General features: G+C 42.2%; 3 protein-coding genes across 7 annotated transcripts; all 3 read right to left on the bottom strand.

Moving 5' to 3' along the window:
* Positions 1–19,636: 19,636 nt before the first annotated feature.
* Positions 19,637–70,038, bottom strand: LOC124032204 (nuclear factor of activated T-cells, cytoplasmic 2-like). 5 transcript variants are annotated; one of them, XM_046344430.1, is made up of 10 exons: positions 69,759–70,038; positions 63,335–64,268; positions 62,966–63,134; positions 53,434–53,636; positions 52,920–53,092; positions 45,341–45,481; positions 40,158–40,213; positions 39,823–39,955; positions 38,921–39,643; positions 19,637–22,675 (listed from the first exon to the last, which is right to left on the bottom strand). In XM_046344430.1, the coding sequence occupies exons 1-10, from the start codon at positions 69,775–69,777 to the stop codon at positions 22,620–22,622; spliced, it is 2,607 nt and encodes an 868-aa protein (XP_046200386.1). In that variant the 5' UTR covers positions 69,778–70,038; the 3' UTR covers positions 19,637–22,619. The 5 variants fall into 5 exon arrangements, with proteins under 5 accessions (XP_046200386.1, XP_046200387.1, XP_046200384.1 ...); XM_046344431.1 differs by having other exon boundaries at positions 63,335–64,265; XM_046344428.1 differs by lacking the exon at positions 69,759–70,038 and adding an exon at positions 64,950–65,384 and having other exon boundaries at positions 63,335–64,265.
* A 5,064-nt stretch (positions 70,039–75,102) lies between these two features.
* On the bottom strand, positions 75,103–113,666 carry LOC124032203 (probable phospholipid-transporting ATPase IIA). Its single transcript, XM_046344426.1, has 28 exons — positions 113,249–113,666; positions 107,638–107,782; positions 104,052–104,165; positions 103,808–103,916; positions 101,774–101,832; positions 99,941–99,992; positions 98,640–98,734; positions 98,388–98,468; positions 98,155–98,230; positions 97,606–97,682; positions 97,141–97,301; positions 96,756–96,898; positions 95,921–96,033; positions 94,854–95,063; positions 91,648–91,809; positions 90,861–90,953; positions 90,583–90,666; positions 89,264–89,434; positions 88,913–89,011; positions 87,530–87,619; positions 87,046–87,190; positions 86,594–86,658; positions 85,885–86,040; positions 82,413–82,477; positions 81,916–82,024; positions 81,609–81,666; positions 80,325–80,528; positions 75,103–77,361 (listed from the first exon to the last, which is right to left on the bottom strand). The coding sequence occupies exons 1-28, from the start codon at positions 113,314–113,316 to the stop codon at positions 77,225–77,227; spliced, it is 3,141 nt and encodes a 1,046-aa protein (XP_046200382.1). The 5' UTR covers positions 113,317–113,666; the 3' UTR covers positions 75,103–77,224.
* A 583-nt stretch (positions 113,667–114,249) lies between these two features.
* Positions 114,250–122,369, bottom strand: sall4 (spalt-like transcription factor 4). Its single transcript, XM_046344425.1, has 4 exons — positions 122,191–122,369; positions 117,237–119,786; positions 116,791–117,098; positions 114,250–116,594 (listed from the first exon to the last, which is right to left on the bottom strand). Exons 1-4 carry the CDS (start codon positions 122,255–122,257, stop codon positions 116,175–116,177), a joined length of 3,345 nt encoding a protein of 1,114 aa, XP_046200381.1. The 5' UTR covers positions 122,258–122,369; the 3' UTR covers positions 114,250–116,174.
* Positions 122,370–136,876: the final 14,507 nt, after the last annotated feature.

Raw genomic sequence — 136,876 nt, 5'->3', positions numbered from 1 at the left:
ACAGATTTGATATGTGGCATGAAGTGCGAAGTGTATGTGTTTTCCATGTATGTACATGTGAATGATTGGATATTTGACCATTTTCTGTGGTTAATGGAGTAAGAGAAGTCACGGCCGTCACTCGTATCCTGTCAGTAATAGCCACAGTCCCTCACGGTGCAAGTTACATTTTAGACTCAACATGGCATGGAAGATGAAACCAAACAAGAGGCCTTTGGTGACTGGCTTCTTTCAACTTGTTAGATTAAATGTTTTTCTTTTTAATAAACTCAGGATCAGAGATAATATGGACTCTCAAGGCAGAGCCAATTTGGCATTAGTCAAGACATTTGAAAATGAGTAAAGCCCATGGAGTCAAAACAACAATGAACAAACCAAAGACTGCACACATTAGCATACCTTTGCATGGTTTACACGTTCATCTGCTTTTTCACCTCAGGTGTTGTTCATCTGCTTTTTCACCTCAGGTGTTGCGCTCTACTTACGATTCAAATCTCTTGAGGGGGTTAACTTTGATTATTTGATCAGGTGTATAATTAAGGTTCCCTCTCAATTTGGCCTAATCAGTGTTCTTTGCTACATCGCTGATAGAGAGTTCTACAGGAACAAGGTTCAAGGGCATGTTGAGGTTTGGTCACAATGGGTAATTATAGCAGGGCAGTAGATAACTGCTTGGTGGGTTTAGTTAGGTTAGCTAGGTGTCATTCAAATAATGTTTGAGCAGGTACCCGAATCTGTCTAACCCTAACCCTAGCTTCATGCCCACATCCTAGCTCAATCCTAGCCTCAACTCCAACCCTAGCCCTACTGTAGCTTCATGACCACATCCAGGTGTCAAGCCTAACCCTAGACTCAAACCTAACCCCGGGTTCGTATCCTGTTCCCACCCCTAACTCTAACCCTAACCCTACTCATGACCCTATTCCTAACCCTAACCCCACTCCTAACTTTAACCATAACCCCAACCCTACCATCAACCCTAACCCCAACCCTAGAGTCACGTCCACATGCTGGCTCAACCTTAACCCTAACCCTACCATCAACCCTAACATCAAACTACCTTTAACCCTAACCCCAACCCTATCATCAACACTAACCCCAACCTTATCATCAAGCCTAACCACAACCTTAGCATCACGTCCACATCCTGGCTCAACCCCAACCCTAACCGTAACCCCAACCCTACCATCATCCCGAACCCCAACCATAGCATCACATTCACATCCTGGCTCAACCTCAACCCCAACTCTAACCCCAACTCTACCATCAACCCTAACACCAACCCTAGAGTCACATCCACATCCTGACTCAATCCCAACCCTAAACCCAACCCTACCATCAATCCTAACCCTAACGCCAACCCTACCATCAACCCTAACCAAAACCCTAGCGTCAAGTCCGCATCCTGACCCAAACCCCAACCCTAACCCTAACCCCAACCCTACCATCAACCCTAACACCAACCCTAGCGTCACATCCACATCCTGACTCAATCCCAACCCTAAACCCAACCCTACCATCAATCCTAACCCTAACGCCAACTCTACCATCAACCCTAACACCAACCCTAGCGTCACATCCACATCCTGACTCAATCCCAACCCTAAACCCAACCCTACCATCAATCCTAACCCTAACGCCAACCCTACCATCAACCCTAACCAAAACCCTAGCGTCAAGTCCGCATCCTGACCCAAACCCCAACCCTAACCCTAACCCCAACCCTACCATCAACCCTAACCTTAACCCCAACCCTACCATCAACCCCAACCCAAACCCTAACTGCAACCCTTTCATCAACCCCAACTCTAACCCCAACCCTACCATCAATCATATCCCCAAGCCTAGCATCACATCCACATCCTGACTCAACCCCAACCCTACCATCAACTCTAACCCCAACCCTAGCGTCATGTCCACATCCTGGCTCAACCCCAACCCTAACCCTAACCCCACCATCAATCATATCCCCAAGCCTAGCATCACGTCCACATCCTGACTCAACCCCAACCCTACCATCAACTCTAACCCCAACCCTAGCGTCACGTCCACATCCTGGCTCAACCCCAACCCTAACCCTAACCATAACCCCAACCCTACCATCAATCATATCCCTAACCCTAGCGTCACGTCCACATCCTGACTCAACCCCAACCCTAACCGTAACCACAACCACAACCCTAACCGTAACCCCAACCCTACCATCAACCCTAACCCCAACCCTAGCATCACATCCACATCCTGGCTCACACCCAACCCCAACCCAAACCCTAACTGCAACCCTTTCATCAACCCTAACCGTAACCCCAACCCTACCATCAACCCTAACCCCAAACCTAGCATCACATCCACATCCTGGCTCACACCCAACCCCAACCCAAACCCTAACTGCAACCCTTTCATCAACCCTAACCCCAACCCTACCATCAACCCTAACCCCAACCCTGGTGTCACGTCCACATCCTGGCTCAACCCCAACCCCAACCTTATCCCCAACCCTACCATCATCCCTAACCCCAACCCTAGCATCATGTCCACATCCTGGCTCAACCCCAACCCTAACCCCAACCCTTCCATCAACCCTAACCCCAACCCTACCATCAACCCTAACCCCAAATCTAGCACCACATCCACATCCTGGCTCAACCCCAAACCTTGTATTCCTTTACAGCTGTGGACTATATAACTTAAGAATGTGTAAGATATAGTATATAAACTTCATAAACTTTACATTTACATTTACATTTAAGTCATTTAGCAGACGCTCTTATCCAGAGCGACTTACAAATTGGTGCATTCACCTTATGACATCCAGTGGAACAGCCACTTTACAATAGTGCATCTAAATATTTTAAGGGGGGAGGGGGTGAGAAGGATTACTTTATCCTATCCTAAGTATTCCTTAAAGAGGTGGGGTTTCAGGTGTCTCCGGAAGGTGGTGATTGACTCCGCTGTCCTGGCGTCGTGAGGTAGTTTGTTCCACCATTGGGGAGCCAGAGCAGCGAACAGTTTTGACTGGGCTGAGCGGGAACTGTACTTCCTCAGTGGTAGGGAGACGAGCAGGCCAGAGGTGGATGAACGCAGTGCCCTTATTTGGGTGTAGGGCCTGATCAGAGCCTGGAGGTACTGAGGTGCCGTTCCCCTCACAGCTCCGTAGGCAAGCACCATGGTCTTGTAGCGGATGCGAGCTTCAACTGGAAGCCAGTGGAGAGAGCGGAGGAGCGGGGTGACGTGAGAGAACTTGGGAAGGTTGAACACTAGACGGGCTGCGGCGTTCTGGATGAGTTGTAGGGGTTTAATGGCACAGGCAGGGAGCCCAGCCAACAGCGAGTTGCAGTAATCCAGACGGGAGATGACAAGTGCCTGGATTAGGACCTGCGCCGCTTCCTGTGTGAGGCAGGGTCGTACTCTGCGGATGTTGTAGAGCATGAACCTACAGGAACGTGCCACCGTCTTGATGTTAGTTGAGAACGACAGGGTGTCGTCCAGGATCACACCAAGGTTCTTAGCGCTCTGGGAGGAGGACACAATGGAGTTGTCAACCGTGATGGCGAGATCATGGAACGGGCAGTCCTTCCCCTAAGTTCAGCTTGAGGTGGTGATCCCAATCCACACTGATATGTCTGCCAGACATGCAGAGATGCGATTCGCCACCTGGTCATCAGAAGGGGGAAAGGAGAAGATTAATTGTGTGTCGTCTGCATAGCAATGATAGGAGAGACCATGTGAGGTTATGACAGAGCCAAGTGACTTGGTGTATAGCGAGAATAGGAGAGGGCCTAGAACAGAGCCCTGGGGGACACCAGTGGTGAGAGCGCGTGGTGAGGAGACAGATTCTCGCCACGCCACCTGGTAGGAGCGACCTGTCAGGTAGGACGCAATCCAAGCGTGGGCCGCGCCAGAGATGCCCAACTCGGAGAGGGTGGAGAGGAGGATCTGATGGTTCACAGTATCGAAGGCAGCCGATAGGTCTAGAAGGATGAGAGCAGAGGAGAGAGAGTTAGCTTTAGCGGTGCGGAGCGCCTCCGTGATACAGAGAAGAGCAGTCTCAGTTGAATGACTAGTCTTGAAACCTGACTGATTTGGATCAAGAAGGTCATTCTGAGAGAGATAGCGGGAGAGCTGACCAAGGACGGCACGTTCAAGAGTTTTGGAGAGAAAAGAAAGAAGGGATACTGGTCTGTAGTTGTTAACATCGGAGGGATCGAGTGTAGGTTTTTTCAGAAGGGGTGCAACTCTCGCTCTCTTGAAGACGGAAGGGACGTAGCCAGCGGTCAGGGATAAGTTGATGAGCGAGGTGAGGTAAGGGAGAAGGTCTCCGGAAATGGTCTGGAGAAGAGAGGAGGGGATAGGGTCGAGCGGGCAGGTTGTTGGGCGGCCGGCCGTCACAAGACGCGAGATTTCATCTGGAGAGAGAGGGGAGAAAGAGGTCAGAGCACAGGGTAGGGCAGTGTGAGCAGAACCAGCAGTGTCGTTTGACTTAGCAAACGAGGATCGGATGTCGTCGACCTTCTTTTCAAAATGGTTGACGAAGTCATCTGCAGAGAGGGAGGAGGGGGGGGGAGGGGGAGGAGGATTCAGGAGGGAGGAGAAGGTGGCAAAGAGCTTCCTAGACTTTCCTAGACTTTGCTTCAGGTTGTTTAATTAAATTAAACAGGAAAGGAATAATACTCATGACACCACCAGGAGCATGACACCACCAGGAGCATGACACCACCAACAGTAGTAAAACCAGGGGAAATGGAAATGTTGTTTACGTAGGAGAAAATGGGTTTCTCACTAATTGGACCGTCCTGTCTTCCCTTATCAACAGAACACAGCCAATCATTTTGTCAACACATATTTTATTTGGTTCAGAATCAGTCAACTGAGAAATGACAAATTGTCCAAACATCCACTATCAACCACTAATGAATCTTCCTTTTTGATGTTTAGCTAACAGCATCTGGCTATGCATATTAATTGTATATTTGAGTATACACAGAGTTCACTATACTACATTGCATGATGATTTCACAGAACAAAGGAGAAAACTAAGTATGTGGGCATAGACAATGGCCATCATTACCAGTTAACTGGGAAGCACGTGGCTGGAATAGAAGATCCAAATCAATTCAAATTCACTTGTATTTGTCACGTGCTGAATACAACATTTCACAGTAAGGTGTAGACCGTACCATGAAAGGCTTACCGTACTTATACAAACACTTAACCAGCAATGTAGAAAATATTTACTAAATAAACTAAAGTAAAAAATGTAAAGTAACACAATAAAATGACATAACAGTTACAAGGCTATTCACAGGGGTTTCCGGTACCAAGTCAATGTGCGGGGCTACAGGGTAGTCAAGGTAGTTTGTACATGTAAGGTGCAGAGAAAACAGTCTATGACTTGGCTGACTGGAGTCTTTGACAATTATTTGGGCCATCCTCTGACACCGCCTGGTATATAGGTCCTGAATGGCAGGAAACTTGGCCCCAGTGATGTATTGGGCCATACGCACTACCCTCTGTAGCGCCTTTCGGTCAGATGCCGAGCTGTTGCCATACAAGGCGGCCATACACAGGCCTGAGTGCATCTGAAATCCAAGAGCCTTTTAGGTTGCGGCAAAGTTCATATAATTTAACTTACTGGGCACTTTCGGTTGTTATACTGTTAATGCGGATGCCACTTTTCTTATTATGCCACAATTACTGTATTCTACTTGGAGGAAGACAAAACCTCTTGGCGAACAAACACATTCATTCATCACACATCTGTTTCCCTGTAAACAGAAGAAACAAACCTCATGTAGCCACAGATATCAATCATTCAGCCAACAGTGGAATACCATGCTGTCTATCTGTCTATCTGTCGATCTGTGTAGTAAAAGCCAGCAGTGTTATCTCTTCATTTCTTCCTCATTTCCTCTTATCCTCTCTGTTAGAAACCCTAACCAGAGGATCTCTGCTCTGGCTAAAAGTCATTAGTCACAACAACAAATCAGTTGTTTTCAGTTGATCCGATTCCAAATTCCAAAAGGAGTGAGGAGCTAGCGGGTTGATATGCAACCGTGTGTTCTACAGCAGTGGAACATGTACACAACAAACAGTTGAATACGAGTAGTATTAGACTGAAACTCAGGCAGTAAAGCATGAGTAGTGATCTTAGATGAGGGACCTACTGTATGGTACTGGAAGAATCATGTTATTACTGTATATAGGGCTATATATGGCAGTACCGAGCAGAAAGGTCATCCTGACCTACACTCACAAAAGGCCTAGAGAGACCCATTATCTCTGGGCAGACCCGGGCTGAGAAACATTGTGCAGGAAGATCCATCTCTAGTGCATAATGGATCTAGCATAATGGTGATATAATTCACCTTTGTCACGAACAAACTGTTCTTGTAACGGTCGTTGGTGGACGAAGGTGAGGACCAAGGTGCAGCGTGGTACGTGTTCATCTTTATTTATGAATTGAAGACTGAATGAAAAAACAACAAAAGAGAATGAACGAAACAGTTCTGTCTGGTACAGAATACAAAACAGAAAACAACTACCCACAAACACAGGTGGGAACAGGCTACCTAAGTATGGTTCTCAAATAGAGACAAGGATTGACAGCTGCCTCTGATTGGGAACCATACCAGACCAAACACAAAGAAATACAACACACAGAACAAAACATAGAATGAAAAACATAGAATTCCCACCCCAACTCACGCCCTGACCAAACCAAAATAGAGACATAAAAAAGGAACTAAGGTCAGGATGTGACAGTTCTGTCCATTCCCATTGACAATGGGTCTCCTTTTGGTCGTTTCCGACATTAAAAAATGTCATGGGTTTCTCTTTTGTTTGATGTTATTCAATTGTTACCATGCAATTGAAACAAGATAGCTCAGATGTGCTAGTGCCTTTTAGAATTTTGAACCATTTCAGAATAGGAAAGACTTCACTGAAATATGGTATTGTACATAAACTACAGGATCATATGGTACAGAGAGCCTCTTGAAAACTGTATAGCTTCTGAGATCTGAGAAGACGGGAGTAACAATATTGACATCCAATTGGTATTTAAGTTTTTCCCACATGGAAAAAGTCAGAATGTTGTCAAACACTATGCTCCCACCCATATTATCAGTCACATGGCTGTAGAGGTAGACTGAAGGAGCTCGATGGAAGCATTATGCTAAACATGGATGCAAGTCATACAGCAGGAGCAGGGGACTACAGTATAGAAATTAACTATCTCCAAGTTACATGGGAGTCAGGAATATTTACAGTGGAAGTATCGTGGAAGTATTACTTTATACTGTAGCTCGATTGAAATTTAAGGCCATGTTCCCATGTACACGGAGACGGTCAATTGGATATTACCTTTACATTTACATTTTAGCACAGAATCTTCTTGCCTGGCTACCCAAACTGATTGTGCCGGACAAACGCCACATCCACAAGCGTTTCTTCTCCGCAATGAGTCTGGATTTGAGTACCTTCCTGAAATTTTTTGGAACGCAAATACATTCGAACCGTTCTAATTGGTCCTAGGAATTGGCTATGCCGATTTAAGTGATATGCCATGCTCTTCTATAAAATAACTTCTCTGTAATTAATATTACCTGATTAAGCTAATCAGGTAGATAATTAACAAGAATGTCGGGGCACCACGAAATAATGTTTATAGAGCTGTTATCTTCCGAATAAACTCTTAAAGACCTAGTAATATTTTACGTCAGTAGTAGTCAATATTTAATCCTCACCTTATTTAGTTGTCACAGCTGCTCCCACTACGCCCTCTGGTGTTCATTCGGTGTCGTCCTAACCTGCAGTTTTCCCCCTGTATACACTCTCTCTCTCTCTCTCCCTACCAGCTGCAAATTGTCCCATAATCAAGACGTCTACATATACTCATTCCTGCCACCTCCACTCTGCCAGATCGTAAACTCTGCTCAGTCAGTCGCTATCCTAGCCTTTTGTCAGTTCTCAAGATCCTATTGCCCTGCTGTGCTTGTTTCCCTGCCGTACACTGTTTTGTCCTCTCATTGCAGTTCCCGCTCTGTCTCTGGCTCCTGTCTCCTGTACCACATCTCACCACCCAACCACCTTGCTCTGGACTTCACTCACCATCACCACCTTGGATTCCCCTCAGGACCTGTTTACCCTGTTCACTCAGGCAACTTCAACCTCACTCAGGGTTTTCTGCAACTCATCCGGTTCTGCACTCCATACCTCTCTGTGTACAATAAACATTTTGGTTCATTCATCCCTGCTTCCGCATCTAAGTCCGCTCTTGGGTTCCCTGTGTTCTCTACGCGTAACATTAGTCTCATCTGAAAGTTGTAAATTCTTGGTTATCTTCACGTACCCTGGCTAACAAGTTGAATCAGCAATACAACCTTTGGTTTAATTATTTATTTATACACAGAATGGATCATACATTGATTACAAATTATGTCATAAAACGTCCCTGGTGGACGGAGCCAACATGAAGGCTGGTTACACAAAGGAAAGGGGATTGGGTTTGAGTGAAAGAGCGGGAAGACTGAGTAACAAAGGGAGAAGCTATGCTATCGTAAATACAGTATCTTATGCATTCTAAATTACCACCCATTTGAAAAAGGAGAATGCAATGAATATTTACTCTGGGCTGCGCTTCGGTAGATTCGTCGTAGATCGTAGGCCGGGTTGTCCAGCATGGATCTCTGGTCCTCTGAAGACTGTCTAGTGGTGGAGTGTGGTAGAATGTATACTCTTTCTGTCCTCTCCTAGCCAACATTTAGCGGGGGGAGTGGGTAACACTTCTTTAGTGAATAAGAGTTCAAAGTTCATACCAAGTTGCCATACTATATGCTCATGCTATATTCTGGCTGGTATAGTCAAAATTCATCCTTCCGGCATGTAGGTCGTCACCTTCACATTGAAATTCAATGCTAATTTTGTTAGGTTCTCCAAGGTTGGCTTAGTTCTGCAGGTTGTCTTTGTCCTTTCAACGTGGGGACCTCAAGTTCACACGCCCTTGGAACAGGAAGTTACATTTTCATCAAGGGAGGGGAGAGAAGGGCTTGTTTCATAGTTTATAACCAATGTCTGTTCACATGGGCTGGGCCACTGAGTTGAGCATAGTTCACTCATGAAAATCCAATTCTTTCATTAGGAAGCTAAGATTACAATTAATCTTTTCACAAATAGTTTTATATTTAAATTGCACAACAATTATGTTCCAAGATACAGTTTATGTCATCCTATCATCAGTAATAATGTCTCAGACGCCAACTGATCTGGCATCATATTCATTTAGTACCAAAGCATATTTTCAGCTGGTTGGATTACCGAAATATGGGTCCGTTCCCATCTTTTGATGTCACCAGATGCTCTTTGTTAACCAAGGGATTTTCAATAGTCACATCAGTAGAGAAGAGAGACGAAAAAGGGGAAAGGTATTTACGGGGTTCATAAATCTCCCCACTCAGGCCAACGTCATGACAGAACCGATGGGTTGGGCTAGAGCCAGGACAGACGTGGGTAAAGCAGCATTTTAAAAATGTTCTTTGTCATTGACTTTGATCCTCTGATTGGATAGAGACGATCCAAATGCCGATGACTTTGTTTTTTAGAACACCCCTCATTTTGACATCACCACAAAAGACTTCAACAATGGCAGTCTTAGACTGAAGTATGCAGTGGGTATAGAGCAGCGGAAGAGTTCAGTTTGAGTTGTCAGGCAACAATATTTCCACGATAATAATGAACCATTTTAACAGCAGACCTACAGTACAGTAATAAAACAGTACAGTATTAAAGCACATAAATAGGACCAATAGATAGGACAAATGAAATAGCTCAAAGGATAATAAGTGTGTGACATTGTGTTCACTCTTCTGTATGCTTATATACACAACTGTGGACTGATCAGGCAAATGCAATAGTTTAATTACAGGGGAGAAATTGTGTGTCATTGTGTATCTGATTATTCTTCCCATAATGTTTGTTTGTGTATGTGGAGATTGCATATACAGTGAGTATACCAAGCATTAAGAACACTTTCCTAAAATTGAGTTGCACCCTCCCCCACTTTTGCCCTTGGAAGAGTCTCAAAAAACACAGACACTGGACAGAGGAACTCTGCCTAGAAGGCCAGCATCCCGGAGTCGCCTCTTCACTGTTGAGACTGGTGTTTTGCTGGTACTATTTAAGGAAGCTGCCCGTTGAGGACTTGTGAGGCATCTGTTTCTCAAACTAAACACTCTAATGTACTTGTCCTCTTGCACAGTTGTGCACTGTGTCCTCCCACTCCTCTTTCTATTCTGGTTAAAGACAGTTTGCGCTGTCCTGTGAATGAAGTAGTACACAGCATTGTACGAGATCTTCAGTTTCTTGGCAATTTCTTGCATGGAATAGCCTTCATTTCTCAGTACAAGAATAGACTGACGAGTTTCAGAAGAAAGTGCTTAGTTTCTGGACATTTTGAGCCTGTAATCGAACCCACAAATGCTGATGCTCCAGATACTCTAATGAATGCCAGTTTTATTGCTTCTTTAATCAGAACAACAGTTTTCATAATTGCAAAATTATTTTCTAATGATCAATTAGCCTTTTCAAATTATAGAATTTGATTTAGCTAATACAACATGCCATTGGAACACAGGAGTGATGGTTGCTGATAAAGGGCCTCTGTACGCCTATGTAGATATTACATTACAAATCTGCCATTTCGATCTACAACAGTCATTTACAACATTAACAATGTCTACACTGTAGTTCTGATCAATTTGATGTTATTTTAATGGACAAAAATGTGCTTTTCTTTCAAAAACAAGGACATTTCTATGTGACTCCAAACTTTTGAACGGTAGTGTATATACACTGCTCAAAAAAATAAAGGGAACACTAAAATAACACATCCTAGATCTGAATGAATGAAATATTCTTATTAAATACTTTTTTCTTTACATAGTTGAATGTGCTGACAACAAAATCACACAAAAAGGATCAATGGAAATCAAATTTATCAACCCATGGAGGTTTGGATTTGGAGTCACACTCAAAATTAAAGTGGAAAACCACACTACAGGCTGATCCAACTTTGATGTAATGTCCTTAAAAGAAGTCAAAATGAGGCTCAGTAGTGTGTGTGGACTCCACACGTGCCTGTATGACCTCCCTACAACGCCTGGGCAGACCAGATCAGAGGCAGTAGGGATGACCAGGGATGTTCCCCTTGATAAGTGTGTGAAATGGACAATTTTCCTGTCCTGCTATGTATTCAAAATGTAGGAATATAGGGAAGTGAAAGTATTTTGTCAAATGTATATATAGTAGTAAAGTAAAGTATAAATACCCCCCCAAAACTACTTATAATATATAATATATGCCATTTAGCAGACGCTTTTATCCAAAGCGACTTACAGTCATGTGTGCATACATTCTACGTATGGGTGATCCCGGGAATCGAACCCACTACCCTGGCGTTACAAGCGCCATGCTCTACCAACTGAGCTACAGGACCATACTTAAGTAGTACTTCAAAGTATTTTTATGAATTACTTTACACCGCTGGTATTCATAAGGGATAATTTTTGTGAATTAAATCATTAAATAATTTGTAAAGGCTAACTAACTTTTCCACAGTTTTTTAGTGTTGTATGTGTACACATCTTACATGCACGTGTATGGCTGCCATGCAGGAAACTGACTAACATCTCAGGATGCAGGTTTGTGAGGAGTGCATTTGCCACTGGACAACAATCACAACATTACACCAACAGGCCATCACTGTTGGTCAAGGGCCCTGCCATTTTTATAGACAGAAATTCTGGCCTCTGAGTTGGTCTGAGTAGTAACTTACCTGACCCGTCGTACCTGACCAAGCTCGGATAACAAACTGAAAATGTACTATTGATTGCCATTGACTATCAAGTAATGTAAAAACAAAAGTTTATAGCTTCATTACTTACATTTCTATTACATTTACTGTATCATACCAAGCACACTAATCAGATACATATTTTCTTAAACATTTGATTTGCACTGAAAGTGTCATTGATACCCATATGAAAAAGGTATAGAAGAATTGAACAATATTCTTATATGTTCTACCTAATATGTACGCCATCAAATACACTTAGAAGATTCATAGAAGATTATTTTAGTGTCCGACTTATATGGGTGGGTAAACATTGTATTATATAAAAAACATACATAAGACATGTAAATTAAGCTTTGCATGCCACTGTCTGACATCATTGACGCAGGCAATGTGACACTTATTGAAAAATAAGGAAAGTCTGCCAGTGAGGAGGAGGAGGAGAGGAGGGAGGAGGAGGAGAGGAGGGAGGGAGGACAGGAAGAGGATTATGAGGAGAGGAGGGGAGAAGAGGAAAAACAGGAGAGAAGGAGGGAGAGGGGGAGTGGAGATCTCTCAACAATCATTCTCACGATATGGCTGACCCTATAAAACAACACGTCACTGTGCCTATCCGGTGACATTAGTAAAACATTGATCCAAATCAGTCAGGTTTCAAGACCAGTCATTCAACTGAGACTGCTCTTCTCTGTATCACGGAGGCGCTCCGCACTGCTAAAGCTAACTCTCTCTCCTCTGCTCTCATCCTTCTAGACCTATCGGCTGCCTTCGATACTGTGAACCATCAGATCCTCCTCTCCACCCTCTCCGAGTTGGGCATCTCCGGCGCGGCCCACGCTTGGATTGCGTCCTACCTGACAGGTCGCTCCTACCAGGTGGCGTGGCGAGAATCTGTCTCCTCACCATGCGCTCTCACCACTGGTGTCCCCCAGGGCTCTGTTCTAGGCCCTCTCCTATTCTCGCTATACACCAAGTCGCTTGGCTCTGTCATAACCTCACATGGTCTCTCCTATCATTGCTATGCAGACGACACACAATTAATCTTCTCCTTTCCCCCTTCTGATGACCAGGTGGCGAATCGCATCTCTGCATGTCTGGCAGACATATCAGTGTGGATGACGGATCACCACCTCAAGCTGAACCTCGGCAAGACGGAGCTGCTCTTCCTCCCGGGGAAGGACTGCCCCTTCCATGATCTCGCCATCACGGTTGACAACTCCATTGTGTCCTCCTCCCAGAGCGCTAAGAACCTTGGCGTGATCCTGGACAACACCCTGTCGTTCTCAACTAACATCAAGGCGGTGGCCCGTTCCTGTAGGTCAGTGGTTCTTAACCTCGGTTCGATCGAACCCCAGGGGTTCGGTGAGTCATCTCAGGGGTTCGGCGGAGGTCAAGACACACATCCGACTCATATGATTCGTGATGACACGCCCCGCTTGCGGATGATTTACAATGCCAAGATGAGTAATTCTAGTCTAGCACCTGCAAAACTAAGAACACTTCCTTAAGATGCATGGAGATGGGAAATACAAGAACACAACGCTCGCTGAATTCAAGATGAAGAGAGCCAGATTCGATGAAAAGGCTACTCTGCCTGTTCTCGGCATTGTACCCAGCAATAAGCCGATCCTTTCACCAATGGTGTGTCGTTTGCCCTGCTTTGCGATCAGGTAAGCAACTTCGTACGATGCTGTGAGGATCGGTTTGTTGCTGGTGGTTATCCCGGGGACAGGTGCTGAATCGTGTTTTTGCCGTGCGTGTGGAATTAGCCCTGATTTTGCAAGAGCACTAACATTGTCATGCAGATTGCTACAAAAATTCTGAGTTCATTCTCATTTTAGCGTACGTGGCTGATATCTTCGCAGCTCTCAATCATCTCAATCAAAAGATGCAGGGCGGTGGAGTCAACATCATCGGAGGAAAACCTGAAGGCTTTTCAAAAAAGGCTACCGTTATGGAAACGACGAACAGAGAATGATAACTTCGCAAACTTTTCCCTGCTGGACGACTGTGTAAGTAAGATTGAAGATGTATCTGGAATCGGAGACATTTCTGCACCCGCGAAACTGAAGCAAGCAATTGCCACGCACTTAGATGAGCTTGCAAAGTCTCTCGACGGATAATTCCCTACAAGAGAGTCATATCCAGCATGGGTGAGACAGCCGTTCACATTTAGTGTTGAGACAACAGATGTCAATGATGAATACCTCGATGAAATCTTTGAAATTCAGCAGAGCCAGGTTCAACAGCAAGTCTTCAGAACAACAACGCTTTCAACATTTTGGTGTCAACAAATGGTAACGTACCCTGTTATTGCTAAGAAAGCTCTCGAGATTTTCATACCGTTTGTTACAACATATCTTTGCGAGCAATCATTTTCGAGGATGCTGGACATAAAAATGAAGAAAAGGAACAGACTTTGTTGTGAAAATGACATGAGAGTGGCACTTGCCAAGGTGAAGCCGCGCATTTCTGAACTGGTCTCCGAAAGGCAACAGCAGAAGTCACACTGATTTGCAGTAAATATTCATTATTATGTTTTTGTTTTTGTGTGAAAATCCTGTTTTGATCATTTTGTTTTTTGAACACAGTGATGTTGACGCACAGTTCATTTTGTGCACCAGTAAAATATATACCTATGTTTTGAATTTGAAAAAAATCACATTTTATTTTTCCAATTAAGGGTTCGGTGAATGCGCATATGAAACTGGTGGGGTTCAGTACCTCCAACAGGGTTAAGAACCACTGCTGTAGGTTCATGCTCTACAACAGCCGCAGAGTACGACCCTGCCTCACACAGGAAGCAGCGCAGGTCCTAATCCAGGCACTTGTCATCTCCCGTCTGGATTACTGCAACTCGCTGTTGGCTGGGCTCCCTGCCTGTGCCATTAAACCCCTACAACTCATCCAGAACGCCGCAGCCCGACTGGTGTTCAACCTTCCCAAGTTCTCTCACGTCACCCCACTCCTCCGCTCTCTCCACTGGCTTCCAGTTGAAGCTCGCATCCGCTACAAGACCATGGTGCTTGCCTACGGAGCTGTGAGGGGAACGGCACCTCAGTACCTCCAGGCTCTGATCAGGCCCTACACCCAAACAAGGGCACTGCGTTCATCCACCTCTGGCCTGCTCGCCTCCCTACCACTGAGGAAGTACAGTTCCCGCTCAGCCCAGTCAAAACTGTTCGCTGCTCTGGCCCCCCAATGGTGGAAGAAACTCCGTCACGACGCCAGGACAGCGGAGTCAATCACCACCTTCCGGAGACACCTGAAACCCCACCTCTTTAAGGAATACCTAGGATAGGATAAGTAATCCTTCTCACCCCCCCCCTTTAAGATTTAGATGCACTGTTGTAAAGTGACTGTTCCACTGGATGCCATAAGGTGAATGCACCAATTTGTAAGTCGCTCTGGATAAGAGCGTCTGCTAAATGACTTAAATGTAAATGTAATATCATTTTTATTATAAACTTGGTGGTTCGAGCTCTGAATGCTGATTGGCTGACAGACGTGGTGTATCAGACCATATACCACGGGTATGACAAAACATTTATTTTTACGGCTCTAATTACGTTTCTGATAGTAATAAGGCACCTCATGGGGTTGTGATATATGGTGTGGCAGACCAGGGGGTTTGGTCAAGATGTTTACACAGATCAGATACGGACAGAATAGGAATAGCTCTGTTTCAAGGGTGTTTATTTAAATAATAAATCAAAAGAAAAGGATAGATGTCCCCCATGAGACCCTCTCCGGGATACCGTCTTCTGGGCTCCGGGTCTTGCTGTATCCGGTCGGGATCAAAACTGCACTCACTCCTGTTACCTCTGTAACCATCCCCAACTATACGGGAATCCTTTCTTTCCCCACCACCTACCCCACTCTCCCTTGGTGCTGCCCTCTGGCAGCTTAATGGGCCTTGCACAGCTGGTGATCAATCAACCCTTGATTACTCACAAACTCCCAATCAGCCCCAATTAGTCCTGGCCGGAGAACCTGTCGAGACCTGGCACATCCAGCAGATGGAGCCATCGCCTCGTGATGTATACACAGTCTGTCACAAGGCCTCGACGAGTCTCCCCCTGGTGTACACCATGGTTAAGGGCTGAGTCCAGGCATAGGCTGGGCTTGGTTAAAAACATGGATGGGAGACAAAGGCATAGCTGTAGATTAATCAACTGTTCAGTAGGAGGAGCTGTCCAGCCTTAACCATGGAAACTCATACCTGAATATGAAAATGCAAACTGAGTATACAAAACATTAAGAACACCAGCTCTTTCCATAACATAGGCAGGCCAGGTGAATCTAGGTGAAAGCTATGATCCCTTACTGATATTAAATCCACTTCTATCATTGTAGATGAAGGGGAGGAGACAGGATAAAGGATTTGTAAGCCTTGCGACAATTGAGACATGGATTGTGTATTGTGCCATTCAGAGGGTGAATGGGCAAGACAAAATATTTAAGTGCTTTGAACATGGTGCCAAGCGCACATGTTTTTGTCAAGAACTGCAACGCTGCTGGGTTTTTCATGCTTACCAGTTTCCTGTGTGTATTGTGTGTACAACTTAACACAACTGTGAGAAGCATTGGAGCCAACATGGGCCAGCATCCCTGTGCAGCGCTTTTGTAATGCACATGCCACAACAAATTGAGGGAGGTGGGGGGATGCATCTCAGTATTAGGAAAGTATTCTTAATGTTTGGTACACTCGGTGTATACAGTGCCTTCGGAAAGTATTCAGACCCCTTGACTTTTTCCACATTTTGTTACGTTTCAGACTTATTCTAAAATTGATTAAATAGTTTTTTCCCCTCATCAATCTACACACAATACCCTATAATGACAAAACAAAAACTGAGATTTAAATAAGTATTCAGACCCGTCACGCAGTACTTTGTTGAAGCACCTTTGGCAGCAATTACAGGATTGAGTCTTCTTGGGTATGACGCTACAAGCTTGGCACACCTGTATTTGGGGAGTTTCTCTCATTTTTCTCTGCAGATCCTCTCAAGCTCTGTCAGGTTGGATGGGGAGCGTTGCTGCACAGCTATTTTCAGGTATCTCCAGAAATGTTTGATCAGGTTCAAGTCCGGGCTCTGGCTGGGCCACTCAGGGACATTCAGAGACTTATGCCGAAGCCACTCCGGCTTTGTGCTCAGGGTCGTTGCCCTGTTGGAAGGTGAACCTTCACCCCAGTCTGAGGTCCTGAGCGCTCTGGAGCAGGTTTTCATCAAGTATCTCTCTGTACTTTGCACTGTTCATCTTTGCCTCGATCCTGACTAGTATCCCAGTCCCTGCTGCTGAAAAACATCCCCACAGCATGAGGCTGCCACCACCATGCTTCACCGTAGGGATGATGCCAAGTTTCCTCCAGACGTGACGCTTGGTTTTCAGGTCAAAGAGTTCAATCTTTGTTTCTTCAGACCAGAGAATCTTGTTTCTCATGGTCTGACAGTCTTTAGGTGCCTTTTAGCAAACTCCAAATGGACTGTCATGTGCCTTTTACTGAGGAGTAGCTTCAGTCTGACCACTCTACCATAAAGGCCTGATTGGTGGAGTGCTGCAGAAATGTTTGTCCTTCTGGAAGGTTCTCCCATTTCCACAGAGGAACTCTAGAGCTCTCAGAGTGACCATTGAGTTCTTGGTCACCTCCCTGACCAAGGCCCTTTTCCCCAATTGCTCAGTTTGGCCGGGTGGCTAGCTCTAGGAAGAGTCTTGGTGGTTCCAAACTTCTTCCATTTAAGTATAATGGAGGCCACTGTGTTCTTGGGGACCTTCAATGTTGCAGACCTTCAATGCTGTACCCTTCCACAGATCTGTGCCTCGACACAATCCTCTCAGAGCTCTACGGACAATTCCTTTGACCTCATGGCTTGGATTTTACTCTGACATGCACTGTCAACTGTGGGACCTTATATAGACAAGTGTGTGCCTTTACAAATCATGTCCAATCAATTGAATTTGCCGCGTTGTAGAAACATCTCAAGGATGATAAATGGAAACAATGTGCACCTGAGCTCAATTTTGAGTCTCATAGCAAAGGGTCTGAATACTTATGGTAATAAGGTATTTCTGTTTTTTTTTATCTTTAATACACTTGCAACAATTTTTTTAACCTATTTTTGCTTCGTCATTATGCGGTATTGTGTGTAGATTGCTGATGTTTTTTAATTTTTTTAAATGAATTTTACAATAAGGCTGTAACGTAACCGAATGTGGAAAAAGTCAAGGGGTCTGAATACTTTCCGAAGGCACTGCATACAAATATAGTATCTTTCTTATGGCATACAAATACACCCCTGACATTTAATGAAAACATACAAAATCTTACCAGATCCTTATTAGATTTTTGTCCAAATCTTCTTCTGCCATACAAGATTCGTATTTGATTCTTTTCCATGTGGGTAATGGTGATGTAATGGTGATGTATTTACAATTTTGCGTAGGGCTAACTCAATAATATTACAGTCTACGGAGTCAAGTAATGACATCAGAGTGTAATGAATGAAATTCCAATCACTTTAAGGCTCTCATGATTTGTTTGTTCTGGATCAATCTCACATAGTCAATCAGTACTATAGCGGTCTGATTTCATTATTGACCCATTTGGAAAGAAAGGGCACATGAGTCTCGACACGCAGGTTAAAATATCAAAACAAACTCTGAACCAATTATATTAATTTGGGGACAGGTCGAAAAGCATTACACATTTATGGCAATTTAGTTAGCTAGCTTGCACTTGCTAGCTAATTTGTCCTATTTAGCTAGCTTGCTCTTGCTAGCTAATTTGTCCTGGGATATAAACATTGAGTTGTTATTTTACCTGAAATGCACAAGGTCCTCTACTCTGCCAATTAATCCACACAAAAAAACGGTCAACCAAATCGTTTCTAGTCATCTCTCCTCCTTCCAGGCTTTTTCTTCTCTTGACTTTATATTGCGATTGGCAAATTTTATAAATTAGGTGCATTACCGTCACTGACCTCATTCGTCTTTCAGGCACCCACGTGGGTATAACCAATGAGGAGATGGCACATGGGTACCTGCTTCTATAAACCAATGAGGAGATGGGAGAGGCAGGACTTGCAGCACGATCTGCATCAGAAATATAACTGACTTCTGTTTTAGCCCTTGGCAATGCAGACGCTCGTTGGCGTGTGCGAGCAGTGTGGGTGCAATAATTGAATAATAAAGATTTCTAAATTTGTTTTTGCAACCCTCGCGCACGCGATGTGAGCAGTGTAGTCAGCCTGTTAGGCTTAAGGTTAGGTTTTCGGGTTAATGTTAAGGGTTAGGGAAAATAGGATTTTGAATGGGACTGAATTGTGTGTCCCCACAAGTTTAGTTAAACAAGAATGTGTGTGCGTATGTGTGTGAGGTGTCACTGAGTTTGTCTGTAATAGGTGAAGCTGTGGTAAAATATGTACACGAAGAAAGGATAACAGAAATGGTCACCTCATTGATTAGTTAGGCAGGAGGAGAGGGGGGAGGAGTGAGAGAGGGTTGGGGTACTATAGCCTAGGTTAAGATATTTCTTTAACCTACTGTAGTATGAGTCCCGGACTCTTAGGGTCTGCTGATTTCTATTTTCCCATCACGGTCTAAAGAGAGGCATCAGTGACTATGCCTACTGTAGCTAGCCAACAACCAATAGAGGAAGCAACATAATAAAAATCATGAAACTGATTTAAACTGATGTTCTGGATAAGGATGACTGAGGTATTGAAATGTACCTACGGTATGCCAAATGAATTGCAGAAAGATTGTACACAAAAATGACAATAACTGTAGAATTCTTTGTTTATGATTCATTGCTAGTTTAAAAATACAAGTTTTGCCTGGAAAAATAGAGATGAAAATGCCACAGTGTTAAGGAAACATACATCTGATATAGAACAGAAAACGTACAATACGGATCGTCAAGCAGCATAAAGACTATGTGGAATATGACTGCGTTCATTCAAGATGCACAGCTTTGCTTATAAACCTTGTAAGACATCTGAAACTAAAATATAATCTCTTTCTCTAATTTCAACATCACTTTTAATATAAACGTTTTGACAGCTATATATATGGCTTATTACTAAAACACTGGGTTAACAAACATAATGAGAAAGCCAGAAAACAACTGATGCAGTTCATAAAACATACTTTTCTACTATACCCTATAACTACCAATAAAAAAAGAGGACTACCAGAACCATTTATACAGTTGTAAGCAATGATCTATTTACAGTTAAGGAAGGGGAAAGCTATAAAGTTTACATTCAGGATATTTCAAACATACTGTTTGCTGTACATTGAGAGAATGGCTCAATTAAAAAAGTCAGATATATTAGCTATTAACTATTACTATCTATATCTTTTCATAGCACATAAAAACTAATATAAAATATATCATATGAAATTAGTCAAAATGACATAGGCAGATTCAGTCTGGATCATTAACTTTTAAATCTTTGTACAATCATAGCAATGGCATATAACTTGGCAATGGTCAGGCATAAACTTTTTAAACTATTTGTAAAGTGTTTTTTTTTTTGGGGGGGGGTCTGCTTAAAACATTGAACATATTTTATTTGATATGTAACAAAACACCTACTTTCTGCACCAATCTCAGCTATCCCTTCTTATAATAATAACAGCACTTTGAGCAGTTGCTAGGCTATATACATGCAGTAAATCATATAGATTATTATGCAACACCAATCATTTTGCTCCAAACAGACTTTTCATGTTTGAATGTGCATCAAATACACGTATAATGACAGTGACACTGAACAAGGAAAGCATAGCTCATCTTAGAAATGTAAGGCACAGTATGTACAGTGCAGGTAAGAATACCTGGGATGTTATTGTATAGGCAGACACTTATTATATAGCATGTTGTTCATTGTCATTACGGAAAAACTCAAAATTATATTAATTACACAAAATAGTAATAGGTAGGCTGTAATCTATGTTATACACATATTATTAACATTTTGCTCTGTTGCAACCAAACATGCAGCAGATTTGGATAAATGTTACAATCATATAGGCTACTAATAAATTGGGCACTCATTAGCAAGCATAGAAAGACTATCCCTTTAAGACCTGAATGTAGTCAGATGCATTGTAGACATGCAACACTCAAAACATTGCCTGCTTAGACATCTTCAGAACCTGCTAATTTTGTAATTGCATTTCCCCCTGATCTTTACCTGTGTAAGGATTTAGCATATCATTCTTTGAATATAAGCCTTTTGAGACTAATTCAATATCCAATAATTCATTGAGAAAGATGAAATACTTTTCTCTAAGCAGTATAATCACTGGCCCAGATGAGGCATCTGGCCAATCCACTGCTTATACTGTAATAAACATTTTAGTTACATTAAGTTCATCACATGACCCAAACACAATGAGGAAAACATATAAACGATGGAATAAAGACAACACACCATGTAAGAATATACATACACAAATATTCCCCTACTAAACAGTGCATATAACGTTCCAATTATTTCCTGGGAGGGAACTTCATGTGTTGTGCCGAATTGGTACATAACAACATAGAACACAAAAACATGTAGACAAGAAAATAAAAAATATGGAGAGGTGAAATTACAAGACAATATTTATTTGGTTATTAGCATGGCAGTGTTCGTCTCCTTTAGAGTAGCGAGATGAGATGATCAAAGTAAGCTAAAATTGTATCAAATAATACACATATCACAGTGAAATATTGACATGTTGGCATATTTTATGAATGGTGTCATTGGTAGAATTGTCAACAAGATGGGTAAGAGAGTTAAAATTATTTTAAAGGTTTGCATATAGGCAGCGGTGCAAAGTACTTAAGTAAACATACTTTAAAGTACTACTTCAGTAGTTTTTGGGGGGTATCTGTACTTTACTTTTTATATTTTTGACAACTGACTTTTACTTCACTACATTTCTAAAGAAAATAATGTACTTTTAATTACATACATTTTCCAAGACACCCAAAAGTACTCGTTACATTTTGAATGCTTAACAGGACAGGAAAATGGTCCAATTCACATACTTATAAAGAGACTCACTAAAAACACATGCTTCTTTTGTAAATTATGTCTGGATATCCGTAAATAAAATAAAAAACAAGAAAATTGTTACATCTCTATTGCTTAACATAAGGATTTTAAAATTATTATTTACACTTTTATTTTTGGTACTGAAGTATATTTTAGCAATTACATTTACTTTTGATACTGTATTTAAAATTAAATCATTTTTACTTTTACTCAAGTAGTATTTTACTGGGTGACTTTCACTTTTACTCAAGTCATTTTCTATTAACATACAGTATCTTTACTTTTACTCAAGTATGACAATTGGGGACTTTTTCCACCACTGCATATTGGTTTAACAACCAGTAATGTTACAGCGACTGCCATGATTGTGACTTGTTTAGGAATTTTCACCCTCTCTTATTTATTGTACAGAAAAACATCCATTTGAATCCGATAAACCTAACTAGTAATAAAACAAGGCACAATCTAGTTTCTTTTGGGCCTGAAAACTAAGAAAATTGTCTTTGGCAGAACATTCTTTGGCGTTGAGTAAAAGGCAGAGAATATTTTAGCTGAGAAACAGTTATTTGAAGGAAACGGACAGAGCAGCCAAACTGCTGGTGGCTGGGGTTGATACACTGTAGGGTTTATATGGAGATGGACACACAGGGAAGAAGAAGAGGTTCTCATGGCAACGAAGAGTGAGCTGCAGCTGTCCACTTCCTGTGTTCTGTCGTCTATGTCTGACCTCTGGCCTGCACGCCGGTCAGATCCTTCCTTATGATCTCGTTTACTGCAGGGAGGAGAAGAGAAACAAATGCAGGCTGTTAGTTAGTCAGAGCATCCAAGGTGTTTGATGTAATACTGTGTTTGATGTGTACTGTCATCTCTTCTTCCCAGGCAGCATTTCACAGCTACAGGGAGGGCAATTTTCATTCCTGGCTTTTTCATATCTTCCTTTCTCTTTCAACAAACACTAACAAAAGGTACAGTATATTACACAGACAAAAAGGGCATAATATCTTGACAAAAACATACTGATCCTACAGTAAAACATCACCAAGGGAAACATGACACTAAGTACTACTGATTACTCTGTGTGCAAGTTGGCTGCGGTAGCGAAACCAGAAGACGTCACTACAGTGAGCTGCATTGGCACAGATTGTCCACTAGGAGGACCATAGTGTTCCATTCTACCGCTCTTTTTTATTCCCCATCACTTCCTGTTGTTCTGCTGACAGCCAGGTGACACAGCACAGCAGTATAAATGGAAACTTCATAGTTCTAAAAATAGACTCTGTCAAGTTGTGTGGAGTGCTTACACAGTGTACACACCACGCCATGTTTAAGGTGGGGGAAACACATTTTACACACATTGCGACGAGATTAAACCTGTCCAAAGTTCAAATGTCAAGGAGTTCTTGTCTGGGAGGTCTGTGATAAGGCTAAATATAGACATCTGTATTAAATTTAAATTGCCATCATGAAGTCATTCAAATATTTTACTATTTGAAAAGTCTACATACATTGAATGTAGGACTTCCTTTTTAGCTTACCATGATCTGTGTTTTTATTTTTTAAATATTTTTTAAAAATATTTCACCTTTATTTAACCAGGTAGGCGAGTTGAGAACAAGTTCTCATTTACAACTGTGACCTGGCCAAGATAAAGCATAGCAGTGTGAACAGAGAGCACAGAGTTACACATGGAGTAAACAAACAAATCAATAACACAGTAGAAAAAAATAGTCTATATACATTGCGTGCAAAAGGCATGAGGAGGTAGGCGAATAATTACAATTTTGCAGATTAACACTGGAGTGATAAATGATCAGATGGTCATGTGCAGGTAGAGATACTGGTGTGCAAAAGAGCAGAAAAGTAAATAAATAAAAACATTATGGGGATGAGGTAGGTAAATTGGGTGGGCTATTTATCGGTGGACTATGTACAGCTGCAGCGATCGGTTAGCTGCTCAGATAGCAGATGTTTAATGTTGGTGAGGGAGATAAAAGTCTCCAACTTCAGTAATTTTTGCAATTCGTTGCAGTCACAGGCAGCAGAAGGAAAGGTGGCTAAATGAGGTGTTGGCTTTAGGGATGATCAGTGAGATACACCTGCTGGAGCGCGTGCTACGGGTGGGTGTTGCCATCGTGACCAGTGAACTGAGATAAGGCGGAGCTTTACCTAGCATGGACTTGTAGATGACCTGGAGCCAGTGGGTCTGGCGACGAATATGTAGCGAGGGCCAGCCGACTAGAGCATACAGGTCGCAGTAGTGGGTGGTATAAGGTGCTTTAGTAACAAAACTGATGGCACTGTGATAAACTGCATCCAGTTTGCTGAGTAGAGTATTGGAAGCTATTTTGTAGATGACATCGCTGAAGTCGAGGATCGGTAGGACAGTCAGTTTTACTAGGGTAAGTTTGGCGGCGAGAGTGAAGGAGGCTTTGTTGCGGAATAGAAAGCCGACTCTAGATTTGATTTTAGATTGGAAATGTTTGATATGAGTCTGGAAGGAGAGTTTACAGTCTAGCCAGACACCTAGGTACTTATAAATGTCCACATATTCTAGGTCGGAACCATCCAGGGTGGTGATGCTAGTCGGGCGTGCGGGTGCAGGCAGCGAACGGTTGAAAAGCATGCATTTGGTTTTAATGTATAGGGACTATAACAACATATTTATAGGCCTATAGTGAATGACAAAAAAATATGCCTATACTGTGGCTATAATGGCAAGGTGTCAAATGGAATAATGTGTCTCATTCATAACTAGAACTAGATATTCACATGAAAATTAAGAGTGATTATATGACCTCACAAAAGCAATTAGAGTGCTACTGTAGCTGTAACTTACACCACAGCAGTTTTTGGTTCACATTGACAATGGGGGAAACCTGCAGTAAAGTTAAAGGACTGTCCAGTAGGTTAAACATGTACTGTAGTGGAGTCTGTCCAGATAGGCCACATCTTCCGTACTGCAGTCGGTCTGTCTTTATCAGTAACTAACAGCTCAAACAGGCCTGGAAGCACACTGTGTATACTGGCACTATGGACATAAGAGCCTGACGCCATGGCTTCTTGTTTTGACTTTTAGGGAACACATACATTTTAAGACATGCCCAAAATGGAGGGGGAAATTGTGAGTGTGACAGTGACATCATTTGAGTTTAATTCATTTTATTCATTAATGTAGTATATAAAAGCTGACCATATTCATGGTTACCTGCTGTATACTATATTAGCATGTTTTAAACATTCACAGGGAGGTTGTCTCACTTAATTCAATAGTTTAATAGAGCAAACTCTGCTAATATGAAGCATCCTAAAATATGATCAATCTTTTTCACTTCAAAGGGATGAATAAGATAATATAGATTTAGTAAGATAGTAAGCAGCACCATATTATGTATTGTGCTTTGTTTTAGAGTCGGGTTTAGGGGAACTCAATATCCAACAGGCTTTTAGGAGGCCTATTTAAAAGTTGTGATTGTTTTAAATTAAAATGGTTAAAAATATATATTTTAAATAGCTTCTTAGCAAAGAGCAATTCCTCAAGCAAGAATTTGGCAAGGACAGTACGAGAGTGGTGTGACATGGGAGGGCAAAACTGAAAACTTGCTATTTTATTTTACCTTTATTTAACTAGGCAAGTCAGTTAAGAACAAATTCTTATTTTCAATGACAGTCTAGGAACAGTGGGTTAACTACCTTGTTCTGGGGCAGACCAATAGATTTTTACCTTGGGGATCGGGGATTCAATCTTGCAACCTTTCGGTTACTAGTTCAACACTCTAACCACTAGGCTACCTGCCGCCCAGCTATTATTGGCAGAGAGGTTTGGAACTCTTTCTTATCGGTCTATTAACTCATTTATTTCACCAGGCAGCCCAAAACTCCATCCCACCAAAACAAGCTAAAATTTCAGGCGGTCTTTTCAAACAAGTCTCATGCAAAAAGGGCATTATAATAATTAACACAAATTCACAGTATTATTCCAACCTCATAGTGTGGACATATATAGAAAACACAGCAACATCAAGTTGACTGCACTGAGCCTTTAAAGCAGTGATCTATATAGTGGAACAAGAGAAATGGTGTCGCCTTTAAACAGCAAGTTAAGCGGACAGACATGAGATTAAACATTCTAAGTTATTGCAAGTCACTGAGTTATTTATCAGATGTGGGAGTTAGAAATTATTTTGCCTGACAAACAACCCATAAGCTGAGCTAAACCATTGGCAGCTCAGCAAGCTGCAGACCTTCTTATATTATTAAGAGTAGCAGCAAGTCTATCCTCCTCCTCCCTCTGTCTCTGATCATCTGCAGATGTGAAAGAGAAATAAACCTTGGCCTTTTATAACAGCTCAACACTAAGCACACTTTATAGAGCAGAGCAGAGCAGAGCAGAGCAGAGCTGCATCTGAAACAGGGAGGGAGGCAAACCAACTAGTGGCCAAACCGGCCCGGGTGCTCCAGCTCTCTCTGCTGTCATCACAACCACAACCTAAACGTCCATGTTTATTTTAGTTTCTAGTGGAATTCCCTTTGACACCTAATGCCTTAAATAAACTTTCATCTCCCCAATGGGGCCACAGGATTTTCCTGAGTATAAAAAAGGGGTTTAGAGAGGCGAGTGGTGCACCAAAGAAGTTACACAGTAGAGAGCTTTAACGGAGCCTCATGAAGGGTTGGCATGGCCATTTGAGGCTGGCCCAGGGAACACTCAGACTTAACCATACAATAGGTGAGTGTCTGGCTTTAGCGTCCTGCGCCAATGAACGTGTTTGTTTACCAACCAGAGGTGGGAGAGAGAGAGAGAGACACACTCATACGCACACTGTACAGTACTGTAGCTGACTCAGTCACTTCACATTGCCTACTGTGAGGTGGGGGAGCGTGCGTGTGCGTGCGTGCGTGCGTGCGTGCGCGTGTGTGTGTGTGTGTGTGTGTGTGTGTGAAAGGGTTGCCTGGGGGACTTTGTTGGCAACATGAGCAGAATCAACCCACAGAACAAGTGGCATGGGTAGACAGACAGACAGACAGACAGACAGACAGACAGACAGACAGACAGACAGACAGACAGACAGACAGACAGACAGACAGACAGACAGACAGACAGACAGACAGACAGACAGACAGACAGACAGACAGACAGACAGACAGACAGACAGACAGACAGACAGACAGACAGACAGACAGACAGACAGACAGACAGACAGACAGACAGACAGACAGACAGACAGACAGACAGACAGACAGACAGACCTGACCACCAGAACTTCTACCTTCAACTGCCAGAGAGCAAATAAGGTGTATGATGTTACACAAGTTTCCATTACATTTGAGGATCAATCATAGCCATTCAAAAGTTAAATTCTCAGAATACAGTATGCTATATAACACAGTTTAGTTTCTTAACGCTGGTTCCCTGTATTAGTGTGGGTATGTTGCTATTGTTGTCTTTCCTCTGCTCACTGGTAAGTGGGACATCAGTGACCTGAAACTAATGTGTGTTCACCAAGCTGTTTTCCTGTGTGCTTTATCTCTGAACGGTAGCTCTCCTTCTGCACGCTGGAATCATTTCACCTGCTCCACTGCCTCTGGGGTTAATTCCAGTCAGATTCACTACAACGACAACATGGAAAGCTGCAGGTACTAGTAACTAGAGTGTGTCCCAACTCCCATCCTTCACAAGGAAATAACTTTCTAGGTTGTGGACAACATCCTTACAGTATAAAGAACGTTGTAGGCCTATATACACACACACAAAGCCCCTAGCTTCTGATAAAGGCCTTTTGAGTACAGTATGAACTGTGAAGTTCATTCCATGTTTTGATTTTACTCATAGTGAAATACATGACTTTCTTCTGTTGTCCTTGACCTCTGTGACGCCACAGAGAGCAGCGCTACTCTGATGATACAGTTCTAGAATCTAAACTAACCACGAGTCATGGTGCTCCAGAGTTGAACACTTTCAAAATGAGCAAGGTGTGAAAGACACTCAAGAGTGACTCATTTGAAAATTGTATTTCCCAGAAAATGTCTTTGTGATGTTCAAATAAATGAATGTTTTGCGCATAAAACACAACTTGACATCTTAATAGAGAAAGACCAATGGGGCTTTCTGCATTGCCCTGTCTTCCTGTGCTGTGTTTGAACGTTGAAGGGAAGGTTTGAAGGGGAGGCGAGGGTGGCACATGTTCTATTCCATTTCTACAGCTACTGTACATAACTACCACTTGTATTGGGTGGGTGGATTCATACCCTATACAACATAACTGACGGATGTTTCTGAGTAAAAAGATTCTTCTGATGCTCTGTCTCAAAGTGCACCTTTAGTTATGTCTTTTTGAAATATTATATAAAAAGGTGTCCTCCCACTCTGCCTAGAGCGGGTGAAAATGTGCTACAGTGAGAAAATGTCACTACCTTATGTTGTAAAATACATTGTACCAAGACACATATGATTCTTCATGTTCTGAATCATTCAGTGGGGTCTTTCTCTAACATATCTCTAACATATATTTATCTATTTTATTTATTTATTTTGCTCCTTTGCACCCCATTATTTTTATTTATACTTTGCACATTCTTCCACTGCAAATCCACAATTCCAGTGTTTTACTTGCTATATTGTATTTACTTTGCCACCATGGCCTTTTTCTTTCTTTACCTCCCTTATCCCACCTCATTTGCTCACAACGTATATAGACTTGTTTCTACTGTATTATTGACTGAATGTTTGTTTTACTCCATGTGTAACTCTGTCGTGGTATGTGTCAAACTGCTTTGCTTTATCTTGGCCAGGTCGCAATTGTAAATGAGAACTTGTTCTCAACTTGCCTACCTGGTTAAATAAAGGTGAAATAAAATAAATAAATAAAATATCATTAACATTATATCCAAAAAGTCAGATTTCACAACCTAATAAATCAGATAATAACCACAGAACTCTGTTGACATAACGTTGCAGGTTTCTCGTAACAATGTTTGAGGATTTTACATTTTGTGGTCGTCGTCTTCAAAGTTGTTTCCAAAAAGCTACATTAGCATGACACAAGCTGAATTAAATGTAAAAGGTTTTGAAAATATGCGCTCAGTGCTCCGTTGACATTTCACAGGGATACGCGTGTTTTTGAGAGAAATCTTAAATTAATCCAAAAACCGTACACTATAATATGAAAATACAACATGTCTGAAATTAGCTGTTCAGCAATCTTATGGCTTGGGAATAGAAGCTGGTCAGAAGTCTTTTGCCGTGTGGTAGCAGAGAAAACAGTCTATGACTGGGGTGGCTGGAGTCTTTGGCAATTTTTAGGGCCTTCCTCTGACACCGCCTAGTATAGATGTCCTGGATGGCAGGAAGCTTGGCCCAAGTGATGTACTGGGCCATACGCATTACACTCTGTAGCGCCTTGTGGTCGGAGGCGGAGCACTTGCCATACCAGGTGGTGATGCAACCACTCAGAATGCAGCTTTAGAACTTTTTGAGGATCTGAGGACGCATGCCAAATCTTTTCAGTTGCGTTGTCGTGCTCTCTTCACAACGGTTGGTGATGTGGAAGCCAAGGAACTTGAAGCTCTCAACCTGCTCCACTACAGTCCCATCGATGAGAATGGGGGTGTGCTCAGCCTTCCTTTTCCTGTAGTCCAGGATCATCTCCTTTGTCTTGATCACGTTGAGGGACAGGTTGTTGTCCTGGCACCACACTTCCAGGTCTCTAACCTCCTCCCTATAGGCTGTCTCATTATTGTCAGTGATCAGGCCTACCACTGTTGTGTCATTGGCAAACTTAATGGGTGAACAGAGAGTACAGGAGGGGACTAAGCACACACCCCTGAAGGGACCGCGTGGCAGATGTGCTGTTGCCTACCCTACCACCTGGGAGCGGTCCATCAGGAAGTCCAGGGTCTTTAGCTTAGTGATGAGCTTTGAGGGCACTATGGTGTTGAATGCTGAGCTGTAGTCAATGAACAGCATTCTCATGTAGGTGTTCCATTTGTCCAGGTGGGAAAAGGCAGTGTTGAGTGCAATAGAGATTGCGTCATCAGTGCATCTGTTGTGGCGGTATGCAGATTGGATTGGGTCTAAGGTTTCTGGAATGATGGTGTTGATGTGAGCCATGACCAGCCTTTCAGGGCACTTTATTTGCTACAAACGTGAGTGCTACGGGTCGGTAGTCAGTTAGGCAGGTTACCTTGGTGTTCTTGGGCACAGGGACTTTGATGGTCTGCTTGAAACATATAGGTATTACAGCCTCGGCCAGGGACAGGTTGAAAATGTCAGTGAAGACACTTGCCAGTTGGTCAGTGCATGCTCGGAGTACACGTCCTGGTAATCCGTCTGGCCCTGTGGCCTTCTGAATGTTGACTTTTTTGTAAAGGGCTTACTCAAATTGGCTACGGCGAACGTGATAACACAGTTGTCCGGAACAGCTGGTGCTCTCATGCATGCTTCAGTGTTGCTTGCCTCGAAGTGTGCATAGAAGTCATTTAGCTCATCTGGTAGGCTTGTGTCACTGGATATGATTCAATCTTAGTCCTGTATTTACACTTTGCCTGTTTGATGGTTCAACTGAGGGCATAGAGATCTTTCTTATAAGTGTCAGAGTTTAAGTCCCGCTTCTTGAAAGCGGCAGCTCTACCTTTTAACTCATTGCGGATGTTACCTGTAATCCGTAGCATGTACGTACGGTCACTGTGGGGACAACGTCATCAATGCACTTATTGATGAAGCCAGTGACTGATGTGGTATACTCCTCAATGCCATCGGATGAGTCCCGGAACATATTCCAATCTATGCTAGCAAAACAGTCCCGTAGCTTAGCATCAGGGCGGCAGGGTATCCTAGTGGTTAGAGTGTTGGACTAGTAACCGAGAGGTTGCAAGTTCGAATCCCCGAGCTGACAAGGTGCAAATCTGTCGTTCTGCCCCTGAACAGGCAGTTAACCCACTGTTCGTAGGCCGTCATTGAAAATAAGAATTTGTTCTTAACTGATTTGCCTAGTAAAATAAAGGTCAAATTAAATATTTCTTTTAAAAATCTGCGTAATCTGACCATTTCCGTATTGAGCGAGTCACTGGTACTTGATGCTTTAGTTTTTGCTTGTGAGCAGGAATCAGGAGGATATAATTATGGTCAGATTTGCCAAATGGAGGGTGAGGGAGAGCTTTGTATGCATCTCTGTGTGTGGAGTAAAGGTGGTCTAGATGCCCCCCCCCCTCTTGTTGCACATGGATTTATGGATGTATTTAAGTTTCCTTGCATTAAAGTGCCCAGCCACTAGGAGCGCCACCTCTGGATGAGCATTTTCTTGTTTGTTTATGGCTTTATACAACTCGTTGAGTATGGAATTAGTGCCAGCATCGGTTTGTGGTGTTCAATAGACAGCTACGAAAAATATAGATGAAAACTCTCTTGCTAAATAGTGTGGTCTACAGCTTATCATGAGATACTCAACCTCAGGCGAGCAAAACCTTGATACTTAATATTAGATTTTTCGCACCAGCTGTTATTGTCCATGTCGTCGTTCAGCCACGACTCGGTTAAACATAAGATACTACAGTTTTTAATGTCCCATTGGTAGGATAGTCTTGATCAGAGCTCATCCAGTTTATTCTCCAATGATTGGACAATGGCCAATAAGAAGGATGGTAGAGGTGGGTTACTCACTCAACAAAGAATTATCACAGGGCACCCAGACCTGTGTCCCCTGTATCTGTGTCTTCTCTTCACACGAATGACAGGAATTTGGGCCTGGTCGGGTATCTGGAGTAAGTTCAGTTTGAGGTGAGTAATCGATGTTCTGATATCCAGAAGCTCTTTCAGTCATAAGAGACGGTGGCAGAAACATTTTGTACAAAATAAGTTACAAATAATGCATAAAAAGCATAAAAAAGCACAATTGGTTAGGAGCCATTATTATGTCATCTTTATTGCTTTAAGCTTTACATAATGTGTTCTGAATTTATTATTTACAATTCTTTGGGATTAAAGAGGGCACTTAAATGTAGTACTTCCCCAATTAATATTTCTTACGAGATTTGCAGGAAGATGGTGAATTGTTCAAGTAGCTAACAGAATAGAGGGAAGGCTTTACATGGAGGGATCTTGCTAGGGGCGGCAGGGTAGCCTAGTGGTTAGTAACCGGAAGGTTGCAAGTTCAAACCCCCGAGCTGACAAGGTACAAATCTGTTGTTCTGCCCCTGAACAGGAAGTTAACCCACTATTCCTAGGCTGTCATTGAAAATAAGAATTTGTTCTTAACTGACTTGCCTAGTTAAATAAAGGTAAAATTAAATAGGGTGCTCTGAGATCAACGCCTTGATGTTAGGGAGGAGGATCAAACACAGTCCAACCAGTATGACTCTCCCAGTTACTTTGTGTTAATTCAGAAACAGTAAATGCTGTTGCTGTTTACAGAGGGAAACACTATTAGGCCATCCAAAACTCAATTCCACTCCTGTACCCTTTATTTCAATTTATTTTTTTCCATCTGAACTCGGTCCCTTCCCTCTTCCTGCTGCTGCTTTTCTCCCGACTCCCGACTATCTTACGGAGAGCAGGCTGGATTTTCTGGAAGAGAGCAGCTGCAAATAGGAATTTATTGTGCCAGATTGGCAGAATCCCGGGCAGGAGATGGAAAAAAGCAAATCCTCCAGTGGGTTCCCCCACAGAATTCAGGGGTGTGGGGCCAAGGAGAAACCCTGGCCAAGTACAACAAACAAAGAGGCTTTCCCCGGATCTCCGAGGCAGCCCGTTCCACTGTTTGACAATGGTTGCTATGGAACTTGTTTTTCAGATCATAACAGTGTCAACATCTCCAGGTGATTGGTCAGGAGAACTGGCTGCTGCCTTTTTCCCTTTTCATTTCAGAGAATGAAATTTAAAAAAGAGAAGTGTAATTTGACAGTTGTGGCTGCTTTGTGTGATATGTTGTCTCTACCTTGCCCTTTGTGCTGTTGTCTGAGCCCAATAATGTTTGTACCATGTGTTGCTACCATGCTGTGTTGTCATGTGTTGCTGCCTTGCTATGTTGTTGTCTTAGGTCTCTCTTTATGTAGTGTTGTCTCTCTTGTTGTGATGTGTGTTTAGTATTATATTAATAGTGGATTTATTTGTTTATTTTTAATCCCAGGCCCCCCATCCCCGCAGGAGGCCTTTTGGTAGGCTGTCATTGTAAATAGGAATTTGTTCTTAACTGACTTGCCTTGTTAAATAAATAAAATAATTGTAATGATATGTGGTGATGCCAGAGAAACCCATCTCTCTCTCTGACAGGGTTGTGGTGAACTGAACCACAGGGTTGTCAGGTCCTTCAGACCACAGATCACATTTACATTACATTTAAGTCATTTAGCAGATGCTCTTACAACCCTTCAACATGGTCAGGGAGCTGCCCTGAGACTGACGAGGACTAGCTACCTCTCCATCCCAACCAGAGAGGACTAGCTACCTACCTCTCCATCCCAACCAGAGGTTTAAAAGGTCAACATCATCATCAGGTCTGGTGATCACACTGTAATAACATGTCGTTTGGATTGGAAGGGGCACAACAAAAATGGATGGGTATAAGAACATGACTTCTGGATGTGGTCTGTTATTCTGATCTCACAGGGTAATAATATTAATAATGAGGCTGACACAGGTTAAATATAAATATATGACTCATAAACCATGTTATTTCCACCTTGAGGAACATACGTAACTACATTTCCTGGCCATTTCCTATTGGGGGGGACGGGGTTAAAAAAATATATATTTAAAAAAACACCTTTATAATAAAACATTTGCAGGTTAACAATAAGATACATTTCCTAATGTGATGAGCAGCCAAGATTCGGGACAAGATTAGGTAACGTTAGTCACTGCAGCCTAAGTTAATTTAACTCTGTTTACAATACAAAATAGACTTGTGGACAGAGCAGCGCACATTTCTTTGTAAGTTACTGCATAACAATGTGTGTGAGAAAGAGAAAACGAGAGGGGTGTTGTAATTTAATTAGTAAACACAAGATTGTGCCTATTAAAACTGAGCACAAATAGACAGCAAAGCGATCCATCGCAAAGAAAAGATCTCAATCCAGCACCAGTAGGTAGAAAGCGCATTTGCCACTCGCTGGGCTGCACCCAATACTGTGTTGCTTGCTGGATAGTGGGCTAGTATGCATACACGTTTGACATGGGCAGGAGCAGACCTGCGAGTCAAGGGCGAGAGAATGCCATGTTCCTAATTTAAGATTGTTTTAATTCCCTTTTTGACACCTTTAGAACTAAACTAATCAAAAATAGAAGTGGAAGACTATTTGAGAGCATTTCTCCAGATCATTTGATATTCACCACATTAGTCAAAACAGGAACATTTTACATATGGCTTGAAATTAATAAGGTAATTATCTCAGAGACAAATGTCCTCATGTCTCCTTCCTATATCCCCCCAACAGAATCCCCATACTTTAAAACGATGACAGCTTCTCCATCCTAGAGGGGGAGATCAACCATTTCCATGTACTAGTCTGTGGCGACCTAAATGCCAGAACAGGACAAGAACCTGACACTCAGCACACAGGGGGACAAACACCTACCTGGAGGTGACAGCATTCCCTCCCTAATATGCCCCCCTAGGCACAACTGTGATAAAACAACCAACAAAAACGGGTCACAAGTCCTGCAGCTCAGTCACACGCTGGGTCTGTACATAGTCCACAGCTCATCCCTTGGCAGTAGTACTGTAGATTACTTTATCACTAACCTCAACCTAGAGTCTCTCAGAGCGTTCACAGTCAGCCACTGACACCCCTATCAGTCTACTTGAACAGAGCAATATTCAACTATGAGGCATCAAAGCCAAAGTAACTGAACAATACTAAGACATGCTACAGATGGAAGGAAAATAGTGTAAAAACTCCAAAAAAACTATTAGGCAACAAATTCAATCCCTTTTAGACAACTTCATGGACAAAACATTTCACTGTAATAGTGAAGGTGTAAACTTGGCAGTAGGAAACCTAAACAGTATATTTAACCTTTCAGCGTCCCTATCAAAAAAATAATAAGAGCAAGCAGACAACCTAAGAACATTTTAAACAATGACAAATGGTTTAATGAAAATTTCAAAAACCTAAGAAGAAACTGAGAAACCAAAAACAGAGACCTTCACTATTGTGAATCACTAAAATACACTACGGCAAAAGAAAGAACAGTATCTCAGAAATCAGCTCAATGTAATTTAATAATCCATAGAATCTAACCACTTCTGGGAAAATTGGAACACACAAAACAAACACGAAGAGTTATTAAAAACAGAGATGTATGGATAAACTACTTATCCATTCTTTTTGGCTCTATAAAAAAAACAGCAAAAAAATATAAATGATCAATAATCAGCTATCAAGGACTTCCAGAACCTACTGGATTTTCCAATTATATTGAATGAACTACAGGACAAAAAGGCCTGTGGTGTTGATGTTATCCTAAATTACATGATAAAATATACAGACCACAAATTCCAATTGGCTACACTAACCATCATCCTTAGCTCTGGCATCTCCCCCAATATTTGGAACCAAGGACTGATCCCTCCAATCCACAAAAGTAGAGACAAATTTAACCCCAATAACGTCGGTGGGATATGTGTCAACAGCAACCTTAGGAAAATCCTATGCATTATCATTGACAACAAACTTGTATATTTCCTCAGTGAAATCAATGTACTGAGCAAATGTCAAATAGGCTTTTTGCCAAATTACTATAAGACAGACCACATATTCACCCTGCACACCCTAATTGGCAAACAAACCACACAAAGGCAAAGTCTTCTCATGCTTTGTTGATTTCAAAAAAGCTTTTGACTCAATTTGGCATGAGGGTCTGCAATACAAATTGATAGAAAGTGGTTTTGGGGGAAAAACATATGACATTCTAAAATCCAAGAAGTGTGCAGGCAATAAACACACATTTCTTATCACTGGGCCGTGGGTGAGACAGGGAAGTAGCTTGAGCCCAACCCTCTTCAACATATGTATCAACAAATTGGCGAGGGCACTAGAACAGCCTGCAGCACCCGGCCTCACCCTACTAGATTCTGAAGCCAAATGTATACTCTTTGCTGATAATCTAGTGCTTCTCTCCAGTATCTTCTGCACAGATTCTGTCACACCAGGGCCCTGACAGTAAATCTCAGTAAGATAAAAATAATGTTGTTTCCGAAAAAGGTCTAGTTGCCAGGACCACAAATATAAATCTAGACGCCATTGCCCTGGGTTTACTCACCAACCAAGAAGCTGTTATATTCTACAACGACCTAAAAGGAAGCGATTCCCAAATGCTCCATAATAAAGCCATCACCTTCAGAGAGATTAACCTAGAGAAGAGTCCCCTAATCAAGCTGGTCCTGGGGCTCTGTTCACAAACACAAACAGACCCCACAAAGCCCCAGGACAGAAACACAATTAGATACAACAAAATCATAAGAAAACAAAAAGATAATTGCTTGACACATTCAAAATAATTTACCAAAAAACAGAGCAAACTGGAATGCCATTTGGCCCTAAGAAGAGAGTACACAGTGGCAGAATACCTGACCACTGTGACTGACCTAAAATTAAGGAAAGCCGCTATAGGCAGACTTGCTCTCAAGAGAAGAAAGGCTATGTGCACACTGCCCACAAAATGAGGTGGAAACTGAGCTGCAGTTCCTAACCTCCTGCCAGATGTATGACCATACTATAGAAACACATTTCCCTCAGATTACAGACCCACAAAGAATTTGAAAACAAATCAAATTTTGATAAACTCCCATATCTATTGGATGAAATACCCCAGTGTGCCATCACAGTAGCAAGATTTGTGACCTGTCGTCACAAGAAAAGGTCAACCAGTGAAGAACACCATTGTCAATACAACCCATATTAATGCTTATTTATTTTCCCTTTTGTACTTTATCTATTTGCACATCGTCACAATGTACATAGCCACAATATAACATTTGAAATGTCTCTATTTCTCTGAAACTTTGTGATCGTAATGTCTACTGTTCATGTTTGATTGTTTATTATCTATTTCATTTGCTTTGGCAATATAAACATATGTTTGCTATGCCAAACCTTAATTGAATTCAAATTAATTGAGAGAGAGAAGGTAGTGTGGCGTGTCCAATTGTAAAAAAATTGAATTGAATTAAAATGCCTCAATTACGTAATTACTCCTGTCAATACAATCATTCAAAATAGACTAGTACACATGATTTTGCCTCAGATGATCATTCGCTTCAAAAAATGTTTTAAATCACAAGCATATAGCCTACAATTGGAAGGCCCACAATTTGGGCAGAACTTATGGCAAATACCAAACAAATGATTGTTGATTGCGTCTGTCAGTGAAAAGCTGCTAATATAGGCCCAGGCATATCGCAATATTTCAAATACAATCGTGGGAAAACATTGTTTGGAAAGCAAAACTAATCTGTCTTCTAGTTATCAAAATTCTCAATTTGAGTATTTTAGGATCTTATTAACACCAGTGGAGAACATAGTCTTCATCCCCAATGAGTGTGCATATTCACTCTTTATCATTGGGCTAATGAGTGTGCATATTCACTCTTTATCATTGGGCTAATGAGTGTGCATATTCACTCTTTATCATTGGGCTAATGAGTGTGCATATTCACTCTTTATCATTGGGCTAATGAGTGTGCATATTCACTCTTTATCATTGGGCTACATCAAACAATGATTGATGGGAAATGTGCATATTCACCCTCTTTATCATTGGGCTAATGAGTGTGCATATTCACTCTTTATCATTGGGCTAATGAGTGTGCATATTCACTCTTTATCATTGGGCTAATGAGTGTGCATATTCACTCTTTATCATTGGGCTAATGAGTGTGCATATTCACTCTTTATCATTGGGCTAATGAGTGTGCATATTCACTCTTTATCATTGGGCTAATGAGTGCCATTTGAAACTTTGTATTTGGACAATAATTTCCTCCTCCAGGTTAAACGTCATACTGTACAATTATTGTCTCCCTTTTTAGTAGACCTAGATTAGATGGTCGCATACAAGGCATAGCTGCAAGAATTTGTTTTGAGCAGAGGGGTACTGACCAATCACCTTTATAATAAAGCAATGCATGCATCTATGCAGAATAACAAAATCCAATTCCTAATGTGATGACGAGCCTAAGCATAGGACAAGATTTGGTAACAGTATTACTGCAGCCTCATGGCTGTTTGCAAAAAAGCATGTTGTGAACAGCACACACATTTCTTTGTAGGCTACTGCAAGAGAGGTATTTGATATTATTCCTATTCCCGTTCGGCAAGTTTAGATATGTAAACGAATAGAAAATAGTCAGTCATATATATTTTAATATCCCGTGTTCTCTCTTCTACACCTAATTTAATCGAAATAAAACATAGTTTGGAAAGCAAATTGCTATTGCTGTAAAGAGAAGGCAATAAAAAGACTCCAATCTTTCTTTTACAGTAGTTATCATAATCTGCAACTTGAGGGAATAGTCTTATTGGCACCAGCGTAGCACATTGGCCATATCCCCAGTGAGTGCCTTGTGCACATATGAACATTTAATCATTAGGTCAGTTCTACTTTAAACTGTTTTGGATGATAATTTCCTCCTCCAGGTTAAATGGACTTCATATTGTACAGTTAGTGTTAGCAATATAGGCCTATAGTACCCTGTCATTTTTGTCATATTAAAAAAAGATTCTGCTAATGTCTCTAGACAGAAGGTGTAGTAGAATTGCATGGAATATGTTTCTAAACACAAAAAGAAAGATACATATCTGATATAACCTTTAGCCTAGGCCTACTCTATGCCACTGCACGCTCAGCCATGCATTGAACACTGCAGTCTTTTTTGCGAACAGTGATTATTATTTGCCTAAATTATGACTATCCAATGCTGTTGTGATTCAGACATTAACATTTAAAAAACATGGATGTTACACCACCATGCATCATTCAAGAGCATTAATTCTATTGATGTAGAAAACCCTGCTACTAACTTACACTCACCGTCATCAAGGTACATCTGATCCAGGTTCTCCTCCTTGACTGTGACCTGTCCTCCAGGGAGGCTGGCTCTCTGCTCCTCTCCAGGGACGCATCTCTGGGCTTCCATCCCTCCAGGGGAAGACCTGCCCTTGGGCACCACTTTGGGCACATAGGGCTGTTGCTGGATCACCGTGGTGGGGTAATGCTGGGGGGAGTGGGCCGGGACAGGGGAGTGAGCTTGGGCTCCAGCCTGCTGAGGGAAGCCATCACAGTAGATGATATGCTGCTGGTTGTCAGGCTGGAGAGGTGGAGGGTCACCTCCCCTGAGCAGGTGTTGGTTGGTGGGGGAGAACTGAATTATGGAGGGGTGTTGGCCCTGGCCCCCTCCGTGTTGCTGCTGGACTGGGGAGCCTGTGTGGACCAGGACAGAGCGGTGTGGGTCGGGCATCATCCCCATCCCTCCAGTCTGCTGGTAGAGCCCTTCGGGGCTGCCACTCAGACTCTTGCCCCCACGGGTGTACACAATGGCTGGGCTCTGTTGCTGGAAGCGGGGGTCTGGGCCGGGTGTGGGGAGGCTGGATCGGACCTGCTGGCATGAGGCCATGCTGGAGACCAGGCTGTCGTCTGGGTGAATGATCCCCACAGGACTGTGGTGGTAGTAGGACTGCGGGGAAACACCCAGGATCTGGGGCATGGTGAAAGGATAGTCATCTACAGGCTCTGTTTTAATGGAGGGAACTGTGGGAGAGATGGAAGACAACAGAGATATGACTGGGGGTTAAGTCTGTTAAGAATGTGACATACTAATGACAAGGAAAAACATATAACTTGATATCATTCCTACATCATTGTATTGTTCTTTCAGAGCACTTAAAGGGGCTCAGAGCCTCCTTAGTGCTGATGCTTATGGTACCTACCTGCCAGTGGGGTGAATGTGAAGTGCTGTGGCTGGCTGCGCTTCCTCTTCCCGTTGATGACATAGAAGTTCACTTTGGCAGGATGGCAGATAGATGGGTCACGATAGGAAGGGATCTCAACAAACAGCAGACTCTACAAAATGACATCGTTTTCAGTTCATAATAATCTGTCACATTATTTAAGATTATAATCAGAGATGATAAAGTAGGACATTATTTTAAATCAAATTAGTTTTTTTCTAATACAAACAATCCAGACAGTATAATCAGTGACTGGTTTGACCACTGTTTCAGACATGGAGAAGTGGGCCATCTATGAAAGGACTGGTACTCACAGGCTGACATTTATCTTTGTCTACTGTTGTCTCCATCTCCCAAATCTGCTGTCCATCTGCAGAGACAGATAAAGGGTTATTTCAGGTCAAATCAATAATTCAGGGTATATTTCAACACCCTATTGGACACAGAAAATACAGGAACACAGAACAAGGAGAGGTAAAAAAATAAACAATGGTAAAATAATGTGTGCTACTGGTACTATGCTTACTAAGTTGCTGACCAATGAAAAATGTACTCTAAACAATAACAAATTAACTATCCCAGCTGTATCTCTATCGTCTCTTCAACAGATTGAGAGCATGGGAGGGGATTCTCCACCTGTCTCAGAACACAACGCCTAGTTTAACCCATCACATCATTGTCTTCCTGCCACTAACCCATAGGCCAAATGATTAACATGGTGTTAGAGAAGGCTCTTTGTGTCACATAGATTATATCTCTTTCCTAACCACTTACCCTTCCACCATTCTGCTCACCTACAGCCAAAGAGAACTATATACAATGCCTTCGGAAAGTATCCAGACCCCTTGACTTTTTCCACATTTTGTTAGGTTACAGCCTTATTCTGAAATGGATGAAATAGTTTTTTCATCAATCTACATACAATACCCCCTATGGAAAAGCTCAAATATATGTTTGCGGATGTATTTAAAATAAAAAAACAAATATCACATTTACATAAGTATTCAGACCCTTTACCCAGTACTTTGTTGAAGCATCTTTGCCAGTGATTACAGACTCGAGTCTTCTTGGGTATGACACTATATGACACTATAAGCTTGACACACATGTATTTGGGGAGTTTATTCACTTATTCTCTGTACATTTTCTTAAGCTCTGTCAGGGTGGATGGGGAGCGTTGCTGCACAGCAATTTTCAGGTCTCTCCAGAGATGTTCGAACGGGCTACTCAAGGATATTCAGAGACTTATCCCGAAGCCACTCCTACTTTGTATTGAATGTGTGCTTAGGGTTGTTGTTCTGTTGGAAGGTGAACTTTTGCCCCAGTCTGAGGTCCTGAGCATTCTGGAGCAGGTTTTTTAAAGGATCTCACTGTACTTAAAGACTCCATTTATCTTTGCCTCGATCCTGACTAGTCTCCTGGTCCCTACTATTGAAAAACATCCCCTCAGCAAGATGCTGTCACCACCATGCTTCACTGTAGGGATGGTGCCAGGTTTCCTCCAGGCGTGACAATTGGCATTTAAGCCAAAGAGTTCAGTCTTGGTTTCATCAGACCAGAGAATCTTGTTTCTCATGGTCTGAGAGCCTTTAGGTGCCTTTTGGCAAACTCAGAGCGGGCTTTCATGTGCCTTTTCCCGAGGAGTGGTTTCTGTCTGGCCACTCTACCATAAAGCCTGATTGGTGGAGTGCTGCAGAGATCGTTGTCCTTCAGGAAAGTTCTCTCATCTCCACAGAGACGCTGGAGACCTGTCAGAGTGACCATCGGGTTCTTGTTCACCTCCCTGACCAAGGCCCTTCTCCCCAGATTGCTCAGTTTGCCCGGGGTGGCTAGGTCTAGGAAGAGTCTTGGTGGTTCCAAACTTCTTCCATTTAAGAATGATGGAGGCCACTGTTTTCTTGGGGACCTTCAAATCTTCAAACCTTTTTAGGTACCCTTTCCCAGATCTGTACCTTGACACAATCCTGTTTCGAAGCTCTACAGACAATTCCTTTGACCTCATGGCTTGGTTTTTGCACTGACATACACTGTCAACTGTTGGACCTTATATAGAAGGGTGTGTGCCTTTCCAAATCATGTCCAGTCAACTGAATTTACCACAGGTGGACTCCAATCAAGTTGAAAAACATCAAGGATGATCAATGGAAACAGGATGCACCTGACCTCAATTTCGTGTCCTTTAGCAAAGGGTCTGAAAACTTATGTAAGTATGGTATCTGTTTTTAACTTTTAATACATTTGCCAAAATGTCTAAAAACCTGTTTTCAGCTGGTCATTATGGGGTATTGTGTGTAGATTGCAGAGGATTTTTTATTTTTTAAATAAATTTTAGAATAAGGCTGTAATGTAACTTTCTGAAGGCACTGTATTTACCATGAAGTGAAGCCTTTCCCTGACCTTACATTTACCATAATATGAAATCATACATACAATCACATATTTACTGTGTGTCAAGCAATATTGGTCATTTTTTTAAAGTAAAGAAAAGTATATTCCATAAACAAAGTGTGATGGAGAACATTGGCCCAAGGTTTGATACACACTAGTGATCAAAAACAGTCCAAACCTGTCTTTAATATCTGACCCTTGGCAAGGCAGTGACTAGGGTATGGTTTCAATGATTGACTATTTTTGCATAGATTAACTATGTCACTGGGGGGGGGGGGGGGGGGGGGGGTCCGAACAATCACAGGGCAGGGCAGACATGCCAGAACGTCATGATTTAAAACCAAAGTTTGCAGGCAAAACATGTGGCTTTAGCTGATGGCTTCAGCTGATGCAAACTAGCCACTTGTGAAATGCACTCATTAAAAATAACTTCCGTGATCTCCATCTTGCTAGCTACTGTTTTGTATTTTATTCAAGGGGATAACGTAGTGACATGAGTAGTGACATACGCAGTGACGCAGTTCCTCTATGCCAAAGGAGTTCATCACTGAAACCAGACCCTAGTCACTGTTTCCTAGGGTCAGGTTTTCAAGAATAAAACCTGTCTGGGTATGAAGAGATTTTAGAGGACAAACTAACACACTTGTTTTACACCATGTTTTATGTAGACCAATACTATGAAATTGTTGCTTTTGACAACTGTCACACTGTAAGACGTTGCTTGAAACTCAAGGTTATGTCACATTCGTCGTATTGATGAGACCAAGGAGCAGCGTGATAAGAATACATTCTTCTTTTAATTAAACGAAGAACACTTAACAAACTAACAAAACGACCGTAACGCTACAATAACAAGTACTGACAGGCAACTAGACAATAACCCACAAAACCAAAATGGAAAATTGCAACCTAAATAGGATCCCCAATCAGAGACAACGATAATAGACCTACATGTCTTGAGATGTTGTTTCATTATATCCACATAATTTTCCTCACTCATGATGCCATCCTGCAGCAAAGCACCCCCACAACATGATGCTGCCACCCCCGTGCTTCACAGTTGGGAAGGTGTTCTTCGGCTTGAAAGCCCCACCCTTTTTCCCCCAAACTTTTTCCTCCAAACATAACGATGGTCATTATGGCCAAACAGTTCAATTTTTGTTTCATCAGACCAGAAGACATTTCTCCAAAAAGTACAATATTTGTTGCAACCCGTAGTCTGGCTTTTTTATGGCGGTTTTGGAGAAGTGGCTTCTTCCTTTCAGATTATGTCGATATAGGACTAGTTTTAATGTGGATATAGATAGTTTTGTACCGGTTTCCTCCGGCATCTTTACAAGGTCCTTTGCTGTTGTTCTGGGATTGATTTGCACTTTTCGCACCAAAGTACGTTCATCTCCAGGAGACAGAACGAGTCTCCTTCCTGAGTGGAATGACGGCTGCGTGGTCCCATGGTGTTTATACGTGCGTACTATTGTTTGTATAGATGAACGTGGTACCTTCAGGTGTTTGGAAATTGCTCCCAAGGATGAACCAGACATGTGGAGGTTTACAATGTTTTTCTGAGGTCTTGGCTAATTTCTTTTGATTTTCCCATGATGTCAAGCATAGAGGCACCGAGTTTGAAGGTAGGCCTTGAAACACATCCACAGACACACCTCCAATTCACTCAAATTATATTATTTAGCCTATCAGAAGCTCCTAAAGCCATGACATAATTTTCTGGAATTTTCCAAGCTGTTTAAAGGCACAGTCAACTTAGTGTATGTAAAATTCTGACCCACTGGAATTGTGAATTACAAGTGAAATAACCTGTCTGTAAACAATTGTTGGGAAAATGACTTGTGTCATGCACAAAGTAGATGTCCCTAACCGACTTGCCAAAAATATAGTTTGTTAACAATACATTTGTAGAGTGGTTGAAAAACGAGCTTTAATGACTCCAACCTAAGTGTACGTAAAACCTACGACTTCAACTGTATATGGCTGACCCTGTAAACGAGCACAGGTCACTGCACTTATCTGGTGTATGTGACAATAAAACGTTTATTTTTTATTTTTACTATGACGAAAAAAGTACATCTCTTAAGTACAGTGTACAATCATGTAAGCTGTTGTAACTGATGTGAAACGGCTAGCTTAGTTAGCGGTGTGCGCTAAATAGCGTTTCAATCGGTTACGTCACTTGCTCTGAGACCTTGAAGTAGTATTTCCCCTTGCTCTGCAAGGGCCGCGGCTCTTGTGGAGCGATGGGTAACGATGCTTCGAGGGTGAATGTTGTCGTTGTGTGCAGAAGGTCCCTGGTTCGCGCCCGGGTATGGGCGAGGGGACGGTTTAAAATTATACTGTAACACTGTCAATGAAGCACATGAACAATCTGCACTCGATACTAATACTGTCAGCTTGTTGAATATTGGGTGAAGTCTAAAATAAACCTACAACAAAACCTTGCTGTGATAAGCTTCTTATCTGAAAAAGGACACCACTGTTTAGTATCAGGAGGAATCTGAATGCAAATATCTGAGCGTTGAGTGAGGAGGAAAGGTCAGGATTCAAATTACAGAGAAAGCACGCTGGCCTTTGTCACTATTACTCAGTCACATTGATTCATACAGCAATATCTGACCATCTATGTTGTAATGGTGAATCTGCCATTCCAAAATGAGAGCAGGGATGGGGTCAATTCCATTTAAATTCCAGTCAATTCAGGAAGTACACTGAAATTCCAATTCTCTTCAATGCTTTTCAATTAGGAAAATGTTAAATTGGAATTAGGTTTACTTTCTGAATTGAATGGAATTAAAATGGAATTGACCCCAACCCTGCAAGAGAGTAATATAATAAGAAAGGACTGTGGTGTTAAACGCATGGGCAATAACTGTAAGTCTGATTATCATGGCTGGTTTATGTGGGTAAATACTTTTGCAACCCTTCTGGCACATAATGCAAAAGGTTTTTTGCAACAGAATCTGGCAGCTGTTAAACAAATCATTTTCCTGGATCAAAATAACCATAACATTTTAAATAGATGAGGTGGCAAATCATACAGCATATGGACCATGCCATTATCATTTCCTCCCTCCCTCAGAGGTGTTGGCTGAATACTTACCATGGGTTTTTTCCATAAAGATGACTTTGGAGTCAGAGCTGAAGTTCTGGCCCGTCAAGATCATCTGCTGACCTCCCAGGACAGAGCAGCTATCCATGTCTTGTTTCTCCACCATTGGTAGCTCATGGGCCGACCGCTGGGCTGTGGGACGGAAGAGAGAACATGACGTTACACAATCTGTGGTACTGACAGGTCATGTTGGGGTAGTGGGTAGAGAACTGGCCGCTGGGCTGCAGAACAGCAGACTGAGCATGGTATTATGACTTGACATTACACACTCTGTGGTAGGTCAGTTTGATCTCAGGTTGATATTTGCTTTGAACTCACAAGGTAATTGTTGACAGATTTCAATGAATGAGGCTTGTCACGACTCATTTCAAAACCATATTTCCTCATTGTGTATTTCAAATATTTGTCTAAATATAAGATTTGTGTAAACATTAATATAGGCCAATGACTTGGTACAGTGCAGTACATTTAGTGCAGTGGGAGGATATGAAAGAAAGGTTGTAATGTAAAATGCGGCTACATGCTAGAGGCCTGGACGCACAGAGCACATCATGGAAGTGGGACACAGTCCAGTGGAAACAAATGACAGAGTGCAGTAACCTACAGTACAGAAAGGGGCAGAGGGGAGGAGGAAGAAGGAATATGGAGGATGGACCTCTCTAACACTATCATCATTACGCAATGGAGCGTATGTTGGCATATGTTCAACAAACCCTGTGACCTGTATGTGAAGTAGACACTGAACGGCTACTGTAGTGTGTTCTCTCCTGGAACGGTAGATTTCCTGGACTGATAGCTTAATCAGGAAGCTACGGCCACAGAGACAGCCATAGAAATAGAATAGAGGCAGCCATAGAAATATAATTACTAGAATGGGAAAAGCTCCTCAGACCATGGCAATTCAACTGGAACACTCATGGGTACATTCAATATGGTCACCTGTGCATAAACCCATCAACTTGAAAGGGAATTTTGGATATAGTCATTATTTTTGTAATATTTATTTAACTATGAAAGTCAGCTATAAGAACAAATTCTTATTTACAATGACGGCCTATCCTGGCCAAATCCGGACGACACTGGGCCAATTGTGCACCGCCCTATGGGACTCCCAATCACAGCCAGATGTGATACAGCCTTGATTTCGAACCAGGGATTCTAGTGACGCCTCTTGCACTGAGATGCAGTGCCTTAGACTGCTGTGTCACTCTCGGGTCCCATAGGGAGGCATCCAGGGTTGGGGAACCATTACGTTACAGCATTAAATGACTCAGCGCTTCTCTTGCTATCTATAGTGACTGACCTTATTCCTTTGGATCAACTGTCGGCAGTCTGAAGTTAATCACTTTAATCACACCAAATTAATCACTTGTAATGAATGAGAAGGGCAGTTGCCCTGGTTTTAACTGTTTCATGTTTACTTCTAGAGTAGTTTGTGTGGCAATTAAATGTAAAAACATTTAGTACACATGAACGGTGTAGTTACTTCCTCAAGCTTATCGTCATCGTCCTGCCTTAATTACTGAAATTCAATCTCCACTGAGGCTTGTGAAGTGACCTTTGGACAGTCTACTATACTGCGAGTACACTGAGGATGATACCTGGAGGCTAGTCTCTTCATCCACATCACTGACGGACAGTTTCGCTTACTTATCTGCCATTTTGACAGATGTGCTGGGCGTGTTATAGTACGATTGTGCAAATACAACTTTGCACCTGATTATACAACTTTGCACCTGATTTTTGGGGGGGTTCGGTGATGCTAGCACTACATAATAGTAAACATACACATACACACACAGTGTTAAGGGTTGAGAGAACCAAATCAAATTTGTTACATGCGCCAAATACAACAGGGAAGGGAAAGGTAATAATAATATATGCCATTTAGCAGACGCTTTTATCCAAAGCGACTTACAGTCATGTGTGCATACATTCTACGTATGGGTGGTCCCGGGGATCGAACCCACTACCCTGGAGTTACAAGCGCCATGCTCTACCAACTGAGCTACAGAAGGAACACATTATTATTATTATTATTATTATTATTATATTATTATATTATATTATAAGGGAAAGGTGATACCTAAGTCAGTTGAACAAATGAATGCATTCAACCAAAATGTGTTTTCTGCATTTAACCCAACCCCTCTGAATCAGACCGCTGCTGGGGGCTGCCTTAATCAACATTATAAGGCACCCAGGGAGCAGTTTTGGGGGGTTAACTGCTTTGACTGCTCAGGGATTCGAACCAGCAACCTTTCGGTTAATGGCCCAAAGCTCTTAACCACTCAACACTCTTAACCGCTATACTACCTGCCACCCAACAGGTTTAGACATTCATGTGAAATGCCTACTTACAAGCCATTTCCCAACAATGGAGAGATCAAAAGTAAGAAAAATGGGTAAAAAAATGTTTTTGTAGTAACACAACAAAATAACAGTAATGAGGCTATATACCAGTACCAGTCAATGTGCAGGGGTATGAGGTAATTGAGAAAACGTATTCTCATTTTTAAAAATGTAACCAGCTAGGCCAGTTGAGAACAAGTTCTCATATATGTACATGTAGGTAGTGTTAAAGTGACAAGGCATTCAGGATAGATAATAAAGGGAGTAGCAGCAGCGTATGTGACGAGTGTGAACGTGTTGTGTATGTGTGATTGTGTGAGTGTGTGGCATCAATATACATGTGTGTGTGTGTGTTTTGTGTGCGTGAGCATATGTAGTGTGTGTGTGTGTGTGTGTGTGTGTGTGTGTGTGTGTGTGTGTGTGTGTGTGTGTGTGTGTGTGTGTGTGTGTGTGTGTGTGTGTGTGTGTGTGTGTGTGTGTGTGTGTGTGTGTGTGTGTGTGTGTGTGTGTGTGGGAGTGTTAGTGTAGTATGTGCAAGTGTGTGGGTAGAGTCCCTTGAGTGTGCATAGAGCTGGTGCAGGAGAGTCAGTGCAAATAAAAAGGCTGTCAAGCCTAATCATAAAAGAGGCTTTGTATGTCCGTGTGCCTGGACCATCAGTACTACTCCCAGCTCATTGAAATATAGTCCCGCTTACTATGTGCGTTACCTCTGGTTAACGTCAGTCCAAATAAAACAGGCAAGAAGAAACATAGCTGGAAATATACTGCACTGTGTAAAATCAACATATAAGCACATGCAAATACATGTTAAACCTAAACCACCCTTTAGGACACACCTATAGTAGGCTATAGAACGCGTAGACAGAATTATACATCAAATAAAATCATAGGTTTATGACATATAGAATGACATGGCCCTTCTCTGGACACTGTGTTAACTAACCTCCAAACGAGCTTCAATGCCATACAACACTCCTTCCGTGTCCTCCAACTGCTCTTAAATGCTAGTAAAACCAAATGCATGCTTTTCAACCGTTCGCTGCCCGCACCCGCCCGTCCGACAAGCATCACTACTCTGGATGGTTCTGACCTAGAATATGTGGACAACTACAAATACCTAGGTGTCTGGCTAGACTGTAAACTCTCCTTATTAAACATCTCCAATCCAAAATCTAAATGGCATATATTATTATTATTTATTATATTTCATATATATTATCTCCAATCCAAAATCAAATCTAGAATCGGCTTTCTATTTCGCACCAAAGCCTCCTTCACTCACGCCGCCAAACCTACCCTCGTAAAACTGACTATCCTACCGATCCTCAACTTCGGCGATGTCATCTACAAAATAGCTTCCAATACTCTACTCAGCAAACTGGATGCAGTCTATCACAGTGCCATCCATTTTTGTTACCAAAGTCCCTTATACCACCCACTACTGCGACCTGTATGCTCTAGTCAGCTGGCCCTCTACATATTCGTCGCCAGACCTACTGGCTCCAGGTCATCTATAAGTCTATTCTAGGTAAAGCTCCGCCTTATCTCAGCTCACTGGTCACGAAAACAACACAAATCAAATCAAATGTTATTTGTCACATACACATGGTTAGCAGATGTTAATGCGAGTGTAGCGAAATGCTTGTGCTTCTAGTTCCGACAATGCAGTGATAACCAACAAGTAATCTAACTAACAATTCCAAAACTACTGTCTTATACACAGTGTAAGGGGATAAGGAATATGTACATAAGGATGTATGAATGAGTGATGGTACAGAGCAGCATACAGTAGATGGTATCGAGTACAGTATATACATATGAGATGAGTGTGTAGACAAAGTAAACAAAGTGGCATAGTTAAAGTGGCTAGTGATACATGTATTACATAAGGATGCAGTCGATGATGTAGAGTACAGTATATACATATGCATATGAGATGAATAATGTAGGGTAAGTAACATTATATAAGGTAGCATTGTTTAAAGTGGCTAGTGATATATTTACATAATTTCCCATCAATTCCCATTATTAAAGTGACTGGAGTAGGGTCAGTGTCAATGACAGTGTGTTGGCAGCAGCCACTCAATGTTAGTGGTGGCTGTTTAACAGTCTGATGGCCTTGAGATAGAAGCTGTTTTTCAGTCTCTCGGTCCCAGCTTTGATGCACCTGTACTGACCTCGCCTTCTGGATGATAGTGGGGTGAACAGGCAGTGGTTCGGGTGGTTGATGTCCTTGATGATCTTTATGGCCTTCCTGTAACATCGGGTGGTGTAGGTATCCTGGAGGGCAGGTAGTTTGCCCCCGGTGATGCGTTGTGCAGTCCTCACTACCCTCTGGAGAGCCTTACGGTTGAGGGCGGAGCAGTTGCCGTACCAGGCGGTGATACAGCCCGCCAGGATGCTCTCGATTGTGCATCTGTAGAAGTTTGTGAGTGCTTTTGGTGACAAGCCGAATTTCTTCAGCCTCCTGAGGTTGAAGAGGCGCTGCTGCGCCTTCTTCACGACGCTGTCAGTGTGAGTGGACCAATTCAGTTTGTCTGTGATGTGTATGCCGAGGAACTTAAAACTAGCTACCCTCTCTACTACTGTTCCATCGATGTGGATAGGGGGGTGTTCCCTCTGCTGTTTCCTGAAGTCCAAAATCATCTCCTTAGTTTTGTTGACGTTGAGTGGGGGGTTATTTTCCTGACACCACACTTCGAGGGCCCTCACCTCCTCCCTGTAGGCCGTCTCGTCGTTGTTGGTAATCAAGCCTACCACTGTTGTGTCGTCCGCAAACTTGATGATTGAGTTGGAGGCGTGCATGGCCACGCAGTCGTGGGTGAACAGGGAGTACAGGAGAGGGCTCAGAACGCACCCTTGTGGGGCCCCCGTGTTGAGGATCAGCGGGAGGAGATGTTGTTGCCTACCCTCACCACCTGGGGCGGCCCGTCAGGAAGTCCAGTACCCAGTTGCACAGGGCAGGGTCGAGACCCAGGGTCTCGAGCTTGATGACGAGCTTGGAGGGTACTATGGTGTTGAATGCCGAGCTGTAGTCGATGAACAGCATTCTCACATAGGTATTCCTCTTGTCCAGGTGGGTTAGGGCAGTGTGCAGTGTGGTTGAGATTGCATCGTCTGTGGACCTATTTGGGCGGTAAGCAAATTGGAGTGGGTCTAGGGGTGTCAGGTAGGGTGGAGGTGATATGGTCCTTGACTAGTCTCTCAAAGCACTTCATGATGACGGAAGTGAGTGAAACGGGGCGGTAGTCGTTTAGCTCAGTTACCTTAGCTTTCTTGGGAACAGGAACAATGGTGGCCCTCTTGAAGCATGTGGGAACAGCAGACTGGTATAGGGATTGATTGAATATGTCCGTAAACACACCGGCCAGCTGGTCTGCGCATGCTCTGAGGGCGCGGCTGGGGATGCTGTCTGGGCCTGCAGCCTTGCGAGGGTTAACACGTTTAAATGTCTTACTCACCTCGGCTGCAGTGAAGGAGAGACCGCATGTTTTCGCTGCAGGCCGTGTCAGTGGCACAGTATTGTTCTCAAAGCGGGCAAAAAAGTTATTTAGTCTGCCTGGGAGCAAGACATCCTGGTCCGTGACTGGGCTGGGTTTCTTCTTGTAGTCCGTGATTGACTGTAGACCCTGCCACATGGCTCTTGTGTCTGAGCCATTGAATTGAGATTCTACTTTGTCTCTGTACTGACGCTTAGCTTGTTTAATAGCCTTGCGGAGGGAATAGCTGCACTGTTTATATTCGGACATGTTACCAGACACCTTGCCCTGATTAAAAGCAGTGGTTCGCGCTTTCAGTTTCACGCGAATGCTGCCATCAATCCACGGTTTCTGGTTTGGGAATGTTTTTATCGTTGCTATGGGAACGACATCTTCGACGCACGTTCTAATGAACTCGCACACCGAATCAGCGTATTCGTCAATATTTCCATCTGACGCAATACGAAACATGTCCCAGTCCACGTGATGGAAGCAGTCTTGGAGTGTAGAGTCAGCTTGGTCTGACCAGCGTTGGACAGACCTCAGCGTGGGAGCCTCTTGTTTTGCTTCTGCCTGTAGGCAGGGATCAGCAAAATGGAGTCGTGGTCAGCTTTTCCGAAAGGGGGGGCGGGGCAGGGCCTTATATGCGTAGCGGAAGTTAGAGTAACAATGATCCAAGGTTTTACCACCCCTGGTTGCGCAATCGATATGCTGATAAAATTTAGGGAGTCTTGTTTTCAGATTAGCTTTGTTAAAATCCCCAGCTACAATGAATGCAGCCTCCGGATAAATGGTTTCCAGTTTGCAAAGAGTTAAATAAAGTTCGTTCAGAGCCATCGATGTGTCTGCTTGGGGGGGGGGGGGGGGGGGATATATACGGCTGCATGCGATCCATTCCGTTGTCCTGTTTGTAAGGCAGAACACAGGATCCGCGTCGCGGAAAACATATTCTTGGTCGTACTGATGGTGAGTTGACGCTGATCTTATATTCAGTAGTTCTTCTCGACTGTATGTAATGAAACCTAAGATGTCCTGGGGTACTAATGTAAGAAATAACACGTAAAAAAAACAAAAAACTGCATAGTTTCCTAGGAACGCGAAGCGAGGCGGCCATCTCAGTCGGCGCCGGAAGTACCCACCCGGAGCACGCGCTTCAACAGGTATATCTCACTGGTCATCCCCAAAGCCAACACCTCCTTTGGCCGCCTTTCCTTCCAGTTCTCTGCTGCCAGTGACTGGAACGAATTGCAAAAATTGCTGAAGCTGGAGACTTATATTTCCCTCACTAACTTTAAACATCAGCTATCTGAGCAGCTAACCAATCACTGCAGTTGTACATAGCCCATCTGTAAATAGCCCACCCAATCTTCCTACCTCATCCAATATTGTTTTTATTTACTTTCTGCTGTTTTGCACATCAGTATTTCTACTTGCACATCATCATCTGCTCATCTATCACTCCAGTGTTAATTTGCTAAAATGTAATTACTTCGCCTCTATGGCCTATTTATTGCCTTATCTCCTCACGCCATTTGCACACACTGTATATAGACTTTTTTTTGTTGTTGTATTGTGTTAATGACTGTAACCTTGTTTATTCCATGTGTAACTCTGTGTTGTTGTTTGTGTAGCACTGCTTTATCTTGACCATGTCGTAGTTGTAAATGAGAACTTGTTCTCAACTAGCCTACCTGGTTAAATAAAGGTGAAAAAAAACATGTTGGATTTATAGTACTTACAGCACTCGATTGGATGGGAGGAAACTTGCAGTGAGATGTGTTGCCCATTGGGTTGGGGTATGTGGACACGGAACACCAGGCGCACACGAGTGTTCTTCCGTCCGATGTCCGTCTCGCCCTTCCTTAGCTCAATGTCAGCATTCCTGAGCTTCAGGATCCCAGCACAGTCGATTCTGTGACAAACAAACCAATATGAGATCTACTGTAAATGCTGTACCGGTACACAAATGTTGCATTATGATTACAACCGATATGGCTAATTACATCAGACCTGTGTTCAATTAGTATGTTATTTTTCATTCATATCCTTGATTGAGCTTGCCTGGTACAATGGAACCAATAGAATAGTTTTATCAGTGCAAATCCATCATGCCCATCTTGTGGCACTGGAGACAGGCTGAGTAAAAATGGCCAAAAGGTTAGAAGAAAACAAATACTATTTGAACCCAGTTCTGCAAAAGACACTGCTCTGTATGGGTGGTGTTCGGCATGTCACTACTCTAGCTACTCTCACATCGCTTTCATGTTGTTCTTGGGCTCCAGAGGGATCTCCAGAACTTTGGTGGAGTTGATAATCTTCTCGTAGCTGGTGGTGGTGACAGTCTTGCCCGTGATACGGTGGACCTGGTAGAAGGCGTGAGGCTTCAGGATCCTGTCGTCTGCAGTCCCGATGAAGATCTGAAGGCCTAGGGGCTCCTTACCCCTGTAGCCATGCAACTGGAAGAAACACCAGAGGAAACTCCAATAAAACATTAATAATACAAAGTCAAGATGTTCACACTTTATATAATGTGTCATTTTAAAATGTAAAGAACATTTCTACTCTACCTGTTCTTTTTCACTCCTTATATACACTGCACAAAAACTGGTAGGTACCCAGTGTTTTATTACATAGTTGAATTTATATAATGATTGATTTATATAATGATCTCATTATTTTGCCAATAACTAGATGTATTATTTTGCCAGTTTGCTGATAACAGTTTAGGCTGAACATAACACTGCTGGAAACATTAGTATTTTTCCAGTCCTCAACATTAGTATTCAGTCGAGTCTCAATTTACTGTTGAGAGTTAGAATAGTAGAATACACAAGGTGCAATTTCAAAACTTTGTTGCAGCAGTTTTTGTCTTGTTACATGCCATTCACTGACAGTCCATCAATTAGCCCATGTCAGTTAAAATAATGTTGATTGGTAAATTCTAATTAGTCTAGCCAGCTTTCTACACTTGTTGTAATCATGGCCGAATTACCGATGGCCCCCAGAGATTTTGTTAGTCACTCTCACTCAGATATCATATTATGTGAGCAAGACAAAGGAGATGATCGTGGACTACAGGAAAAGGCGGGCCGAACAGGCCCCCATTAACATCGACGGGGCTGTAGTGGAGTGGGTCGAGAGTTTCAAGTTCCTTGGTGTCCACATCACCAACAAACTATCATGGTCCTAACACACCAAGACAGTCATGAAGAGGGCACAATAAAAACTTTTCCCCCTCAGAAGACTGAAAAGATTTGGCATGGGTCCTCAGATCCTCAAAAAGTTCTACAGCTGCACCATCGAGAGCATCCTGACCGGTTGCATCACCACCCGGTATGGCAACTGCTCGGCATCTGAACGTAAGGTGCTACAGAGGGTAGTGTGTACGGCCCAGTACATCACTGGGGCCAAGCTTCCTGCCATCCGGAACCTATATAATAGGCGGTGTCAGAGGAAAGCCCATAAAATTGTCAGAGATTCCAGTCACCCAAGTTATAGACTGTTTTCTCTGCTACCGCACGGCAAGCGGTGCCGGAGCGCCAAGTCTAGGACCAAAAGGCTCCTCAACAGCTTCTACCCCCAAGCCATAAGACTGCTGAACAATTAATCAAATCGCCACCGGACAATTTACTTTAACCCCCCCCCTCTCTCCATTTGTTTTGTACACTGCTTCTACTCGCTGTTTATTATCTATGCATAGTCACTTCACCCCTACCTACATGTACAAATTACCTCAACTAACCTGTACCCCCACACACTGACTCGGTACCGGTACCCCTTGTATATAGCCTCGTTATTGTTATTCTTAATGTGTTACTTTTTATTATTTGTTTGTACTTCAGTCTATTTGGTAAATATTTTCTTAAGTCTTCTCGAACTGCACTCTTGGTTGGGCTTGTAAGTAAGCATTTCACGGTAAGGTCTACACTTGTTGTATTCAGCGCATGTGAAAAATAAAGTTTCATTTGATATTGACCTGGCAAATGTGTTGAATTGCAGGAAATTTGATTTAAAAATGTTTTTTTAATGGTTCTACATATCAAACTTATTTCTTTACCTTTCATTAACAAAATACTTTTTTCTGCTAACAGATCCCCCAGAATGTATTAAATTAGAGTTTTTAAACCCAGTGCTGAGTTAATGTAAATGTTATTTGATAAAATATAGAATTTGGCCTTTTCTACAATAGTCCATAGAAAATCATTTAATAACACATCCACAAATGGCAAAAATACAGTCAAAAAATGTATCATAAGGAATATGGTTTTGAAGTGTTTTTTGGAAACATATTTAACCCCTTATTTTTGTTGCCACAAAAATAAGGGGTTAAACATACTTCCATTAGTTTGTCCCGTGACACTGATGGGGGTCGTAGAGCAAAACAGAGAACACCATTATGTTTGTGAGAGTCTCCCCTTTCCATAGAGTGGTGACAAACATTCGGACACTACAAACATTTTCCTGAGAAGATTGATGTTCTTTTTGTCATGGTCTGACAAACACCGCTGTCGCTCTGCCAACTTTCACCGCAAATGCGGAAACCCGACATAGGCGGATGATATCTCTAGCTTTTTAATTATCTTATCTTACTTAGATTTACACATGGTTGTGTTTAATAAACACTTAAGGATTAATGTGTAGGGGCTAATTGTATAGCTAATAGTAAATGAGCTTGAACTTTAAAATATTTTTAAAAATTGGACGGCCCTGTCGGAGGATGGTTTCTGTTTGTCCTAAAGTAAATGGAATTCAAAAGAGCTACGTAGGAACTATGATTCACTGGAATACTTGTTCGATTATGAGAAAATTAGACTGCCAAAGCCTTAGCTTTACCCTGTGAGCCAATGTTCCACGGACACTTTCAAGACAAAAGAAAGAAGGCAAGGTCTACGTAAATTCCAGTACTTCTCAAGTTTCTATACAGTGGAGAGGTCTGGTGAATTGGAGGTAGCCACATAGAAAATACATGTTTATAACATGATGTAAAACTCCTAATCATAAATGTTTATCAAAGTCATTATATAAAATAATAATAAGCTGTAGGCCTAGTTGTTGACAATATTGAGCTAAATGACTGTAAGTCGCTTTGGATAAAAGCGTCTGCTAAATGGCATATATTATTATTATTATTAAATAAAGTCTGCTTGCAACCTCAGACGTCTACACTTTACATACTTCTCTTTTAACTCACACTACTAAACCCCATATGTCTCTGTCACACACACACACAAACACAGTGTCAAGCTCATTACTTTTTAGACAGATACTTTTAGTTGCAAGTTCACGCTTTGTGGTTTTTGCATGCTTCCTTCCAAGGTAGTTGCTGGTCTCTCCACTAATCTGCATCTGTGTATGTATGTATGTATGTATGTATGTATGTATGTATGTATGTATGTATGTATGTATGTATGTATGTATGTATGTATGTATGTATGTATGTATGTATGTATGTATGTGTGTGTGTGTGTGTGTGTGTGTGTGTGTGTGTGTGTGTGTGTGTGTGTGTGTGTGTGTGTGTGTGTGTGTGTGTGTGTGTGTGTGTGTGTGTGTGTGTGTGTGTGTGTGTGTGTGTACACGGAGTGTACAAAACATTCCTAATATTAAGTTGCACCCTCTTTTGCCCTCAGAACAACCTCAATTCATCGGGGCATGGACTCTACAAGGTGTCGGAAACTATTGAGTATGAAAAAACTAGCAGTGTTGCAGCTCTTGACGCACTAAAACTGGTGCACCTACTACCATACCGCGTTCAAAGGCACTTAAATCTTTTGTCTTGCCCATTCACCCTCTGAATGGCACACAAATAATTATATATTATTGGATGTAATGTATTTGTATTTTGTATTGTTTTAGTGAGTATGTGTATTGTGACCTTGTAATTGTCCTTAGCTGCTCTGGAACTACAGTGAAAATTTGCTTTTGGCTAACCCCGGCACATTTACATGAATTTTGCCTTATTGTAATATTGATCTTGATTAATGTGCACTGTCCCCTGTAAATAAGTAAATACACAATCCATGTCTCAAGGCTTAAACATACTTATTTAACCTGTCTCCTCCCTTTCATCTACACCAGGTATTCCCAAACTGGGGTACGCGTAATGCCATCGGGGGTACGGCAAATACAAATGTGATTCACATGAAAAATATATATTTTTTTACATTTGAATTTATTCACATTTTCAAACAGTACATTTGTATTTTCCAATGGGGCTATACTGTCACGCCCTGACCTTAGAGAGACATGTTATTTCTCTATTTAGTTAGGTCAGGGTGTGATTTGGGGTGGGCATTCTATGTTGTCTATTTCTTTGTTTTGGCCGTGTATGGTTCCCAATCAGAGGCAGCTGTCTATCCTTGTCTCTGATTGGGAATCATACTTAGGCAGCCTTTTTCCCACCTGTGTTTGTGGGTAGTTCTTTTCTGTTCAGTCTCTGTTACCTGACATAATTGTTTGCTTTTGTTTTGTTACTTTGTTCGAGTGTTTTTTGATAATAAAAGAAATCGTGAAACACTTTTCACAGAGTCTCTGGTGGCACAGCTAGCACTGTAATGCAGTGCTTTAGACCACTGCGCCACCCGGGAGGACCTGACATGTTTTTTTAAAATTGAGAGACAAGCCTAAAGTTCTTTACTGACCATAATTTTCCCTTGTCTGACCGCTTGCATGATGACGAATTTCTCGCCTGAATGATCTGAATCTAGGATTACAGGGACTCTCCGCAATTATATTCAATGTGCAGGACAAAATTGAGGCTATGATTAAGAAGTTGGAGCTCTTTTCTGTCTGTATTAACAAGGACAACACACAGGTCTTTCCATCATTCTACGATTTGTGTGCAAATGAACTCAAGCTTACGGACAATGTCAAACGTGATATAGCGAAGCACCTGAGTGAGCTGGGTGAGTAATTATGCAGGTAGTTTCCCGAAACGGATGACACAAACAACTGGATTCGTTATCCCTTTCATGCCCTGCCTCCAGTCCACTTACCAATATCTGAACAAGAGAGGCTCATCCAAATTGCAACAAGTGGTTCTGTAAATTTTTTATTTAATCAGAAGCCACTGCCAGATTTCCGGATAGGGCTGCGCTCAGAGTTTCTTGCCTTGGCAAATCACACTGTTAAGACACTGATGCCCTTTGCAGCAACGTACCTATGTGAGAGTGGATTCTCGGGTCCTCAATAGCATGAAAACTAAATACAGGCACAGACTGTGTATGGAAAATTATTTAAGACAGACTCTCTCCAATACAACCAACATTGCAGAGTTATGTGCATCCATTCAAGCCCACCCTCATTAACCTGTGGAGAGTTATTCACAATTTCTGATGAACAAATGAGGTTCTACATGTAAGATGGCTAAATAAAGAGAACAATTATTGATTATTTTATTATTATTATTATTTGTGTCCTGGTCCTATAAGAGCTCTGTGTCACTTCCCACGAGCCGGGTTGTGACAAAAAACTCACACTCATTATTATGTTTAATAAATGTATTGTATAGTATGTGTGGCAGGCTTACAATGATGGCAAAAAGCAACATTGGAGAGTGAGCTGACCCTGGTGCTAGAGGGGGTACAGCTGACCCTGGTGCTAGAGGGGGTACGCAGCTGGAGGTTGAATGTTTGAATGGGTACGGGACTATAAAAAGTTTGTGAACCACTGATCTATACTGATCTACACTGATTGAAGTGGATTTAACAAGTGATATCATTAAGCGATCATAGCTTTCACATGGATTGGTGGCCCCTTCACACACTGGTCTCATGAAAGTGTTTCAGGAGACAGGAGTGATGAGCTTTTAGTCAGGCATACTCATGTGAAAAAATGAAAAGCAAAAATGTAACCTTTTGTTACCTTTTGACACAATTTATACACGCTGTATAGAGTTAGCAGCACTTCTTTACATGTTCAATGTAAGCTGAACTTAAAAGTACAACTGGCAAGAAACAACCTCCCTGAGAGAAACAGCCTATGTGGTATCAATATTGTTCAGAAACGGTTATTATAGTGTCAAAATTGACTACAAAGTGTAAATAGGATAATTCTGGTCATAAAGTCAGTCTCGTTCAAAACTGAGTTTTGTAAATTAGTTCGTCATGACTTGAGAGTTTGGTATTGATTTCAACAATGCTCACTTGCCCACTAACACGGGATACACATCTGCAGCGATTGCACTCTATCCAATCCAGCTGCAGAATACACAGACAGTGTGACAGACTGCCCAGCAGCGCAGCGGATCAGACTTTGTTAACAGATTTATTCTTAAATGGATTCAATCTTTTTTTTCCTCATCAATCTACAAACAATACCCCATAATGACAAATCGAAGACAGGTTTTTAGAAATATTTGTACATTTTTGCAAATACATTTACATAAGTGTTCAGACCCTTTGCTATGAGACTCAAAATTGAGCTCAGGTGCATCCTGATTCCATTGATCATCCTTGATGTTTCTATAACTTGATTGGAGTCCACCTGTGGTAAATTCAATTGATTGGACATGATTGGGAAAGGCACACACCTGTCTATATAAGGTGCTACAGATGACAATGCATGTCAGAGCAAAAAGCAAGCCATAAGGTTGATGGAGTTGTCCGTAGAGCTCCAAGACAGGATTGTGTTGAGGCACAGATCTGGGGCAGAGTACAAAAACATCCAAGAACATAGTGACCTCCATAATTCTTAAATGAAAGAAGTTTGGAACCACCAAGACTCTTCCTATAACTGGCTGCCCAGCCAAACAGAGCAATTGGGGGAGAAGGGTCTTGGTCAGGGAGGTGACCAAGAACCCGATGGTCACTCTGACAGAGCTCCAGAGTTCCTCTGTGGAGATGGGAGAACCTTCCAGAAGGAAAACCATCTCTTCAGCACTCCACCAATCAGGCCTTTATGGTAGTGGTCAGATGGAAGCCACTCCTCAGTAAAAGGAACAGTCCGCTTGGAGTTTGACAAAAGGAACCTAAAGGACTGACATACCTTGAGAAACAAGATTCTCTGGTCTGTTGAAACCAGGATTGAACTCTTTGGCATGAATTCCAAGTGTCACATCTGGAGGAAACCTGGCACCATCCCCACGGTGAAGCATGGTGGTGGCAGCATCATGCTGTGGGGATGTTTTTCAGTGCCAGGGACTGGGAGACTATTCAGGATCGATGGAAAGATTAACGGAGAAAAGTACAGAGATCCTTCATGAAAACCTGCTCCAGAGCGCTCGCGACTTCAGACTGGGGGCGACGGTTCACCTTCCAACAGGACAACGACCCTAAGAACACAGCCAAGACAGAGCAGTATTGGCTTCAGGACAAGTCTCTGAATGTCCTTGAGTGACCCAGCAAGAGCCCGGACTTGAACCCGATCGAACATGCCTGGAGAGACCTAAAAATAGCTGTGCAGCAATGCTCTCCATCCAACCCGTCATAGCTTGAGAGGATCTGCAGAGAAGAATAGGAGCTCCCCAAATACAGGTGTGCCAAGCATGTAGCACCATACCCAAGAAGACTCAAGGCTGTAATGCTGCCAAAGGTGCTTCAACAAAGTAGTGAATAAAGGGTCTGAATACTTATGTAAATATATTTATTTTAAATACATTTGCAAACATTTCAAAAAACAGTTTTTGCTTTGTCATTATGGGGTATTGTGTGCAGAGTGATTTTGGAATAAGGGGGGTAACGTAACAAAATGTGGAAAAAGTCAAGAGGTCTGAATAATTTTCCAAATGCACTGTACCTAAGTCAACATATCTCACATTTAACTTGATAAATACTGCATCAGACACCTGTGCTAGATGTAAAATTGTGCGACTAAACCTTCTCTACAAAAACGTCTCAATTAATGACAGATTTATTGAGTTCTCTTGGATTCATTCGGACTATTTTGAGGAAGTGATACTGGCTTTGTTCCTATGGTGTCTCATGGGGGACAAACATCAGTAACTGCCACCGAACTACACCCCAAGACAAAAATCTTGTTTTCTTAGTGAGCAACAGAGAAATAGATGAGGAATCAGTGTGTTCAGATGCTCTTTAATAGAAGACATTTCCACATGTCGACGGTCGTCTGTATATTTTAAGCAGGGCCTATAATTTTCAGTTCATATTTTAAAGTTTCCACGGCAACGTAATGAAAGCTTCTTTGTTGTGGTTGTTGACTGTCAGAACCTGGCCGAGTGGAAATTAAGCATTTCTTACTTTCTATTTTCTGTCTCTCACGGTCAGTGAGTTGTGCCTGGTGTCATCCAATCATGTGGCTGGCTAGGCACGTCCAAACTCCCTCCCAGTCCCAGACTGAACTCTTCACTTTACTTTTCCCAGTCCCCCTCATTCTGACTCACTCACTGCAACCATGGCAACCGGCTTCTCAAATGGCCTGTTTAGTATTTGCAGCAGTAGACTATTTTACTCACTGTGTCAGACTCAGCTACCTTTGTTCAACACCACGTATTCATGTCACTTTATGACCAAAATGTTCATATTTACACTTTGTAGTAAATTTGATACTAGAATAAATGTTTCTGAACAATATCGATGCCACAAAGGCCATTTTCTTTCAGATATGTTATTGCCTTCAGTTGTGCTTTAATTTCAGCTTACATTTCTGTTTTTCATATGATTATGCCTGACTAAAAGTTCACCACTCCTGTCTCCTGAGACAACCGTCATGAGACCAGTGTGTAAAGGGGTTAGGGGTGTAGATGAAAGTGAGGGGCCAGGGTAATGAAGGATTTGTAAGCCTTGAGACAATTGAGACATGGATTATGTATGGGTGCCATTCAGATGGTGAATGGGCAAGACAAAAGATTTAAGTGCCTTTGAATGGGGTTTGGTAGTAGGTGCCAGGCACACCAGTTTGAGTGTTTAAATAACTGTAATGCTGCTGGGTTTTTCACGCTCAACAGTTTCCTGTGTGTATCAAGAATGGTCCACCACCCAAAGGACATCCAGCCAACTTGACACAACGGTGGGAAGCAGTGGAGTCAACATGGGTCAGCATCTCTGTGGACCTCTTGACACCTTATAGAGCCCATGCTAAGACGAATTGAGGCTGTTCTGAGGGCAAAAGGGTCATTCCTAATAAAACTAGGAAGGTTTTACTGTAGTAAGTATGGGAGTTCTGTAGCTCAGTTGGTAGAGCATGGCGCTTGTAACGCCAGGGTAGTGGGTTCGATCCCCGGGACCACCCATACGTAGAATGTATGCACACATGACTGTAAGTCGCTTTGGATAAAAGCGTCTGCTAAATGGCATATATTATTATTATATTATATTATATATTATATTATTATTATATTATTATATTATATTAGTGTGAGGATACATTAGCTGCCATGTATAAGACATCCGTGCAAGATATAACTCATTTTAGTGAGTGTGGCAGGCTGCTGGGAAGAAAAGAGAGGAGTGAGAGAGAAGGAAAGGTAAAGGATGACAGAGCGTACACGGTAACACACAGTAGTCATTTTCATAAGCCAGGCCCTGGGGCAGTAGTACCACATGCTGTAATGATGACTAGGAAATACCATTACACGCAACAGGCCTTCCTATTCAGAGTGTCCTACATTCAAATGGGCTACCTAGAACCATAAAGGGTTCTTCGCCTGTCCCTCTTTGGTTTTAGGATATGTTTTAACATTTTGCTGCAAGGTACTGTAGATTCCTTTCACCAAATGGTTCCTAAAGGGTTCTTGATGGTTCTTCATTTGTTGAAAACGTTCTACATGGAACCAAAAAAGGTTCCCAAAAGCACCTCCTTTTCTAAGAGTGATACAGAGCCAGCGGCGTACCTGGACGACAGGATGACCTCCAGTGGGGGCTTTGACCGCTCCCCTGCTCCCCTCTGTCTCATAGTGGGCTCGGTGATGAGGCTTGGGCTGCACGTCAACATGGAGCTCGTACTGGTCTGTATGGCTGGGGACAGGCCATTCCAGAGGGGGTAGAGAAGAAAATGGGATGCTACAGGAAATAAGATATGGAAAAAAGGGTTAATTGTCTGTGATTAGGCTTCCTAAAGCGTGGCTCCTAATGTAGTCATATAACTGATACGATGTAATAGACACTAAATCTTATTCATAATATGGGTGTGTCCCTGGTTAGGCAGAAAGTATTCCACTGCACCCTTTATCTATACAGTACATGCTTCCTACACCATTCACCTGCAGAGGTTGGGGACCAGCTGCTTGGTCCAGATGGGAGGGATCACAAAGAAGGACTCCGCCCCAGTTTTACTCTTAACGTCTTGCTCACAGGACACCAGGTAGTTGACCTCCCTGTGGTTCTCTGGGTAGAGGGCGTACGCCTGGTTGGCCGTCTTCACTACCTTGGTGGGGACCAGACCAGGCTGGACAGTGCCGTAGCCGTTCATGGCCTTAGCCATACTGTTGGGGGTCCCGTAATGGGCACTTGCATTCTGTTGGGAGTGCTCCGCGTGGCCCCCGTGTGGGGAGGGACTGCGGGAACGGATCCCAGTGACCAGGCTGGGATTCCTGTACATGTCGTAGGTGCGCTTGCCCTGTGGCGAGGTGGAGCGGGATCCTGGCCTAATGGATGGGGAGGGCGAACGGGGGCCGAGGCAGCCCTCCTCAGTACGGGGGGAAGTACCTGGGGATGTGCGGGGGGAGCCGGTGTGGATGTTCTGGAAGTGGGGGCAGAGGTCTCCGGCCCCGGTCTGGCCACTACTTGGGGACACGCAAGGGGAGGCCCAGGGGGAATAGCTCTCTGAGTGCCAGCTGGTGGAGGAGTTGCTGCTGGCTGGGCTCAGGCACTGGGGCTCTCGGTATACCAGGCTGTCGTGGCCAGGGACGGTCAGAGTGGGCCGGGGACTGATGTTCAGAGGGTGGTTCTGTAGGGAGTCTCGTCCATGGCTGTAGAGCTCACGTGACGGAGTGATCTCGATCCTGGGGCTCAGGGCGATACCCCCAGGCCTGGTGTGGTCCAGGTAGTTTTTAGCCTCCAGGTGTTCATAACCAGAAAGGCTCTCTGGGTTGTGCTCGCTGCACTTGATGTCGTAGGGGGAAGTCTCCTCCAGGGGGTATGCCAGATGAGATGCAACACTGAGGACTCTCAGTGAGGAGAGATTTGGCTCATCTGCTGAAAGGTAGATAGGGAACAAGGAAGAGAAATGATCAGAAGAAAATATATTATTTCTAAACGGATTGTCCATTGTCTGTAAAATTACTGAAGATATTACGTTTTCTCCGAAATCACACATCTTACAAAACTTTGGATCCATGTTTGCAATACACATGAGAGCCACATTAAACAGAAATTATATGTTATTTGAATTCAACAAACAACCATTTCAAATAATAATGTTGTCAATCATTTTTATTCAATCATTTTGATCAGTTTGATTAACAATCATTGAAAACAAAAAGGTTTAGGTGTGGAAACTATTCACATCATCAAATGGGGCCCCTTGTGACTGTTAGAATATTTGTAAACATTAAAGCATGCACATAAAACAAATGACAGATTATGTTTTCCAGTTAGAAAGTGTGTTGAAACAAGCTAGCCATGATTATACAATGTATACAGACATGCAGAGCAAATGCAGGATCAATTGTATAATTTTTGTGAAAAAAAATCAATTTCCTTTTAGTAATGTTTACTAGAACTATACGTGGAAGGAAAATAGCATTCTGTCAAAATCACATCGCTGTTTATTTGTTTTCAATGACGCCACTGCATTTAACGTTTTACGTTGAAAAGTAATATAAGCGTCTAAAATGTGAAAAGCGCGCGGGAGACTTGACAAGCCATTGGACAAACCTTGATCTTCCCCGGGAAAGTTGTTGCAAGGTGGTTCATATTCAAACAGGTAATCAAACTCCAACTCATCTTGGCAGTTTACTTGACTCAGTTCCTCTTCCAGCCCTAACTCACTAGGGTCTTTTCTGTCGTAAAACGAGCTCATCTGTCTTATTGAATCAATCTACTTATAATAAAAATGAAAGGAAGCAGATATTTTGTATAATCAATGATGTTACTCTGGCAGTTCTCTTCATCCACGAAGGCCTTGCGATGTCAGAGGCCTTGACGGAGGTGGATAGGCTATGATAGAATCTTCACTTGCTCAATTGAAGCGATAATACGCCACTGATGCCTCAGTAAAAAAAACTGCGAAAAGAACGAGCAGCGAGTGCAACGTAATAGCAGCTAAACTTCCTCTTTCAAACTAAACCTCATATAGAGAGATAAGGCGTGTCTATTTTCATATAGAAGCCCTAAATAAATACGGTGCAAGGTGTCAAAGGCGGAGTGATCACGCCTCCCTATGACCATTGACAGAACAGCTGCACAACTTCATAGTGATGAGTTGCATCAGTGGTACAGTTGATGTGCTGCTGCCCCCGGGTGTCTGGCACCAAGCAATTACGCATGGCATATAGGGATATCTAGGGAGTCTTATATAGCCTACAGTATGAAAGGATGCTAGACTGGCTTACTGGATGAGCATTAGAGCATTGTCATCCATTTTCACCCATCATCCCAGATGCTGTATCAATGAGTCAATAAATATTTTAATTATGAATAATTGCAACAACAAAAAATAAGTTCACTGGTATGGTTTATGTTCTAATGAATGTATTACTTACAAATAAACGTTGATACCAGACCCTTTATAAACTACATTTGACAAAGGCATTTCTAAAGCTGGCATTGGTTCATTACATGTAAATCCAATGGAAAAGGCTTCAGGATTCGACTGTTTCGGTGGAAATGTTTGTAACACTCTAAAAAGAAAATATTCCTGGAGTATATTTTCTGGGTTCTTCAAATTGAAACTGTGGAGGAAGCCCAATAAGTTGTTTAAAGAACCCCTTTTAATGGTTCCTCAGAGAACCTTTTGAATATGCTTTTGGGGTTCATTTTTTAACTACCCCCCTCCCCTATTATTATTATGAATAATACGCATAACAATAAAACAATCTTTTAGTTGTCCGTGTTTATTAGGATTTTAGTGGCATAGCAGAATAAATAAAAGAAACTCCCAGCAGAGCCCTAAATCCACTGGGTTTATCCTCTGGAGTGTTGATGTTAATGTGTTGATGTTCTCCGTATCCATAGCCACAATGATTTTGCAGTGCATGGTGATCTAACAGGTTTCCTGTTATATTCATCAAAGGTGTAGGCAGTGGGTGAAATCTGTGAATCCAAAAAATAGTAATTATAAAGATGTTTAACAAAACCTGCACATGACAGTATTCATACTTTGGTTTTTGTGGTAAATGTGAATGATTGTTTTATTTTTTATAATGGTTTCATAGGTGAGGATGGTACATGTGATCTGCATAACATACCAATACTAATTGACATACCTTTGTGTGCCTCCTTGTCTGTATGCCTTCAGACACAAAAGTGAGCAGTTCAGTCATCTGCACCCAATACAGCCAGCCTTCAACATGTTCTTATAGCCTAGATATTCTTACCTCTTTGATAATTGATATCCATTGAATTGTGTCCATTTTCTGTTTTAGAAAGATTTGCACAAATATAAAAAGATAGATGGTATCATCATAAAACACTATCAACACTAGCCTAGTGGTTAGAGCGTTGGACTAGTAACCGGAAGGTTGCGAGTTCAAACCCCCGAGCTGACAAGGTACAAATGTTTTGTTCTGCCCCTGAACAGGCAGTTAACCCACTGTTCCCAGGCCGTCATTGAAAATAAGAATATGTTCTTAACTGACTTGCCTGGTAAAAATAAAATATATATTTTAGATTATATAGGGGACAAACCTTACCTTAAATTGAGAAGATCTTTACATTGTTCAGATAAGTGCCTGCCTCTGCTGTCCTTTCAAATTTAAAATCAAATGTTTTAGTTGGACAGTTAGGTTCCTGCAAGAACCCCCACCAACTAAGGAGGTTCCTCGATAAACCCCACCGCTTATGGGGTTCTTGGAAGAACCTTTTTGGGGTCATTTTCCATGCCAAGAACGCTAAGGTTCTTCCCTCGTTGAACCTCAATTTTTTTGAGTGAAGGCAGTACTGTAGACTAGGTTGAAGATACCCAGGTCAGGACAACCTAATAATTCCATGAGGAAGCTTTTTAAAAATTAACAGATTCATGGGACCAATGTTGTTGCTAACCAGCATCGCTGGTCCCATTGTTTAGAATTCTTCCTAATGTATGCAGAGTTATGGAATATTAGAATCCTCTTGTAGACAGGCCCCCACCCGCTATACGTGACCAAGACGACACTTAGTGGGTTGTACTCATGAAACAGCACAGAATGTACCTCTGTTCAAACTGCACCTCCCAGTGTGCAATGTGCTCAGTCGGATCGTACTAAAAAACAACATTATGTGGCCCAAAACCAGGGCCCGCATTCATAAAGCATCTCAGATTAGGAGTGCTGATCTAGGAGTGCTGATCTCAGTTTAGCATGTTCGATTATGATAAATATGATGACAAGGACAATGGGAACTGATCCTAGATCAGCACTCCTTCTCTGAGACGCTTTATGAATACGAGCCCTGATTTACATTGAATTGAGAGAGCCTGACTTCTGGTCCCAGATCTGTTTGTGCTGTGGCATGACAATGACCATAGGAGTTGATTAAACAGCACATACATATCTAGGATCAGGCTAGAGAAAGTTGACAGATTATTGTCATTTAAACCGCAGCCTGCGCTCCTTGGTGTCTAAACATGTTTTTTAATAGGATACTTAATATTTTTGATAAACTTGACAGTGGAACAACACCATTTGTAGTTATTACACCAGCAAACCCTAAAGTATCAGCTATTACAGTACAACCATTGTTATAGCATTGTAATAACATCTTGTAATAACACCATACCGCAATAGTTATATTATAAAAGTTTACAGCAAAAGTCTGAAATATGTGTGGGTCCTACTCCTAACTGCTCTTAGCAACAATAACTGAAAAAGAGTCCCATGCTAAAATTAGGTGCAGCCTAATAATGCCTTGATAGCAAAAAACGTGTGAAATGGCTTATTAATGAAATACACATTTTTATAATTTGTTAAATTTATTAATTCCAAACCAAACTGTTAAATAGCCATGCATACCTTACCTGAAAGTCTGTTGCCTTGGCATTGTCATCATACTGAACTCCCAAAGACGGTCAACATACTGAACTCCCAAGGACGGTCAACATACTGAACTCCCAATGACGGTCAACATACTGAACTCCCAAGGACAGTCAACATACTGAACTCACAAGGATGGTCAACATACTGAACTCCCAAGGACAGTCAAAATACTGAACTCCCAAGGACAGTCAACATACTGAACTCCCAGCCTACCCAGTCAACATACTGAACTCCCAAGGACAGTCAACATACTGATCTCCTAACGACAGTCAACATACTGAACTCCCAAGGACAGTCAACATGCTGAACTCCCAAGGACAGTCATCATACTGAACTCCCAAGGACAGTCAACATACTGAACTCCCAAGGACAGTCATCATACTGAACTCCCAGCCTACCCAGTCAACATACTGAACTCCCAAGGACAGTCAACATACTGAACTCCCAAGGACAGTCAACATACTGAACTCCCAAGAACGGTCAACATACTGAACTCCCAAGGACAGTCAACATACTGAACTCCCAAGGACAGTCATCATACTGAACTCCCAAGGACAGTCAACATACTGAACTCCCAAGGACAGTCATCATACTGAACTCCCAGCCTACCCAGTCAACATACTGAACTACCAAGGACAGTCAACATACTGAACTCCTAACGACAGTCAACATACTGAACTCCCAAGGACAGTCAACATACTGAACTCCCAAGAACGGTCAACATACTGAACTCCCAAGGACAGTCAACATACTGACCTCCCAAGGACAGTCAACATACTGAACTCCCAAGGACAGTCAACATACTGAACTCCCAAGGACAGTCAACATACTGAACTCCCAAGAACGGTCAACATACTGAACTCCCAAGGACAGTCAACATACTGAACTCCCAAGAACGGTCAACATACTGAACTCCCAAGGACAGTCATCATACTGAACTCCCAGCCTACCCAGTCAACATACTGAACTCACAATTAATAATGCAAATGAAATCATGTCCCATCCCATAGGCTTTAGGTAACAGCTAACAATGTCTATTATACATATTTACCATTATAGTATTATTATGAATTTTGATACATTACTGCCCATTATAGAGTCATTAATGTTATTTTAAGGATGAGGTTAACCTACTGGTAATACATGTAAACTATTCGAATTATAACCTGATGCGTCATATTCATGTGACGACAACGACGTATAACCCCTACATTAGCATACCTTACACGGCGCTATAGTGTTCCCCAATGGCTGTCCTGGGGGCATGTAATAGCGAATCGCCTGGTAGGCTATAGGTTGATCAACTCACGGGCGTCAGTTATTTCCCAAACCACTAACTGTACAGATATACTACATACGTTAGACAACTAACGAATCCATAAACCCTATTTTGTCGAATATACAATGTAAAATTACATGTACATACGTCCAGGACTAGGCTATTAGGCTACTCGAAAATCAATAGGGTTGATAAATTACCAGATGATCACAATTCAGCACGCGGCATCCATACCTTGATCCATCGACCTCATGTTGTGGTACTGTGCCAATCTCCAAGATTCTCTAATCTTTTGGAATACAGTAAAAATATTTATAAAAAAATATTATCCTATCATAGCAATAGAAATCCACTCGCGTAAAAGGCAAAATAAAAATGAAGTATTAGACATCCAATAGTCGTTTATAAATTCAGAAACATGGAGCTAAAATAGACTCCAGCAAGCTATAGTTGAACTTCTTTTCCTTACTCTGAGGATTACTTGAGTATCAAGAGCGGGTTCCTTCCCTGCTTTGGGTGTTTATAATGGTCCAATGCTGTAAAATAACGGGATTCCCTCAGTGTTTCCTCCTGTTTATGCACTTCGCCATGGAAACCTGGAGCGGCTCCATCTCTCAGAGACTCAGGGCTTTCCTGCAAAGCCCACGCTCAGGAATCCATGACGTCTCCGGCTCATGCGCCAAGGCATTTCTGCGGCTTCTCGCAGACAGTGGCACACAATAACTTCATTGTAGGGATGTGAAAGAATTACTGTAGGACAGAGGCAAAAAAAATGAAAACAGTATGTATACTATATACAGTACATTAATGTTTTAGGCTACACAATTTTAATGTTTGATGGTCACTTTACTGTAACTTGTACCTTTTAATTGAGTATTAAAAATCAGAAGTAGTCATATAGGCTTTTCACTTAATTACAGTCTGGTTTTGAACCTGTGGCATATGTTGCTGGAAATAAAATTTGGCTATTGGTTGGCTTGCTTGTCATGTCAAACCTGGAATCTTTTTGAGGAATTCTCAGTTTCACCCATTCAACTTTCTATTGGAAACTTCTAATATAAGACGGAAAAAAGTTTGAAATCATGGACTGCTAAATTGACCCCAGCAAACATTTGCATTACAAATACATGTGGCATATATTACCATTAGACATACATATTTCGCAGGGAAGTAACTAACAAAAAACAGAAGATTATTTAGGCCTTTTTTTTTGCACCTTACATGTGGAATTATCTCCAATGGACTTTACATTTGGAGGAATTGGTGCTTCTGGGACATTTCAGACGGCTGTTATGGGACCTTTTTACTGAAGAATGCATCTGTTTTTTATGATGGTGTTTTGCTTTACTGTCACGCCCTGATCTGTTTCACCCATCTTTGTGATTGTCTCCACCACCCTCCAGGTATTCCCCATCATGCCCTGTGTATTTATGTGTTCTCTGTTTGTCTCCTGGTTGTGACCCTTGCCTGTCCTGACCCTGAGCCCGCCCACCTGACCACTCTGCCTGCCCATGACCCTGAGCCTGCCTGCCGTCCTCTACCTTTGCCCCGTCTCTGGATTTTGACCTCTGTATCAAGGCACAAGACGAGACCCAAATGCTGACACCGGAGGCAGATGGTTGGAGTCTTACAATGTTTATTAATCCAAATGGGTAGACAAGAGAATGGTCGTGGACAGGCAAAAAGGTCAAAACCAGATCAGAGGCCAGGACGTACAGAGTTGCAGACAGGCTCATGGTCAAGGCAAGCAGAATGTTCAGGCAGGCAGGTACAAAGTCCAGAACAGGCAAGGGTCAAAACCGGGAGGACTAGAAAAAGGAGAATCCAAAAAGCAGGAGAATGGGAAAAACGCTGGTTGACTTGGAAACATACAAGACGAACTGTCACAGAGAGAGAGGAAACACGGGGTTTAATGTGTGTATTGTATTTTTACATGTATTGTGGTGCTAAACAGGGCTCCTCTGGAAAAAAGACCTTGGTCTCTAGATTGACTCCCTGTCAAAATAAAGGTTAAATAAAAACCTGACAGATCGGTACATATGACATTAATTTAACTTTTCATAATATGAACAAGGCCCCACTATCCTGGCTTCTATGCTAATGGTCAACAATGACATGTCATTGTTTGGATTGCATTTTGGCAACACAGTCAGCTCTTGGGGCTTATGCATCATCCTTTTTGGACTTTTAATATGTACATTTGCTACTGTAAATCTATTCACACGTAATACACACACTAGCAATTAAACACTCAAGGTCTACCTGAAGCATTTATCTTGGAAAGGTCTTTTTAAATCATGGGACTGGGTAACCCAAACCAATAAATGTTTCAAGAAAGCCTAATTCAGCACATTAACAAGTTCAGTGTGGTGCCCAGAGGAGGAAGCAGTGGAATTAAACATACAGAGAAGCCAAGGTAAACTTAACAGACATTAGTTCCAAAACCATGCAGGCCTATATCAGGCCCTTACTCTCTTAAACCCATTTTGTGGGTTGGTTTATGCTACATAATACAAAGATAGGTGATTAGACATTTTAATACCTTGTAACAGGATCCATACCAGAGTATGTGGAACTTGTGAATGGATCAAGTACTGGATATGCAACCATTTTCTTTAATTAAGTAAGAGGACATTTCCCACCATTAATATATAATGACTTATGAGGACTTATGGAGGCATTCATAAAGCTTTTAAAGTTGTTGTTCATTTAAAGTGGAAGAACCTTTATACCCATTGTGGTACATTGTACATTGTAGAAAATTACGACACTGATATGTGTACTGACATCAAATTGAATCTCATTTTATTTGTCACATGCTTTGTAAACATGTGTAGACTAGCAGTGAAATACTTACTTTTCCAAAAATGCTGAGTTAAATATTTAAAATAATGTATAAAATAAAATACAAACAAAATAATACAATAAGAATAATATAAAATAAAAGTCAATGACGTGAGCAGCAGAGCTTTCCATAGGAAAATATGTGTACTTTAAGGGGCATAATCAGGGATCTGATTCGAGTTCTGACATGGTTTTGGGTGCTAGATCCAGACTATCAAACTAAGTGACTGCAGTCAGTGACTTCAGACAATCACACAACTCAGAGTATACATTTTAGGGTTAGCCTAACTCTCTGGCCGTCTGAGTTAAATCCATTGCCTACCAGATGTAAATTCCTCCACTGTGACGTTACTCTTGTGCAACGCAAATGATGAATGAGAAAATGAATATAGTTTGAGAAGGGAAACCTGACTGCGCCTGTCCAGAAGGCCCGAGTTTGCATTTACGTTTTTTGCTAGAGGAACCCACTTTTTCAAAATGTATGCAGGATTCTTCCTTCACTGTATAACAGCTCATTTAGGGAGCATTGTCTGGGTTATAGCATTACACCATTTGAGTTTTTCAATTGTAACATGCATGTTTGAGTTTTGAAACCAGTGAAGCAGTGGAACTTTGATGTAGAAATGCATGGCACATTATATCATGTCTCTTGGAAAGCTTTCTCAGGAAATTCAGACAGATAAAGGTATGCGTAGACCTTTGGCTCCATTTAAGTTTCACCTTAAGAAATCCATGCAATTGTTTTATTTAAGGTAGACTACGTAATATGACATCATCATCAGCAGTGAGACTTCTTCCTTATAGTAATCAACAACAACCAAATTCAAATCTGCCAAGACTGTAAGCACTGGTTGTTCACAATTTATATCCGCCCCTTACAGGGACACTTGCATTTGTAAAAGCAAAAATTGTGTTGTTATTGATTTCTGTAAGCAGGAAGTCACCATTCATTTGATGTCATATTGTGGAGTCTACCTTTGTGGCACTGCTGTCTTGACTTGAGAGTCATTATTGACTTAGTTGTGTGTAGAACATTACAATGTACACTAGATGTTGGTGTCATCTGGATTGCTTTATATAAGGAATTATTTATACATTTACTTTTCAATCTTAAGTATATTTTAGCAATTACATTTACTTTAGATACTTATGTATATTTAAAACCAAATACTTTTAGACTTTTACTCAAGTAGTACTTTACTGGGTGACTGACTTTTACTTGAGTCATTTTCTTACTAAGGTATCTTTACTTTTACTCAAGTATGACAACTGGGTACTTTTTCCCACCACTGCTACCTCTACAACAACTATTACAAATACAAGTACTACCACTCCCTTAACAGATAGCTCCTCTTCTAATGATGCAATGGAGAAAAAAAACATTAACTGACAGTTACTGTATATCATCTGAATCGCCTCCCTACCATACTGTTTAAACAGCACTGTACTTCACTCTCCCTCACTAGATGTTATAGAGGATTACAGTAGGAGGGGAAATATTTCAGCGACCCTTCCTTCGCAATAGTAGTAGGTGCTAAGACCAATCGAAGCGTTCCAGTCCTGCCAGGCTATAAATAGCTGTTGAGGAGGGTGTGTGCATGCTCAGCACCTTTTCCTATGAGGAGCCTACTGGTCATCACCAAAATCCTTTGTTTACACTGGACATAATAGAATGTGTAACAGATTGAATTATATTGACAGTTTTTTTGTATTGATCTGTCACTTTTGATTTATCCGAACAGTACGGCAAATAGGGTTTGACATAATTTTCTATTTGGCATAATAATGTTATTAAAATCATGATTGTTTTTCCGTAAGGGTAAAAAAAATTCCCATGTAGGAGTACAATTGACCCTAACAAGCTGTCTTTCTCTATAGAAGACTCCCTGACATCAGAATGTGTCTTCAGCCATACTGGGTACTCTATATCTCTCCTCTTTTGATTGAATTGTAGGTTTGGCAATGCTGCAACAAGTGGCTCTGTTGCTCGCTTGAAGCTCTGAGGAAAGAGTTTAAACATTAAAGATAGGGGTCATTGCTGTTGGTTCTGGGGTGGAATTTCAGTTTTCATTGGGCTGATTAACTTAAATGGGTTCTTTTATTGGTATAACCAATGCATTCGGGCAAAAAAATATAAAAAAATAAACATTGGATGGAGAAGCAGGATTCTATTATGAACACAGTAGTGTGGGGTTTTACTCCATGTTTTACAGATTGGGCTGAGGCTTGGTTCCAACTAAAATCATTTCTGGGACGAATGCAAAATCTTGGGAGATTCAATACATTTTAACTTGTGCATGTTCTAACTTGGTGTGAGATTCAATTATTATTTGCGAAGATTATGATGTAAAATGTATTTTATACCAACTGAATTTTATCAGATGAACTAAATCCCATATAGTTACCTATCATGATAAAATCCCTATCTGACATTACATGGTCAAAGTGACAGGGCATAGACTGACCCTTCCACGGTGAAGGCTACAGGATCTGCTCATCGGAAAGTGTGGCTGACTGTAGAGGAGAGCAGCCTGTGTTGAGTGTCAGGGACTCCCTCCTCTGGTGAAAATGAGACACACTGATTTACATAAGGAAGATTTCCACTATAGTACAGCCTCAGTCTTACAGTTTACCTTGAGGAAAAAAGAAAAAGAATGTACTCACACAAAGCTAAACATATTTTAAAATACTTTTAAAAGGGATTTCAGAGTAATGACAATGAAGGTTCAGTGACTAGAAAGGAAAAAACATTAGATTTATTTGATCACCACTGATATCCACAATTCAATACTATCCTCCTTGTTGTTCTGCTGATAAAGAGTGCAATTATACCAACACAAAATGATCAAGGTTAATAAATAAAAACAGGTTATTTACAATTATGCAGTGTCATTCTACCACAATTGATGGTTTGAAACCTCCAAAGTCCACATTATAAAAGAAAGTAGTTGTCAGTGCTAACAAAATTCTGTGCAAAAAAGGCATGTCAAAATTCAAATGGTTTCAATGTTTGAAACGTCAACTAAAATAAGGAGATGTACAGTAGATTACACAATACAAAATGCCTGTAATTCCAATACACTGGGCACACACTGGTTCCATCAACGTTGTTTTCATGTCATTTCAATGAAATGTACATATGTGTCCAGTGGGAACTGTACAATAAAGCAGTGAATTAGTAGTTATGCCACACTGCATGCATTCTTGGACTCAAATAATTCACACATTTTAACAATAACCCCATCATGGTATTAGGCTACATCTTTATAATGCATCAAATTAACTAAAATAATATAAATGGAGATAATACAACACAATGTCATTAGTACCAGTCTCTGAATTTACTGAATGGTAGGAATTGGGAGGAACAGTATGGGAGGAATTTAGTCTTTTTTTATTCAAATGTGTACTAATACATATTGAACGTCAACACATTCTCATGGGCCATCCTCTCTGAGCAGGTGAAGTGTTATTTTCTATTCCAGACATGTCTGTGTCTGTGGGGAGAAGCAGTGGGAATTGTGGGGGTAGGCGAGGGGTCAACCGGACAGTGGTCAGAGTATTTTCAGCTATGGCTTGAATTGGCTTCATGTCACAAGTAAAGTGAATCATGCAATGATACAGTGTGGCCAGAACTGGCGTCAGGAGTGGGCAGTGGCCACATGACAGGGTAGCCTACGGACTCCCTGGCCTAGAGGACACAGCTAATCTGGGGGCCAAAGTGGAATATACGTCTTGGCTACAAATAACATCTTGTTAGTGGCTGAATATTGACCATGCTCTTCAGTTGAGACAAACTGTTTTACCATTTGCCGCCCTGAAGTACGAAATGACAGACACACACACACACTGACATCTGAGCCTATGGGTTACCATGCTATATTGAACCACCAAGCCACCTCCACTTGGTAGGGTTATAGTCGTTAAGTGACGCACAAACACATACAAACAGAACTGATCAGTTCACGCATCCATCTTTAAACGTCAGAACTGTTTTTAACATCAAATTCCATAAAGTCCTTGAGAAATGCTACTTCAATAACAATGTTATCCATTAACAGATTGTGCCGTAAAGTTTTGTGTATCTGTAATGTAACTATAACAGTATACTGTATGTCAACATTTTAGGGGGGGAATATAAAGTAATTACATTTTCCACTATATATCCAATGTAACTACAACGATTAGTTTTAAGAAATATGTGCAATTAAAACATAATTACCAATTCAATGCATTTTAGACTGACAAGCATTATTTTTTTAATGCAAATATGTTAGTCAAATCCAAGCAGGCGTTCCTTGTTACAGTTCTAAAGGCCTGATGTTTAGATACCAAACAGGATTTCTATATTTCCTATATTGTTGATGAGTCAGTCCATGATTAAGAGGCACACATAGCCCTCTGTTAGTACATTATGGAACCTATTTCCTGATGGTATTCACACATTTTTAGACATGTTACCATGTCACACCAACACAGAATTCCAGTTCCAGCTTCAGTCTACATTGAATGGAATTCCCAACCAGCGATAGTCAATCCAACCACCAATCCAATCAGTCTGGAAACATACCAAATATTTACATCTAAACAAGGGGAGTATTGTAGACTTGCACACCTTTCTCTCTTCTCAAATCACACTTTTTTCTTCCTACACCATCTATTCCAATTACACAATAACCTTTAATAATAAATTAAAGGGGAAGGGAACCCTTTGGGTCCAAATAAAGATATGTTCCATTAGATGAGAGAGGTAGGGAGGAGTGAAAGCAGAGACCTCTCTCCCAGTGCACAGAAGCAGGGATGGAGGTACTGTATGGTGGCAGCGGCAGAGGGGACAGCTGCCTCCTCGTCCCTCTCTAAGTGGAGAGCTTGGAGTAGTTGGGAGGTGAGAAGCGTCTGCGCAGGTACTTGAGGATGTAGAGGGGCAGACAGCTCACCAGGGTGATAACTGTCACCTTCCACAGGAACGACATCGTGGCAATGAAATATACATCTAGAAACAGTACAGGAAACAGAGGGCAGAATGGTGGGTCATTCAAACAGAGATGTTTATACAGTGCCCTCCGTAATTATTGGAACAGTCATATTTTGTTTTTTGTTTTGGCTCTTTACTCCAGCACTTTGGGATTTAAATGATACAATGACTATGGAGGATAAAGTGCAGACTGTCAGCGCTAATTTGAGGGTATTTTCATCCATATCAGGTGAACCGTCCCCCCATTTTAGGGGACCTAAAGTATTTTGATAAATAAACTTCTATGTGTATTAAAGTAGTCAAAAGTTGAGTATTTGGTCCCAAATTCCTAGCATGCAATGAGAACACCAAGCTTGTGACTTCAAACTTCTTGGATGCATTTGCTTTTTTTTTAATAGTTTATTTTTATTTTTATTTACTTTAAGTGAATACTTTTGGTCCCCTAAAAAATGGGGGGACTATGTACAAAAAGTGCTGTTATGAATGAAAATACCCTCAAATTAAAGAGGTCTGCACTTTAACCTCATCATCATTGTATAATTTCATATCTAAAGTGCTGGAGTACAGAGCCAAAATAAGAAGAAAATACTTCACCGTCCCATTAATTACAGAGGGCACTGTATATGAGAAATTGAGTAAGTATAAATGAATGTAATCAGACTAGTATGACTACTGTTCGTGTTTCAGTTGCCACTACTCAGTTCATTTAGTGACGTAAAAGGTTATGTTAGATGCAGCCAATTTTATCTCAATATCAAATTATTTCTGGGTAACAATATGACACGTCCTATCCCTGTCAACTGCATTAATTTTCAGCAAACTTAACATGTGTAAATATTTGTATGAACATAACAAGGTTCAATAACTGAGACATAAACTGAACAAATTCCACAGACATGTGACTAACATAAATTGAATAATGTGTCCCTGAACAAAGGGGGGGTCAAAATCAAAAGTAACAGTCAGTATCTGGTGTGGCCACCAGCTGCATTAAGTACTGCAGCGCATCACCTCCTCATGGACTGCACCAGATTTGACCGTTCTTGCTGTGAGATGTTAATCCACTCTTCCATCAAGGCACCTGCAAGATCCAGGACATTTCTGGGGGGAATGGCCCTAGCCCTCACCCTCCGATCCAACAGGTCCCAGACGTGCTCAATGGGATTGAGATCCGGGCTCTTTGCTGGCCATGGCAGAACTCCGACATTCCTGTCTTGCAGGAAATCATGCATAGAACGAGCAGTATGCACAGAACGAGCAGTATGGCTGGTGGAATTGTTATGCTGGAGGGTCATGTCAGGATGAGCCTGCAGGAAGGGTCACACATGAGGGAGGAGGATGTCTTCCCTGTAACACACAGCGTTGAGATTGTCTGCAATGACAACAAGCTCAGTCCGATGTTGCTGTGACACACCGCCCCAGACCATGACGGACCCTCCACCTCCAAATCGATCTCACTCCAAAGTACAGGCCTCTGTGTAACGCTCCTTCCTTTGACGATAAATGCGAATCCGACCATCACCCCTGGTGAGACAAAACCACGACTCGTCAGTGAAGAGCACTTTTTGCCAGTCCTGTCTGGTCCAGCGACGGTGGGTTTGTGCCCATTGTTGCCGGTGCTGATGAGGACCTGCCTTACAACAGGCCTACAAGCCCTCAGTCCAGCCTCTCTCAGCCTATTGCGGACTGTCTGAGCACTGATGGAGGGATTGTGCGTTCCTGGTGTAACTCGGGCAGTTGTTGTTGCCATCCTGGTTCATTGAACAAGCATGGGAAACAGTGTTTAAAACCTTTACAATGAAGATCTGTGAAGTTATTTGGATTTTTACTAATTATCTTTGAGTTGCTGAGTTTAGTACATTACTGTGATTATTTTTTACTGTTTTAATAGAAAACAAACAAACATAGCTTCTTAGCAAAGAGCAATTTCTCAGTGGCGAGTGGAAAACTGAAAACTAGCTGTTACTTGCAGAGAGGTTTGGACCTCTTTGTCTTATAGATCTATTAAATAATTTACTGCCTGGTGATATCACCAGGCAGACCAAAACTCCATTCCACTAAAACAGGCTGAAATTTCTGTCAGTCAACTAAAAAGGGCATTACCATCATTTAACAGTATTATTCCAACCTCATAGTATGGAAATACACAACACACAGGAAAAGTCACGTTTTTGACTGCAGTGGGCCTTTGAAAAACAGGAGATTAGGGAGACCTTGCATGTTGCCAATACAGTAGATGAGTGAAATGGATTACCATGTAATTGACTCGGATTCAAGCTGTTCCATTCAGGGACATTATGTACCCTTTGTGTTACTTGTGTCGTTAAACGTTAAAATTACCTCTCTTTTAAGAAAGAGAAGAATGAGAAAGGGCACTTTTGACTTTTTTCACATTTCTCGCTTTACTTGGGCTTTTTAAGTGACAAATGTCTGCCGCGTACCACTGTTTAAATTTCATAAACTACATTTCACAGCCGACACGAAATTCCATAACTAACATCAGCAGCAGTGTGTGGGGTTCTAGATGTGGTACAATCGTTTCTAAACTACAGCAGGCTGTTTAGTCATAAACACAAAGACCTTGGCCAGCATGTGTGTGGTAGAGGGAGCAGGAAACTAACACGAGGCTTTGGCATTTCCACTTCAACACTCTAGCATGCCGGTGGCTGGCTGCACTCCTCTGGTACTATTTGTCACTTTATTCACCTTTAGCAGGACTTCCTACAGTCAGTAACCTCCAGGTCTCAGACAGCCCAAGGGCACAGTATGAATGGAGAAGAGCCTGTCATCACTGAATGCTGACGTACAACTCCAAGGGCAGTGAAAGACCATTACTATCAATCTATCACTGTGTACAGGTTAATACAATTGTGGATACACTATTATTTGTCTCATCTGTATGAAAATTCCTGGCATCAGAATTCCTTGGCCAGAAACATGTCATCAAATGTGTGTGGGTGTTAAGTATGTGTTTTACCCACCTATGAACTCGTGGAGGAAGACGAGCGAGGCGATGTAGCAGGCCAGACTGAGTAGCTCGGCTACGATCATGAGCCAGTGCCATGTCTGGATGGTGAGCGCCACCATCAGCAGCTCCGTGAGGATCAAAGAGGTGAAGGAGATGGCCACGATGTGGACAAACTCTGACTCAAACAGCAGCAATGCCCCATACATGATGATACTGCCTGAGGAGCACAGAGAACAGGTTAGCACAATGTCAAAAGCACTGCTACTGCTTGTATGGATGTGCATGTGCTTTTATTTCCAATCAACAGACATATCTATGGTGCCGTTTAAATGCATGACTGGCAAACTTTAATGCTCAACCTGGCTCTAACTGTTCTGTTCTGCACCAGTTATTCCAACGCTACAATCAGAGGAATGGACTACAGAAATACAATGAAGAGAGTGTGAAGTCAGTACAGTACAGCCACATCTATATCTTTTGCATAAAAATAAATAAATAAGGGAATCGATGTCAGGATTTGTAGCTGTGACGGGAAAAGGAAGTGTAACACTTCTCCATGTTATTGTGACCTTAAAATGGAATGTAAAAATACACTTCCTGTGATTGAAAATGTAATTAATACCAACAGATCTGACATGGGACATACAGTATCACAGTTATGTATAAAATACAGCAACATTGTACTTCAATGTATTGCTTATATACATCACATTGTTGGGATAAACCAGATGTACATTTTCTGTTGGACATTGGACAATACAATTATATTATTCATATAAAAGCATACAAAACATTTCTTCCATGGACAACTGTTATGGAATCGATACCAAACAACTCACCAATGTCCTTAAACACAGAAACCAAAGCCCACTCAATAGCAAATAAGGGTAAAAAGGATCATGGCAAAGGAAATGTCAGAATATTCTGCCACACTCTGTTTTGAGAGTGAGAGGTACAGCCACATCTACATCTGTGTGGTGGGAGGCAGGGATTGAGTGCTGAGCTGTAGACTAAAGGTTTAGGGTGTAGCATTGGATGATTCTGGCAACGCCTTTGCAATACCAATAGTCCTTGTTGGAAAACCACCTTAGGTTATTTAACATTTACAAACCACAGACATCAATAAACTCCACTACTAGCAATTAAGAAGAAAGTGTGTGGGCTGGTGGGGAGCATCATGGATCGTACACCACAGGGCAGGGCAGTTTCTAAAGTACTATCTGTGTAAAAGAGGCCTAAGGGAATTTCAAAAACATAACTAATTCCTAAGGATCTATATGCATCAATGTCTTCTTACCTTGGTAGATACTTATTAGGACCCATATCAGAAAGGTCTTAAAGGACAGAGGTCGACCCTGAGAGAGGAATAGAAAAATAACACATTTCATTTAATACAATATAATTATTCACTCAGGATAACAGTGACATTAAATGAAAGCTGAATAGAGTTCAAAATAATTGTGTGTGTATACTGTAGATATACTACTCTGAAGGTTATGGAGGTTTATGCAGTACATCATTTTGAAATAATGCATATTATACTGACATAATATACTGCCATATTCGATAACCAATAAAGTAATATAATGAAGACAGTGTATTACCTTTAGGAGATCCTTATATAACTCAGGATAGAGCATAGCTACTTCTGACTTCACATCTTTATCCAACACGAGGGAGAACACAGGGAACATGGTGTAGATGGTGGAGTAGCTAGAATAAAGAACAGAAATCATTGATCAATTTCCATTAAATAGTTTATGTAAGAAATTAAACACAAAAAGTGTTTTATTTGAGGAGTTATCCAGGTAAATGTAAAAAAAATACAGTTATTACATTTTTCCCCAAATGATTAAACATTTCAGGCATCTAATTTCCTGACATTTCGCTAAATCGATTTCAGCTCCATTCTAAGGCTGAAAAGAGGGTCTTTTGATGAGGTTTTGATGACTAAGCAGGGTTAAAGTAAATTCATGTTTTTCTACATTCAACCCAATGCAACAATACATCAACACAATCTCAATGTCATAGCAATCTGACTAACAGTTGAAATGCCATCCTGATAAGCCACAGCTATTGAGAAAAGATGAGCTCAGCTCACCCAATAATGAGAAATCCTTGGTAGAGGGGGACAGATGCAAAGTAGAAGACAGAGGAGAAGACAGCCTGGGGGAAGAAGAGATCATGAATGACTCATCATCATAGCAAAATGGTATTATACTGTGAAAGAGTTCATCTGTGTATATCGGAGGGTTAGAGTTAATATCAGAATAAATGGTGGATTGGCAGCAGTGGGTAAAAATCCAGCACTTGAGAGGAAATTAGAAATACAGTGCATTCAGTAAAGTTTTCAGCCTCTTTGACTTTTTCCATGTTTGTTGTTCTTACAGCCTTATTCTAAAATGTCTTAAATAGTTCCCCCCCTCATCAATCTACACACAAGATCCTCATAATGACAAAGCAAAAACAGGTTCAGAAAATTTAGCAAATTTGTATTAAAAGAAATCCTGAAATATGACATTATTCAGACCCTTTACTCAGTACTTCGTTGAAGCACCTTTGGCAGCGATTACAGCCTTGAGTCTTCTGGGGTATGACGCTACAAGCTTGGCACACCTCTATTTGGGGAGTTTCTCCCATTCTTCTCTGAAGATCCTCTGTCATGTTGGATGGGGAGCGTCGCTGCACAGCTATTGCAGGTCTCTCCAGAGATGATCGATTGGGTTTAAGTCCGGGCTCTGGCTGGGCCACTCATGGACATTCAGAGACTTGCCCCGAAGCCACTCCTACGTTGTCTTGGCTGTGTACTTTGGGTCGTTTTCCTGTTGGAAGGTGAACCTTCGCCCGAGTCTGAGGTCCTGAGCGATCTGGAGCAGGTTTTCATCAAGGATCTCTCTGTACTTTTTTCCGTTCATCTTTCCCTCAATCCTGACTAGTCTTCCAGCCTCTGCCGCTGAAAAACATTCCCACATCATGATGCTGCCACCACCACCATGCTTCACCATCACAGGATGGTGCCTGGTTTCCTCCAAATGTGACGCTTGGCATTCAGGCCAAAGAGTTCAATCTTGGTTTTATCAGACCAAAGAATCTTGTTTCTCATGGTCTGAGCTGCCTTTTGGCAAACTCCAAGCGGGGTGTCATGTGCCACTGTGTTCTTGGGGACCTTCAATACTGCAGAAATGTTTTGGTACCCTTCCCCAGATCTGTCCCTCGACACAATCCTGTCTTGAATCTCTACGGACAATTCCTTTGAACTCATGGCTTGGTTCTTGCTCTGACATGCACCGTCAACAGTGGGACCTTATAGAGACAGGTGTGTGCCTTTCCAAATCATGTCCAATCAATTGAATTTACCACAGGTGGACTCCAAAGCAAGTTGTAGAAACATCTCAAGGATGACCAATGGAAACAAGATGCACCTGAGCTCAATTTCGAGTCTCACAGCAAAGGGTCTGAATACTTATGTAAATAAGGTATTTGTTGTTTATTTTTAATACATTTGCAAAAATGTCTACAAACCAGCGTTCCCTCTGTCTTTATGGGGTACTGTGTGGAGATTGGTGAGGGGAAAAATTATTTAAGACATTTTAGAATATGGCTGTAACGTAACAAAATGTGGAAAAAGACAAGACGTACTGTTGTCTGGTAGTTTCACCAAATCAGGGGAGGGGTAGTAGGGCTGGGGGGGTGAGGGGAGAAAAAAAAAAAAGGTTTTAAAAAATTGTAAGGGAGATTACAAATGCAATCAATTAAATTAATAGAACCACAAATCTATCTGCAACATTGAAGCCAAAAAAATTATAGAGATATTTGCATTATTGAGTGTTTCATTTCATATTGAGAAGTGTAATACACTACTACAAATCATAATTGATGTCATTTTCAAAACTGAATATTTACTACTTTAATTTAAAAATTGGTTAGTAATCTGAGTAATAGCTCCAAGAATTGATTATAAAAGTGAAATAATAAAGCTATTATCATCATTCTGGCAAGGTACTACTTCTGCTAAGTAGTTTAGAGCGCTTGCTCTATACCAAAGAGTTAACACATTACAGTCTAAGCCATGTCTAAGCCGGGGGGGGGGGGCTTTAATTTGGCCTTACTGCTATTAACCCACACATACGCATTGAATAACAGATTCACTACACAGAACAACAGATAGTCCCCCCCGAAAAACAATCTAAAGGAAGTTTGTTCTGAAGTTTCTGTCCTACAGTACCCGTCACAAGTTTGGACACACCTACTCATTCAAGTTTTATTTTTTAAATTCTACATTGTAGAATAATAGTGAAGACATCAACTTTTAACAAGGCGCACCTGTTAATTAAAATGCATTCCAGGTGATTACCTCATGAAGCTGGTTGAGAGAATGCCAAGAGTGTACAAAGCTGTCATGAAGGCAAAGAGTGGCTACTATGAAGAATTTAAAATATAAAATATTTTGATGTTTTTAACACTTCTTTGGTAACTACATGATTCCATGTGTGTTATTTCATAGTTTTGATGTCTTCACTATTACTCTACAATGTGGAAAATAGTAAAAAAAATCATGAAAAACCCTGGAATGAGTAGATGTGTCCAAACTTTTGACTGGCACTGTATATCTGAGAGATATAAGAAAGATCAGTTTTTTTTTAAATTATTATTATTATAATTTTTTATATATATTTTTTTTTACATGTATTGAACCCCTTATTTTTGCCATTAAACAGTCCCCATTAATACTTCCATTCAGTTTTTGAACTTTCAGATGAGTCTTATGAGGCCTGTGGGCATCCTAGAGCAAAACAACTGACATACGTGTTTGTGAGTATCTCACCTTTCCACAGAGGGGTCATATTAGTGTGTAGCTACAGACAGAAGTTGGCAGATCGGCTGTACCAGCTTCAGACAATTCCTAAGATGCTTGTGGGGGGCATAGAGCAAAATGGAGCATTGTCTCTTTCCATAGAGGGGTCATAATAGTTTCTAGCCAAGGACGCTACAGATGATTTTGTGAGAAGACAGATTTGGGGGGGTTTCTCATGGTCTGACAAACATCTCTGTAGCTCTGTCACCTTTCACAGCAGATGCGGAAGTGCGACAAAAAAAAAAACTTAAACTGACAGATTTTTATAGGGATTTTTTGATTATGCTAATTAGATTCCCGCAGGGGAGAGGACATCAACTCTATGGGGTTAACAGCTGTGGTTGTGGGCAGTGTTAATCCGAGACACATTGGAGGCCTCCCAAACTAGTCAATGGCCTGGTCTGGGAGACTAGAGGGCTGAAGACCTGGCCTTGTGCTTGGGCTGTGTACCTACTAGGGCTGGGGGGTGGGGGTGGGGGGGGGGTGCTGAAGGCTGGGGCCCCCAAGGTCCCCTGCTCTGACACATCCCCCACCCTGCTCCACCTGGCCCAAGGTCTACCCACTGGCTCTGGGGCTGGTGCTGCATGGTGACTAGGCTTCCAGGGAAGCTGCTGGCTCTCCCTGTCCTGACACTCCCTATCCTGTTTCACCATTTGGTACCCTAGTCCTGACTCACACCCCACCCCGTTCCACCATTTGGTACCCTGGTCCTGCCTACCTGCATGGTGCTGATGCACAGGCTCCGGTGGATGACAAACTGGGAGAGGCCGGCGGATCTCTTGTAGCTGTTCCGCCCATGGACCATGAGGAGTCTGCCCAAGTGCTTGAACTGAGTCACAGAGAAGTCCGCAGCCAGCGATGCCTGTTTCCCTTCCTGTCAACCAACAACATTGTGGTGGAATTTTTAAGACATTCTGAGATACATTTAGAAAAGGTTAGCAAAGGTCTTTGGTAACCAGAATAACACTTTTTACGAGTTTATATAAAGAAAGTTTAGAGGAAAAGTTGAAACTACTGCCATTTTGAGTAAACAAGTTCCCTATTTCTGCCACAGTTAAATCAATATTTACCAACTATTGAGTTGACGTGGAGCTCTGGTCCATAGTTATTGAAGGAGCAAGGTGTCCATAAAGTAAGAACTCTACATGGTTGACCTCTCAGCACTACAGTTCAATCAGTCCCAATCAGAACAGAATACAATACCACATTGTCAGAAGACAACATCACATTAATTTCCTTTACACCCATGACATGTTTTCACGGTCAAAAATGATTCATCTGTGCATGATATGACATAGTGACAAATGTATGTTAAAAGGTGCTCTGGCCAGAGGGGGGCCAGCTCTCAGGAAACACACGACAGACAGCAGTGACAGTGTGTGTGTGAAAGCAAAGCAACAGGGCGACAGGGATAGAGAGGTTCTTACTTTGCCCTCCACTCCCACGCCACAGTCGGCTTCCTGGATCATGCTGACATCGTTTCCTCCGTCCCCTAAGAGAAAACAAACAGACATCAGTGGAAGTGTCAGGAGGAACATGTCTGTTAATGTGACTCACAGCAGAGAGGGTTTAGTGTGTGTATATGTTCGTGTGTCTGTCTGTGCCTGCCTGCCTGCCTGTCTGTGTGTGCGACTCCCTCGATCGGACCTCAAACATTACCATAAGAAAATACTATGAGGCAAACTGTTTATCATGTTTATATCATGAAAACAATACCATCCAATATCTTAAAATGTACAGGTCAGTAACCCTGCAGTTAACTATAATTGGAGAGTTTTAGTGAGCCAAATTGAGAGTAGGCTATTTGTTAACTCTGTAACTCTGTATACTGTAATGTCCCAATAGAGAAAGGCTTGGGGCTGACACTGGGCAGACTCACCTACAGCACAGGTGAGTTTGCCAGTGCGCTCCTGCAGCAGGCGGACTATCTGGGCCTTCTGGGTCGGAGCACAGCGACAACACACCACGGCAGGACACTGACATGCCAGCTCCATAAACTCATACTCATAGAACTTCAGACACACCTGCAGCAGAGAAACAGACGAGGGTTGAACAACCACCGGGGCCAACGACCAACTGTGGAGATGTCTGGATCTTTATCATTGATATAGACTCCTTCCTCAACGTCTGTTACATTTATCTAGGCAGTTGTCAATTGAGACTCAAAACAATGCAGCAGTGTGAATGGATAAGACTCAACACTGGCTGACATTTCTCAAGTGTCTCAGTGAGACTTTAACCAATGTTAGACTGACTATTACCAATACCACAGATACCACCAAAGGCCTCTTCAGTAACAGTGCTTTGGTTTGGTTTACACAGATAAGGTAAAGTATTCAGAGTGAGGACGGTGCTTAGCTTACCTCCAGTGAGTCCCCTGATATGACCAGAGCACAGTCGTGTTTCCTCCTGAAAGCGTTGAGCTCCAGATGGGCCTCTCCTCGTGTCGTCACCTAGGACCACAGACAGTACATGGCTTACCATCATGTCAGAGACACACAGATAGCTATCTAACCCACAGCAGCAGGAGTAGCTGCTCTCCTGACTGCAACTGTCAACCACACTCTAGATTAGCATCAGGGTGAACTGATCAACTGACAAATGTTGAACATATGTAAGGTGTGAAACCATAAGGACAACCAGGACATGAACCCACTAATACATGGCTGATTTTGTGGATTTATATAGACTACTATTTCTAATGAAATATGGAGGTTGATTGTGTGGACATTACAATAGGGCAAATTGTCTAACCTAAGGTCCATATTAAGAAGAAAACATCCCATAGTTTCTGCAACTGTGTCAAACTTATATGTGGACTCGGAATTCCAAAAATGTGGAACTGGAAATGACAACAAGACGTAAATATGTCAACCAATGTTATGCACTGGTATGGCTATAATCCTCTCAAATTGCGTGTTCATACGTCAAGTCATCAACCCAGTGCCATTTGTGTCGAACCAGGAAGCCAGTAGCAGATGCCTTTGCTATTGGACCACTCAACAGTCACAGCCCCTGCCTGCCCTCCTCTGCTGGGAGAAGCTAAGGGATTGGTTTCATGCTGTGCCAGCCATTGTTATCCTCTTCCAGTAACAATTGTTGTACGCAAGTCCTAAACTTCCTATGGCAGGCAAGCTTTTTTGCAACTGGACGAAGGCCAAAAGGGAAGTCAACAGACTATCAAAGCAATGGTGCTGTTTGAGAGCTAAGCCTGCAAAACAAATTAGAAAGTTAGGTTCTCTGTCTGTGTTCCCTCAGGAAGTGGTTCAGCTGGTACTCACAGGCCTGTTTCCAGACCTGGGGTCAAATAGCATTTAAAATTATTCAAATATATGTACTATAAGTGCTTGTTTTAGACTGCCTGTAGTGCTAGTCAAGCACAGCTTAAGTATTTGAAACAATATCAAATAGTATTTGAACCCAGGTCTGAAAGGCTCTGGTCTGGTTGACACTGGCTTGAATGCTTATTCTTGTGAGTGGTGATTTATTGTTGGGCCAGCCAAATAGCCAGCGGATCCAGGCTGGGCTACATGGCTGGGGGACTACATAAGCACAGCTATGGGCCTTCACCACACAGAGGATGGATGCCCGCATGAGGTCAGTGCAGACGACAGGAAACTGTGGATGATCCGCTGAACTAGGAATGACCCCTTATGCTAAAGCTATTTATTCCAATTCACAATAAACATTATATTCAAAGTGCAGTGGTTGAACAGAAAAATGCCCTCTACTGCTTCTCCACTCACTGAATTAAAGATGTGGATTTCCTGGTTGCGGGTCACCAGATGAGCATTCTTAGCTGTGCACGTGGCTGTTTCCAGCTTATCTCCAGTTAACATCCACACCTACACATGTAAAACAGTTTTAAAATGAAATTTCTGTGTGATTAATACGTTTTACATTTCTTATCCACATTCAAACAATGACACAACACATAACAACAGTTTCAGAGGCCATAAAGCCCAGGGATAAATAAATTGTATTGAGTTTTGCACTCTGGATAAAGCGCCTGCTAAATGACTAAAACGTCAATGTAAAATGTATTGAAGTGAATTGTTGCTAAGTCCATCTACCCCACTGCCCCGGTGACCCCTGACCTTGATGCCTGCATTACGTAGGATCTCCAGGGTGGGCCGTACGTCAGCCTGCAGTTGGTCCTCCACCCCTGTCAAACACAACAGCTCCATCTCCATCTCCAGGCTCTCGATCACCGTGGCAACCTTCAGAGACCGGTCATGCACACTCAGCTTGGCCTGTACATATCGGGCCTGTGGAGAAAGTAACGAGAGAAATGTGGTGAATATATTTGGATTGTGAGACATTATCCGAATATAGCATATTGGAATTTAGCTAGTTTGATTAACTGTCAAACATACAAAATCGTCAAATGTAACATGTTTTGGATGAGAAGGATTTGGAAGGAGCAAGTAAATGTCCAGCAGTCTCCAGCTCAGAGGAGACAAAGCAAAAAGCTATCTGAGTGACTCACTCAAGAACACAAGATCTGTGCGTGAGTCACCACTGCCCACCAGCCAGCTCTCACAATTATACACTCAGGCAATGGGCCTGGTGGGGCTGCAGGGGAGACACTGCCCATCTGCCCGCCCTCCCACCCTGTATTGAGAATGGGAGTGTGTGTGTGTGTGTGTGTGTGTGTGTGTGTGTGTGTGTGTGTGTGTGTGTGTGTGTGTGTGTGTGTGTGTGTGTGTGTGTGTGTGTGTGTGTGTGTGTGTGTGTGTGTGTGTGTGTGTGTGTGTGTGTGTGTGTGTGTGTGAGAGAGGGATATCCGAGTATCAAACAACACACTTGACATCTTAAGAACAATGGCGAGTATCTGTGGAAACTATTTTGTTTTTGTATTTGTTGTTGTTGTTGGCAGGTAGGTAGGCTACCTAGCAGATATAAAAGACTTGAAAGGACATGACAACTCCAAGACAACACCTGGAAAGAGTGTATTTTGTGTAGGACGATAAACAAATTAGTGCTATATTGTCATCCAACACAAATGTACATTTCTTTAATCTCATAAGGAGTAGCACTAATAATAATAATACACTGGTAAAGTAAAAACAACACATACAGAGGGAGGTGCAGCAACTAGTAAATTCATGTCATTGTAAGAATATTACCACACCTGGTTTCACATGTCAAACCCAGACGTTGATCAAAATGAGTTTCCCTTCTATTTATGACACTATGTGATGTGCTCAAACCAAAATGGATACCCTAAGCTGACACACTGAAATGTCAAGGTCGCTAACGGTGGGCTTGGTTACTCAGGACAGTCAATTCATTCTCCATCAACATCCTCCTCCTTCTGTTGGCTTGGGTTACCGCACAGTCCGATACTCTATGGAACAACGTGACGACAGTTACATTGAAGCTCGACCAAAGATAGAGAGGGCATGCTACCAACCTCAAAGTCTTGGTACTGTTCCTCTGTTAGAGACTTTTTGGAAACGACCAAGACCCTCAGGCCTTCCCTGGCCATATTTCCACACTGGAAGAAAGAGCAAAAGTAACACCAAAACATTAATATCAGAACGTTCAAACATACACAAGGACTGAACCTTCCCAAGAAAGGGAAAATTGACAGAAACACCCTAAAGATGACCACAACACGCTATAATCAATTCATGGTGGTCGTTTATTAAAACTAAAATTACGTGTTTTAATAGAGGAAACCAAAAATACCTCTTCTTCCAGCCAATCATTATACTGGACGATGCCTGCCATCACTACGTCTGCACCCTTCATGTAGAAGGTTATTTCTCCTGTAGACTCCTCCTGTAAAACAGACCATTCACTGCCATTACCTTCATTCAATGCTTGACAAACTAAATTGAAGAAAAACATTCACATCAACCAATAGGTTGGAATGTATGTGTAGAGATGCACATAAAAGATTAGTTTATTATTGTTGGTTGGTTGGTTGCTTAGAAAGGGAAACTTATTTTTGTGTTAATGTTCACAAGGGGTCCAAACATGTTTGAAAATATTTTCTTGATTTTCTTGAGGAAGCCAAGTTTAATCCCAGCCTTCCTAAAGTAGAGTTATACCAGGTCTATCCAAGCCAACAACAATAGTTAGTCATGCAGACAGCACAGAGACTTAGTCATCGGAGTTCATTTTTATTTTTTATTTTACCTTTATTTAACCAGGTAGGCTAAATAGCAGGGTAAAGTCTGTCTTAGATCAGCCTATGTCTAGATAGATAAATGGATCAATGCTCAGGAACAAAAGCCATAAAATGTATCTTAAAAAAGAGCAGTTGGTCCCAAACAGTTGGTCCTACTGATATCAGCTATACAATGGATCTTTCAAAGGAGTAGTTACATCAAAACACAATCAAGCAAAATACAAATGATCTTCCACAATACATTAGATCAGCTGAGGAAAGCATACACCTCTGGCAACTGTAAAGGGATGACTCAAATTAGAATTTTCAAATCAAATTCATATCCTAGTCAGCAGCACTCACTCGAACTATGATTCCCATTCGCTTGCTAACATAGGTGAAAGGGAATATCTGTAGGATGGTGAAGTTCAGGATCTGTCCACTAGGAGTCCTCAGCTGCATGGAGTTCTGGTCCCGTCCGACCAGGGTCAGACCCACACTCTCTGTCCATTGCACCAGCGAAACCTAGCAACAGTTTGGTGAATGGGTGGTTATAAAAAATACATACATTTGATAAGGTAAAAGGAGAAAGGACTGTTTTAGCATGAAATGGGTTCATCTTGGTTAATCCAGAAGTGAAGTAATAATAAATAATAATAATAATAATAAATGCCATTTAGCAGACGCTTTCATCCAAAGCGACTTACAGTCATGTGTGCATACATTCTACGTATGGGTGGTCCCGGGAATTGAACCCACTACCCTGGCGTTAGAAGCGCCATGCTCTACCAACTGAGCTACAGAAGGACCATAATTGCGTAATTGGTCAGATAGTCAATGAAGTTCTGGGTCCATAGTGTTAAGAGAAGAGATAGAATGAGCGGATCCGGAATGAAGAGCTCCACCCTCTCTCTTTGCAATTTACAGGCAAGTCTTTGAGCCAAATGTCCCCTCTCCTTCCAAAATTCAAAAGATGCGAACACCTGCAAAATCATGATTTGTCCAAATAATCAGTGACGAAAAACCCAAGCACTGGAACTAATGCGGCTGAACTCACACATCCCGTTTTATCATGACAGATCTACAGCACCATTTATGTTTACGTAGTCTTTTCACGAGAGATTAACATGATGTACCTTTTCACAGGACCAATTAAAGAACAGGAAATATAAATCTGAGTAGCACATCAAAGAGCACAGCTCTACTTCAGCTCAAATCAATAATAAAAACATTTTCTGCATTCAAGAGTATTGATTGACAAACTAGGAAGACAATTTTAAAAGACAATGCCACATGTTGTTTCTGGTCTCTTTTGAAGGGCACATGAGGATAATGCCAAACAGACGACATTTGGAATGATTGAAATAATCACTTTTGGGGGGGGGGGGGGGGGGGGGGGTCAGAAGTTATTTTTCCCAATAACTTCCAGACCACCAGCACAAGATCAAAAACACAATTCATCCCCCATGCCTACACTGACCGGTCTCTAATTTCAATCTCAGATGGACAGGAAGAGGCATCAATTGGACCCTAAACACTTCCAAAGTCCGGTCCCAAACCAAGCCTCTTCCAGCTAACAAATAATACTTATTTTATGCTAATATTTGGCCTGAGGCTATGCTTGGCTAATGGTGGTCTTGAGCTGAACTCCATAATGATCAACAAAGCTCTGACTACCTTGTGTGTTGGTCATACAAGTTGGGGAGAATGAGGTGTTTGACTTAGTCATGGTAACATTAGTAAGGCTACATTCACTATGGAGATGAGCAGTGAATCGGCCTCCAACCCAACAGCACCACCTAGTCATGGGAATGTCTAGGATTTAATTGAGCTGGATCTGCTACTGGCAAATGTCTGGAGTCAAAACCACAGCTTGGCAGAAGCTAAAATTCTTATTGGCCCTGCTTGAAAGTATAAGCCTCAGGAAATACTTTATACTCAATCAATATATTAAACATAATACATATGATGTACTAAAAAGCAGATGTAAAAGCACAAGTTTTGGAATAATATCTCCACACAACAACCAGGACTATTAATTTTGATTTAATTAAAAAACGGGTTATATCTGCCAAACATGTACAGGTAACTGCCAAATAAAGAAAACACTTGAGTAAATGAGGGATACAAAGTATATTCAAAACAGGTGCTGCCACATAGGTGTGGAATTAACATGCCATCATGCTTAGAGTGATGTATAAAAATACTGGGCAGGCCCAGTTGCCCATTACTTTGTCTACCATGGCTAGAAGAAGAAATCTCAGTGACTTTGAAAGAGGGGTGATTGTTGGGGCACGTTTGGCAGGAGCGTCAGTGACGGAGACTGCTCAACTTGCTGATGATTCACAATATGCCATAGCCGTCTCAGTCTCCAGATCTCAACCCAATTGAACACTTATGGGTGATTCTGGAGCGGCACCTGAGACAGTGTTTTCCACCACTATTAACAAAACACCAAACTATGGAATTTCTTGTTGAAGAATGGTGTTTCATACCTCCAATAGTGTTCCAGACACTTGTAGATTCTATGCCATAGTGCATTGAAGCAGTTCTGGTAGCCCTAACAAGACACTCAGTTGGTATTTCCTTTATTTTGGCAATTACATGTATCACATCAAACAAAGCAAGTTAAATAAATGGCTTACGATTATAAACCATGCATGCAACTGCCACTGACATTGTGACCACTATCACCGGCAGCCAACAGTCAACACCATATCTATATATAGACTTCCTGAGAAGCCATAGGAAAGCAAACTGAATTTGAGCCAAGATCATATCAAGCGGATACAATATACCTATTTTAACAATTGCAAAAACATTCAATCAAGAAAGGGAATAGTAACACATTGACTTATATTGTAACCTGTGAAAATCTTGGAACAGGACAGGAGTTTCAAGACTCATACATATTTGCGGGAAGAAAAAAAAATGCTTGTATTGCATGAAGTTGAGCATACAATAAGCCACAGCTCACCATAAAAACAAAAGCTGTGGGCCATATCAAAGTATCTAATACTAAGGTAGGAGATTCAAAGAGGGAATAGGTTAGCTGAAATCCAATAGACTGGGGAGCACATTAAGGAAATGTGTATTTACACTACGGGAATTGGATCAAGGTGAATTCCTCCTCAGCCTTCTTCCTGGACTTCAAATGATTCATAGCGATCAATAACATAGCTAGGTACACATGTCATTTGTCTCCTCTAGGTTTCCTTCAAAGGCAGCAGGCAGCAGGTAGTCCACGGCAACAACCGCTAAGGGTTCAAACTTCAAAATCACTTGAAGTGACCCTCTCCATCATTTAACTTGGACTCTATTATTCTACTGTCGCAATACCTCGTAACAATTCCCTTTAACCTTCCTGAGGGTGTTGAGTAGACAACTCACATTTTTCCCATGCATTTTTTGTATATGTTGGTCTACTGTATCTTTAACAAAAAACAATATTATAACCTCGCAGGGCAAATGTCAACTGTTAATTAATTATTTGTATAAAACACTAACAACCCCTGGTTGCTATATTTTTGGACAGTTATGTCTAGTAGTTAGGGTGAGCCGTTGTGTACCTCGTCTGGGCTGGCAGCCTGGTAAACCCTACAGGTGTCCTCATAATGCTGCTCTGCCTCGGCCTGGTCCGTCACGCCGTTGGCCTCGTACGCGGGCGTCACACAGTGCACCAGGGCGATGGCCTTCACCGCCTCATGCACACGGCTGCTGATGGTCTTACGAACCTTAGTGGCCGCCGGAACTCTGGATGCTGGGAGGTCATGAGAGGGCTGTGGGGTGGAAGGTGCAGAAAAGAAAAGTTAGCCGACTGAGTTGGAGCATCTGTCTACCTGCAAGGTTTTCAATAATTAGTAGAGCGTTTTTTAACAATAAACTTTTTTTTCTCAGCCATGGATTGACAAACAGTCATCACATAAATACATTATTTGTGGGGAATATATACTGTAATGTATATATACAGTACATGTACCTGTGAGCTGCCTTATTCAGTAACTATGGCAATAAAGTATATGGAATATATGCATTTTGTAGTGCTAAAACATAACACTTCTCTGAATTTACTCAGTTCTAAAATGACTACTAACCAAGTCATTTAACTAATCCTACCCTATTCATTCATTCCAACCACAGAAAGTAAACACAACCAGGTGTGTAACAAAATAAGAAATATGAACAATTAGCTTTAGCATCTTGCTGCTGCTATTTTTAGGCTGGGGGTTGTGTTTCCACAGGGGTTAATGGTGGAGTCATTAAACTAGGGCAGGTCAGTGCTAGTGGGCTCTGGGGCTAGTGGCTAATCCGGTTTCCTTCTCCACTAACCTCTGGTGTCAAAGGGACAAAGAATGTTATTAGGGGTCAGGAAGCATTCAGCCAAACAATAATCACTTAGCTGATATGCTGTCCAAAAGACATGCCCTAAAGACAATGGTTGTTATTGGTTTTCACACAGAATTCTTTTGAGTTTTCAAGCATTGACTGTCTCACCAATTAGTAATTCATTGCCCACAGCCCATATGGGCAGATGCAGAGCCACAGGTCTACATAGAGAGTTTGGCAATTGTCGTTTCTGTCAATGACGCTCTATGTGCGCCACAACTATCTCAATATGGTGATGGTTATTGTTTACCTGTGTGTAGGCACTGAACACGTGGCTCTGCACCTCGTCCATGGAGTCCATTCCATAGGCCACCGTTCCAAGATGGAGGCGACGGAACACCATCTCATTCTGGGTAAGAGTCCCTGCATCGAACACACAACCACAATTTATACTATTTGTAGCATTTCTACTGATCAAGGGGTTATTTGCACTGGTGTCAGAAGTGTTGGAAGCGAGATGGTAGTGTTGGTGTTAAAATTATTATAATAATTTAAACATAGTGATTTTTAAACAGTCTATATATAGTACAGTCACACTATGATCTACAAGTCAAGTATCTTTCCATGCTGTCAGTGTCCTGACTGTCTTCACACCTTAAATGCCCCCCTCTCTGTAGCTAGTATTTCAGGATGACCTGAGAAGCCCCTACAGTGCCTACATTAGACTGACCTTTGACCCCTAGGCCCCATCGCCCTGATCATGGACAGGCTTGCCCTAGCACTCATAATGAACATAACCTTAGCAAATCTTCAACACTATCAAGTCTCATGACAGGCTGACATGTTGAGGCAATGTCCTCTTCTGACTACTAAAACAAGATACAGGCATTTGGCATTGTCTTATATTGTAGCACTAGCCACTACTTGTCCTGTGCACTACAACATTTAGCAGTTTTCTGCAAACCTTATACTTTACTGTCATGTTTTATTACCATAGTTACATATTATATGAATTGACTAAGCTGACAGTTTATGGAGGCACTCTTACCTCTTAAGCTCCATACAGAGTCCACAGCCACACAGCCATGATAGTCCGGCAGTCAATAATTACATATTTATGTCTATAAACCACAAAAGTAGCAGACCTGTTTTGTCAGTGAGCAGGTAGGAGATGCGTCCCAGCTGTTCAGGTATAGTGCTGGCCCTGACCACCGTACCAGGGATCTTAGAGTCTCTTCTGATCATCCAGCTGAACACCATCTTACCCATGTCCAGGTTCACACGCAAGCTGGATACACAAAGTTCACATTTTATTCATTTAATAAAATGTGGATATTAATGAGTTTAGGTTGTCCATCAAACATGCGCATAAGAATATGTAGAAACAATTAAGCAAGGGTAGATTTTATGTAAACGTAGGCCTCAACTGAAAATACCAACTTTTGGTCTTAAACCTGCTGTTAAATGTTGTTAAATATGCATTTATAAATTGCTCATTTAAATTAAATAGAAAGTGTGTTAAACTCCTACCTGATGGGGACAATGTTGGAGAAAAGCAGCAGGAAGCGGAAGATCTGCAGATACCAACGGCCGGCAAAGTGTTGGAGGGCCACCATGACCAGAGACACCACCACCAAAGCCCCAAACAGGATCTTGGTTAAACAGTTCACTTCCAGGTCAAATAGGCCAACCTACAAGAGATGATAAATGAGAATGACATCAGGCAGTACACGTCAAAACACTCTAAACACAATATTATGGAACAACTGTTGAAATGATATGATTATTTGAGTATTGGTAGCGGTTTACTTTACAGTACATAAATTGACCAGGGTATTTTCTTTTTTTAAGACCTTAAAATAAAGGTAACAACACAGTAATAAACTATGAATTACCATTGAAACAGTACCGTAAAATATAGTTCTACCAGAATATTTGCATGAGTTCATGTACTAAAGGAAAGCGTCATGTGCAGGATGTTTGACATTAATATACCTTGTGCCTTGGGTCTGAGGTGTTCATCACACTCCGGAGTTCCTTGCCTGTGTAAATAACTACTCCTACCACAGTGCCTACAGAGACAGAACATTCAAGTAATGGACTGAAACTTTTAAACTGACAAGTTTCGAATCATAAACCATACCATATAATAAAGCATGTAGAAGACTTCCCTTGATGTGAATGCATGTTTTGAAATGTATAATGACAGTAGTACATGAGAGTTTGCCAATTTGCCAAATGACTACCGTATGCTGTATACAGTAGGTTAGACTCTGAAATCTCTGTGTTTTTTCCCTTTAGGGAAACGTTGTCTTTTATGGTTAACTACCCCGAACTAGTTTTAAATGAACAAATGTCTGATTGCGCCGGTGTGTGTGTGTAGGACAAATCATCAGCACATCAAGCGTGGAGGAAGTAATGCCTCATCACTGCTCTAGAAATAGATGGAGGGAGGGATGGAGGAAGGGCTGGTACTGCTCGCTTCCATGTTTTAGCTGCTTCAGTGGAGAGAATGAGCACACCACTGGGGGAGTTGGTATTTACCAGAGGCGATGACAGTGCTGGCCCAAAGGGTATTCTCAATACTGAGACTCTCATTGACTGGAGGGTCTCCATCCTCCTAAAGCACAGCACAGAGGACACAAAACACAGACAGAGTATGGAACATTACTCCATGAAAACAGAAAGTCCTTCCTCAAAGTATATGGTGGCAATTATCTTTATGCATGTCTTAAACAAGAAAAGTAAAATATAATTGTTCAGGCCCTAACACTCACCCTGGTGAAAGTGCCAATAAAGTTGTGGATGTCAATGTTTGGTTCCTCTGCATACACATAGGATCTGATCTGGAGAAGATCCTGGAGGAGCAATCACAACATGGTCACTTATCAATAAGCGATAAAAATTCCAAGAACATCCCCCAAAAACATGAGATGTGGCATTACTTTACTACATTTTTCTGCAGTCAGTGCAGTGCCAACATCGTATTCTACTAAAAGATAGATCAGCCATCTGGTCTGGTGACTCACAGCAGCAGTGGGCAGCCTCTGAGTACAGGCCACTGGGTGGCGTAGTTTCCAGTCCGTCTCTCCGTCCAGTTGGTCAGTACGCAGGAAGCAGGAACCTAGAACAAGGCAGAAGTGAGGAAAATAACTGATCCAGAATGGAGTTAGACACCTCTAGGGGGCACCGTTGTGTAGGCTTTAGAGATTGCAGAAGCATTCAGAGTTATAGGGCCTCCATGGTACAAATAACTACATTCTGTCCATCTAAAAAACTAAATGTGTTACCCTATGTAAATAATGATCATTTACAAACTTGTCAATTGTCACATGCGTCAACTTCTAGTATTCTTTTATTTGGTGCATCCTTCATCCCCTTTATCTTTCAACATAAACATATCTTACCAAATGACTTACTGCAAAATAGTGCTCAAATATGAATGGTGCCCAACTGCACATTACTCTGGGGATGAACAAGAAAGTGAAGAGGTATCCATGCCAACCCAACCCTCATCCCCCCACAGCCTCCAGTAACCCCAGTTCCTCCTGGTCTGCGTCATCCTGCCTGCCTGTCTATAGCTCAGAACACTGGGCCTAGCTAGCCTCTTCATAATTGACCTAATGGCCTCCATGTGTCAGAGAGATAACCAACTAACCACTCTTTCCAGTAAAATAAACATGTTGTTTTTCCTCCCCCCACAGGAAAGCACAACCACAGCTAAGCATGCTTTCATCTAGTTTGTTTTACTCCAAATCAAGATAATAAAAGTGTACGGTTGTCGTACTCCAAATGTTTTATCGCATGTTTCCGATGGATCCTAACAGCTAATAGTTATCGAGGGGGTGGTGGTGTACTTGTTTAGAAAACAACAAGCCTGGTGGAGATGGCATTGTTTTGCATGGGAGCAATTCATTCTGTTTCTGTCACCACTCTTTCAAATCTCATCCAATAACACATTTGTTTATTCAGATTAGGCTCAGTCTTTGTACCTTGGTTCCCCAGTTCTCTCTTTGCATTTTATATGTTCTTTCTATTCTACACTCTGCCTGTCTTGGGGATTTTCCTTACGAACTAACTTGCAATTTAAAAGACAAAAATGGTCAGGGGAAATGAATGGACCATGCTTCTTCTGTCTTCCACCACAACCCGTCCCCCCCAAACCACCACTTTGAACGATAGCCTACTGGACCCAATTACAATTTAGACATTGTTGCACTTCCTGTCCTGGCTCTAGGCTAATCCCTTCACCTCACCACCCTTTTTAAACATGCCATTACCCTAACTATCCTGTTTTGGAGATTTGAATGAATTGCCAGCAGATGTTTACCATTTCTTTCAGAGGTCCTTAAGAAGATCATGTCAGCAGGAACTCGCTGGTTCTACAAAGGCAGAAATAAAGAAAAACACAACTTCAACTTCCATCCTGTTCTTCTAAACCCCCACCCCCCCCCTCCCTATAACTGTGGACGTTCAGACTTTTGCTTTAATGTGCTACATTACCTGCATTCAGCTAGTCACAATAATAATCCCTGCAGCAAATCATCCAGCCTTAGCCTGAATAGGAGCCTGACCAGGCTTTACACTCTGTTTGACCCAGACTCCACTGTGACTGAATCCTGGTCAGCGTAATTGGAAGATGAATTCTCAACACTATTTAAGTTGACAGATTTCAAAACATTGAGTTGGACATTGATTATTTTAAGTGGTCGATGGGTTTAATAAAGATTCACTGTGGCACTTCAGATCCATACGTGGTACACATTTTGAATGTTATTTAAAAAAAATAATGTTTTAACAGATTTCAAAATCACAAGATCATAACAGAGTTCGATTTACTTTCAATGTCTGTCTCCTCGGTCATAGATAAAATAAAAAAAATAAATGTATAAAGAGAACAGCGTGTGACCTATCCACTCTTTCTACAGTAGCCAGTAAAAAATACTGTTAGGAGTTGGAATGTCTATTAGAATTACTTAAGATACTTTTAACAACATAGTGGCGGCAGGTAGCCTAGCGGTTAGAGCATTGGGCCAATAACCGAAAGGTCGCTAACTCGAATCCCCAAGCTACAAGGTGAAAAATATTTTGAAGTGCCCTTGAGCAAGGCACTTAACCCTAATTGCTCCAAGGTCCCTGTTGATAATGGCTGACACTGGCCATGACCCCACTCTCAGGGGGAGTTGGAATATGCAAAAAAAATCTATTTCACACATGCGTATAATACATACTTGTACATGTGAAATAGGACAAATATAACCTACCAAATGATATTTTATTATAATGTTACCAGTGATGATGCCATTTGTGACGCTAATTTAAAAGGCACAATTGATTGCCTTGTTTTAACTTTCCCACATGGATATGCCAACTTAATGGCGTTTTAAGTGAACTCTGGTAAGAATGCATTGGTATTTTCAGGGTGGTCTATATCCTACTAATCTCGGCTAACCCAGAACTTTAATCTTGCGTAATTGGTCAGATGCTCGATTAAGTTCTGGGTCCATACGTGTTAAGAGAAGAGATAGAAAACAACGAGCAGAACCGAAATGAAGAGCTCCACCCTCTCTCTTTGCAAGTTACGGGCAAGTCTTTGGGCCAAATGTCCCCTCTCCTTCCAAAATTCAAAAGATGCTAACACCTGCAAAATCGTGATTTGTCCAAATAACCAGTGATGAAAAACCCAAGCACTGGAACTAATGCTGCCGATCTCACACATCCCGTTTTATCATGACAGATCTACAGTACCATTTATGTAGCCTGTCCAAGAGAGATTAATATCCTACAAGTGTTGCTTCAATTTTGTGTCAATGTCATCAATAATCCAAATGTCAAATGTTTGGTTTTCTGATACAATTAAGTTAATTTAAAGTATATTATATTATAGTATATATATATTATTATTATTATTATATTATTATTATTATATTATTATTATTATAAAGTTTGTGTCAGTTACGTCTGCATTGAGCTTGACAGACTCAAGCTCAGAAACATTGATCACAAGATTACAAAATCTTTAACTCCTTTCACCTCAAGTCACCAGTCTAGCAGATTAACAGACCAATCATTATTTGTCATATTTGGCAACTTTGCTATCCTGTTATGTAGTTTGCCTAATACATTGATGCAGTTGAGGCGAAATCTACAAAGTGATTCAAACCTTTTCCACGATTATAAGGTCTCCAACTTGAATGCCACTACTTTTCACCTTCACAGTGCCTGAAATAAAAACAAATGTAAAATGAATATTCAATAAGTGTTTTCAGATTGCAGAAAGTTGAGTTGACTAAATTCAGTTTGAAAATCATAATGGTATTGTGGTTAGATCAGAAATTAATGATGAATGTTGTTTTATGGACATTCCATTCCTCTTATGAGAGGAAGAATAGAGTAAAACAACCCAAACAAGTACAAATCTAAAACATCCATGTAAACATTCACATGGCTCACACAGGTTTTTTATGGAAGTGCGACATCCTGGTACCATTAACGTCACTCAGACACTAGTCTTCATTCTCCCTATTTCTCTTCTCATGGCCCATACATACAGAAACACTATTCAGCTAACTGTTTACGCCAAACTGTCTCCTCCAGGTTACCTTGCAAATGTAGACAACTGTTGTTATAGATTTCCTTCCACTAAATGTGGGGGGAAAGTAATGTTCCATGTAGGCCTTCAGATCTGAAAGAATGTTGGGAGGGTGGGGGGAGTTGAGCCTTTTCTCTCATTCCATTTGGAATGAACAGGCAAAATTGTTTGGAGCGGGTCACTCACCCTTGACCTTTGCTGTGACCTCAGGCTTTTGCATATGTAATACATTAATATTGCTATGCATTTAGGTTTATTGGGCTTGAAAACCCCTTCTGTTTCACTTGGTTTTCTTATCAGAGTTTAGTCTACTTTATACACAAATCTGCTAACACAAACTATACTTTCCCAAGCGTCAGAAATAATTGGTCAGAAGTCAAAATACTAAGGAGAAAGAAACTACTTTAAAATTATGAAGTATACATTCCTACAGGATGACACAAAAATCATTGGTGGACGACTGACATCAAAACATAAATTAACAGCATGTTTTGCTCTTGAGTAGCTACTTTCTCAAAGCAAAACAATCTACAGGCATTTAATGGCATTATCTCTCACACGCTGTGCAACAAGACAAGCCACTGAGGCCACTATCATGGAAGCAACCATTTATTGTGTTTATGGATAAAACAGGCTGCCAGATCAAAGGGGAAAAGTGATGAAAACCACAAGAGGTCTCCAGGTTTTTATTGCTAGTAGCACTTTATTCCAAGCCCTCGTGTACACTTTTACATCCCTGCTTTGAATTAGCCATCACTCCCCTCCCACCCAGGACCCACTCCCCTGTCAGCTTAGACAGGACCGGACCAAGCTCATACAGTTAACTGGACTGGAGACCAGGGTTGGGGTTCATTCTAAAAATTCAATTCCCTCTCCCAGGAAATTCAAATTCCAGGTCAGTCTTTGCATTCAGAGATAATTAAATTCCTCTCAATTTCAATGCTAGGTAAATTCCAATAATACAATATTAAATCGCCAATAATTCCACAAATTCCAATTAGTACTAAATTCCCTCCGGCTTTCAGGCTGATCTTGTCACTGTTCAGACTGCCTCACTATATGAGAAATATAGAAATACAAGTTCAAATAAATCTTGCAATCAACGTTTGATTCTAAATGCTTTAATTCCATTCACTGGGAAATCCAATTCAAGTCAATTCCAAGGATTAAATGTGTTTACAATTCCAATTCAAACAGTCCAAACAGTCTAAATCCAATACAATTCCAATTCAAACAGTCCAAACAGTCTAAACAGTCTAAATCCAATACAATTCCAATTCAAACAGTCTAAACAGTCTAAATCCAATACTATTTCAATTCAAACAGTCCAAACAGTCTAAACAGTCTAAATCCAATACTATAACATGAAGATTGTTGAAATTCGAATTCAAGAATTTAACTGGAATTTCAAATTAAATTTGAATAGACCCCAACTCTATTGGAGACACCCACTATTCGGGTACTTGAATTATACTGAATAGAAGCATCAGGAAACTACTGTAGGTCATTAATTGGTTGGAGTGGTTACATTGGACCTGTTTATAAAACATATTTATGTTGTTGTTTATTCTTCTTATTGGGTACCAACTGCAAACAAAATCTTACCTCTTATTGAGAGCTTGCTATATATCTGTGAATTCACTTCTTTGTCTCGACAATAACATCTGATCTCTTCAACTGCTTCTCTCAAAATGGTAATAATCAAAACAATTCCCTGAAATACAAAAATAAAAGACAAACCTTCTAAATGTGTAAATTTACAACAAGTATCTTGTTTTAAAGCAAGTGATTGGTGGATCATGTGAATACTAGATGCTATATTACTTTGACAAAATGCTACACTGCTTACCAAAGGAACCCAGTAGGTGTACAGAGCACCTAGCCTGAGCTCATTGACAAACTGAGAACAGGCCAGGAGCAGAAAGTACAAGTTGAAGAAGTACTTGAACTGATTAAACAGCACCTGAGAAAACAAAACAGATCAATATGATTTCACATAAATCAGCCAACCACAAATATGTACGTACATTAGGGGCATTATAATACACTGCTCAAAAAAATAAAGGGAACACTTAAACAACACAATGTAACTCCAAGTCAATCACACTTCTGTGAAATCAAACTGTCCACTTAGGAAGCAACACTGATTGACAATACATTTCACATGCTGTTGTGCAAATGGAATAGACAACAGGTGGAAATTCTAGGCAATTAGCAAGACACCCCCAATAAAGGTGTGGTTCTGCAGGTGGGGACCACAGACCACTTCTCAGTTCCTATGCTTCCTGGCTGATGTTTTCGTCACCTTTGAATGCTGGCGGTGCTTTCACTCTAGTGGTAGCATGAGACGGAGTCTACAACCCACACAAGTGGCTCAGGTAGTGCAGCTCATCCAGGATGGCACATCAATGCGAGCTGTGGCAAGAACGTTTGCTGTGTCTGTCAGCGTAGTGTCCAGAGCATGGAGGCGCTACCAGGAGACAGGCCAGTACATCAGGAGATGTGGAGGAGGCCGTAGGAGGGCAACAACCCAGCAGCAGGACCGCTACCTCCACCTTTGTGCAAGGAGGAGCAGCACTGCCAGAGCCCTGCAAAATGACCTCCAGCAGGCCACAAATGTGCATGTGTCTGTTCAAACGGTCAGAAACAGACTCCATGAGGGTGGTATGAGGGCCCGACGTCCACAGGTGGGGGTTGTGCTTACAGCCCAACACCGTGCAGGACGTTTGGCATTTGCCAGAGAACACCAAGATTGGCAAATTCGCCACTGGCGCCCTGTGTTCTTCAAAGATGAAAGCAGGTTCACACTGAGCACATGTGACAAACGTGACAGTCTGGAGACGCCGTGGAGAACGTTCTGCTGCCTGCAACATCCTCCAGCATGACCGGTTTGGCGGTGGGTCAGTCATGGTGTGGGGTGGCATTTCTTTGGGGGGCCGCACAGCCCTCCATGTGCTTGCCAGAGGTAGCCTGACTGCCATTAGGTACTGAGATGAGATCCTCAGATCCCTTGTGAGACCATATGCTGGTGCGGTTGGCCCTGGGTTCCTCCTAATGCAAGACAATGCTAGACCTCATGTGGCTGGAGTGTGTCAGCAGTTCCTGCAAGAGGAAGGCATTGATGCTATGGACTGGTCCGCCCGTTCCCCAGACCTGAATCCAATTGAGCACATCTGGGACATCATGTCTCGCTCCATCCACCAACACCACGTTGCACCACAGACTGTCCAGGAGTTGGTGGATGCTTTAGTCCAGGTCTGGGAGGAGATCCCTCAGGAGACCATCCACCACATCAGGAGCATGCCCAGGCATTGTAGGGAGCTCATACAGGCACGTGGAGGGCCACACACACTACTGAGCATCATTTTGACTTGTTTTAAGGACATTACATCAAAGTTGGATCAGCCTGTAGTGTGGTTTTCCACTTTCATTTTGAGGGCGACTCCAAATCCAGACCTCCATGGGTTGATAAATTTAATTTCCATTGATAATTTGTGTGTGATTTTGTTGTCAGCACATTCAACTATGTAAAAAAAGTCTTTAATAAGAATATTTCATTAATTCAGATCTAGGATGTGTGATTTTAGTGTTCCCTTTAATATTTTGAGCAGTGTATATGCACGTGACAAGATATTGATCACTAAGGGATCAGTTGAGAAAAAAATAAGCTTATAGTTTCAGACATATCCACACACAAACACACATTCTAATATACAGTACCAGTCAAAGTTTAGACACACCTACTCATTCAAGGGTTTTTTATTTATTTGGACTATTTTCTACATTGTATAATAATAGTGAAGACATCAAAACTATGAAGTAACACATATGGAATCATGTAGTAACCCAAAAAGTGTTAAACAAATCAAAATATACTCTATATTTGAGATTCTTCAAAGTAGCCAATCTTTGCCTTGACGACAGCTTTGCACACTCTTGGCATTCTCTCAAACAGCTTCATAAGGAATGCTTTTCCAGCAGTCTTAAAGGAGTTCCCACATATGCTGTGCACTGGTTGGATGCACTCTGCGGTCCAACGCATCCAAAACCATCTGAATTGGGTTAAGGTCGGGTGATTGTGGAGGCCAGGTCATCCGATGCCAGCTCTGTTACTCGAACTCTGTGAAGCATTTATGTGGGCTGCAATCTGGGTTACAGTTAACTCTTTTGAACTTATTCTCTGCAGCAGAGGCAACTCTGGGTCTTCCATTCCTGTGGATGTCCTCAAGAGAGCCAGTTTCATCATAGCGCAAGGTGGTTTTTGCAACTGCACTTGAAGAAACACTCAATGTTCCTGACATATTCTGCATTGACTGACCATCATGTCTTAAAGCAACGATGGACTGTCATTTCTCTTTGCTTATTTCAGATGTTCTTGCCATAATATGGACTTAGTCTTTTACCAAATAGGGCTATCTTCTGTATACCACCCCTACCTTGTCACAACACAACTGATTGGCTCAAACGCATTAAGAAGGAAAGAAATTCCACAACTTTTAACAAGGAACACCTGTTAATTTAAATGCATTCCAGGTGACTACCTCATGAAGCTGGTTGAGAGAATGCCACAAATGTGCAATATTGTCATCAAGACAAAGGATGGCTACTTTGAAGAATTTGTTTAACACTTTTTTTGGTTACTTCATGATTACATGTGTAATTTCATAGTTTTGATTTCTTCACTATTATTCTACAATGTAGAAAATAGTAAAAGTAAAGAAAAAACGGGAATGAGTAGGTGTTCTAAAACCTTTGACTGGTACTGTATATATGATATATCTCAACACAGACTGACATCAACTTTTCTAGTGCCACCCACAGTCAAGTATAGATTTAAAAGTCTGACAGCTGAATTTCATTACTACCAATGTGCAAGATTACTACAAAGGGAAAGTTTGTGTTCTCTCATTGCTACTGTGAGTAATTTCCTCAACTACTGACAGGTGACAGTGAACACTCACACAACAAGAATAATGTGTTGATTTGAGAATGTGTGAATTTACAATGCAAAAAAGGACTGGTCTTCTTGTTTTTCCTACTTTTAATGCATGACTTAATATCCAAAAAAGGCACAATGTTTAAGACTAGATAATGTTTGAAAACCAAATTCATATGAAAATTAAGCTCAGAAAATCAGAAAGTGAAAAAAATGTTCCTTACTATTCTTGCCGTGGTTTAGCTTTAATTAGAGACTCAACAACTACAGTAGAGGCACACTAGTCTATACGGCACAGGCTAACATGAGTGCTCATTTGATTAGAATCCGTGTCCACCAACCCCCTATTCGAATCTATGGGGTCAGCTCTACTGCTCACTCTCCACTTTGCCACTAAACCAATAACTCCACTTTGCCACTAAACTAATTCCGGCTTGTTGTGTTGTGAATGAGGAGCAGATGGCTGTTGCTTGGTTGACCCGGAGTACCTGACACTCACCCCTGGGAGGAAGGTGAAGAAGTTGTACTTCTGGTTGTTAATGACGTTCCGAGGGTACCTCTGCTCCCTCTTCTCTGGGTGGCCCAGCCACACCGTCCGCGGCCGGAAGTACCCCATGCCGCAGCACCGAGACCACGGGCAGCACCTGAGGAACACCAGTGTAGTTCATCATTAGGGCTAGTTTCCTGGACACAGGTTAAGCTTACTCCTAGACCTGTACATCACAAAGAGTCTCAGGGTAGTGCAGATGTAGGATCAGTCTTGCCTTTTTATTCATAATGAGTATACGGACAGGGGGGGACAGATCAACACTCCTACTCTGAGATGCTTTTGAACACTGGCCCAAGACTAAAAACAATGCTCAATGAAGAAATTCCAATACAATGCTTTTTAGTCCATGACTAGGAATAATCTGTGTCTGGGAAACTGTCCCTTTTAGAGTTTTCCTCTCACTGAAATGCCACCACAACAATATGTAAATACTACAGTTGAAGTCAGAAGTTTACATACACCTTAGCCAAATACATTTAAACTCAGTTTTTCACAATTCCTGACATCTAATCTTTGTAACAAGTCCCTGTCTTAGGTCAGTCAGGATCACCACTTTATTTTAAGAATGTGAAATGTCAGAATAATAAGAGAGAACGATTTATTTCAGCGTTTATTTATTTCAACACATTCCCATTGGGTCAGACATTCACATACATTCAATCAGTATTTGATAGCATTGCCTTTAAATTGTTTAACTTGGGTCAAACATTTCGGGTAACCTTGCATAAGCTTCCAACAACAAGTTGGGTGAATTTTGGCCCATTCCTCCTGACAGAGCTGGTGTAACTGAGTCAGGTTTGTAGGCCTCCTTGCTCGCCCACGCCTTTTCAGTTCTGCCGACAAATTTTCGATAGATGAGATCAGGGCTTTGTGATGGACACTCCAATACCTTGACTTTGTTATTCTTAAGCCATTGGCCACAACTTTGGAAGTATGCTTGGGGTCATTGTCCATTTGGAAGACCCATTTGCGACCAAGCTTTAACTTCTTGACTGATGTCTTGAGATGTCGCTTTAATATATCCACGTAATTTTCCTCCCTCATTCCATTTGGTGAAGTGCACCAGTCCCTCCTGCAGCAAAGCACCCCCACAACATGATACTCCCACCCTGTGCTTCACAGTTGGGATGGAGTTCTTCGGGTTGCAAGCCTCCCCCTTTTCCTCCAAACATAACGATGGTCATTATGGCCAAACAGTTCTATTTTTGTTTCACCAGACGACATTTCTCTAAAAAGTACAATCTTTGTCCCCATGTGCAGTTGCAAACCGTAGTCTGGCTTTTTTATGGATTTTTTGAAGCAGTGGCTTCTTCCTTGCTGAGCGGCCTTTCAGGTTATGTCGATACAGGACTCGTTTTACAGTGGATATAGATACTTTTGTACCGGTTTCCTACAGCATCTTCAAAAGATCATTTGCTGTTATTCTGGGATTGATTTGCACTTCTCGCACCAAACTACATTCATCTTTAGGAGACAGAACGCATCTCCTTCCTGAGTGGTGTGACAGCTGTGTGGTCCCATGGTGTTTATACTTGCATACTATTGTTTGTACAGATGAACGTGATACCTTCAGGAATTTGGAAATTGCTCCCAAAGATAACCATACTTGGAGGTCTACATTTTTTTGAATCTGAGGTCTTGGCTAATTTCCTTTGATTTTCCCATGATGTCAATCAAAGAGGCACTGAGTTTGAAGGTAGGCCTTGAAATACATCCACAGCTACACCTCCAATTGACTCAAATTATGTCAATTAGCCTATCAGAGGCTTCTAAAGCCATTACACAATTTTCTGGAATTTTCCAAGCTGTTTAAAAGGCACAGTCAACTTAGTGTACGTAAACTTCTGACCCACTGGAATTGTGATACAGTGAATGAATGATAAGTGAAATAATCTGTCTGTAAACAATTGTAGGAAAAATGACTTGCACAATGTAGATGTCCTAACCGACTTGCCAAAACTATAGTTTGTTAACAAGAAATGTGTGGAGTGGTTGAAAAACAGGTTTTAATGACTCCAACCTAACTGTATGTAAACTTGCAACTTCAACTGTATGTTTCCTACGGTGGTGTGGAATGCTTCAGTCAAGCAATAGGGCCATAGAGGTGGGTCCTGAGTCAGTAAATATTGTCATCATGTGTTAGGCAGCAAGGCCCTAGTTTCATACACCCTTCAACAAAATATTCCTCTTCATCTAAGCAAGCAGCCAGCAGGTAACCTAACCTTATGGCTTGCCATGTGTCACAATGTTCAGATCAAATATTGTATACATATTCTAGATACTAATTACTTGGATAATGAATCACTGACTGTGGATGAAGTGAGAAATGTAACCCCTTCTAATTCCAAAAATAGGAAGCTGTGTTCAAACTAGGGCTGACTGCTTGCTACAAATTGGATAAATGCAGAACCTAATTTTTCAAGATATTTAGTATAATGAAGTTACCCTTCCAGATGTGCGAGACAACAACTTCAGAAAAGTCCCCTCTGTATTAGAATTAGTCAAAAGCATGCATGTCAAATGGATTCATATTGAAATAAAATAAGACATACTGCTCACTTCCACAAAAGATGGAATATGTGAACCAATGAAGTTTACATTAAGAAGTCAAGCTACAGTAGGCCTACTTTATTTTAAAAAGGAAATATTACATTTCAAGAACACATATTGAGTTCCTCCAAGGAAACAGAGGGCAATCCCCTTTAGTGAATTAAAAAAGTGAAACATTAAAAAGTTATCCTTTTTAGATAAAACTAAACTAAATATATTCACGTCACCAAATGATTGATTAAAACACCCTGTTTTGCAATGAAAGTCTACAGCAGCCTCAACGGCACTCTGTAGGGTAGCACCATGGTTTAGCCAGAGGACAACTAGTTTCCGTCCTAGCTCTGGGTACATTGACTTTAATACAAAATCTAGGAGGTTTTGTGGTTCTCTCCCCATACCAGACACAGTACTTATGACAACTTCCGGAGGACGCCCTCCAACCTATCAGAGCTCTTGCAGCATGAACTGACATGTTGTCCACCCAATCAAATGATCAGAGAATTAATCTAGTAATTTAATCAAAGAGAGAGACAATAGTTTACTTTTTTTTTACAAATGAATTTCTTCAAAAATGAAGGAGAAGCAAGAGAGGAGAGCTAGCTATATTTAGTTGTATTTTTTATTAACTTTCCCGAATGCAGCCAGCTAGTTTAGCCTACCCAAACACCTGGCTCAAACAGAGAGGGATGCTATGTTAGCTAGTTGGCTAACTAACACAGGAACTCTTCCAAGTCAAGGTAAGCTTTGGGTTTTATTCATTTATTGCTACGGGGGGACGCCAGTGTAAATCAAATCAAATTTGATTTGTCACATGCGCCCAATACAACAGCCACTTGATTGGATGTTCAGGAGTCTTACGGCTTTGGGGTAGAAGCTGTTTTAGTAGCCTCTTGGACCTAGACTTGGAGCTCCGGTACCGCTTGCCGTACGGTAGCAGAGAGAACAGTCTATGACTAGGGTGTCTGGAGTCTGACAATTTTTAGGGCTTTCCTCTGACACCGCCTAGTATAGAGGTCCTGGATGGTAGGAAGCTTGGCCCTAGTGATGTACTGGGCCGTACGCACTACCCTCTGTGGTGCCATGCGGTCGGAGGCTGAGCAGTTGCCATACCAGGCAGTGATGCAACCCGTCAGGATGCTTTCGATGGTGCAGCTGTAGAACCTTAACAATGTTAACAATGTCTACACTGTATTTCTGATCAGTTTGATGTTATTTTAATGGACAAAAAAATATATATTTAAAAAACAAGGACATTTCTAAGTGATCCCCAAACCTTTGAACAGTAGTATATATCACACACACACACATATACACACACACACACACACGTAAGAACACCTACTCTTTCCATGACAGACTGACCAGGTGAATCCAGGTGAAAGCTATGATCCCTTAGTGATGTCACTTGTTAAATCCACTTCAAATCAGTGTTGATGAAGGGGAGGACAGGGTAAAGAATGATTTTTTTAAGCCTTGAGACATACATTGTGTATGTGTACCATTCAAAGAGGGAATGGGCGATACAAAATATTTAAGCGCCTTTCAATGGGGGTATAGGTGCCAGGCTCACCGGTTTGTGTCAAGAACTGCAACGTTGCTGGGTTTTCTACACTCAACAGTTTCCCATATGTATCAAGAATGGTCCACCACCCAAAGGACATCCAGACAACTTGACACAACTGTGGGAAGCATTGGAGGCAACATGGGCCAGCATTCCTGTGGAACACTTTTGACACCTGGAAGAGTCCATGCCCCAACAAATTGAGGCTATTCTGAGGGCAAAAGGGGGGGTGGGTGCACTCAATATTAGCAAGGTGTTCTTCGTGTTTTGTATACTCTGTGTACACTGAACAAAAATTTAACACAACAATTTCAACGATTTTACTGAGTTACAGTTCATAAGGAAATCAGTCAATTGAAATAAATGCATTAAGGGGGAAGGGGGGGTGGGGAGTTACTCAGTATTAGGAGGTGTTCCTAATGTTTGGTATACTTCGTGTATATGGTTGCTTATCTTAAGATTTAAATGAAGTGCAAATGAGTTAACATTGAAATGCTCTGACAAGCACCATCTCCGAGATTGACTCTTCAAATCATTTTTTTTAGTCACACACATGTTTAGCAGATGTTATTGCGGATGTAGCAAAATGCTTCCTGCCTGACACCCAGACAGGTGTGTAGCCTAGACTTGGGTGGCCTGCATTGGGTTTTACATTAACATTTGTGCAATTTTATGAGGGCAATATTATCATTGCATATCATATCAGGAAATAGGAGTTACAATTATTACTATATATAAAATGCACTGTGTAATAATAAGTCACATCATCCATATTATGTGTCTATCAATAGATAGTCATGGTGGTTTGCTGTCCCCTTAACCAGGGTTTCCCAAACTCGGTCCTGGGGCCCCCCATGGGTGCATGTTTTTTTTTTTTTGCCTTAGCACAACACAGCTTATTCAAATAACCAACTCATCATCAAGTTTAGATTATTTGAATCAGCTGTGTAGTGCTTGGGCAAAAAACGAAATGTGCAAGGGGCGTGCACCAGGCCCGAGTTGGGAAACCCTTCCCTAAACAAGTGCTGATTCTTATAGTAAGGCCTGCCCTGTTTGGGCTGGTTCAACGCAATGGCACAAAGAATGTCAGTCAACCATGCCACATTACCCCCAACTTAATTTGAAACATAATGCGGAGGTTGTTTTTTTTATCGGTCTAAATGCCAATCTAGTCCCACGGATACCTAACAATAGGCGATTAATATTGTACTACAGGACGGACAGCACCCGGAACGATGGATGATACATATTTCCCTAAACAAGCCCGTCAATTGTTATTTTAGAAAATAGGTTCGTTTCATCTTGAACGTTTAGAATATACAGTTACAATGGAGATATTCGTCTGTGGGTTTTGAAAACAATTCGTGTTATCAGCCATCGAGCTAAATAATAGCCTAACGTCGTCGTTCTTAACATTTACAGTGTATACAACGTATTTTTTGTTCTTACCCATTCCTGTTTTTATTGTCGTGTCTTTTTTTGTCTCTCACTGGTTGCAAAGCAATATTGTCCGTCATTCCTGCAGCCCCAGCTGACGGTGAAGCCAGACGAAGTCCACCTCGCTGTCTGCGTTCTGGGCGGAGGCTTTTCTATGTGTCAGTGGCTGCTTTGGGCTTGCTTCAGCTAGTGCCTTGGCTCTTCTCCATCTTAGCTGATTCCATTTCGCTTTATCAAATAGGTTAGAATTGGTGTGATGAAATAGTATTTAAAAATATGAACCTATAGGCTTTTTCCCATACCATACACATCTCCAAGGGTTTAACATTTTTGTCGTTTTTTTTCTCTTCATTCCAACAGGCCGAGGGGCTTGTCCAGAGTAATGCACTGATCAAATAACTTTAAGCCAGTAGCCTATGTATGCTCCATCTTGCTCTCCATTTCAAGAGACACATTCGAATAGGATGCTTTAAGATTAGGTCTATACCTGCAACACCTTATGGGCCCCGTTTTGGTGGATAATTGTTTTAGTGGTTGGATAACACTATTACGCTAATTTAATTTTACTAACCATCCGAAGACCGCTCTAGGCTTTGATCAGTCACAAAAACAGATTGTTAGGGGGGGGGGGGCATTTTTGAATAGACTGCTAGTTGGATATGTAAATGTATTTATTTGGATGCAAATTGACTTGGGCGCAAATATTCATTCCTGGTACAAAGTGAGATCAGCAACCAAACCAACAACTCCAAGTGTGTGATCAGAAGATGACAGATGAAATCAGGGGTGTGCAAGATGCAAATGAAAGAAAAGTAGCAAGAACAGACCCACGTTCTCCACAAAGTGCATGCATGCCCTGAGAGAGCATTTTGTTGGCAGGACTGTAACAAACTCTTCTTAGACAAAACTAAAGAGATCAACTTCATACAATGAAATAAAAACACTGCAACATCACATGGTTTTCAGAATAAGTCATGGCATGATGGGAACAGAAAACAGAATGCAAACCAAAGTTGGAAAAGTCACCCTGATTTTTATTTTCACAAGACCAGAAAGTAACATTTAGGTGACAAGGAAACTGGAAGGACAGAAGACATTTACATTGTAAACAAGCCTAAACAGGCTCAACGTTTCTTCAATTGTAGAGACAACCTCATAGCAGATCTGACATGATTAGATTTTTTTAAACAAAAGGCACAACTTGGTAAATGCATTTTAATGGGGAATGTACAAAAGTATTCTAGAGTTCATCTGCGCATTCAGAGTTGTGCAAAGAGTCCAGTGATACATTCATTACAACTCAGTAGATGAGGAATGAAAGCATATCTTTGCTTACCCAGAATGTATCAGAGCAAATATACCTTTGAAGGTAGGTGGAGGAAAAACAAATATCTAAATGAGGTAGAGAGTCACCCCCAAACGCTCTGACATGACACGTGATATAAATTAACAAAAAGTTTAAGATTCAACGGTTGATAAAAGAATGTATAGTAGATTTGCACATTCAATCAATGGAGAGAAGTATTGAAATATGTCACTTAACAAGGTTGGCAATTGAGTGGAATATTGAGTCAAATTCCAAAGTCAACATTTCCAAGTCCTCAAAGTAAGAAAAGATGACAAATCAGTGATGTGCCCTCTCTAATATGACCACCAAGGTAAACAAAGTCAAGCTGGATGGTTTTGAAATGTAGCCATCAAAATGATAAACTTAACAAAATGTGAAGAAATTTAAAGTGCAGGCATGATTGAGAGAATTCTGCTTTATATGGTTGCCCCCCAAATTGCATCTTATACACATATGGTGCACTACCTTCAGCCAGGGCAAAAGTAGTGCACTAGGGAATACCGTGTCATTTAAAACACACCCATATCCTTCAGAAAACAACCCACCGAAAGACGCAGAAGCTCTGCTGGTCGACAAAGGTTCATGGAAGCAAAAATTAACCAATAATGAACAGATCTTTGTAAATATGAGTGGGGGGGGGGGGCACTATATGCTACATGGACAAACAGTATCAGTCAAAAGTAACCATTACAATCTTGTGGTGCTTAAAAAATAAGACAATAGAGCAACAATTCCAATTCTAGCTAGGCACTTGGCATGAGGTTTTTCAGTTTTAGAGGGAAAGGCAAAGAAATGACTGTCTCAACATATGTAACGTATCTGGAAAAAGTATTAACCTCCAAAATGGACAACTGAGCAAATCAGTAGGCCTATCTGGATCAAACAAAAGTACATGACACCTGACAGAACTCTCAGTAGACCACCTCAGAGTATCTCCAAAAGATTCCCTCAAACATCGGGATAAATTGTTGGCCATTACATAAACTTCCTAAAATGTATTGCACACTATAGGAGTGCCAAATAGTTATGTACTGTGCAGAGGAATCAGAATAACTACTCGTTTATCGGCACTAAAACAATGGTGTACACAGTCAAACTGAAGATTTTCTAACACTAGACAAAATCATTCCAAGTACAGGTTCTTCCATCGGGGAGGGAGACAGTATGAATCAAAGCAGTTTCAGGTAAGCCAGACATTCAACTTCTGGATACAAAACTAAAAAAAGGTCACGCACAGAAATACCCGCATATAGAGAAAAAAATAACAGTAAATACAACTATAGTAGTTATATCTAGTTCAACTAAATACAACACTTAAGGGATGAATTGTTCAAATGACAGGTTAGTGAAGAGCTGCATCGTTTAATTTACTGAGAGTTTCAAATAGGCTTTGCAAAAACCAGAAATCTTCAGCGAGGGTTAAGGACTCTCTCCTAAAAGTGTTGGAATAGCTCATGTTTATTGTACCTGGACCTAGTGGCAAATAGTAGCCAACATTGCTACTATGAAGATTCAAAAATCTGCACACAATCAATGAAAAAAAACAACAACTAAGCAACACCGATAAAACTGCCTTCTCCCATTTCAAAACTAGTTCACTGCAATTTTCCCTTCCTCCATGAAATGTGGGAACTGAGATTTGGCCACACTCTCTGAGCCATTATTCTCAATCTCTGCCATGGTGGCAGGCAGGCCAGAGTGGGACCCATCCATTTCCATCAGGCCTCCAGTCGAGTTGAAGAGAGGACCACCGGCCAGGCTACCAGGCATACCACCATTTTGGATCACAGAGATCTCGTTAGTCTTCATGGACAAGCCGTTGGTGAAAGCAGCAGCATACTGGTTCCACAGAGACTGGTCGAAGTTCATTGGCTGAGGATCCAGTTCCTTGGGAGGTGGCATTATGTTGCCAGACTCTGAGCTCATGGCCATCAGGGCCATGGGGTTGTCCAGAGAGAGGCGCTGGCCACGCCTCACAGAGCTGTTCCACATGTGAGTTGTAACATGCACCTAAAACAAGTATACATATTAGAATACAAAAAAGTGCCAATGTTCATAAAATCATGATCCAGAATGGATTACTACAGAAAATTACTTACAAATACCTCCTTTTTGTTGCATATACATTACAAAAGTATCATACCAGACCAGAGTCCTTGAAAGATTTAGGCTTTTACAGCATTTCTCTTCTATGAAAGAACCTTACCTTGAGGTTGCCTCTAGTGGTGAAGGCCCTGCCACAGACGGTGCAGCCGAAGGGCTTCTCTCCAGTGTGGGTCCTCTCATGGATCTGCAGGGCACTGGCAGAGGAGAAGTTTTTGCCACAGGAGTTACACAGGTGCTGCTTGCTGGATCTACGGGGAGCACTTGAGCTGTCCCTTGGCTGCCCTCCTGCTCCCTGCATCTGGGAGCCAAATAGAGAGCTCATGCCCATGGAGCTCTCTGGGGGAATCTGCATCTCCAATTGGACCAGACTGGAGGGCACCCTCAGGAAAGGAGGCAAATGGCTGGGAGCTGTTGAGAAGGAGAAGATTCCAGTTAATAAACAATACTCCCAGATTACTCCCAAGTCAACCTGCACTTAAAACCCTAAAGAGAAAGCCATTGATTTATGATACAGCACATTCTAAACAAAGTTGTTTAAACACTTACCATACTCTCCATTAGTGAAGTACAGACCAGGCTCTTCTTTTATGTTTTTTGGGGTGAAGCTGCTTGCCGTCAGGTCCAGAGCGCCACTGGACTCACTGGCATCCTGAGAGCCGCTGTCCGAGTCTGGTCTAGGCCTGTTCCGAGTGTAATCCTCAGGGAAGGCTAACTCGGGGGACTTTGACTTGCTGCTTCCTACATGGCTGCTGACTGGGGATGAGGGGTGGAAGGAGACAGGGTCTGAGACGTTGGGGCTGCGGCCGCTCTGGTACTCTTGCTCCTGGAGGCTCTCGGAGGCTGAGGTGAACTCTTTGGGGGGCACTCCATCGCTCTCTGAAGCGGTGCTGCTTTGGGGCTGCAGGTTGAGAGATGAGGTGAGGTTCTTCATGTGGGTCTCCAGTGCCGCTATGCTGGAGAACACAGAGGATGGAAGGGCCTGATGGGGTTGGTGCGGTTCCTCAGACACAGATGGTGGGAGAGAATCTGAGGTTTTGCTTGGCTTCTCCTGAGAGTCAAGCTCTGTGTATTGGTCTTCCATGCTCTCAAAGCCGTTGAAGTCCATGGACTTCTCGTCGGGCAGAGGGGAGTTAATTTCTTCAGAGGCCTCTAACTGAGTCTCTGGCATGGGGGTGTTGGGGATCTGGCCTCCCATGTGCATGCGGATGTGCTGCTGGAGAACCACAGCATTGGTGAACTTCTTCTGGCAGATGGGGCAGGAGTGTTGCATCTTGAGGGGTGTGTTGGCCCGATGGACACTGTAATGAGCTTTGAGGTTGCCCTTGGTGGAGAAGGCACGGCCGCAGATCTTACACTTGTAGGGCCGCTCACCTGTGTGTGTACGGTAATGCATCTTCAGGGAGCTTTGGCAGCTGAGCACTCGGTGGCAGATGTAGCACTCGTTTGGGTCATTGGTCCTCTTCTCCAGCCCATCCACCATCTGCTGTAATTTGACCGTTTCAGAGCCTTCATGGTCGCCGGGAGGGTCTTTGCCGTTCATGTGATGCAGCGCTCCCATTAGCTCGTTAGATACCTGGTGGTGCTGATCAGAGCCCATTTCATGTTTGAACGCGTTTGAGGAAATTGATGCTCCATCACTTCCTGATGATGCCGGTCTTTGGGAGAACGGGTCGCTCCTGAAACCCTCAAACGAAGGCTTGAACCCCTGCAGTGCTGATGGGTGGAAACCTGGAGACGGGATGCCAAGCATTGGCGTCATGTCCACCATGTTGGATTCTTCAATTGGCATTGACATGCCATACGGAATGCCGCTGCTGGTGGGAATGTTGTCAAGGTGTTCTGGCACAGGGTGTGGGTTCATCCTGATGTGAGGGTACTTCTCCTTGTGTCTCTGGAAATGCACTTTAAGGTTTCCTTTGGTTGTGAAGCGGTTTCCGCATATGTTACATTTAAATGGTCTTTCTCCAGTGTGCGAGCGCAAATGGATCTGAAGCCCGCTGTCGTTCCCAAAGGTTTTCCCACAGTACTTACACTTGTGCTTGTACATACTGTCACCACCAGACCCTTTTTTAGACTCCGGCATGTTTGGGATCTTGCTCTTTACTTTCTTAGAGTGATCCATCCCTAACGAGAGGCCAGTGAAGGGACTTTGAAAGGCCTTGGAGCCTGGTGATTGAGGCAGTAACACTGGTAGGCGGTTGGCCAGGTCTGGAAGCCCCTTCAAGATATCAGCTTTGGAGGGCATTGGCCCCAGTCCTCCAGCCAGTGAGGTGGGGTTGCTGTTGGACTGGGGTAGTTTGCCCTGTTTGAGGGACTCTATCGAGAGACTCTGGTGGCTAGTCCTCTTACTGATCAGGGCTGCTGCAGCAGAGAGCTGCTGGGAGAGGTGAGCTCCTAGGGCTTTAAGAGGGTCAACTGCTGCCCCTTTGGTCGAGTGGAGGCTCTGTGGAGCCATCATGGCCACCTGGATACGGATCTGCTCAGTCAGGTGGATCTGTTGGATCTGCTGCTGCTGAAGAGCCACCAGCTGTTCCAGGATCATGGGGATGGCTTTCAAAGCCTCCTGGGACGTCTGTGCAGACCTGCGGTTGTTCAAACCAACGTTCAATGAATGCTGAGTGACGGCCACTTTGGTGCCAGGCATGGACTCCAAGGTGACATTTGAATCTTGGAGTTTGGATGAGGTCTGGCTCTGATGGTGACTAATTTCAGGCCTGGGACTGTCAGACATCTCTACCTGGTCTTGTTTGGGTGGTTGTTCCGCATCATTTATTTTAGGTTCTTCCTCGTCATCCATCCTTTCCATAGACTCTGCACTGGACTTTGATAGACAAGTACTTCTGGGCTGGCAGTCCCCGTGGTCATTCTGAAAGTCACCAGGGGAGTCTCCTTGTGAGACCTCCGCTGGTACTTCTCTCCCCTCGCCATCTTTCACGACGACTGCCTCGTGACTTTTAGTGCAATTATTCTGATGTTCGAGAAATTCAGCCTCGTTGAAAAATTCAGCACAGCATTTGGTGCAGACCGTCGCTGTGTCCATTCGAAACCTCTTCACCTCATTTCCAACCTCTTCAGTTTGACAATCTTGTAGAACCCCTGTAATGAAAATAAGTAGGGAAATCTCAGGTTAAAACCATTAAATAACAACCAACTAAAGTCAAAGTATAAATTCATTAGTATGAATATAAATTAAGTCTTAGTCTGTATATAATTTAGTCTGTATATACATTCAATTCAATCAATTATTTATATACTGTACTTTAATTTCAGTCACACACACACACAAATGCATTTTAAATATACTAAAGGTTGCATTCAAATACTGCATTAACTAATGGCCTCTTCTACAAAAGAAAGTCTGCTTTTGGTGGGCAAAGCTTGAATCAAAGGTCTACATTCACGAAAGGCATTTCATCAGATTTTCAGTCAATTGCGAACATGAGGGTTTAGTGTAATTTGGGATCAGTGCACAACTGGCCCAGCAGAGGGCAACATCTGACTTGAGACAAAAACAGGGGCAACCTGGCTATACGATGTTGAAACTGAAATGCATTCCTATAGCCAATCCTTATAATAAAGTATAATTGCTAACTTGTTAAACCATACCATATTGTATGGGCCTGTAATAACCAGCCCGAATTTGCCACAATAATGAAACAATCGTTAGTAACGTATGAACTGCTCCAGAATCTGTTTTCAGCGTCAGAGAAGAGACACGTCATAGTTCCACTCATCGTCGACATCGCTGACACAGGGGCAGGTCAGGTGTTAACTATTAAACAATCTTGTCCACATAACCGGCACTTAAATGTAATTCACAACCAATTCTATATAAATGACATATGCTTATGCCCAGCAATGTCTTCACACCAGTTGGATTGTCTTTAACTTTCACACCCAGAAAAGATCAGGGGAAATCGCCCGCATATCAACATCTCATTTACATGCAGTGTAAATTCGAGCAAAATCCTTAAGTGATAATTGTAAGTGTCTGCCCACCCGAGGCAATTTAACAACCAGTCGCATACTCAAATGCTAATGTACTCGACTGAGAGGGAGGGGAAGGGAGGAGGCGAGGGGGTGTAGACCGCCTGTCTGCATTCTTCCAACGCAATTGTTGCTGGATTTGCTAATCGCTCAGTGGGGAGGGTGAAAGTTGCAAATGGCATTGTAGGTAGACTATTCAGAATCCGTTCATTGTCAAAGAAGTTGCCAATGTTGCAGTGCATAATAACACAGTAGGCAGCGGGAGGAGGACGTTACCTTATCAATCACTATGCAAAAGTGGTCGATTATGACAAGCAGCAATGAACCCCCCAACAACCCGCAAAATTAGGAAAAGAAAAAAAAACATTTCGATTTAAGTCGGGATATGAAATGATATCAAACAAAACAAAGATCAGAAAAGATTGACTTCACAACGTGTGTCCCTCGAATCATATGACCACTTGGTGGCGCAAAAATTCTATCAGATCACCTGGTCTTATAGTTCAATATGGCACAAGGTGAAACCACAGGGGTTGCCAGTTAAAATGAATGTGCGTTGAAACATTGTATCAAACATATAGCTATTTTCTGATCAAAGAACACATGCACTCTCCCAATCAAAGCGGTCTACCTGTACGTGGCATCAGTAGGCGATAATCATTCATGAAAGGTGATGTTCATTACTATAGCAACACAAACCGCACCCCCACCCCTTACTTGCCTACAAACCTACCACTACAGGTCCGTCCATCCCCCCACCTCTCCACATATGGAGGAAAGAAAACAGTCATGCGTTAAACTGGGGGATTTATTGCTTTCAGGTCAGCTTACTCTCGAGTCACAATTCATACTGTCCGACACTTTTGTTGTTGTTAAATGCCACATAACACACTACATAATATTCCATATACACCTACCCAATGATGTAAAGCTACCTACAGAGCAAGTATATTAGTAGGCTATTCAGACACCACATGCAATAAAATCGAATGCCCTAAATGGAGTTAAATTAGGCCTACGAAAAAAATAAACAAGTCATAAGACGTGCAACTGGTTCTAAAAGATAGCCAACCAAACAATCAGATACTCATATCCTACAACATTCACGTTAGTGATATTCAGCCAGATATTCCTGTTTAGTATTTCATAGGTAACATTTTGGAAAAATCTACTGAAGTTTAAAGAAGTTAAAAGGCAATGTCGTTTAGAGTGGGCTTCTGGTTCACTGACAAAGACGAAATCGATTCATCAAATTGGTCAAATTTTTGCAGTTAAGAAACTCATATGTATCCTATTTTTGCAACAAACAAAACAAAAACAGTTGAAAACTTAAACTCGTAAGTTTATTCATGAAAAAGCGTGGTCGGTTCCAAGGGTCATGATCCAGCCAGGTCAATGTGCGAGGAGAAACAATGTATAACTTTCCAATTAGAATGTTGATATCTTGCAACATTGTATAAATATTACCCTGCGCGACTCTTTCTAAAAGTACTTTATCAGTACAAAAACTCACCCTTTTCTGACGAACCGGGATCATCGGAATTAATTTGCTGTGGTTTAGCTTGCTTACGCCTCGACATGGTGCAAACATCGGGAACAAGCAGTAACACAATTTTCTTCCCTTCTTTACAAATTCTTCGGGTTGTAAAATTAGCTCCTCAAGTAGAAATGCGCATGTCAACGTAATTATTAGTATCAATAATGCATTGCGATGTATCATGGTCCTCTGACAGCTGATTGGCTCCAGTCCAAGTGCTTACACATTATTCAAATAGGGCCCATTGATGAGAAAAGCAGTGCCATAAGGGGGCGTGAGATGCGATACTAGTAGATAGACCGTGATGGAGGGAGGGAGGGAGGTACAGGAGATACAGATCTAAACCTACCTTATCTGCCATACTTTATCTATGGAAATATTGTCACTTGGATAATCATAATAATATCATTCAACTCCAAAAGTTTGTTTAGAGTACTCATTAGAACAGTATATTTCATAATGTAGAACCATTTTAAATACCTTTGATAAAAAATTGTTCCCACGCAGACATGTTGGTTCATATTAATCTGTCCTTTTCTTCCAACATGCAGTCAAATATATTATTTATGATCCATTAACCCTGCACGCTATCCTTTGCATGTGATCTAGTTGAGCTAAATATAAAATTATTGTGACAATGTCCCCCCAAAAATGTATTAAGATCATTCGTTAAAGTATTTACATTATAATTTTTAAAATTTATTTACCAATTACTCACATGGGCTCCCGAGTGGCGCAGCGATCTAAGTGAAAATCAAATCAAACTTTATTTGTCACATGCCCTGAATACAACAAGTGTAGACCTTACCGTGAAATGCTTACTTACAAGCCCTCAACCAACAGTGCAGTTCAAGAAGGCACTGCATCTCAGTGCTAGAGGCGTCACTACAGACCCTGGTTCGATTCCAGGCTGTATCACAAACGCCCGTGATTGGGAGTCCCATAGGGCAGCGCACAATTGTCACAGCGTCGTCCGGGTTAGGGTTTGGCTGGGGTAAGCTGTCAAGAATTTGTTCTTAACTGACTTGCCTAGTTAAGTAAAGGTTAAATAATTTAAAAAATACCAATAACTTTAGGGAAATAATTTCTGGTTACTGAAATATAGTTTGTATCATTATTCAAATCATTAAAATTGGTTTAAATCACATGCAAGAGGAGTACAGACAGACAACAGGCTCTTTGTGTCATGCAGGTGATAGAGGACCCAAAAGCGACTTAACAGAAACAGAGTTTATTCAAGTCCAAACAGGGAATAACAGAAATCCTCTAGTCTGTAGAGGGAAATAACAAGAGAAGCGGCCACAGACTGCAGGTCGCTTCGGGTAGGCGCAGGCCGTAGTTGACAGAGACACCTGCTCACACGCAGCATCTGATGAAGGCAAAAAACACGACAGGACAGGGCGAAACACAATCACAGCACGGTGAAAACTAAACAAGGAACCGACGGGACAGGAACGGAACACAAAGGAATAAATAGGGACTCCAATCAGGGGAAAGGATCGGGAACAGGTGTGGGAAGACTAAATGATGATTAGGGGAATAGGAACAGCTGGGAGCAGGAACGGAACGATAGAGAGAAGAGAGAGCGAGAGAGTGAGAGAGGGAGGGGGAGAGAGAGGGATAGAAAGAGGGAAAGGACCTAATAAGACCAGCAGAGGGAAACGAATAGAATGGGGAGCACAGGGACAAGACATGATAATAAATGACAAACATGACAGTACCCCCCCACTCACCGAGCGCCTCCTGGCGCACTCGAGGAGGAATCCTGGCGGCAACGGAGGAAATCATCGATGAGTGAACGGTCCAGCACGCCCCGAGACGGAACCCAACTCCTCTCCTCAGGACCGTAACCCTCCCAATCCACAAGGTATTGGTGACCCCGTCCCGAGAACGCATGTCCATGATCTTATGTACCTTGTAAATAGGTGCGCTCTCGACAAGGACGGGAGGGGGAGGGAAGACGAACGGGGGGTGCGAAGAAAGGGCTTAACACAGGAGACATGGAAGACAGGATGGACGCGACGAAGATGTCGCGGAAGAAGCAGTCGCACAGCGACAGGACTGACGACCTGGGAGACACGGAACGGACCAATGAACCGCGGAGTCAACTTACGAGAAGCTGTCGTAAGAGGAAGGTTGCGAGTGGAAAGCCACACTCTCTGGCCGCAACAATACCTTGGACTCTTAATCCTGCGTTTATTGGCGGCTCTCACAGTCTTCCCCGCAGACAAAGGCAGACCGGTAATGAAGTCTAAGGCGATGTGAGACCATGGTCGAGAAGGAATGGGGAGCGGTCTGAGACGACCGGCAGGAGGAGAGTTACCCGACTTAGTCTGCGCGCAGTCCGAACAAGCAGCCACGAAACGGCGCGTGTCACGCTCCTGAGTCGGCCACCAAAAGCGCTGGCGAATAGACGCAAGAGTGCCTCCAACACCGGGATGACCAGCTAACTTGGCAGAGTGAGCCCACTGAAGAACAGCCAGACGAGTGGAAACAGGAACGAAAAAAGGAGGTTACTAGGACAAGCGCGCGGCGACGCAGTGTGCGTGAGTGCTTGCTTAACCTGTCTTTCAATTCCCCAGACTGTTAACCCGACAACACGCCCATAAGGAAGAATCCCTCGGGATCAGTAGAAGCCACAGAAGAACTAAACAGACGGGATAAGGCATCAGGCTTGGTGTTCTTGCTACCCGGACGGTAAGAAATCACAAACTCGAAACGAGCGAAAAACAACGCCCAACGAGCTTGACGGGCATTAAGTCGTTTGGCAGAACGGATGTACTCAAGGTTCTTATGGTCTGTCCAAACGACAAAAGGAACGGTCGCCCCCTCCAACCACTGTCGCCATTCGCCTAGGGCTAAGCGGATGGCGAGCAGTTCACGGTTACCCACATCATAGTTGCGCTCAGATGGCGACAGGCGATGAGAAAAATAAGCGCAAGGATGAACCTTATCGTCAGACTGGAAGCGCTGGGATAGAATGGCTCCCACGCCTACCTCTGAAGCGTCAACCTCGACAATGAATTGTCTAGTGACGTCAGGAGTAACGAGGATAGGAGCGGACGTAAAACGTTCTTTTAGAAGATCAAAAGCTCCCTGGGCGGAACCGGACCACTTAAAACACGTCTTGACAGAAGTAAGAGCTGTGAGAGGGGCAGCAACTTGACCGAAATTACGAATGAAACGCCGATAGAAATTAGCGAAACCTAAAAAGCGCTGCAACTCGACACGTGACCTTGGAACGGGCCAATCACTGACAGCTTGGACCTTAGCGGAATCCATCTGAATGCCTTCAGCGGAAATAACGGAACCGAGAAAAGTAACGGAGGAGACATGAAAAGAGCACTTCTCAGCCTTTACGTAGAGACAATTCTCTAAAAGGCGCTGTAGAACACGTCGAACGTGCTGAACATGAATCTCGAGTGACGGAGAAAAAATCAGGATATCGTCAAGATAGACAAAAACAAAGATGTTCAGCATGTCTCTCAGAACATCATTAACTAATGCCTGAAAAACAGCTGGCGCATTGGCGAGACCGAACGGCAGAACCCGGTACTCAAAATGCCCTAACGGAGTGTTAAACGCCGTTTTCCACTCGTCCCCCTCTCTGATGCGCACGAGATGGTAAGCGTTACGAAGGTCCAACTTAGTAAAGCACCTGGCTCCCTGCAGAATCTCGAAGGCTGATGACATAAGGGGAAGCGGATAACGATTCTTAACCGTTATGTCATTCAGCCCTCGATAATCCACGCAGGGGCGCAGAGTACCGTCCTTCTTCATAACAAAAAGAACCCCGCCCCGGCCGGAGAGGAAGAAGGCACTATGGTACCGGCGTCAAGAGACACAGACAAATAATCCTCGAGAGCCTTACGTTCGGGAGCCGACAGAGAGTATAGTCTACCTCGAGGAGGAGTGGTCCCCGGAAGGAGATCAATACTACAATCATACGACCGGTGAGGAGGAAGGGAGTTGGCTCGGGACCGACTGAAGACCGTGCGCAGATCATGATATTCCTCCGGCACTCCTGTCAAATCGCCAGGTTCCTCCTGAGAAGTAGGGACAGAAGAAACGGGAGGGATGGCAGACATTAAACACTTCACATGACAAGAAACGTTCCAGGATAGGATAGAATTACTAGACCAATTAATAGAAGGATTATGACATACTAGCCAGGGATGACCCAAAACAACAGGTGTAAACGGTGAACGGAAAATCAAAAAGAAATAGTCTCACTGTGGTTACCAGATACTGTGAGAGTTAAAGGTAGTGTCTCAAATTTGATACTGGGAAGATGACTACCATCTAAGGCAAACATGGGCGTAGGCTTGTCTAACGGTCTGAAAGGAATGTTATGTTTCCGAACCCATGCTTCGTCCATGAAACAACCCTCAGCCCCAGAGTCAATCAAGGCACTGCATGTAGCACCCGAACCGGTCCAGCGTAGATGGACCGACATAGTAGTACAAGATCTAGATGAAGAGACCTGAGTAGTAGCGCTCACCAGTAGCCCTCCGCTTACTGATGGGCTCTGGCCTCTTACTGGACATGAATTAACAAAATGTCCAGCAACTCCGCAATAGAGGCACAGGCGGTTGGTGATCCTCCGTTCCCTCTCCTTAGTCGAGATGCGAATCCCTCCCAGCTGCATGGGCTCAGTCTCAAAGCCAGAGGAGGGAGATGGTTGCGATGCGGAGCAGGGAAACACTGTTGATGCGAGCTCTCTTCCACGAGCCCGGTGACGAAGATCTACCCGTCGTTCTATGCGGATGGCGAGAGCAATCAAAGAGTCCACATCTGAAGGAACCTCCCGGGAGAGAATCTCATCCTTAACCACTGCGTGGAGTCCCTCCAGAAAACGAGCGAGCAGCGCCGGCTCGTTCCACTCACTAGAGGCAGCAAGAGTGCGAAACTCAATAGAATAATCCGTTATGGACCGTTCACCTTGGCATAAGGAAGCCAGGGCCCTAGAAGCCTCCCTACCAAAAACTGAACGGTCAAAAACCCGAATCATCTCCTCTTTAAAGTTCTGGAACTTGTTAGAGCAATCAGCCCTTGCCTCCCAGATAGCTGTGCCCCATTCTCGAGCCCGGCCAGTAAGGAGTGAAATGACGTAAGCAACCCGAGCTCTCTCTCTAGAGTATGTGTTGGGTTGGAGAGAGAACACAATCTCACACTGCGTGAGAAAGGAGCGGCACTCAGTGGGCTGCCCGGAGTAGCAAGGTGGGTTATTAACCCTAGGTTCTGGAGGCTCGGCAGGCCAGGAAGTAACAGGTGGCACGAGACGTAGACTCTGGAACTGTCCAGAGAGGTCGGAAACCTGAGCGGCCAGGTTCTCCACGGCATGGCGAGCAGCAGACAATTCCTGCTCGTGTCTGCCGAGCATGGCTCCTTGGATCTTGACGGCAGTGTAACGAGCGTCTGAAGTCGCTGGGTCCATTCCTTGGTCGGTTCCTTCTGTCATGCAGGTGATAGAGGACCCAAAAGCGACTTAACAGAAACAGAGTTTATTCAAGTCCAAACAGGGAATAACAGAAATCCTCTAGTCTGTAGAGGGAAATAACAAGAGAAGCGGCCACAGACTGCAGGTCGCTTCGGGTAGGCGCAGGCCGTAGTTGACAGAGACACCTGCTCACACGCAGCATCTGATGAAGGCAAAAAACACGACAGGACAGGGCGAAACACAATCACAGCACGGTGAAAACTAAACAAGGAACCGACGGGACAGGAACGGAACACAAAGGAATAAATAGGGACTCCAATCAGGGGAAAGGATCGGGAACAGGTGTGGGAAGACTAAATGATGATTAGGGGAATAGGAACAGCTGGGAGCAGGAACGGAACGATAGAGAGAAGAGAGAGCGAGAGAGTGAGAGAGGGAGGGGGAGAGAGAGGGATAGAAAGAGGGAAAGGACCTAATAAGACCAGCAGAGGGAAACGAATAGAATGGGGAGCACAGGGACAAGACATGATAATAAATGACAAACATGACACTTTGGCCCAGAGTCCATCCTGACTTTCCATCATAATTGTCAGGATCAAGACCCCTACTATCCAGAAACTGTAATATAGGTGTGGTGAACCGTACTGCTATGATGACTAAAATGCTATAATGTACAGTATTTTGGGGAGTATTTTGGGGAGAAGTCTTTGAGCAGTATATACTTTGTTTGTGTGCCATATGTCAGTTCCGTGCCACAATTCAGATAGCGTATGTACAATCCAATGAGAGGATATCCAGATCAGGCAGCTGAGGGGAGGACGGCTCATAATAATATCTGGAACAGCGCTAATGGAATGGTATCAAACACATAGAAACCATGTTTGAAACCATTCCAGTAATTCCACTCCAGCCATTACCACGAGCCCATCCTCCCTAATTAAGGTGCCACCAACCTCCTGTGATCCAGATGGTACATGTGATCTACAATCCCCTTTCAAAAACTCAAACACATTGTCAGAGCTGCAATCCTTGAAGCTCCTTCCAACAACAAATAACCATTGTCGGGAAATTTCTATGGTCTCCCTCAAATTCAAGATTCACTCTGATTTACACATTATTTACTGTAATTCAACTTGATTATCCTTCAAGGAAAAATGCATAGCTTTGGATGTAAAATTAACATATTACTCTTTGTCATTAGACCATGTGAGTTCTGGTAAATTGTCAAGGTGGTAAAGAATGTATTGCCCACTGAACTCATAAAAGGATAGGCCAACCTATTTTACCTACTCAAACCCCCTTTCCACTGTCAGCCATCTTCAAAAAAGGGGACTTCTCTATAATAAAATGGGATGGGGGTATTCAAAGCAAAAATGCTTAAATAAGTAAGGTCATGAGTAAGTATCTCTGTTCCAGATTTCAGACCACCCCATTACCCTCCATATCGTTGTGTATGGTGGGAGGTGTTCAAGGTTTCCGTGCACTATGGACATGGAATTGATTCCATTCAGTAGAAAGACGACAACAAATCAAACAGCTAAAAGGCACATACAAATTTTAGCCACGGCAGAGAGAAATAGATTCATTTTATATCCAAAGACATGCATTTTTCCTTGAAGGATAGTAAAGTTGATTTACAGTAAAGAACATGTTAATCAGAGTGAAATTTTAATTTGACGGAGAACATAGAAATTCACTAAGTCTATGATTATTTACGGTTTCTGTAACAACTATCTGATGAACGGGAGAAAAAAAATGTCTTTGTCGATGACTGAGAGACAAAGAAAAGTCCATACAGGTACATCCAGAAAAAGAAAAGTATTTTACTTAGGGACTGACTGAAGGTGAAAAAGAAGGGAGTGTTGTCTAGACGCTTTATAGCCCCAATAAGAAAACTATGCTTGAATACACTGTTTCTGTTGTTAGAAAATATCTCCTTTCTTGGTGCACCTTCTTTGGTTGCATCTGAAATCCTTCCTCCCCACAAGAAACATAAATAACATCATTAAAGGAAAACTCTGTCCAAAAACTATCTTTTGATATTTGTTTCATTAGTCCATTGTTGACATAGTCCCAAAGGACTAATGAAACAAATACCAAAGTATTGTTATTGGGTGGAGTTTTCCTTTAAGAACACACAAAGGAGAGAGCAACAGTTAACATGCAAAAAAATTGATTTCAATGAAACGGATGGGCAATGTTGAAGAAAGACTGTTCTCCATGATTGTGTAACCGTCTATACACATAGTGCAACACCGCCTTATCTCAGCTCACTGGTCACCATAGCAACACCCACCCATAGCACACGCTCCAGTAGGTATATTTCACTGGTCATCCCCAAAGCCAACATCTCCTTTGGCCGCCTTTCCTTCCAGTTCTCTGCTGCCAATGACTGGAACGAATTGCAAAAATCACTGAAGTTGGAGACTTATGTCTACCTTATTATAACTTCAAGCATCAGCTGTCAGAGCAGCATAACCGATCGTTGCATCTGTACACAGCCCGTCTCTAAACAGCCAATCAAACCAACTACCTACCTCATCCCCATATGGCCTATTTATTGCCTTACCTCAGTACTTCATTTGCACCCACTGCATACAGATTTTCTATTATGTTATTGACTGTACATTTGTTTATTCCATGTGTAACTCTGTGTTGTTGTTTTTGTCGCACCGCTTTGCTTTTTCTTGGCCAGGTCGCAGTTGTAAATGAGAACTTGTTTTTAACTGGTCTACCTGGTAAAATAAAGGTGAAATTTTAAAAAACATTTTAAAAAGTGTTATCCAGCAAATGCAAAGGCTTTCATCAACCGATCCATAGTGTTAGGTTGTTTTCAATCAATCAGAAAACACCCTTTGTAACTTTTCCCTTTTTCTTAATACATGTAGGCCTATTTAGTTATTTTGTTGGCCAACTTCAGAATCGAGATTGAGGGCATTGAGGTGTAAAGGCATGGGGTTTGAGAAGGTTTCACAAGTTGAAGCTCGGATGTTGTCTATTTAAAAAAAACAGTGCTATGTCATGGTTGTGAGGCATGGAGGGAACTCTAAATGATTTCCAAAGAGTTTCAAGTATGGATTTGGCGTATAGAACCACTGTATTTCTCAGTGGAATAGTATTGTTCTTCACATCATTGAAGACCGTGTTTGGGAAACACTGGTCTAAGGAAGACTAGTTTCAGAGAGTTATACAAAACATTCATAATACAAGGAACATTTTAGATCAATAGCATAGTTAACTACTTAATAAATGCAGACATGGTTCCAACACCTGGGTGAAACATGATGTGAACTGAGTCCCACACAGGAAGTGCAATTTACACAGGCCTTCAGATAGAGATGTGAGTTTTCAAAGATAACAAGATGACTGCTTATGTGTCTCACACCACTGAATGGGAGGTGGATGTGGGGGTTGGGCTCCAAGAGGAAAGTATGTGCCACAGCATTCCACAAACAACTCAGCAGTAACCTCTTGGGCTTTTGTCTTTTGAGTTGTCTGTCTGAGTATTGTAAGTGGGTGTGGACAGTGCAAAACTACAAACTTTATGACATAATTTTCTCTCAGTGGTTGAGGTCATTTCACATGTGAAAGAAGGAAAAGAGCTTTGTGATTTGTTATCTTTTTATTTACGGTGTTGGTAGTAGTCATGTATCCACCTAGCTCACCCATGAGTGTGTGAATGTGTGTCGGTAGTGTGACTGTGTGATGGAGGGCGGTATGAGAGTGATCAGCGCAGGATCCCACACATGGCTGTAATTTAATGGAAAATTACCCACCAGGTTCCTGTCCAGAGAAAAACACACTAATAGTCAGGCTTTTGTTATTGCACGACTATGACAACTGCTCCCATCAACAAACAATAAAGTGTTGAGGGAACAAGGACTTACTGTATGTATGGAGGGTTCCCTACTGTGCCTATTTCTCACCTGCAGTGGATGATTGACCACATATTATTATGAGTCTATTTATGAGTATATTTACAAGCCAATAGTAAAACATGAATGGATTGGCTGCATGGGATGTGAGATCCATTTTCTGTCTTTCCATTCAGAAAATGAAAAAGCATACTCATTCATTAGACTTAAAAACAGTAAAGAGTACATATTAAGGGCTCTCGTAAACGCATTCACAATGTATCAGCGATATAGTTGGGGTGGCAGGGTAGCCTAGTGGTTAGACTAGTAACCCGAAAGGTTGCAAGTTCAAATCACCAAGCTGACAAGGTACAAATATGTCATTCTGCCCCTGAACAAGGCAGTTAACCCACTCAATTTCTCTAGCACCTTTCTTCTCTCAGTATCCGACACCACATCAACCAACGCCAAGGTAGCTAGCGACACACCAAAGGAAAATGGCATTATTTCAGTGATCACAATTATTTTCCTTTATTTTACTAGGCAAGTCAGTTAAGAACAAATTATTATTTTTACCTAAGGCAGTCATTGAAAATAAGAATTTGTTCTTAACTGACTTGCCTAGTAAAATCAAGGGGGGAAAAAATAGTGATCACTGAAATAAAGCCATTTTCCTTTGGTGTGTCGCTAGCTACCTTGGCGTTGGTTAATGTGGTGTCAGATACTGAGAGAAAGAAAGTGCCAGAGTAATTGAGACACAGCAAACACATAGAGCCAGGCAGTCACCATCAAGCTGTGAGTCAACAGGGGGCCAATCCTTCAAATCTGAGATGCAATCTGGGGCCAGAGAGCTATAAACATTTACTGGGTGGGTGGTGCTGGGTAGGGAGAGGGGCCACAGGAGATCAGCCCGGTCCCTTCTTTAATTAGCCTATGGTGATCATGACCGTGGTTCAAATAGCATTGAATATTTTTCTATGCTCGATTGAGCCTGCCTGGCACAATGGAACCAATGGAATAGTCCCAAATGTGCAACCCCCCCACCCACCCCCCCACCAATAAGTAACTCAATCAAACAATGAATTTGAGAGAAAACAAAGGCCTGATGGTGACGATAGTCCATCAGGAAATCAGTAGTAAGCCCTCTCAAATCAAATCAAATATTAATTGTCACATGTGTCGTAAACAACAGGTGTAGACTAATAGTGAAACCCTTACTTACGGGCCCTTCCCAATAATATTGAATACAATAAAAAGATATATAATAATAGAAAACAATAGTAATAGGAGGAATAAATAGATAATGAGCAATGGCTATATACAGTACCAGTCAAAAGTTTGGACACACCTACTCATTAAGGGTTTTTCTTATTTTTTAAACTATTTTCTACATTGTAGAATAATAGTGAAGACATCAAAACTATGAAATAACACATGTGGAATCATTTAGTAACCAAAAATGTGTTAAACGAATCAAAATATATTTAAGATTTTAGATTCTTCAAAGTAGCTGTTGACTTGATGACAGCTTTGTACACTCTTGCCATTCTCTCAACCAGCTTTTCCAACAGTCTTGAAGGAGTTCCCACATATGCTGAGCATTTGTCAGCTGCTTGTGCTTCACTCTGTGGTTCAACTCATCCCAAACCATCTCAATTGGGTTGAGATCAGGTGATTGTGGAGGCCAGGTCATCTGATGCAGCACTCCATCACACACCTTCTTGGTCAAAGCTTTTACACAGTCTGGAGTTTTTTTTTTGGTTCATTGTCCTGTTGAAAAACAAATGATAGTCCCACTAAGTGCAAACCTGCAGTCTCCTCTGAACAGTTGATGTTGAGATGTGTTTGTTACTTGAACTCTGTGAAGCATTTATTTGGGCTGCAATCTGAAGTGCAGCTAATTGCCGATTTCTGAGGCTGGTAACTAATGACATATCCTCCGGATTTCTTTTGGCGGTCCTCATGAGAGCCATTTTCATCATAGCACTTGATTGTTTTTGCAACTACACTTGAAGAAACTTTCAACGTTTTTGAAATTGTCCAAATTGACTGACCTTCATATCTTAAAGTAATGATAGACGGTTGTTTCTCTTTGCTTATTTGAGCTGTTCTTGCCATAATATGGAATTTGTCTTTTACCAAATAGGACTATCTTCTGTACACCACCCCTACCTTGTCACAACATTACTGATTGGTTCAAATTCATTAAGGAAATAAATTCCACAAACTTTTAACAATGAGTAGGCGTGTCCAAACCTTTGTCTGGTACTGTACATGTGGTATCGGTACAGAGTCGATGTGTAGGGGTACATGGAAATTAAGGTAGATATGTACATATACAGTAGGTAGGGGTAAAGTGACTAGGCAACAGGATAGATTATAGACAGAAGCAGCAGCATATGAGTTGAGTGTGGAAGTGTGTGTGTGGCAACAATGTGCCTAGTCCTGATTTGTCCGTGTGTGTGTGTGTGTGTGTGTGTGTGTGTGTGTGTGTGTGTGTGTGTGTGTGTGTGTGTGTGTGTGTGTGTGTGTGTGTGTGTGTGTGTGTGTGTGTGTGTGTGTGTGTGTGTGTGTGTGTGTGTGTGTGTGTGTGTGTGTGTGTGTGTGTGTGTGTGTGTGTTCATAGAGTCAAAAGGAGTTAGTGCAAAAAGGGTCAATGCAGATAGTCCGGGTAGCTTTTTGGTTAAGTATTTATGACTTGGGTGGTTGAAGTCTTTGACACCGCCTGATATAGAGGTCCTGGATGGCAGGGAGCTCAACTCCAGTGGTGTACTGGGCCGTATGCAGTACCCTCTGTAGCACCTTGTGGTCAAATGCCGAGCAGTTGCCATACAAAGCGGTGATGCAGCCAGTCAAGATGCTCTCAATGGTGCAGCTGTGGATCTGATGCCAAATCTTTTCACCTTCCCTTGCAGGTAATTTTTTATGGCCGTTATAGCAAAGACCACAGGCAGCTCATGAGTTTCAAGTTTGGGGAAGCTTACAATTTCTCCTACCGTTTCTAACAATCAGGGTGCCAGTTATGATTATATGCACATATTTCTGTATAAGTTTAATTTCAATAATTACATTTTCATTTCTCAAAATCATTGTCACGTGGTTGGTTAATCACAAAAATCTGAAGTAAAATAATAAAAATCTAAAAGTTCAAATGAAACTAAGGTGAAAGCACTCCATATGGAGACATTGATACACTGAACATTGAACTCAGATAGGATAGCCTATAGGTCAATGGAGCAGTAAGCATATAACTTCATCTTAAACTAAATAAAATACATAGGCCTAAAGCCTACAAAGAAAAACAGTATCCTGATATCATGATGAAAATTCCTGTTTTTTCAATTACGTACACCTCTCTACTCCGCCTGTCTGCCTCACTTTCTAGCTCTGTTGACTTAAGCTATTGCTAGAGAAGTGCAACATTGTATCAAATCATCAACTGGGTCCAGCCTGAAGCTGGACTGGCAACATTGTATCAACTAGCCTATTCAGGCCCTCTGAGTTTCCATGCCAGTGAGCTCGGGACAGACAGCTGTTTTTTAATGACATTTTCCATGTGTACATGGAATCATCAGATCATGGTATTTTGCTCTTTCACACTGAGGCTTGGTGATTAACGAGGCTGGGAGTGTTGAAAAGATTGTTCAAATACTGAGGAACTATCATTCGCAACAGATGTAAAAAAACAGACTTTGTTGAATTACTGTGTGAGGTGAAGGAAAAAAATGACTGAGAAACTCGTGGTGAGTTTGTCATGTTTGTCATTTATTATCATGTCTTGTCCCTGTGCTCCCCATGCTATTCGTTTCCCTCTGCTGGTCTTATTTGGTTCTTTCCCTCCTTCTATCCCTCTCTCTCCCCCTCCCTCTCTCACTCTCTCGCTCTCTCTTCTCTCTATCGTTCCGTTCCTGCTCCCAGCTGTTCCTATTCCCCTAATCATCATTTAGTCTTCCCACACCTGTTCCCGATCCTTTCCCCTGATTAGAGTCCCTATTTATTCCTTTGTGATCCGTTCCTGTCCCGTCGGTTCCTTGTATTGTATTCACCATGCTGTGATTGCGTTTCGCCCTGTCCTGTCGTGTTTTTGCTGTGATTGTGTATCGCCCTGTCCTGTCGTGTTTTTTTTGCCTTCATCAGATGCTGCGTGTGAGCAGGTGTCTCTGTCGACTACGGCCTGCGCCTACCCGAAGCGACCTGCAGTCTGTGGCCGCTTCTCCAGTTATTTCCCCTCTACAAGTCTAGAGGATTTCTGTTATTCCCTGTTTGGACTTTAATAAACTCTGTTTCTGTTAAGTCGCTTTTGGGTCCTCTTTCACCTGCATGACAGAAGGAACCGACCAAGGAATGGACCCAGCGACTACAGACGCTCGTTACACTGCCGTCAGGATCCAAGGAGCCATGCTCGGCAGACACGAGCAGGAATTGTCTGCTGCTCGCCATGCCGTGGAGAACCTGGCCGCTCAGGTTTCCGACCTCTCTGGACAGTTCCAGAGTCTACGTCTCGTGCCACCTGTTACTTCCTGGCCTGCCGAGCCTCCAGAACCTAGGGTTAATAACCCACCTTGCTACTCCGGGCAGCCCACTGAGTGTCGCTCCTTTCTCACGCAGTGTGAGATTGTGTTCTCTCTCCAACCCAACACATACTCTAGAGAGAGAGCTCGGGTTGCTTACGTCATTTCACTCCTTACTGGCCGGGCTCGAGAATGGGGCACAGCTATCTGGGAGGCAAGGGCTGATTGCTCTAACAAATTCCAGAACTTTAAAGAGGAGATGATTCGGGTTTTTGACCGTTCAGTTTTTGGTAGGGAGGCTTCTAGGGCCCTGGCTTCCTTATGCCAAGGTGAACGGTCCATAACGGATTATTCTATTGAGTTTCGCACTCTTGCTGCCTCTAGTGAGTGGAACGAGCCGGCGCTGCTCGCTCGTTTTCTGGAGGGACTCCACGCAGTGGTTAAGGATGAGATTCTCTCCCGGGAGGTTCCATCAGATGTGGATTCTTTGATTGCTCTCGCCATCCGCATAGAACGACGGGTAGATCTTCGTCACCGGGCTCGTGGAAGAGAGCTCGCATCAACGGTGTTTCCCTGCTCCGCATCGCAACCATCTCCCTCCTCTGGCTTTGAGACTGAGCCCATGCAGCTGGGAGGGATTCGCATCTCGAATAAGGAGAGGGAATGGAGGATCACCAACCGCCTGTGCCTCTATTGCGGAGTTGCTGGACATTTTGTTAATTCATGTCCAGTAAGAGGCCAGAGCCCATCAGTAAGCGGAGGGCTACTGGTGAGCGCTACTACTCAGGTCCCTTCATCTAGATCTTGTACTACTATGTCGGTCCATCTACGCTGGACCGGTTCGGGTGCTACATGCA

The sequence above is a fragment of the Oncorhynchus gorbuscha genome, linkage group LG03, assembly GCF_021184085.1.
Source record: "Oncorhynchus gorbuscha isolate QuinsamMale2020 ecotype Even-year linkage group LG03, OgorEven_v1.0, whole genome shotgun sequence".
In the NCBI taxonomy this organism is placed as follows: domain Eukaryota; kingdom Metazoa; phylum Chordata; class Actinopteri; order Salmoniformes; family Salmonidae; genus Oncorhynchus; species Oncorhynchus gorbuscha.
The sequence above is the reverse complement of the archived record's forward strand: the minus strand, read 5'-3'. Positions and strand labels throughout refer to the sequence as shown.

Coding starts and splice junctions, on each gene's coding strand:
- LOC124032204 (XM_046344427.1), bottom strand. CDS start 65,094: ATGAGCTCGTTTTACGACAGAAAAGACCCTAGTGAGTTAGGGCTGGAA. Junction 63,135..63,334: donor CTGGTCCCCAACCTCTGCAG/GTGAATGGTGTA, acceptor TATTTCCTGTAG/CATCCCATTTTCTTCTCTAC. Junction 53,637..62,965: donor GAGGTCATCCTGTCGTCCAG/GTACGCCGCTGG, acceptor TGTTTCTTCCAG/TTGCATGGCTACAGGGGTAA.
- LOC124032203 (XM_046344426.1), bottom strand. CDS start 113,316: ATGACGGACAATATTGCTTTGCAACCAGTGAGAGACAAAAAAAGACAC. Junction 107,783..113,248: donor GACAATAAAAACAGGAATGG/GTAAGAACAAAA, acceptor GGTGTTCCTCAG/GTGCTGCCCGTGGTCTCGGT. Junction 95,064..95,920: donor TGTTCAGTGCCTACACACAG/GTAAACAATAAC, acceptor TCCACCCCACAG/CCCTCTCATGACCTCCCAGC.
- sall4 (XM_046344425.1), bottom strand. CDS start 122,257: ATGTCGAGGCGTAAGCAAGCTAAACCACAGCAAATTAATTCCGATGAT. Junction 119,787..122,190: donor TCCCGGTTCGTCAGAAAAGG/GTGAGTTTTTGT, acceptor TTTTCATTACAG/GGGTTCTACAAGATTGTCAA. Junction 117,099..117,236: donor CTTCACTAATGGAGAGTATG/GTAAGTGTTTAA, acceptor CCTTCTCAACAG/CTCCCAGCCATTTGCCTCCT.